This window comes from Erythrolamprus reginae, chromosome 2, assembly GCF_031021105.1.
Source record: "Erythrolamprus reginae isolate rEryReg1 chromosome 2, rEryReg1.hap1, whole genome shotgun sequence".
Classification (NCBI taxonomy): Eukaryota; Metazoa; Chordata; class Lepidosauria; order Squamata; family Dipsadidae; genus Erythrolamprus; species Erythrolamprus reginae.
Window position 1 is genome coordinate 278516804 of NC_091951.1, and position 144179 is coordinate 278660982.

The 144179-nt window shown below is 39.9% G+C and overlaps 1 protein-coding gene across 7 annotated transcripts; it reads right to left on the bottom strand.

Moving 5' to 3' along the window:
* Positions 1–33127: 33127 nt before the first annotated feature.
* Positions 33128–115113, bottom strand: TLE1 (TLE family member 1, transcriptional corepressor). Of its 7 annotated transcripts, none has more exons than XM_070742764.1 (22): positions 113619–115113; positions 112742–112842; positions 110907–110970; positions 110508–110552; positions 92630–92692; positions 91113–91187; positions 82948–83045; positions 79103–79177; positions 77341–77545; positions 76569–76585; positions 63581–63697; positions 58640–58693; positions 57459–57611; positions 55649–55793; positions 53388–53578; positions 52205–52281; positions 47142–47391; positions 46368–46615; positions 35867–36014; positions 35089–35239; positions 33968–34044; positions 33128–33682 (listed from the first exon to the last, which is right to left on the bottom strand). In XM_070742764.1, the coding sequence occupies exons 7-22, from the start codon at positions 83026–83028 to the stop codon at positions 33575–33577; spliced, it is 2097 nt and encodes a 698-aa protein (XP_070598865.1). In that variant the 5' UTR covers positions 83029–83045; positions 91113–91187; positions 92630–92692; positions 110508–110552; positions 110907–110970; positions 112742–112842; positions 113619–115113; the 3' UTR covers positions 33128–33574. The 7 variants fall into 7 exon arrangements, with proteins under 7 accessions (XP_070598865.1, XP_070598864.1, XP_070598860.1 ...); XM_070742763.1 differs by having other exon boundaries at positions 91083–91187; positions 113619–114944; XM_070742759.1 differs by lacking the exon at positions 82948–83045 and having other exon boundaries at positions 113619–114886.
* Positions 115114–144179: the final 29066 nt, after the last annotated feature.

A 144179-nucleotide genomic window follows, 5' to 3' on the forward strand; every position in this document is an offset into this window, starting at 1 on the left:
ACAAGCTTCTTTTGGAAGCTGAGTTGCAGCTCTGCTCTGACGCCGCGGGGACTTGCGGTTTTGGGGTAGTGTTAGGTGACCAGTGGTGCTGGTCGGCGTGGCCTCCGGAATGGAGTGCCTCTCCTCTGGTTAAGGACCTGACTTTCCTGGAGCTCTTCCCCTTGGTAGTGGCCTTAGAGCTCTGGGGGGAGCAGTTTAGGGACAAGACTGTGCATTTTTGGTGTGACAACTTAGCGGTTGTCCATGTTGTGAACGCCCTGTCCGCTAAGAGCAACAGGGTAATGCGGCTTGTCCGCCATTTTGTGCACAGGTCCTTGTCCCTAAACACGTTGTTTTTGGCTAGGCATGTCCCTGGGTTGGATAACGGGGTCGCTGACGCCTTGTCCCGTGGTCAGTTGTCCAGGTTTCGGACCCTGGCCCCGCGGGCCCGAGAGTCGCCAGAGGCGTTCCCCGTCCACCTTTGGAGCCTGGGCGGGCTTCCGATCGGTGGAGAGACGAGGCATCCAGGGCAATCTCCCTATCTGTAGCGCCCGGCACCCTCAGGGCATACCAGCGTGCAGGTAAGGAGTTTGGGGATTTCAGGCAGGGTAGGGGTTACCCCCTTAGTTGGCCTGCCCCTGTTGAGCACCTGGCGGAGTTCTGTGTCCAGCTTAGGCAGCGTGGCCTGTCAGTTAGGACCATCAGGACCCGGTTAGCCGGCCTCGCCTTTCTGTCCAAGGCGGGGGGGTTTGCGGATTTTCCTGGGAATTTCCGCATCCGGAAGATGCTGGAAGGCTGGATGAGGGAGCATGTGGGGGCCCCTGGTGACACTCCTCGGGCCCTGACGGTTCAGCAGCTGTCTTTGATTAATGGGGCTTTTGACAGTCTGTGTGCCTCCTTGTATGAGGCCCGTCTTTTTAGGGCAGCGACTTGTGTCATGTTTTTTGGGGCCCTCAGGGTCAGTGAGGCCATGGCATCGTCTCAGGCTGACACGTCACTCCGTGCCTTCCAGTATGCTGATCTGGCCTTTAGGCAGGGGGGGGGGTATCCCTTGTCATAAGGCAGTCTAAGACGGATCAGCTGCACAGAGGGGTTAGCATCCAGCTTAGTGCGGCTGCCGACCGGTCGGTGTGTCCGGTGGCCGCCCTACAGCTTTATTGTGGCTTGCGAGGGTCTGGGCAGGGGTACCTTTTTAGGCATTGGGACAGTACCCCCCTGACCAGTTACCAATTTTGGGTGTTAGTGTCCAGGGCTATGGCTCGGGTAGGCATGGATCCCGCCGGTTATGGAACGCATTCGTTCCGTATCGGCGCCGCCACTAGCGCGGCACTTTCTGGTTTCCCGGCCCATCGGATTCGGGAGATCGGCCGCTGGCGGTCAGCGGCATATTTGGGTTATGTTAGGCCCGCTGAGGATCCCAGGCAGGGCTTAGGCTAGGTAACCTCTCTCTGTGTGTCCTCTTGCAGGTCCCCATGCCAACGCGAAACCGACGGCGCTGCTGTGTGGCCACAGCATGATTTTTTGGGCCGGCCGCTCAGCAGCCAGAAGCGCCATCAGGACCCAGTTGTCATTGGGACGGTGGGTCTCTGTCATTTGGATGGGCCGCAGAGGTATGCGGTGGGAGGGTCTCCTACCGTCTTTGCTGGGAGGGCGGCATCCGGTGGCTGCACCCAGATGGCTGGTCTTGCACTTGGGTGGCAATGACCTGTGCCTGCTTGGTGGTCTACCGTTGATCGTCCAGGCGAGCGAAGACCTACGACGGCTTCGCGAGGTGTGGCCCACCACGCAAGTGGTGTGGTCAGAGATCCTCCCCAGGATCGTGTGGAGGGACGCCCTTTCCCTTAGGGCCATTCACCAGGTCAGGCGTAGAGTGAATAAGGCCCTGGGACGGATAGTTAGGGAATTAGGTGGGGTTGTAGTGGCCCACCCCCTCATCACTGTAGATCGGCCGTGGCTTTACCGGGCCGATGGCGTTCACCTGTCAGAACAGGGGAACGCCATTTTCTTACAGGACCTGCAGCGTTCTCTGCGTGAGCTGGCGCAGCTAGAGGGGGGAGTCGGGGGGCCAAGATAGAGATCTGACCCCCGCTCCGTGGCAGGTTAGGGGCGGAAAACTGGGTGGTGGTCTAGCAACTGGTGTTCTCCCTTGGGCATCTTTGGGGATGATTGACAGGTTCTCTCCAAGCTTGTGGTGGAAGCGACCTGAGCAGTTGGGGGGAACCTGTCTTTGGGTCACGCACCTTTAAGTCCCCTGTTAGGGGTTAGCCGGCGTGACCCCCCTCATGCAAAGCATGGCAGGGTCTCAGGTGAGGGAAGGTCCCTCACCTGGACTAGCATAGAGCTACGCCCATAAGTTGCCCAGGAAGTTTATGTGACGTAACTTTTCCGCCCCGGAAGCAATTGTTTGACCCTGCAGGTCCATTGTTTGGGTCAAAGTTCATTATGCAAATTTATGGTAATTTATGCTAATTTATTTAAATAAATTATGCTAATTTAATTCAATAAAAATGACCCAGTTAAATCCAGCTCTTGTGTCCGTGTCGTTACTCCGCCTCTCCTGCAATAGTGCCGGCGGACTTACCCACCGGCGGCATTTGTGGGAGGGGCCGGGAAGACACCGGACCCCATGGCGGCCGCCATCTTGGTTCTCGGGCGAAGTCTCGCGAGGCGAGACTTCGCCCGAGATTTGGGCTGTACAGGCCCGGCTGCTGATTGGTCCGGACGGGGCCGGCTCGCCCTATTTAAGGGTGAGCAGGCCCGGGGCTCACCTGTTTGCCCGAACCATCGCCCCGAGCAGACACCCACCCGCCCTCCCTATTTTTCAGTGTGCTAAAGAGGGTCGCCCCTAGGGGGACCGAATGGGAATTTTTTGTGGTTCTGCCTGTTTGCAGGGTCGTTTTTTCGCCCATTCCACACTGGGATGATGGATGTGCGGTTAGGGGGTGCTTGCGATTATTAGGTTGATTGGCTTACCTTTGGTCATTTGGGTAGGCAGGTTAGGGGCGGAAAACTGGGTGGTGGTCTAGCAACTGGTGTTCTCCCTTGGGCATCTTTGGGGATGATTGACAGGTTCTCTCCAAGCTTGTGGTGGAAGCGACCTGAGCAGTTGGGGGGAACCTGTCTTTGGGTCACGCACCTTTAAGTCCCCTGTTAGGGGTTAGCCGGTGTGACCCCCCTCATGCAAAGCATGGCAGGGTCTCAGGTGAGGGAAGGTCCCTCACCTGGACTAGCATCGAGCTACGCCCATAAGTTGCCCAGGAAGTTTATGTGACGTAACTTTTCTGCCCCAGAAGCAATTGTTTGACCCTGCAGGTCCATTGTTTGGGTCATAGTTCATTATGCAAATTTATGGTAATTTATGCTAATTTATTTAAATAAATTATGCTAATTTAATTCAATAAAAATGACCCAGTTAAATCCAGCTCTTGTGTCCGTGTCGTTACTCCGCCTCTCCTGCAACAAAGTATTCAATGAGAATATTTCATTCATTCAGATCTAGGATATGTTCTTTGAGTGTTCCCTTTATTTTTTTGAGCAGTACACACACACGCACACACACTAATATTTTATTAGAGGAGGGAACTCCACAAGGTGGCTCTAATGAATTTATTGGAAACCATTTGCATTTTGAAGTACACATAAAATGAGACCATATGTGTTAGGTTTTAACAGATTGCCAGATATTTTGCTCTTGTCCATCATTCAGAACACCCATGCATTTAAAATGATTTTCCTCAATCTGTTCTCTATAAATGTCTTAGGACTGAAATGTCTCATAGTGGCTGAGATTTATGGCAGTATCAAAAGTTTGGAAATTGCCAGTCCAAGTAAAAAGGTGAATTCATTCCAGCATATTTAACACAGCATTAATCTAGAATAACCTACTTAAGAATATTTGTTACGCTTCCCCCAACTAAGGAAAAGTTGATTGATTTGTGTGGTGAACACAAATAAATATTAAAATCTTTACGTCAGATCATAAAAAAAAAAAAATTCAGCTGTTCCCTTCTTATAAAGAATTCACTTAATTATAGGCTATTTGATATCCCTGCCGTCATGCTTTCAATAGTTACTGTATTTCCTACAAATAGATCTACTTTATAGAAAACTTAAGTGAACCATTCATGAGTTGTTCCTCCACACTATGAACTTATATCAATAAAGGCATCAGTGGGAGGAAAATGTTCTCTAAGCAAAATCTAGGCAGATTTTTCAACTTTTACAACCTCAACTTAAGCCATAAACTGAGCCTTCAATGATCAGCAAAATAAATGCATGCAGATATGACACCTTATCACAAAAATCAGATATGTAGCACTGATATGTGAGCAAAGTACAACATCATAAAGTGAGTTCATTAAGTTATTAATATAGATTTCTAATCTATGGCAGCTTCTAGTTAAATCATGATTATGTAGTCTATATATGAACTGTACATGAACTATAGCAGGGGTTTATAGAGCCTGATTTCATGTTTGAAAAATATGATTTGGAAGTCTTCAGCTGCTCTATCTAAAACTTTATTCCTTCCCATTGTTTAGCACCAAAAATCAATGAGTGATTTAGGAGACTTACATTTTGGTTTTTAAAAAGTGTAATTGCAGCCTCTCTTTTTTTATCTCCTTCTAAGAAGGTCAAGTTTGACAAGTTTCAAAATTTGGAGATTGGGTTGTTTTTTTTAAAGTATTTCTCTATCAATTTGTGAGCCATGGTTACGAAAATTCTAGCCATTTTTAAAAAAAGATCTACAGCAGCTTTCCAAAATCTCAAATGTGCCACCACCTCTCTCAAATTCTTGGAATTCCTGACATAATGTACAATTAACAGTCCTTGCTTTTTTTTTTTTTGGACAGCTCCAGTTGAAACATTGCAAACACTAGTCTGGAAAATATACATACAAAACAAACAAACAAACAAACCCAAACGGTTGATTTGATTGGAAGGTGTTTTCAGCACAAATCTCTCTTCTGCTTGATGGAGACCTGATTCAGCAGAAAGCAAACAACAGCAGGGAAAAATATATCTATTGTGTCTCAAGGGCACAAGGCAGGTCATTGCTTCTTTTTGTTTATATTATAGTGGCCCTTGACACTCTTAGAGCAGTTTTTCCAGCTGTATCTACAAATAAAATGATGTGCTGGGTTCCCTTTTGGCCATATTTTTCAACTTTTTGAAAAGAGCCATACTTTTTAGTACAGCCTTAGTCTCTCTGTCTCTCTCCCTCTCTCTCTCTCCCTCTCTCTCTCTCTCTTCTCTCTCTCGCTCACACACACACCTTCAAAAAAGGAGTGATAACTCCTGTAGTTTAACTGCATTAGACCACAAGCGAATACTTGCAAAAGTTAATGCTATGCCCAAGTAGAGAGTCAGGAACACATAGTCCATTCTTTGTAGATGAATACATGACTTACAAAGTCCTCAGCAGCATGAGTCCTAACCACTTCATTTTAATGGCCCCACACAATCTCTGCAATCCATTATGACTGAGCATATTAATGGATCTTCTATAGAGTGGCGAGGGCACCATCAGCACAGAGGTGGGCTCTCCTCAGTTTCCCACCTGCTTTGCCAAGCCCAGGAATTTCTTAATGGCAATTCAGACCTCGCTGTGGACTTCCATCCCCTTTATATCATTATAGAGTAGACGCGAAAAGAAGCTTGGATGTGGGGAACCAAACCCTTGCTTAACTGGAAGCCTACTGGGTGGCCTTGAACAAATTCCTTATTCCTGCAGCTTAGCTTATACTATACAGAAGTTGTAAGGCTGAAATTCTGCTTTGAATTAGATGACAGAAGACCTGAATACCAATGTGGAAAATAAAGGATGAGGCACTTTACCTTATTGTATTAACTCTGTAATTGTTGCACTGAGCACCATGAGAAGAAACAGATAAATGATGTGATTAATTCATAATATGCAAAGCAGCTTTAAAAGGTTGCCATTTGATTAAGAAAATTGTTTTTAAGTTTCACGGACACACACAAACACACACACACACTGTAATGGTGTTTTTTTCATATCAAGTATAAACAATTTTAGTCACTGATCATCTTCTCTTTCACAAACTAGTCTGGGCAAAAGGTGGAATAAAAATCAATGGCACCTATTTAAATCAGTAATTGGTGGTTTGCACTAAGCCGTATACCTGTGCGGTGTGCGCATGCTCCTGATTCAGGTGCACCCACGCTCATACCTACATGCACGCCCCCACATACACCCCTTGTCTGTTGTGGTTAGCTCTGGCCCAGCTCCTGCCCCAAGGACTGTGGATGTGGGGGAGACATCCACCTGCTGCAGGCCTGTGTTGCCACCCCAGTGGAATCTGCTGATGAAGGCTCCTCTGACCAAGAAGACATGAGTGACAGGGAGGAGGAGAGTGTGGCAGACAGCTCAAAAGGAGATCAATTATCTAGCTCCTCCTTGGATTCAGAACAAGAGTTAATGATACAGCCACGCATGCGGAAAGCGATGCATAGGCAACAACAACTGAGAGATTATTATCAAAGAAAATGAAGCCACCTGTGGTTGGGTGGGGCTGTGGTAATTAGTGAGGCTGCTATAAAGAGCAGCCTGTGGGTTTGGCCATTGTGGAGGATTATCTGATCGTTGTGTTTCGTGCCTGCTTTACTGACTTGGACCTTTTGTGTGCTGATTTTTCCCCGCTTTGAAACTAAACCAGAGCAAAGTGTGTTTCACTTTGTGAAAGAAGAAGGACTATGAATTGCCTCACAGCTGCAAGCTAAGTATCACAGAACTGATAAGGGACTTGTACAAATTACCAGTTTGTTTGGAGACAAGTGCTCTTTGCTATACCAAAGGAGGGCTTAGTTTAAGTGACTTTTCATTATAAAGAACATTGTTTTGAATTTTGAAACGTGTGTGTGTCTGAAATTTGTACCTGTGAATTTTTGGGAGGAGTCTACCGAGAGCCCGACAGAACATTGTCCAATTTTGCTTCTATGCATGTGCAGGAAGCAAAAATGCACTGAAATCCCACAAGGAGATATTCACATGCGATATTGATGATTTTTTGCTTCTGTGCATGTGCAGAAGCAAAAAATCACGGAAATCTTGCACATGTGAGTTTCCCCTTATAATATTTTGTTTCTGCACATGCGCCGGAAGCAAAAAGGGCCTAAAATTCATTTTAAAAGATGGTGCCGCCCAATGGACCAGCAAAGACAGCATCAAAGTGGTTGTGGTGCAAATTGCTACTGGAATGGAGTCTCCTAGCGCAGAGGTCCCCAACCTTTTTTGCACCAGGGACCGGCTTTAAGCTAGACCAGTTTTCCATGGCCCGGTGGGGGGGGGGAGCTAGCTGTCAGCGGCGCCGTAAAAGGGGCGATCAAGAGAGGAATGGGTGAATGAATGGACGGAGGGTGGGAAGGAAGGAAGGAAAGAGGGAAGGGACAGGAACAGGAACAGAAGAAGGGTGCAAAGGAAGCAAGGAAAGGTGTGAAAGGGGAGAGTAAGAGAGGAAGGAGTGAAAGAAGGGAATGAGGGAGGAAAGAAGGGAGGAAGGAAAAGGAAAGCAAGAAATGGAGGGAGGAAAGGAAGGAAGGAAAGAAAGAAAGAAGGGGGGAAGGGACAGGAACAGAGGAAGGAAGCAAGGAAACTTATGAAAGGGGAGAGTAAGGGAAGAAGGTAGGAAGGAGAAAGAAAAGAAGAAATAGAGGAAGGGAAGGTAAAAGAGAGAAAGAAAAAGAGCAAGAAAGAAAGCAAGAAAGAGAAAGAAAGAAAGAAAGAAAGAAAGGCAACTTCAAAGAAAGGCTCACTGAGCATCTCTCACTCTCTCTCTCTTTCTATCCCTCTTTCTTTCTTTCTCTTCCTTTCTCTCTCTCCTCTTCCTTTATCTCCTCTCTCTCTCCCTCTCTCTTTCTCTCCCCCCTCTCTCCCCTTTCCCTCTCTCTTTCTCTCTCTCCCTCTCTTGCTATCTCTCCCCCCTCTCCCTCTCTCTTTCTCTCTCTCCCTCTCTTGCTATCTCTCCCCCTCTCCCTCTCTCTTTCTCCCTCTCCCTCTCTTTCTCTCTCTCTCCCCCTCTTTCTCTCTCTTCTTCTCACTTTCTCTCTCTTGTTTTCTTTCTGTCTCTTTTGCTTTCTCTCTCTCTCACTCTTTCTTGTTTTCTTTCTCACGCTCTTTCTCTCTCTTGTTCTCTCTCTTGCTATCTCTTTCTCCCCCCCTTTCTCTCACTCTCTCTTTCTCACTTTCTCTCTATCTTGCTGTCTGTTGCTATCACTCACTCTTGTTCTCCGTTCTTCTCAGCGGTGATGCGCGCACGCCCTGCCCGCCTCACCTTTGCGAGAGCACTTTCGCCCCGGGCTCTCAGCAAGGGGGTTTGCAGGAGAGGTGGGGCCGGCGAAGGTGATATTCAATGTCGGGGGTGCACAGGCGGTTGCACGCGCTCCCTATCTCTCTGCTAGCCCACTCGGAATATTCAAAATAAGAAAAGCCTTCGCCGGCAAAGGTTTTTCTTATTTTGAATACTCCGAGTGGGCTAGCAGGGAGATAGGGAGCGCGTGCAACCGCCCGTGCGCCCCCGACATTGAAGACCTCCGCTGAGAAAAGCCTTTGCCGGCATTTCCTCTCGGCGTCAAGGAGGCGCAGCGGCGGGCGGAGAGAGGGAAGGGGGGGCAGCGGCGTCCCTCCTGGCCTTGGCGGGCCGCCCGACCCTCCCCACCTCCTGCAAACGCGGCGGGCGGGGGAGAGCGAGGAGCCGGTTCCGGCGGGCGCGGGGCTTGGCTGGCTGGCGGGTGGTGCGGAAAGGCCGAGGGGGCCCTGGCGCCGCGGACCGGCTGAAAACCCCCAACGGCCCGGTGCCGGTCCGCGGACCGGCGGTTGGGGACCTCTGTCCTAGCACACCGGTAAGAACCCACCACTGAAATAACTTAATATTTACAGATGATGTACTTTTCCGACAAGACTCAGAAGAGCTACAAAGACATGTGCAAGCGCTTTCCAGAGCAGGAGAATCATTTGGCTTAAAAATAAACCTGAAAATGAACCAGGTTATGTTTAACAAATTCACCAAAGAAAATAACATTTTTGTACCTGAAGAAGAACTAGACATACTGAAACTAAACCCCTACATCTATATTGGCCAATGGAATTTCAATGGAAGGTGATACAATAAAATGAGTTGAACGGTGTGTTAAATGTAGTTGGCAAACATTTATCAAGCTAAGTATAATTTTCAAGAACAGCCTTCCCCTATGCCTGAAGAGAAAAGTTTTCAATCAGTGTTACCTGCTCTCACATACCGTATCTGGTGAAACAGGGCCACTAACCTCACAATTGATACAAAAGCTATGAGTGGCACAAAAAGCCATGGAAAGCTCAGCATCACAAGGCAAGATAGAAAGACCCGTGCATGGGTTAGAGCAGTGTTTCCCAACCTTTTTTTAGCCGCGGCACATTATTCATATTTTCAAAATCCTGGGGAACACTGAAAGGGGGGGCGGGGGGGCCGGCTAAAGAAAAGTTTGGACAAAAAAACCCTCTCTCTTCCTCCCTTTCGCTCTATTTCTCCCTCTTTCTCTCTTTTCCTTCCTTCCCTTCTTTCTCTCTCTCCATCCCTCTTTCTTTCTTTCTTCCTCTCTTTTTGCTCTCTTTCTCTCTCCCTCCTTCCCTTCCTCTATGTCTTTCTCTCTCCCTTGCTCTCTCTCTCTGTCTCTCTTGCTATCTCTTTCTTGCTTTTTTCTCTCTCTCTTGCTCTCTCTCTCTCTTTCACTGTCTTGCTATATGTCTCTTTCTTTCTCTTTGCCTCTCTTACTATCTCTCTTTCTCTCTCTTTCTCTCTCTATGTCTCTCTTGCTATGTCTCTCTTTCTTTCTCTTTCTCTTTCTCTCTCTCTGTGCCTCTCTTGCTAAGTCTCTCTTTTTCTCTTGCTATGTCTCTCTTTCTTTTTCTCTCTCTCTTTTTTTCTTGCTATGTCTCTCGTTCTCTCTCTATTCCTCTATCTCTCTTTCTCTGCCTCACTTTCTTGCTCTATCTCTCTTTCTCTGCCTCGCTTGCTATGTCTCTCTTTCTCTCTCTCTCTGCCTCTCTTATATGTCTCTCTTTCTTTCTCTCTCTCTCTCAGCTGACTGCTAGCGGGAGCCCTGACGGCGGCAGCTGGACACCGTATATGCCAGGCCTGCAGCGCCAGCATGTACGACGTCCAGCAGCACGTCCAACCGCCACCGTCAGGGCTCCCGCTTGCAGTCAGCTGAGAGAGAGAGCGTGCTCCCTCTCGCCGCTGCCATCTCCCCGTGACTGCCTGCGGCCACTGCGGCTGCCCCCCCACGCTCCCATCGCCAGTGCCCTCCCGCCGGGCCACAAAGGACACTTGCCATCGACGCCAGAGAAGCTCCAGCTGGGCGGGGCGCTGCCGGTACTTCTGTCCTGGGGCTCCCGCTTGCAGCTGTCAACCGGCTCCTGCTCGATGCCGCGGTTTTCGGCGCTCTCCTGCTGGGCCCCAAAGAAGGAAGGCGGGAAAAAGGCGCGAAGAATTGAGCTCTCCTTCTTCCTGCCTTCCTTCTTTGGGGCCCAGCAGGAGAGCGCCGAAAACCGCGGCATCGAGCAGGAGCCGGTTGACAGCTGCGAGCGGGAGCCCCAGGACGGAAGTACCGGCAGCGCCCCACCCAGCTGGAGCTTGGCGGCACACCTGGCCATGTCTCGCGGCACACTGGTGTGCCACGGCACACTGGTTGGGAAACGCTGGGTTAGAGAATATATAAAAGTATACAATATCATCAAGAGAGTAAAAGAATTGAAATGGAAATGGGCTGGTCACATAGCAAGAAGAACTGATGGCAGTGGACCAAGGAAGTCTTAGAATAGATCCTTCTTGATCAAAAGAATCCATGAATGAGATCTAAAACAAAATGGATAAATGACATCAGCAAGTATTTTGATCCAATTAGCAAAAGAAAGCTCAGGACCATATTGGTTGGAAAGGGGTATCCAGGTTATCAACGTTATATGTATTGAATATAGGGGATGATGTTAATCTAAGTAGAATTATTAAAGTATTAAATAGTAAAGGGATAACGAGAATTGAACAATTATATGAGAAAGATGGAAGAGTTAGTAGAACCAGATTGGAATGGTGGATTGGTAAACAGAAATGGTTGCAGATTAATGCAATATGTACATATTTAAACAAAAGTGAGAATAAAGAAGCCTTCTTACGGGAAGAAAATAGTTTAGAAAAAATATTAAGTGAAAAGATAAATGAAAGTAAAGCACAAGCCGGTAATATATATAGAATGCTATTGCAGATGGAAGAAGAAGTAACAAAAAGTTTAACAAGATGTTGGCAGGACGATTTACAAATAGATGAAAGAGAAATGAAAGAAATAATAGAAAATATATACAAGATTAAAAATACGAGAGTTAGAGAGATGAGAAGAAAAATTTTACATAAATGGTATTATACACCTGTACAAATTGCACACTTCCAGGGGAAAGAGAAGGGTAAATGTTGGCATGGGTGCCAGAAAAAAGGAATTTTTATGCATATGATCTGGGAGTGTGCAGAAATTCAGAAATTCTGGAATGTAGTGCAGAATGAAATTAATAAAATGTTAAACATTAACTGGATTATTACAAAAGAAATAGCAATTTTAATTAAATATAGGGAACTAAGAGAATTTAAGGAAATTAAAACCGCAGCATTGGAAAGTGCTCAAGCGGTGATGGTTTTAGGTTGGAAAGATTCTACAAAATGGACAGTACAAAATTGGTACTGGTATATGGTGGACCACATACATTTTGAAATTATGGAAATAAGATTAAATAATTTTGATGAGAATAAATTGGAGAAGCTGATGGTGCGATGGAACAAGGTAAAAGATTATATGTTAAGTAGAATCTGTGATGTAAATATGAAAAATAAATTACAATCACTCTTTCAGTAATATTTGTTCAAGATAGAGCCAAGGATTAATAGATAGATAAATAAGCAAAAAAAAATTTGAATCCCTTTGTAGGGGTGGTGGGGGTGACGGGGTGTGTGTGTTGTTAGGTGACGGGCACATGCACTGTGCACTGTTATATGTTTGTTTTATGTAAACTTATAAAATCAATAAAAATTATTTTTTTAAAAAAAGGAAAGGGGTCTTCATCCTGCAGTAGATAGATAATGGCTAAAATGATGATAAATGATGAAATGATCACTCTCTCTTGAAATACAATGAATGATCTCTTCTTCCCATGTCCCTGCGGAGAGGGGCGGCATACAAATCCCATTAATAATAATAATAATAATAATAATAATAATAATAATAATAATTTATAAACAAATTTTTGAAAACCTCATCATTTCATTCAGATAATCCATTAAGGACTAATAGGAATAGCAACATATCTATTTTGATCATATAAACCAAATTTACATTTCTTTTTCTTTTTTACAATTTTTATCTTTGGTCCCTTTAAATAACGACTCAGAATTGGATTCCTTTTCATGTTTTCTTTGACCCTTCCCACATAAGGGGAATATATATGTATGTAAAATGACATGTCTTAAATCGTTAGGAATTTAATTGATATAAAACGGTATGCAGAGTGGTTTGAATTGTAGATCCATGCCTTATTCAGGCTGGGTTTCATGTGCATTCAAATCACTAAATGATTCAACTAGAATCCCGTAGAAAATCAAAGGAGAACAATATAAGCTTCCAGGTATCTGCCCTGCTAAATATCCTCAAGCACCACTTGTGAGTTGTCTTATTATAACAGAAATGTTTGGGAAAGGATGTATCTGAACTGGATGTCAAGTCAATAATTATTGGAAATTCCAGAACTGTCCAATCAATAAGATCTGAGCAATTGAACCTGCTTGATTTTAACATTTTGCTTATGTAAGCAGTAACTATTTGGAGAGGAGCATGAAACACACAAGAAACATAAAATTAATGGTAGCTTGTTTGTCCCAGTACGTATTTTAAAATGCTGTGAATATTTGACTCTTAAATAGACATGTGATAGTCTCCTGTGACAAAGAAAATCATTTTTTGCTATTTTGTTTCTGCAAAGTGCTGCAGTCTGTGTTTATAACAAGTATTTCTCACTGTGCTCCTACTTTAAAATCCTGAGGTTCATCCGTAGCAATTTCCCACGTTTTTCGTGCAAAGCCTCGAAAAGATGCCTCAAGCAAGACATGCAATCAAAAATAAAACATGCCAGTTATTGACTGTGTCTCCAGCTCCTTAGGGGGCAGATTCCGGCTACGCTAGTCTGTAGAAACTCATGTTATGAAAAGCAAAATTGAAAGAAAGCAGAAATTAAAGCCAGAAGCTTTGTCTGGGCCTCCCACGGCAATATATATGTTTTTGGTTTTTGGTTTTGGTTTTTTTAAAAAAACCTTTAAAAGTTCAAAGCCTCTCTTACTTCCCCTGACCCAATTCGGTCATTTCTTGTTTGGTCCTATATGAACTGTAAATTCTAGGTAAAAGGAAATGCTCCTGAGGTTGATTGCAGAATCCTGCACACTTTATATCTCTCTCGATATATAAGCAAAAGTCACTCACATATTAATCATGAAATCTCCAGAAACATAAAGCCTACAAACTTCAAATTTGCCATGTATGTTCCTCTTGGATTTTATTATTTATTTATTTGTTATTTATTATTTATTACTGGGATTTATAGTCCGCCCAACTCCATGTGGACTCTGGGCGCTGAACAGCAATATAAAAACAATAAAAACAATTGTAAGAAATCCTTAATATTAAAGCATTCATATCCGTTCAGCCAGGACAAAATGAGACAATTCACTGGCTGCAGGCCTGTCAGAAAAGGCATGTTTTCACAGCCTTTTGGAAGGCCAGGAGGGTAGAGATCATGCAGATCTCAGGGAGGAGTTGATTCCATAGAGCTGGAGTCACCCCAGAGAAGGCCCTCCCATGTGTCCTGCCAGCCGACATTGTCTAGCTGAAGGAACCTTGAAGGAAGGAACCGGTTGCTGGGAGGTATGTGACAGAATGCAGTCCCGTACATTAGGTGCTCACTAAGAAAGGATTTTTCAAAATGACTGTTGGAGCATGAGTATTTTTTATATTACTATTAATAAACTGTGATACTAAGGAGTTTTACTCCCCACGCACCAAAGGAAAAGAAATCTTATCCAAATGCAAAACAGAAGCAGAGGAGTTTCAGTTTCGCTTTTGCTTTCACAGCAACAAGCAGCTTTATTACAGAACTGTTGAGTTAAGTCACGCAGACTCCTTTCTATTTCCTTCTTGCTCACACAGAAAATACTGTTTGAGTTTCCAAACACCCCTCAACTCTCTCACACACTAACAGGACACTAGTTAAATGAACCTTGTTGGATGCTGGTAGGCAGACACAGGTTTATTTCCCCCCTTATTTTCCTCCTCAGTTCAGACTGTTCCCTCTACTGTAACATCAGTTAAAGGAGAAAGAGACAAAAAAAAATGCAGGAAAAGATTTACAAAAACAATTAGGAAAACACAAAAGTAAGAGAAGCTGCCTGTTTCTCCCATGGCCAGTTCTATGTGGCATGCTCCAGAGTCAGTTCACCTGACACCCTGGTCATTCTCCAGCCAGAGAGCAAAACCAGGAATGTTGTTTACAGAGAGGTCCTGAGCAATTCGTCTGAGGGACGAATTGAGAGTCTATGCTATGCAAATAATGTCTTCATCTGTAACAAAACTTAGCTTCCCATCTCTAAAGAAATAATGCAGTCCCTTTTTTAACTACTTATTAATTTTCAAGCTTTAAGTGTTGATCTATCAAGTTCCATCACATAGTTTCGTAGTAAAGGACGGATATCAGCTAGTTTGTAATGAACAGCAAAGATTTTCAAAATGCAGTGGTACCTCTACTTACGAACTTAATTCATTCCGTGACCAGGTTCTTAAAGGAGAAAAATTTGTAAGAAGAAGCAATTTTTCCCATAGGAATCAATGTAAAAGCAAATAATGCGTGCAATTGGGAAAACCACAGAGAAGGTAAAGGCCCTGTTTCCTCCCAGGATATTCCTAGAGAGGCCCCACGAAGGCTTCTCCCTGCCTTTTCCAGCCCTGTTTCCTCCCAGGAGATTCCTAGAAAGGCCCCATGGAGGCTTCTCCCTGCCTTTTCCAGTTCCAGTTTCAGAGGCTCGGGTTTGTAAATGGAAAATGGTTCTTGAGAAGAGGCAAAAATATCTTGAACACCCAACTCTTATCTAGAAAAGTTCGTAAGTAGAAGCATTTGTAGGTAGAGGTACCACTGTATATGTCTAAATTGAATACAGGATGCAAGGTGACAAATGTGATACTTCCAGAAGCCCGTGACTGGCTACGGTTTCTTGCTGAGTGCAGTTTCTGTCCCAGAATATGCTGGTTTCCATGTTCCATAAATCAAAGTTCCTAACTTGTTCTAGACTTGAGGACTGCACTTGACCTCTGGGGTGGGTAAAATCCAAAAAGTTGTGATATAAAGCAGGTTTATTTTGAACTGAAATAACCCATAGGTTTATTTTCAAACTTCTTTCAGTTGATGGCAGACTAGAATTTCTGCATTTGGTGATTCAAGGATCAGGCCATGTTTCAAAAACTTTGAAAGTGGTTACTGAACTCTGAAACTAACAGCTTTAAAAGGCAACATTTCTGCTTAGGGTAAAAACAAAATTCATGTTTTGGGGTTTTCCTTCCTGCTTGCAGGGTATAATAAATGGAAATTTTCAAACTTTGGCCAGGAGACACAGTTGCCACTAGTGCTTATTCTGCTCTCGCACTTATGAATTTCATAATTTCCCAGGTCTAGCATATTGAAAAGTACTATTCAAGGGCCAGCAGTCTCATATCTGCAGCCAATCTGACCTTTAGTCTTCAGGTTGCCTCTTTCTGTTGCAGATAGACAGCTGGGATATTTTAAAAATCACCAGAGATGGGCAAAGACATTGAAACAGGCATCAGATTATTTCATAAATCCTCTGATAAAGAAAAACAAGCAAGGAAAAGAATTGTTCTTTCTTGAGTCATTTGAATCAATAGCCCCTAAGAAACCTTCAGGAAGGGTAGTGAGAACGCATTTTAATCTTTGCTATAAGTAGGGGAGAGTAACTGGGACCTACAAGGTGATAGTTTCTGCTTGTTATAAACATCTAAGTGAAAGAAGAACACCAGAGATGCAAATATTCACTTTTTTGGGAATTCATAGAGTTGTTTTCCGATTGTGGCTAGAGGAAAGTTTGCTGGCTTTACACAAAATCACAAAGTAAATGTGTAGAGTAACCAATGGCTCAGTTGAAAAGGTAGCCCTTCTTCTGCAAAATACTCAATAGGCTGTGCTGTGGTAAGCCTGCAACAGATTTAAGTACTCTGTTCCAAATGGGCATGAAATGTTCTTCAGAAGCAGACAGAGAAACCTACCCTGAAGTCACTCTGAAGGTGAGTGGGGAATTAATAAAGAACCATATTGTTCAATTTATGCTCTCCGAGACAGAACAGTTGCCTGCCTGTTCTGGGGATGGAGCAATGAGGTGGCTCAGATAACTCTGCCATTAAATATGCATTGAGTTTCCATGCAAAAGGGAATTTAATTCTATACAATTTTCTATCAGTTGTAGGGGAAGAAGGCAGGGGAACCAGAAGCATCTGCTTTTCTCATCTGGAAAGCTATAAAGATATAGCAAGTATTTGAAAATTGACAGGAAAACACCCCAACCGAGGGTTGTGTAAACAAAGGAGGATCTATTGGCTGTGAATGCAAACCATACTTAGTAGTCATAGCCATTACAGCCATTTTCTTGTAATGAGACACTTGGGGTTCAAAGAATTTCACTGGAATGAAAGCAATGCAGCATTTGTAATTATGCTGTCAGGCTAAAATTCTATATCATGTTTATTAGATGTAGAAATCTAAAACTGTTCATGTAAGCCATTTAGATTTTTGCAACAGAATGATTGTAGTTGAATTCTGTACAACATTTTGACATTGAGATTTTGGGATTTCAAGAGGTATTGTTTCTTTGAATATGCAATCCTATCAAGATTTTATTTCTTTTTTTTCATGTATGGTCTCTCTTTCCTCTAGGTTTGGTAGACAAGATTGTCTTCACAATAGCCCTGCCTGAACAATGGGTCAAGATTGTAAAATTATAAATCAAGATTGTTTAATAAACATCATGGCAGAATGAAAGTGTTGTGGTTAGCTCTTGCCCAGTTCCTGCCCCAAGGACTGTGGATGTGGGGGAGACATCCACATGCTGCAGGCCTGTTTTGCCCCTGGTGGAATCGGATGGTGAAGGCTCCTCTGACCAAGAAGACATGAGTGACAGGGAGGAGGAGAGTGTGGCAGACAGCTCAGAAGGAGATCAATTATCTAGCTCCTCCTTGGATTCAGAACAAGAGTTAATGATACAGCCACACATGTGGAGAGCAATACATAGGCAACAACAACTGAGAGATTATTATCAAAGAAAATGAGGCCATCTGTGGTTGGGTGGGGCTGTGTAATTAATGAGGCTGCTATAAAGAGCAGCCTGTGGGTTTGGCCATTGTGGAGGATTATCTGATCATTGTGTTTCATGACTGCTTTACTGACTGACTTTTTGTGTGCTAATTTTTCCCTGCTTTGAAACTAAACCAGAGCAAAGTATGTTTCACTTTGTGAAAGAAGGACTTTGAATTGCCTCACAGCTGCAAGCTAAGTATCACAGGACTGATAAGGGACTTGTATAAATTACCAGTTTGTTTGGAGAGGAGTGCTCTTTGCTATACCAAAAGAAGGCTTAGTTTTTAAGTGAATTTTCATTATAAAGAACATTGTTTTGAATTTTCAAACATGTGTGTGTCTGAAATTTGTACCTGTGAATTTTTGGGAGGATTCTACCAGAGAGCCCGACAGAACAGAAAGCCTAAATTATTTCATAGTTCTTACATTCATCTCAGTGAAATAAAATTAATCTACGAATTTAGCATAAATATATGACTTTTATCAATACATTTAATATCTATTTTCCCCATACCAACTTGCCTACTTATTAAAATCTGATGAGCATTGTCAAGAAAGGTTTCCTCCCTTGAGATATTTATGACATGACCTTTTAGCCTCCAATGCCAGATTATGACATTATTATTCTGATAGACTCACTGTAAAATTTGATGTTTTAAACCGATTCGTCCCTATCTGTTCTTCTATTTCTTCTTTGTCTTTACTTGTTAATTTTTTTAATGGTGCTCTAAATATGTGTTGTCATCATGAGCACCATTTTGGGAGTTCAGAACACTGAATATGCAGTCAATACCTATTGAACATCAGGATACATTTCTGCAGTTTTTTATTAAAAAATGTATGCTTCTGATGATAAAATTAAAGCCTCATTAATACAAATCTGGTTATGTTTTGCTGCACTGGGATACCAGAAGCATTTATTTTCCTTCCATTTATATTGAAACCAGTCCAATATAACTTGCATTGATGTTCAGGGATATTTGATCATTCATTCTCTTGTTCAATAATTCAATAACTATTAACTAAGAGTTGCTGAATGATTCCAATGACTTCTTCCTTTAACTACCCTGGTCGTGCCAGGAAAAGAACTCTAACCATTGTGCCACCACAGCTCAGAATCCTGATCCTTTCTCCATTTTTCTACAGCTATGTTGGAGTACGAAGTCTGAGATTATATTGACATCGTATTAAGAAAAGTCATTATGGATATTCATAGAAAGTAGTTGTATGGGATCTTCACATGGCTGAAATTATGTTCACTGGATTACAATAAATTAGTTGGGTCCCAAATATATATCTTTATAGTATACAAAGACATTTTTAAAAATTATTTATTTTAATAATATAACTGATGCCTGGGCTTTCATAGCAGACATTTCCTTCTATTCTTCATGGATTGGCATGGTTTCTGATTTATAGAAATGTGAAACAGTATTTCTTTTCTACTAAGAATGAAAAAACAACTGTTAAGAATAATAAGAACCAGATTCTTAAGTAGAAAAGTTTATAAGAAGAAGCTATATTTCCCATAGGAATCAACTTAAAAGCAAATAATGTGTGCGATTGGGGAAACCAAAGGGAGGGTGGAGGTCCGGTTTCCTCCCAGGAGATTCCTAGAGGGGCCCCATGGAGGCTTCTCCCCACCTTTTCCAGCCATGTTTCCTCCCAGGAGATTCCTAGAGAGACCCCACGGAGGCTTCTCCTTGCCTTTTCTGGGTTTATAAGTGGAAAATGATTCTTAAGAAGAGGCAAAAAAATCTTGAACACCCGGTCCTTATCTAGAAAACTTTGTAAGTAGAGGCATTCTTAAGTACAGGTCAAGTTTTAGAATGATCAAATTTGTTACATACTGTACATTCAGTGCAAATAATGTTTTGTTGGAGGTACCAATGCTGAGGTGGGGGAAGAGAGGACATGGTAGATCATCATTGTAATCTGTAATTTAACCAAAGTATTATTTTATTTCCTATGCATTAAGTCTTTAGATATCTATACAGAGGTGAAAAGCTCCCGGTTCGCTCATGCCTGTCAGTTGTTGGAGAGCTGGTCGCAAAGACAGCATGAAGCTCCACCCACTCATTCGGACCATGTGGATTGTTTTACTTTCTGCACATGTACAGAATGGTTTGCGCATGTGCAGAGGGTTAAAGAACCCAAATGGTGGTGTCCGGATGGGTGGGCGGAGCCTCATGCTGCCTTCATGATCGGCTCTCCAACAACCGACAGGCACGAGCAAACCGGGGACATTTAACCCCTCTGTCTAGGAAGCAATTATCTATCTAAATTGTTGTGGTTGGCTCTGGCCCAGCTCCTGCCACAGGGAATGGGGAGGTAGATGCAGGGGAAACTTCAACATGTCACAGGCCTGTCTTATTGCCGACAGAATCAGTTCAGAGTTTAGTTTCCTTGGACGAAGAAGAAGGTGAGAGTGACTCGGCAGAGGAGGGCTTGGCACCCAGCCCAGGCAGTCAATCTCCCTTATCTTCCTTTGATTCGGATGATGACGTTTTGGACCCACGCAAGCGCAGAATTATGCGTAGAAGAGACCAAGTAAGAACATATTACAGGAAATAAGGGAGGCCACCTGTGTTTGGGTGGGGCTCCAGTAATTAGGGCTGCTGCTATAAATAGCAGCATGTGGGTTTGGCCATTGTGGAAGAATATCTGATCGGAGTTTGTCAGGAATCTTGTGTTGCTGGACTTTGTTGCTTTTTCACGCCTTTGAAACCAAAGCAGAGCAATGTGTGTGTGTGTGTCTCACTTCATTGGAAGAAGAAGGGGTGTGAAGTTTCTTCACAGCTGCTAGCTAAGTACTTAATGACTGCTTAAGGGAAATTGTACAGACTACCTGGTTGTTTTGGGAAGAGTGCTCTTTGCAATACAAAAAGAGTGCTTTGTTTATTTTGAATTTTGTGATAAAGAACATTGTTTTGAATTTTCAAACATGTGTGTGTCTGCAATTTGTACCCTTGAATTTTTGAGAGGCTCCTATCAGAGAGCCTGGCAGAACATAAATGAGGGAAATGAGTGGCATGCATTAGATTCTCTATGTCGCTTCTCTGGACAGATGTCTTTTCCTGTGTGCCAACCTAGCCTTATATATCACCAGCGAGTTTCTTACTATAAAGAATGTGAGAATGAAGAAGGAGAACTCACCAGGGAGTTAGCTGCCATTTTCTATCTGCAGAGATGATTAGATGTTTTTTTAATTCCAACTTATTAAAAATTAAGTTTTGTTTACCATACTTTGTCTTACTTTCAGTTAAAGTGGAGAAGGATTACAAGCTATTAAAGGAAAGATATATGATATAAACTTTTTTAAAAAAAAATCCATTAAAGCTGTCCTTAACAATGTCCTCGTTCTAGTAGTATCAATCAGCCAAGGACATCCCTGGTGATGTTGATGGGGGAAAGGAAGAGATGGAAGCAGCCGCAGCAAGTTTGTTTTAGCATTCAAATCAGAGGAGAAAGGAGGAAAAACACTAGGATGGTGCCCCGATATATACAACTTTGAATTTTTAGAAGTTTACAACAAAACCAAGATTTCTCCCAGCCTTCCTTTCAAGAGGTTTTGGGCTCCAAGGCCATAAACAGTTCTTCTCTGCCATTAGCAAGATTCAAATAAGACGAACACTTAAAAGCTCAGCAAAGCAGGACTGCTACCCACGTAGTGGGGGATAATAATTTGTACCTTCCTGCAACCGCACATAATACAGCCTTTATTCAATAAATAGCAAAGCCGTTTCACACCAAGCCAAAGGTCAGTTTTTGCTGTATTAATAGCTGCTCTGGGAGGGTCACTGTTGTGGTATCCTATGTGTTTTTTTTTCCCAAGGCCTGGAGATGCAATTTCCTACAATCTGCAGGCAATTTCCCACCAATTTTCTCGGGGAGCTAATAGGCTGTGACAGGAGATGGAGCTAGCAAGCAGCAGGCGGCTTCAGAAGAGACAAATTGCATCTCTGCCACCTAACTGGGCAATCTAGATCGACAGAGTTTATAGCTTTGTAGTGTTATTGGGCCCCATGCTAACACCAAATCACTCAAGCTGCTATCTGAATTTTATATTCTCCTTCCATCTGAATTTGCCGTCACCGCATATCACCCACGGTTACAAAATAGATTGCATGCGATTAGTGGTTTAACGGCCTTTCAAATAGCTTCCTAGACATTGTTCAGATTCAAAATAGGGAAATGCAGAGCCTGGGCATTCAGATATCATAGTCAGTCATAGTGTCCTATTGTTTTTTTCTGAAGAGGCAGCAAGTCATCTCCTGAGGGGATTTGCAACCATGGTCAGAATTAATTGTACTGTCATTTAATGGCAAAGGCTGGATTTTTAAAGACTTATGGCACAGAAAAAAAAGGCAGGGAGGGGTATAAAACAGAGTTGTGTGAGAGCACAGAAGAAAAAGTTTATCTGATAGTTTCCAGGGATCTGTTTTCTTCAGAATCTGGAGTGTGTTGATTCCTAAATATATATACAGTGTTCCCTCGATTTTCGTGGGGGATGCGTTCCGAGACCGCCCACGAAAGTTGAATTTCTGCGAAGTAGAGATGCGGAAGTAAATACACCATTTTTGGCTATGGACAGTATCACCAGCCATCCCTTAACACTTTAAACCCCTAAATTACCATTTCCCATTTCCTTAACAACCATTTACTCACAATTATTACTGGTACTCACCATTGAATAAGACACTTAGTGATCCTGATACTTATAAACATAATTATTTATTAACAATAATTATTTTTTTGTTATTTATTTGTGAAAATGATTAGTTTGGTGATGACGTATGACATCATTGGGTGGGAAAAACCGTGGTATAGAAAAAAACCTGCAAAGTATTTTTTAATTAATATTTTTTGAAAAACCGTGGTATAGGCTATTCGCGAAGTTCGAACCTGCGAAAATCGAGGGAATACTGTATATGGATTACACAAAATACAGTTCAGTTAGTGACTGTTTGAAGTTACAACGCCACTGAAAAAAGTCACTGACCATTTTTCACACTTATGACAGTTGCAGAAATTCCAAAGTCACCTGATCACAATTCAGGTATTTGGCAATTGGCTCATACGATGCTTGCTGTGACGCAGGTCTTTTGTTGTGACCTTCTTACAAGCAAAGTCAATGGGGAAGCCAGATTCACTTGGCAACTGTGTTACTAACTTAACAGCTGCAGTGATTCACTTAACAACTGTGGCAAGAAAGATCATAAAATGGGATAAAATTCCCTTAATAAAAGTTGAGGGCTACCGGTATCCAAAATTCCCCAAAGACCCCAAAGAGAATTGAAGTCAGTTATGGAATTACCATATTTTCCCCAAAATAAGGCCTTATTTTTGGGGAGGTCTTATTTTGGGGTATGTAGAGCAAAATGGGGCTCCTCTTGCTGTCTTACCTGTTTTCCAACTCTGTCTCCCCAACCTTAACCAGAGGAAATGGTATTTTTAGGAGAAGTCTTATTTTCGGGGAAACATAGTAATACTGATGATGTTCAAAAGCAAACAATGTTGGGTGGGCTGGGAAGACTGTGGTATGAAATGTCTCAACATCAATCTATTTTATCAGCAAACTCTTGTACAATTTCATTGAGCCTACCTGGATTCTAAGTTCCCCTCTGGAGAAATTTCCTGGAAGATGTGGAAAACTTTCCATTTTTATTGCCAGCATTATTATTTTTCCTTTTTATTTAGGTGAATACGAAAGCTTATGCCATTACCAAGTACAGTAGTACCTCTAGATACAAGCTGCTCTACATCCGAGTATTTCAAGATATGAGCCACGAGGGGAGAGAAATTTCTGTTCCAGACCCGAGCTCAAATTCAGGATACGAGCCGAGCGTCCACTAGGTGGCGCAAGAATCCTTGTTTTTGGTTATCTCGGAGGGGAAAAACAAAGTCTAAAGCCATTTGTTCCAGATACGAGTTGCTCGACATACAAGCTCCCTTCTGGAACCAATTATACTCGTATCTAGGGGTACTACTGTATTAATTTTCAGCATTTATATCATTAAATCTGTTTAGTAAATATCTGCAAAATAAGTATTTATATTAAATGTTTATATGAATTTATGTTACAGTTCAATTCCATGCATGGTTAAGAGGAAGGAAGCATGTAGCAGAGTATACTTCTTTGGGGCACAAAACGGTGCTTGTAAATTGAATAGAAACATGAGAATCTGCTATTCAGATCTTCAGACAAAAAAGTAAATGAGCTGAAATAATTTCCCCCCCAATGGAATAAATATTTCCTATTGAGAGCAAAAAATATAAAATTACATCGTATTTTATCTTTAGAAGTCTAATTACTTCGCCAATGGAAAAAAACAAAGTTATAATGAAGACATCAAAACAGCCTTTCCTAACGATTCTTCTGTTTTAAATCATGCAGCACTTAATATCCTGTTTTGTATTTGGGTGTTGTTGTTTTTTAATGAAGTGCTGTTCCTTCAAAGCATGGAAAAGTTAGTGACTTGCACTCAGACACCATTAAGAGGCAATCTATAATTACCATTCTAAATGTAATTATTAAAAAACACACAAACAGCTGCACTTGCAGAGAAGTTTCTAGGAAACCTAAATTGGAAGCTGAAATGAGATTAAATGATCATGGTTAATGGAATAAACATCTGGAGTAATTTGCATTTTGGCTCACCTGCAGCTGAAAGTCCTTCACATTAAGGTCTTGAAGTGCCCCTGTTAAACATGAGGTACAACATAGAAACATTCCTAGAGTAGATCCAATATAGCTGTAATATACTTGCCCCTCTGTTCAAAGTAGTGGCAGTATTAGGGCAACTAATCACACCTTCACTTCAGTACATTCCAAGTAAAAAAATCTTAAGAACCAAGAACCTTGGTGGCAGAGTGGTTAAAGTGCAATATTGCAGGCAAACTCTGCCCTCAGTCTGCAGTTCGATCCAGATGGGCTCAAAGTTGACTCAGTCTTCCATCCTTATTGGATCAGTAAAATTAGGACCCAGATTGTTGTTGCACTGGGGGTAGTAAGTTTATGCACTATTTATTGAATACTTAATAGTTTTTATTGTCCTTCCTTCTCCAGTACCTTTGTATGATCCTTAATTACTTTTAAAATAGAAAATAATTAAATAGTATAAACGCTTTAATCGTTTTAATCATTCTTTATAACCATTAAAGAAAATTGAGCTACTTGCCTAATGTGTTATCAAACTAAACCTTGTGGGTTCAGTTCAAAACTTTAAAATGTTACTGTGCTCCTCAACAAATAATGCTGTCTATCATTTGTCCTTTTTGTGGCTGTTCACATAATGTGAAAATCAATTGAAAAAGAGTCCAAGCACCTATTTGAAAACGTATCTTGGTTGGTAAGCCAATCCCACGCAGTCACTTGACCTATAAGCCACCCCCAGTCACATGATTGTCAAGCTACTCCCATCTGGTCACATGGCTGGCAAGCCACTCCTACCTGATCACATGGCCATCAAGCCACACCCATGAAATAAGCCACTTATTTCATAGGTGTGGATGCGGGGGGGACACAGTGGGGTAGCGAAAATGGAGCTCCACCCCAGAGCACCCAATTTGCACTGAAAGATGTTGAAAGAAAATGCAGGGTGTCCTGCATAAGCCACCGCCCGCAGTGTGGTAGTAAAAATTTTGGTAGCCCTTCACTGATTTGATTGGATTGGATTGGATTTGTATGCCGCCCCTCTCTGTAGACTCGGGGCGGCCAACAACAGTAGTAAACAGCATATGACAATCCAATATAAACAGTTAAAAACCCCTATTGTAAAACCAAACATACATACAGACATACCATGCATAAAATTGTAAAGGCCTAGGGGGGGGGAAGTATCTCAATTCCCTCATGCCTGGCGGAATACCCACTGGCCATACCCACAGTGTAGCAATAAAAATTTTGGCAGCCCATCACTGGACTATGGGCATACATATTCTATCTGACCTGGTGGGTAGATGTCATTAGGGAAAGGTGATCCCTTAGATAAACTGACACTGTCAGTTTAGGACTTTAAAGGTGATAACCAGCATCTCGAATTGCACCCAGAATGAAAATGTAAGCCAGTACAACTCATGCAGCCAAGGTGCTACATGGACAAACCTAGTGGACTCCATTACTGTCTGTGCATTCTGGATCACCAGTTGAAGTTTCCAAACAGTCTTCAAGGGGAATCCCATAGAGTGGTATTGAAGTAGTAAGATAAGTATTATTTTTTTTACCTTTCAGTAAATACATTTAATTACCAGTAAATAAATTCCCCCAGGCATAACATTGGTGAGAACTAACTTTGCAGGGGCACAATAGAAGAAAGTGATGTTAAAGAGTGAGATGTATTTGAACCGGATGAGTAAAATCTTAATATGCAATTTTCTCCAGTAATACATGAACGACATTTCCAAACACCAGTCTGACATTAAGGTTATGCTCGCATTAAGAGGAAATACATGGCTGATTAATTAGGAGCAAGTAAGTGAATGACAGCGTTAATATAGCATTTATAAATATTAAAATTGGGCATTAATTTTAAACCTAGGTTTTTTTTTCAGTGCACACTTGGCCCAATAGATGATTTGGATAATTCTGAAGAATGAACTGAGAGCTTGGAAGTGATCCAAATATCTTGATGCAGTTAACCACAAAATAAAGAGTTATTAGCTTATCATAATTGCAGTCAATTTTAAAGTAACAGAGTACTCCACTGTGGATTGCTGCAAGGAAGTGGAACAAAGCGTGTGAAATGAACAGATGGATTTGATTTTAAACAAATTAAGCTTACTCCCTGGGATGTAACAAGTGATTTTGTAGTTTTCCATGTTATGGGTTAACTTCCCACTGTGACCTTCTCATGCTGCTTGGTAATTTTTTTTTCCTTGTCATTAAGCACAATCATTGAAAGAAGATGAGGGCTTATTATATTCAGTTCTGAAACTCTCATCTTCAGCTTTCAGGTCTACAAGGACTACTTCATACAAGATAAACTTTACCTACAGCAAAATGAATGTGCCTGAGCTGGTTCTCAGTATGCTAAATTGTATAATTTCCTGCCTGGGATTTGATTTGTGAGTAGATAATCCATCTTTGTGTGAACTGGCCCTTAAAGCATACTGAAACATGAGCAGGCAGTGAATTCAGCCATTGCGGAACTGGTTTTCATCCTCAGGTATTCAAGACAAAAACGTAGAGCTAACTATGATCACAACAGCCTCTAACAAGGGCAATGGGTTTATGCCTATCAATCCTCATATCAAGTTGAATCAATACTGTATTATCTAAAAATTAATGTCTGGTACTTTCTGACGCTTCCCGCAAACCAAGGAATAGACCTTCCACTGATCTCATATTTCATAATGATCATGAGCAAAAAGAATGCACGGAATAGTTTCTTTAAGAGGTAGCAAATGTCACGGAAAATGCTTTATTTAGTAACTTCAGACTTTCTGCTCCACTTTTCTCTTATCACTGCAAATTAAAAAATCAATAGAAAAGTAATCAATAAATTTAAATTACAAAGCAGAGGGAGAAAGAATAGCAAATGAAACGCTATGATTAAAGAAAGTCTCTTCCAAACTGTAAGCTATTACCACATTAAATGTCCTTGTATATCAATACCTTATCAAGAAACCACATGATAGTACTTGGGCAGATTGACAGAATCTCACAATCTGATTCCAAACCACTTAGAGAGAAGGGGTGTTCAACCCCTTGCTGGTTGGGAAATTTAGGGAGTTGAAGTTCACAAGTCTTAAAAGTTGCCCAGATTGGACAGTCCTAACTTAAGAGCTTTATCAGACAACACCATGTCTGACTTAAGCAGATCTCAACACAAAACAAGACTATGTATAGCCTTTACAGAAGAGAAAAACAGGAAAAGACTGAAGCTCACCCTGACAGTTAGAAGGGAAGACCTTAAATCAACTACAGTGGTACCTCAAGATACGAACCCCTCGTCTTACGAACAACTCGAGATATGAACCCGGGGTTCAGAAAAAAATTGCCTCTTCTTACGAACTTTTTTCGTGTTACGAACGCCAAACCCGAACTTCCGGGTTCGGCGTTCGGGAGGCTTCTGGAAAGCCCCCGGCTGTTTTAAAAGGTGACAGCCGGGCGGCGGGGCTTCCCAGCAGCCTCCAAACGCCGAACCTGGAAGTTCGGGTTTGGCGTTCATAACACGAAAAACGTTTGTAAGAAGAGGCAAATTTTTTCTAAACCGTTCGGAGGCTGCTGGGAAGCCGCGCGGCTGTTTTAAAAGGTGACAGCCGGGCTGGGGGGCTTCCCAGCAGCCTCCGAACGCCGAACCCAGAAGTTCGGGTTTGGCGTTCGGCTTCGGGAGACGGCTGGGAAGCCGCCCAGCTGTTTTAAAAGGTCACAGCCGGGCTGGGGGGCTTCCCAGCAACCTCCCGAACCCTGAACTTTTGCCGAACTTCCGGGTTCGGCTTCGGGAAGCTGCTGGGAAGCCACCCGGCTGTTTTAAAAGGTCACAGCCGGGCTGGGGGACTTCCCAGCAACCTCCCGAACCCCGAACTTTTGCCGAACTTCCGGGTTCGGGGTTCGGGAGGTTGCTGGGAAGCCTCCCAGCCCGGCTGTCACCTTTTAAAACAGTCGTGCGGCTTTCCAGCAGCCTCCGAACGCCGAACGCGGAAGTTTGGGTTTGGTGTTCGGCGTTCAGGAGGTCGCTGAGAAGCCCCCAGGCTGTTTTAAAAGGTGAGAGCCGGGCGGCAGCGGTTTTTTTGCGGGTTTTTTTTTTTGGTTGCACGGATTAATTGACTTTACATTGTTTCCTATGGGAAACAATGTTTCGTCTTCCGAACCTTTCATCTTACGAACCTCCCCCTGGAACCAATTAGGTTCGTAAGACGAGGTATGACTCGTATAGTGATACCTCTACCTACAAATGCCTCTACTTAACAAACTTTTCTAGATAAGAACCGGCTGTTCAAGATTCTTTTTTGCCTCTTCTCAAGAACCAGAAAGCCAGAAAAGGTTGGGAGAAGCCTCTGTGGGGCCTCTCTAGGAATCTTCTGGGAGGAAACAGGTTCAGAAAAGGCAGGGAGAAGCCTCCATGAGGCCTCTCTAGGACTCTCCTGGGAGGAATCTCCCCCCTCCATCCTCCTCCCTCCCTGTTGTTTCCCCAATTGAACACATTATTTGCTTTTACATTGATTCCTATGGGAAAAATTGCTTGTTCTTACAAACATTTCTACTTAAGAACCTGGTCACGGAACGAATTAAGTTCATAAGTAGAGGTACCACTGTGATCTGCTTCAGGAAAGTAACATGGCATGTACAAAAATGCTTCTGAGAAGTACAATATAGAAGTATGAAAGTTTACATTTGGAGAGAGAGAACCAGGGGTGAAATGCTCCCAGTTCGCTCATGCCTATCAGTCGTTAGAGAGATGGTCGCAAAGGGAGCATGAGGCTCTGCTCACCTGCCTGGATGCCATCATCTGGGTTTTTTACCTTCTGCGCATTCACAGAATGTGCACACACAGAGGGTAAAAGAACCCAAATGGCAGCATCTGGGCAGGTGGGCGGAGCCTGTGCTTCCTTTGTGACTGGCTCTCTTGACAACTGACAGGCATGAGCAAACCTAACTAAATTGAAGAACATTCGAATCAGCTTTATTTGCTTCAAAAATGTCAGCTGCTGGCTCTACCTCCCCAAATTAAAAAAACGAACATTGATTACAAGTTTGTGGGTGATAAGATGACATTGCTCTACCCCTGGATACTATCTTCATAGCATCAGCAGCAGAAGTACAGATTGGGCATCTGGAATCTACTCAGCTATGTATATACACAGGATAAGGTCTCCTGCTGCAATATCTTGCTACTTTCTGGTAGCAAAAACTAGGAGTGGAAGAAACAATGGTGCCCTTTCTACTCCTAGTAAGTGCTGGTTAGCTTTCCAAAACAAAAGCAATCCTCAGGCAGCAGATGTGAGTGTCCCAAATACCATCCGAGAAATAAATCCGAGTCCAAACCTTGGCCTTCTTCCAAGTTCCAATTTATTGGCAGAGCCATGTTAGTTACAAACTGTAGTCAACCGAATAATAACTTTTCCTAGAGTTCTCCAATAGGTTAAGCTTTATCCTTTGTTCCCACACCCACAAATTCACTACATGGACCACTCCGGTTCTCTCGACGTCTACGATCCTCGCCTGTACTTCCGGCTGGTACTGAACAAAGGATGAACTTGGATCTCAGGAGAGAATTTGTTGTGGCTAGTATCTTTCCTCTCATGCAACCACCCTTCCCCAATTCCCACAGTACCATTCTACTTGTGGCAGGCCAAAGTCTCTAACTCAAAATGATGGCTTTGGCCGGACAACAGGAATATTTGTGATAGAACTAGACAACTATAGAAAGAAGATATGAATGGGTGCACCATTAAGCTGCTCTGCACAGGGACTGCCGATCAGTATTTACCTTTTTCTATCTGTTTATTGCAGTTGTTAGGGTTCGAATTGTTTCCTTTTATTTATGTTTTTTGTTTATTTTTCACTAGGCAATATTTTTATACCCTTTTAATAACAATAAGCTTACTTATTTTCATATTTTTATCACATTTCTACACTGTCTATCCCACCTGAGTGATTCCATCCTCTGCCTTCCAAATTGGGCTGTATTCTTTAACATTACTTACAGAAGATCCCATTATTGACCCTTATGCTAACCTTTTAGTAGTACAGGTAGTACCTTGACTCACAACAGTTCACTTAGTGATGATCCGAAGTTACAATGTTACTGAAAAAAGTGAGTTATGACCATTTTTCACTTATGATTGGTGCAGCATCGTCCCTGGCCATGTGATTTACATTCAGATGCTTGACAATTGATTCACATGTATGACAGTTGCAATGTCCCAGGATCATGTGATCCCCTTCTGGCAAGAAAAGTCAGTGGGGAAACCAGATTCACTTATCAACCATGTTATTAATTTGACAACTGCAGTGATTCACTTAACATATGTGGCAAAAAGGAAGTCGTAAAAGGGGGAAAACTCAAAAAATATTTCACCTAACATAAATTTTGGTCTCAGCTGTGGTTGTAAGTTGAGGACAACCTGTATATTTAAGGACCTTAGTCCATTAGATAAAAAGAAATTACTGCAAAAACAAGCAAATCTATAACTCCCTTTATCCAACTAAAATAATATCTGCAAGCAGAACACTTACACTTACAAGCTGCCTAAGTCAGTAGATATCATCTTCATATTAGTTCATCCAAAGAAATCAAGACTTCCAACATTTAAAAAAACTAGCAACTATAAACTCTTTTTAAGGTTCTAAGTATCCTGCTGTGTACAAACACAACTGAAAAATAAATGGAGACCACCCGTTCAGGAAATAGTTTGAAATATTTACCTCTGTATAGCTTGATACAGGACAGGATTTGAAAGTGGCTGAAATGTGGCAACCTCATGCATCAAAAATGGCATTTCAAATGAAAAACTCAGCCAGCCATTTTCATATAGATGCATATATGACACAACTCTGTTGAGATATAAACACTGCTAATTTTAAAAACAATGTATTCTACTAGGCCATCAAGAATATTTAATATTTTATATTCCAGATGCAAAGTTACATACACACGCACACATCTATCTACCCGTCTGTCTGTCTGTCTGTCTGTCTGTCTGTCTGTCTGTCTGACTGTCTGTCTGTCTGTCTCTCTCTCTCTCTCTCTGCCGCCCCACTCCGAGGATTCATTATCATTTCATGCTGCTATAAAATGAGCATGTAAATTGGTGGGGGGGGGGGACTAGTATCAGAAGCAGAAAGAAAATTTGCTCCCTCATGGAAAATGTTGTCCGTAGTTAAGCCAACATTGCTCTGAGATCTTTCTTAAATTTGATTTTCAGATGACATTCTTTTGAATCAGTTCAGAGAAGCTGGTTACTTATCACAAGTTTAATTTAATTTAATTTCATTGATTTATATGCTGCCCAATCCCATGGGACTTTGTGTGGCATATATATTAACATAAATAATAACAAATTAACATACAAATCCAAAAGTTTTCTTTTTCTTCCAATATGATTAAATTTACCTTATGTACCAGTTGTACAAAATACATGTTAACTTTTGAAGAGATGCATTTTGGATTCAAAAAGGTCATTCAGAGTAGGAATAGACACAAACTCCATATCTCTCAGCAACTCTTTAGAAAGGGTGTTGGTCTTACCTGATACGTCTCATCCTCGTAGGGTGGATCTAACCCCCAAGAATGGGATGACACTGTCCCTTTAGCCAATGAGGATTGAGTCTGACAAATTGTATATATTTGTCCTCCTGCCTCAATTCCCTCTCTTTGGCAAAGAATGACGGTCAGCTTGGTGTGTAGTGAAGTCAAACAAAGTAGATGATAATAATTTGATGTCCCTAAGTCCAGACCAGACTAACTTTGGGTGGGATTGGAGGTTAATTCCATCCTACGAGAAGAGGCATATCAGGTATGACTAATTCCCCTTCTCCATAGTGGGTGGAGCAAGAATGGGACATACCAAAACAGTCTGTCCATTGGGAGGGCTAAGTCTGTCTGGCTTCTCCAGTCTATGGCACTGAGCGTTGGAGAACTCTGCGACCAAACGTCACCTCTGCTGATGCAAAAATGTCAATTTTGTAGTGGTGGATAAAGAGGGTCATTGAGGCCCAAGTGGCCGGCCGGGCAAACCCGGTTGATGGATACTTAAGTGGGCCACACATTGCAGCACTAGAGATTGAGTGCATTTGATCCTGGTTGGCCATGGCAAGGACTGCAGGTCATAAGCCTTTGCAATTACGCTATGCAACCAGCCCCCCACAGTGGAGGACACCTTCTGTTCCAAGGATATGGGTTGAAAGTTGTGGTCAGAGTACTCCAGGACAGAAGCATGATAAGAAGGCCAGTTGTCTGAGCAACAGAAACTGCTGGCCTGGCTCTCTATTGAAGACCTACCTCAATGTCTTGCTTGATCACAGCCACTGTCCAGGCCTGCATGACAATGGGGCAGAAAACCCAGCAGTCATTGGAGTAAGGGTCACAGTGGTCTGGGAAGATGAAGCCCACGAAATCTCAGGGCGAGGCAGGGCTTTCCAAATGAACTTGTTAGTGATGCTCAAATTTGGGCTGTCCAAGGACATGGATTCTGAGGAAGAGATGTCATCTCAGCATGATCACCCTCCAGATCACTCCTAGTTGTTGAGGTGGACCCCTCTGAGCGATTCCGACTGCTTGTTGCAAGTTGACCTGTTGCAGACCTTGTCCAGCGCTTTGGCCCTGCGACTGTCATCTCACTGGGTGGCCCTGAAAACCTTGTCTGACCCAACATAGGCTGATGAATGCGAGTAAAATTCACCTAGCAACTGTCTTGCTTCCCAAGGGAAATTTTGAGTTCAATTTTGGTTGTAAATTAATAACTCCCTGTGCTCATTTTCTGATGCAATGTGGTAAACAACTATTTTCTATCAGTAATAAGAGTACTAGACTTTATAAATACGTACATATATTTCTGAACAGATCTGTATTCCTTTTGTTTGTTATCAACATGAGCTATGAATTCTTATGCAACATCCCTAAACAAACTTTACAGGTGCTCAAAATAGAAAACCTTAGCAAATATTCCCAGTTTTAGCCTAGCTTATAATTTTTCAATTATATATTGCTTTTTCTTATTTTAAATTATTTAATTGGGAGGGGGGAAGAAAGGAGACTGTTTATTGATACTAAAGCCTTTACTGTAATAAACCAAATATATTTACAATTTGTACAAATGTTTGATCTTCAACAAAACATACAAAAACCCATATCCCAAGAGGCAAAAACCAGGAAACAAGTTTATCCAAGATACCACTGTTCTACACAAGACAGAATGCAGGCGGAACCCCAAGTGCTGAAAAGTCATCCCACATCGTCAAGCAATGAGCATGATTCTACGATGTCATAAAGGAAGGGCCCAGAAGGCTGCAACAGACTCTGCTGTTGAAATCCATTAAAGCTATGCTACATTAGTCCTTCTTGCTAGATGTTGAGGAGCGTCATGGGAAGATGTGGGAACCAAGTTCTTGGTTTCATCATTTTAAAAAAGTAGAGTCCTTCTACATCTACAGTTTAAAATCATTTTGGCCCAGTTCAACTCTTTTTCAGTTTCCAACACAATTTCTCAGTAGATAACTTCATAGACGGTAGCCTTCTTGTCTCCAGATCCAGTAACTATGTATTTATCATCAACGGAGATATCACAGCTGAGCACAGAAGATGACTCTTTGGACTAGGAGAGAAGAAACAGAAGTATAAGGGTCTACGTATGAACACACACTTATACACAAATCTTCCCTTGCTCCTATCATCAATGTATCCAGTTTTGGACTTAAATTCTAATGTGAGTGCAACCTGTCATCTTAATGGTTGAAATAAGACCAGCCCATGGTCAGTCTCTTGAACTTCCTGGCACAGCAGAAAAGGTACTGGTAGTTTTAACACAGAGAGACACACATATCCAATCTCAAAGAGATCCATTTTTAAACTTGTTTTATATGCAAATTATAGTTCTTACCTGGAATATACTGGCACCATATGGGGTCCTCCAGGCGTTTAGGAGATTATCTTTCCCGGTACTTACAAACCATTTGCCTGGAAAATGATCATTAACGAGAACACTTAAGACATACTACATAGGCATACACTGTATTCATAAATGTATTCATAAAATGAAATTTATTTATAAAATCTCTCTTCTGAATTGTTTCCAGGCATACTTAATACAAGCAACTGTGACTCTTAACATCACAAGGGAAACAGAAAAGTATTTTAAAAAGTGTCAAATAACACTTCACAAAACTTGATACAACTTTTATTTTGACAAGTGCTTGATGGGATAAATAAGCCATGGAGTATCTGAAATCAACGTTTCAAGTGATCCTTATGAAGTGATTGAAATAAAAGATTTAACTAAAAGGGCATAGCTAACTGGTCCAGTAAGTATCACAACTTTAGAACAACATATTTTAGCGTCACAAGCAGGAAAGCTTTATGCTACCAATTATTTTGAGATGCTGCTTTGATTCTATTGTATATTTATCAATTTTATATCCAGCTGCAATCATAGGATTCTCAGTGGTTTATAAGGTCAGAAAAGAAAAGAAAAGGTATATAGATAGGTAGATGACCAACAAATAAAATGAAAGCACATCAATACCCCCCAAAGTCCTTCAGAAAATGACAATGTTAAAGAAATACAAATCTCCACAAGAAGTCATTCCAGATGGCCGGCCAAATCATTTTTTAAAAAAATTGTCCCATGTTGAATATTTGCAGCAGTTTATCTGGTTATGAGGACATGGACTACTGTAGTCATGCCATCTATTTCAAGTAAGGCTGCAACTGGCATATCAGTTAAAATTGCCAAAAGATTCCAGAACTGATCCAGCAGGAATTGCAAATCAAAGAGTACTCCAAATTTGCAAACTTCTTGCAGTGACCCTATCCACTACTGTATATTATTATTATTTTGTAAGCTTCTGTTGGGAGAACCACCAAGAAGAGAGCTACATTTATTTTCTAGTACTTAAAGCAAAGTGGAATGAAAATATTCAAATGCCATGCCTTCTTTTAAGGGCAGCTGTGGCTAATTTATACAAATGTTGATGGCTGTTAGACATTATTCCTTTAACTTACCACAGTATGCAAACTTGAGTGATAGCACACAGCTTTCATGCAGATGAAGCTGGTATTTGTCTGGCTTATTTACATGCAGTACTTCCACATTACTGCTTTCCATTCCCACAGCCAGCCATTCACCAGTGGGACAATAGCCAAGAGAAAATATCTTTAAAATAAAAAGAGAGAGCTATTTACAATTCCAGCAAAAAAGGGTAAACAATGAGAGAGTGGAGGAGAAAGAGAGGGATGGGGTGGAGGGAGAAAGAAATGGAAACTATTTTGCATACATGCTGAAACATAGGGTGATGATTTAGAGCTAGAAATCAGGACCAATATACATTTATAATGTGTATATATTAATTCCAGAATATGTGGACTAGTGCTAAACAGGCTTGTCACCTACGAAGGCATTTTGCTGCATTTTATCCTCCTTTGTTTTCACCTAGCCTAAATGAAAATGCCAAGTAAGATTTATATATGCACTCACAGTTTTAAAGATTGCATAGGAAATACTCATTTTTCAAAGAAATTGTCACAAACAGGTGCTATAAATTCCTAAATACATCCTTGTTAGAAGTGGTTTTCATCCTCTAATAAATGGCTTCCTTGGTAGTAGCCTGATACTATAATAACCTATGTAGATAATACCCTTAAATTGTGAACGCAGCTAAGCAGTACTTCTGAGTCAAATGTTTCGTCTCCTCCCAAAGTCACTAAATGTACCCACTATATGAAGGAATTGAAATGCGCATTATTCACTCTCTTAGAAGTGCTTTAAGAAAATAAAAGACACCTGGGATGTGAAGTCATGCTGCTGGAGCTGCCTTCCTTCTCTCAAGTCCCAGGATCTGACAGTGTTGTCCAGGCCTCCCGTCCAGAGCTTGGTACCATCATTAGAAATGTCAATACAGCTGGCTCCATCTGTGTGGCCCTGGAATTGCCTGATAAAACAAACCAGATTGAATAATGATTTCCTGCCAGAACTCAAGGTAAACACTGTTGTGTTGTTAGTTTTGGATTCTGCCTGAGTATCATCTTCTCTGCATTAGCTAATGTGCATGAAGCAGCAATCTTGCACCCTCTTCCCTACTGTGAAATGAGCTCCCTGTATGCAAGGGTTGTTGTTGGTTTTTTTTGCAGGTACCAAAAACACATGGAATGAACCGCAAATTTGGGTAATGAGAACCAAAACATATGTGTGCATTGATCTGTACAAGGTGGAAGACTCTTTGAAAAGCTGTAATTCACTACCGCAACACCTGGAAATAAAATTGAACAGATTACCAAGCTAAACTCAATATACAAAAGGCAAATTGGCTCACACAGAGAGCCAGTTATTTATAGGCTTTGTGGAGCTGCTGAATCAAGGATAGGGGTTTTTTTTAATGCTTAAAAGATTTGGCTACATAAACACAAGAAGGAAGCTATCCAGAAACACGGCCTGACTAAGCCTTGTAAAACTCTGACCTAAGTCTGTCATCATTATTCAACATTTTACATTTTAAATGGTTATAATTTTAATATAAATTTAATATGTGAAAGCTCTTGTTCTCAGTAATAAAAACTTACTCAAGTATATATTAAACCCTAAAATAGAATCTTTAAAGGGCTTGCTTTTTCCCCCATCAGCAATTAGCTTCAGTTCCATGTCATAACAGCAGCTGAAGAACTACTGCCCTGGGATAAAGCTATGAATCAGCTTGATAGGCCCCTAGAGCAGAAGTGTCAATCTCACCATGACATATTGTCATCACGTGATATACTGCAACTTCCCCACTTTACTAAACTGGGGTGGGTGTGGCCAGCATGTGAAACATCCACCCAAGGGCCATGAGTTTGACACCCCTGCCTTAGAGACACTCTTTCTCTGAAAGTGAACGGGGTTATCAGTCAGTGTAGTCCTTTCATTTTCTACTGACTGCAGGTAAGGCTGAATGAATCACAAGTTCAACCAATAATTATGCTCAGAAAACTGGGCAAGAACAATAGGGTTGTTCTTGCAGTAGGGTTGAATAGCCCTTCAGAAGTAATTTGGAAAAGGTGCAGCTCTAAGATTCTGAAAAAGATGCAGTTGCTTTAAAAGGTTGAAAACAATGCTACATATGTTTGTATTTAAAAATAAATATCCAAATCATTCCCAATGAAAAGTCAAATATGTTACATGACACTGAGCACAGACATTTGCTTTTAGAAGCTCACTATGGGGATTTAAACTTTGTTTTTTTTCCTGTTGGACACATAAAATAAAAGTATTTTCCCCCCAAAAAAACTTTATACATGTAGAATATGTTATTTAAATAGAACCTTATACAACTATTAATTGCTTGTACTTTGGAGTCATGTTTTGAGATAACTTTATGACAAAATATTTTTTTTAGATTCATTCCTCTTGTACCCATTCACTTAATTGGCTTAGTCATATAATTAGCACCTGTTGTAGTAAATACCAACATGAAAAAGCTTGAGATGTTTTGTGCTATTATTGTGTAAGTGTTGGCTTTCCTCATCCTACACACAATGTGAGAGAGCACCTGCACTGTTTTATTAAGAGCTTGGTTAAAATATTTTTTTTTAAAGGACTGCAAGCAGAGGAAAGATTAAAACCACCACATGAGGCCACAAGTGGCCTCCAGACATTTTAAATTGCATTTTAAAAATAAAACAGTCAAATTAAGAATGTAAATGCTGAATCAGATTGTTTTCATAAAGTAGTGAAAATGTTCCAAGGCATTGAAGGAAAGTGACAATTATTCAAAAAGGAAAGCCATGAAAGAATTTGAAAAATGTCTTATTGCTGTTTTGTCTTTTTTTTCCAATACACCCATCTTATATTTCAGTATCACACTTCCTTTTCAAAGGATCTGATCTACTGTGTAATTAGCACTTGCATAAGTAAAGCCCAAACCCAGTTATAATTACAGATGAAGGGAAAAAGAGTACAGAAGATAAAGGCAGATACAAATAATAATTTCCGCTTGAAATACTGGCCAAAACTTTCTGGTATAATGTATAGTGCCATGTAAATTATATTCAAAGGTGGTAACTGGACAACTATTTCAAGTTAACTTGATTTCAATAGTACTTGGGCGAGTCAAGCATTTAAATGTATTGCCCCCAAAGACGGGAATGAAATTCAAAATTTTTCTCTACTGATTCTGTGGAAATGCCTTGGTGGGCGTGCTAGGGGAAGGATACTGCAAAATATCAATTCCCACCCTTCTCCAGAGCTAGCCAGAGGAAATATTTGCATTTCTGCGAACTACTCAAAATTTCATCTACATGTTTTCCAGGACCTGTCAGAACCTGCTGAATTTCACACCTGCTATAGCTTATAAATAAGATGCATAGACTGTATGTGTCTGAAAATGTGGTATTGCAAAAGTAGAAATGCGTAGCATCAGTTGATAGCATCAATATTATAATAAAACTTTATGAAAATGGGTATCAGCCAGGAACTGGGAGAGAGGGAAGGAAGAAGAAAGAGATTGAAGTTAGGTACTGCATTTTCAATGTCTTCAACTTTTTGCTATTCTACTTTATGGGCATAAAAAAAGAATACAGAATTGTCCATTTTCTTTTAAAAAATACACAAGCTGCAGAACTTAAATTAATTTGATTTTTGGCCCATCAGTATAGGGTTTACAATCTTGCTTGTAATTAAGATGACTCATTTAGTCTGTCCAGAAATGCTTAAGTGGCCAAATGTCGATGCTTTAAATAGCCTCTCATTATGAAGGCAGGTGCAAATGTCAGCTGTGCTTGCTGAGATTTATTGTGCATCACTGCCAGTTTTTTGTGTGATATATGAATAGTTGGTTTTGTGGTCCGCCAAATACTGTCATATTACAAAGCTATTTTGGACTGTTAAAAGTTGCTGCCTTGCCAAAACCAAGGTGTACCAAAACATTCTTTCTTTTAATCTTGAAGGCTTGAAAGGAAATGTGAGCATTATGCTAATTGCACACCCAGCTTTGCAATCTTAGAAATATTAGAGGTTGTCTAGAAACCAACAAAGGCACCAAGAAAAACAGAACATTATTTGAGCTAATTTTGATTTTTATTTATCCTTTAGGTAAGCGAACAGTTTGACAGCTGTTTCAAGTAAGTTGACAATTATTTGAGGATAGGCTTAAATTTAATTAGCTTAAATGCAGTTTTACATTTAACAAACTGAAGTGTGTGTGTGTTGGGGGAGATTAGCCTATCACAATATAAAGTATTTAATGCCAGGACACTGAAACTCCTAGACCACCAATATTAGATACTACCAAACTAATATTCAAGGTAGCGTTCTGACAATCTAAAGGTGTAATTTTAAATTTTCACTAAGCTTCTTGAAACAGGGCAGGCAAAACAATGAGAATGGTTCCAGAATACATCTGCATGAAATGAAAGTTTTGTTATAGTTTATTATTTCCTTAGGTGGAAATTGTTTTGGCTTCCAAGAAGGTTAGGGTTGTATTAGACATCCAGCCTAAGTGAGAATTTGTAGGAATGGGGGTTGGGTGGGGAGAAAAGCATATAAGAGAATGAGTAACGGGATTGTGTAATAAGGAGAAGAATGAGAAAATGTTAAATGTTATGAGAGGTGTTGACAGAAGGTCCGGCCAAAAGGTAAGGAATGGTGGACATGTTATTGGAGATAGATGGAAACAAAGTTGAATCATGAGACTTGGGCATAAGATTAGGAGAGATGTGGTGAGGAAATTAGGGATAATTCAGGTTAACGATTTTCTGATGGCCTCAGTCACTAAGGTCATGAATGGAAAATATAGCTGCTGCTGTTATTATTTCAGCAGCCACTAAAGAAAAAGAGGAGGCCCAATCAGAAATATATACACAGAGATATACTTAAATTCCGGCAAAGGTTGGTAAAAGAGACAGAGGCTGTGATGAAGATTTGACAGCCAACATTGAGGGACCCAATCTGGGATCAGAGCTACAAAAGTAATGGGAGCAGTAGAAATCCCAAGCCAGCTGATCTGACATTGGCTGAAGATAGAGAATGGAAAGAACTTCAAATGGCCTGGAAGCCTGGTTGAAAGAACAGGCTAATCTGGTGGTGGATTTGAAACTCAGCTCCCAGGTGAGAGATAGGGAGAAATGAAGAAGACCAAACTATGGATAGAGGGAACCAGGAAGAGTAGAAACCCTTGTCCTACTATAGTACATTGATTGCATGAGTGCCACTAGGAACTATGAAGGTTTCACTGGCATTGCTGTAGATAGGTAGACCAAAATGCCTAAAATTATGTGGATAAACTGCATGTGGATAAACTGCAGAGGGCTGAGTGGAATTTTATGAGGTCTGTAGAAATTCACTGGATATTATGTCCAAAAAGGATATCTGGGCGGTAAATGCTGATGAAAGGAGGAGGAACAGAATTGGGCAAGAGGCCAGGAATGTATTACAGTAGTGAAGGGCAGAGGAAGGTACAGCAAGGGACTTCTTTAAAACTTTTAACATGGATAGATGGATGGATGGATAGATATAGATAGATAGAAGATGATAAAAAGAAATGTTTTAGGAATATAACTCCAAAATATAATTTGAACAAATTATAAAAAACATTTATTAATATTGATATTGAACCCCAACTCCTAACCCAAGAACTGTAATCCTTCAAACTGATGGGTAGTGGCTTGGATGTCAAATATTATGGGGCAAAGGACCGATCCTTTGATATTTCATATTGGAATAAGTAGAGAACAGAGCTTTCATCATGCATATGAAACAGAGGAGGGTTCCTCTTATCTTCTTACCAGTGCGCTGCATGCACATTGTGATGTTTCACACACATGCATGTCCCCTAGCATGATTCTGCTTCCGTACAGAGGGACGATTTTCCCTCTGCACATGCTCAGAGAGCTGAAAAATAGCCAAAAAATCGCAAAAAAGATGGTGGCGCACACAGACAGGCAAAGACAGCACTGGAGCAGTCGTGCCCAAATTGCGCAATAGGATGCGGATTGCACCGCTGGGAACCCAGCCCGGTATGAAATGTAACTGTCCACTCAGAAGAGCCAATCTAAATAATTGTTTGCAGTCCCCAACCTTTGGACACAGCATTTATGTAATATTTCTGTGTACTTTTTAAAAGAAAAATAAAACCATGCTAATATTCAACTATACAAAGTTACAACCATCTCCTATGGAAGTTTTCAATCAGTATCCGTTGGCTCTAAGAGAGTGGGCACCAAGAAACTGTGTGTAACTGGGTGGAAATGCTTCTCATTCACAACTATCTTGTCTGTTCAGAAATATCTACCTACCAATAGTTATACTTTCCCTAGAACAGCGGTCCCCAACCTTTCTGGCTTGGAAAGAGGGGATGGTTCTTTGTGAGTGGTGGATGTGTGCATACAGCTCCATTTGCTTCTCACGCAAGAGAGTTTCGCCGATGAGAACAAGTGACTGTCACTCACACAAGGGCAGCTAAATGCATAAGTGCACCTTTGTGCTAACCGTTCCTGTCCTAATGTCTTTTTTATCTTTTCTATCTCTATTTTATACTTATATTATGTTAAACATACTACAATACAATACTATATTTGTATGACAAATAAATAAATAAAATAAAATAAATAAAATAAATGCATGAGTGGCACACATATACTTGTGTCGGGCCGGTCCCAAATTTGCCGTGGTCCAATGAGGGAGAAGGGGGGGGGCTGTTCTAGACGTTCTAGTCCAGTGATGCTGAAAGAGGTGCGTGTGCCGAAAGAGGGTGCATGTGCGTTATCACACATGCATGAGTGCCCATAGACATAATTCAGTGCTTGGGGAAGGCAAAAACAGCTTCCACCCCCCTCCCCCCGGAGGCTAGAAACAGCTTGTTTCCCAATTTCTGGTGGGCTCAGTAGGCTCGTGTTTCACCCTCCCCAGGCTCCAAAGGCTTCCCTGGAGCCGGGAGAGGGGTAAAAATGCTCCCCCCTTCCTCCTGGAGGCTTTCTGGAAGCCAAAAATGCCCTCCCAAAACCTCTGTGAGAGGCAAAAATCAGCTGGCCGGCACACGCATGCATGTTGGAGCTGAGCTAGGGCAATAGCTTGCGTGCCAACAGATATGGCTCCACGTTCGCCATCACTGTTCTAGTCTATACCTTATTGGTTCACCTAGATTTATGGTTCCAGCAGTAGAAGCTCTGAGGCCAGTGTAAAATCCTTGCTGGAATGAAGGACTGCAATCTTGTAGTAAGTAACGGTTCTTTATTAACAGTAAGTAACGGTTTACAGAACTAAAACAAGACAAACATGGCCGTGCCTGGCAGCTATATATATACCGGGCTGCCAGGCTGAGCCAACCAATCACCTTGCAGTATTTTCCCGCCCAAGGAATATGGGGCGGGTACAAGGCCTAACTGTCCTCTGGACACAACAGCCAGGAAGCCTTTGCCCACTTTTTTAATCGACGTGCAAGTTATAGCACCAGTTGGATCATGTTCAAGAGTATGTTCTTAAGCTTATGGAATCAGGAATGCCATATGTCAATAAACAAAGCTACGGGAGAGCCTGAAACCAGCATCAGTAGAGTAGCAGTTCAAAATAAGCATAAGCCCTACATGTAACTGAATTAAGAAAGATGATTGAGGAATTAAGAGGTCAGGTGGAGTAGGAACTCAAATTAAAAGAGCCCACTAGAGAATGAAAAGCTATTAAAGTATGATGGAAAAATGGATAAAGAATGTCAATAGAGGATCCACTCTTGATCAGGCACATTATAAAAGAGGTTAATTATGTAACAAGTTTGCCATCATTTCACTCTTAATGTTATCAGCTATCCCTGGTGGAGGCTAATTGAATGGAAAATTCTTCAGTCACTGATTATTTGTACTTACATGCCAATAGATTTGTGTTGTATTTTATACAGGTATTGCTCGAATTAGAACCACCATTGGGAGTAGAATTTTTGTTGCTAAGGGATTCAGTTGTTAAGTGATTCAATACCCAATTTTATGGGCATTTTTAGCGAGGCGGTTAAGCAAATCGCACAGTCAATAAGCAAATCCTAATTGACTTTGCTTGTCAGAAGTCAGGTGGGAAGGCTACAAATCATGATCACATGACTACGAGACTACAAATGTAAATGTGGGCTAGAGGCGAAGAGCCCTAATCATGATGTTGGTGTGACTATTGTAACTTCAAGAATGGATTGTCCTTTTCTGTGATGCTGTCATAACTTTGAACTGCTTTTTCCTGAATGCCGTCACTCTGCTAAACAAATAATTCCATCATCACTGTCAAGCTATTTACTAAGGCTGAATTACTATTAGTCTTCTCATGGTTCCTATCACCCATCTCCTCCCACATATGACAGCAGCACTGTAACTTGTTGCCTGTATCCTTATGATTTATATTGATATTGTTTTCTGATTGCTTAATTTTAATAATAATGATAATAATAATAATTATAATTATTATTATTATTTATTAGATTTGTATGCCGCCCCTCTCCGAAAACTTGGGGTGGCTCACGACAATAATAAAATAATATAACAGTGAACAAATCTAATATTAAAATAAAAAGATATATAAAACCCCAGCAATTAAAACCATACAACACATACATACCAAACATAAAATATAAAAGCCTGGGGGAGGTGTCTCAGTTCCCCCATGCCTGGCGATATAGGTGGGTCTTGAATAATTTGCGAAAGACAAGGAGGGTGGGGGCCATTCTAATATCCAGGGGAAGTTGATTCAAGAGGGCACGATCTGAAGTTTCCAAACACTTTTCAAAGGTAGCCCCATGTAGAGAGCGTTGCAGTAATCGAACCTCGAGGTGATGAGGGCATGAGTGACTGTGAGCAGTGACTCCCTGTCCAAGTAGGGCCGCAACCGGTGCACCAGGCGAACCTGGGCAAACGCCCTCCTTGCCAAAGCCGAAAGATGGTGTTCCAATGTTAGCTGTTTATCGAAGAGGACGCCCAAGTTGCGAACCCTCTCTGAGGGGGTCAATAATTCCCCCCCCCAGGTAATGAACGGACAGATGGAATTGTCCTTGGGAGGCAAAACCCACAGCCACTCCGTCTTGTCTGGGTTGAGTTTGAGCTTGTTGACACCCATCCAGACCCCAACAGCCTCCAGGCACCGACACACCACTTCCACTGCTTTGTTTACCCTATGACAATCATTAAGTGTTGTATCTTTTGATTCTTGACAAATGTATCTTGTCTTTTTATGTACATTGAGAGCATATGCACCAAAGACAAATACCTTGTGTGCAATGAAGGGCTACCAAAATTTTACTGCCGTGGCTTATTTTGTGTGTGTGGCTTGATGGTCATATGACCAAGTAGGAGTAGCTTCCCGGCCATGTGACCAGGTGGGAGTAGCTTGATGATCATGTGACTTGACCAAGGATTTTCCAAGAACCTCAAAACAATACCCATATCAATGGACTCAAAACAAGCAGGTCATAGAATTTATCCACATCCTAGAAGTGAGCAGCCATAGAACAGTGAAATGACAGAAACATCTCACTTAGAATTTTGAAAGCACATTTTGAGCATTGTCGTAAAGGTGCCTTCATGAATAAAATGGCCGCTCACAAAATAATCACTTACTCAAAGATAACAATCTAAAGTGCTCCTTGCTATTTTCACAACCTAAGTGAATATCCTAAAATGCTCCATTCCACATAACAGTCTTAAACCTCCTTCCTACAGACTTATTTTATTTATTTATTTTTCCAATACACAATACATATTGAAGAGAATAGACATGTAGTAATATATATAAAGAAAAGGATAGAAGAAAAGATATAAAAATAAAGGAGAAGATATATGAAAGGAAGAATATAATATAATATAATTAATCTAATTAATAATAATAATAATAATAATAATAATAATAATAATAATAATAATAATAATAATAATAATAATAATAATAATGAAGACTACCATACAAAATCAAGGTTTCTGGCAAAACATTAGGTTTCAAGCATTATTCATTTTATTTTCTAGAGCAGGGGTCTCCAAACTTGGCAACTTGTGAATTTCAACTCCCAGAATTCTCCAGCCAGCTATGAAGACTTCTGTTTTAGAGAATATTAAAGCCATTTGGAAAGGAGGGGGAGGCAGAAACCCAGATCACATAGAATTAATTCCAGATCTTATCTCCTTATACTTTTCCTGACACTTTTTTTGTAGCAGAATCGCCGGCTTTGGGGTTTTTAAACGCCTTCAGGAAGAACCCAGAGACTGCCCAAAGAGGATGCCCTGTATTTTCTTTCAACACCTTTTGGTGCAAATTGGGTGCTCTGGGATAGAGCTCCATTTTCACTACCCCACTGTGCCCCCCCCCCCAATCCGGGCAGCAGTGCACCCCTGCTTCTGTGTCCAATCACACTTGGCCAATAAAGAATTCTGTTATGTGCTGTTCTATTCAGTTGAGGATCCACTCTTGATCCTCATCAGGGAAGAGTCAAAAAAAGTGCAAGGACTACCTGTACTTTTCTTTAATATATGGTATGATTGTACAACTAAAGATAACTACATAACCCAAAAACAAGCTATACTTATTCTTAACACTCAGCATTTTCAAAGTGTTTGCAGAGCTCACCTGCAGTGTTTCTGCAAGACAAGATGGCTAGCAGCCAGCTTTCTTTTCTTAGGAATATCATTTATTTACAAATGATAATGTATAAACTCACTCCCTGCCTTGGCCAAACAAGGACAACAATTAAAAATGTACCTTTGCTCAAAGCAACTGCAGAAATTGAGAATTAGTGTTAGTTTCCATTCTAGTTAAGAAAACAAAGACTGTAAATAAACTATATATAAGTAACTAATGATGCACCTTCTCAAATGTTCAAATTGTTGTTTATGAAAATGAAACAGGGGAAGGACATTGTGCTTCCAGCTTTATAGTACAATTTGAAGCCACAACAATTAGATTTGACACAAAGAAAATCTCATTTTCAAACAAAATCTGTGACAATGAATCATACAACTAAATTTTTCTCACTGCTTATAATAATTTTGATAGCATTAGGAAATATACACATTACTGACTGTGGATATTTTTTGGTCATCTCAATGGTTTCTGAGATTTTAGAAGACATTGTCCATAAAAATATAGCTTCCCGTTCATAAGGTTTTGTTTCCCAAACAAATAAAAGCATCCAGACAATTCAATGCCAGAGATTTTCTTCTGAAACTGAAACATACAATCTTAAAACCTTTTGTTGTACTCAAACGTTTCATTCTGAAAAATCAATGGCAGGTGGAGCACCTCTGTATAAAAAGTAACTTTCAGAGTAGTTTCAAATGGATAAAGTACAGCAACTAACCTGACCAGGGTCTGATTGTGTAGATCCCATACTGCAATGTTTCCATCGCTACAGCAGGAGAAGCACACCTTGGAATCGGGGCTGATTGCAAGAGCATAGCAGGCAGGAGCTGAGGATGTCAACTCTGCTTTTATGCGTGGAGTGGGCGCTGCCAGGTCCCAAATGGATAATGTGCTGGCTTCCCCACCAACAATCAGGGTGCATCCATCGGGGAGTAGCTTACAAGACCGAATGTAATTATCTCTATTCTGGAGAAAAAAACACATGGCCTCAAATGTATATAATGCACTAATGGGCTATGACACTTTTCTTGTTTTAAGCCACTTCAAGAAAGAAATTATGGGACCTCTCTGTTACCATTAAAAAATCCAAAAATAAAAAGTAAGGAATTACTATAGATTCCAATCCAGAAACTAAAAACAACTGCCAACATGTTCACATTTAAAACTTCTGAGCATCTAGAAAATACACTGTTATAAACAATTCAATTTTCTTTGAAACTGCAATAAGGTAGTTCTTCTCTGTGGCAGATGCACTGCATTTTAAGTTAAGCTGCTTGAAGCACCGCGGCTGAAAAATGTGTGTTTCTGGCAACATTGGTATCTTGTAATATGGTGGAGGTAAAGATACAGTAGCACAAATTATTTATAGAATTGCTTCTGAGTACATTTCATAAAAAAATATTGTTTTTATGGTAGAAATAGACTAAGTTTATCTGAACACAGGTTTTTCTATTGGATTTTGATGAAACCATCTTTATTCAGAATTTCTTACCAGACAGTCCAGTTGAGAAACAGGACTCTTATTGCCAGGTTGGCTGATATCCCAGACTTTGACACACCCTTTTCCACCAGTATATACATGTCTTGTTGGATTGCTTATGGTAACTGCACACACTACTTCCCCATGGTTCAAGGTATTGATCTGGCGAGCATGCCGAGGTATTCCCGGTCCAATGAGAGCGTCTGGAGGGAAAGGAACTGGCTGCATTTGGCCATCTGCAGTAACGTGAAATGAATATGCTCTGGGTAGGGAAGAGAAGGAAAGGGCAGACGGTAGGGGAAGAAAAACAAAGGTCAAATCATTGACACATTTCAAACTAGGAGTGTACTGCAACATGCTATGGGATGCCGCCAACGCTAGACTCATAACCATTCATTTATCAACCGTTCAAAATTATGATGGCACTGAAAAGTGAATTACGACAAATCCTCACGCTTACGGTCGCTGCAGTCTTCCTGGGGTCATGTGATCAAAAACCAGGCACTTGGCATTTATGATAGTTGTAACATTCGGGGGGGGGGATGGCGGCACGTGATTGACATTTACAACCTTTCCAGTGGGCTTCTGAGACAGTCAATGGAGGACACTATATTTGTTTAACAACCACAGCAAAAGAGCTCATCGGATGTGACTCACTTAATGACCACATATTTAAGATGTTCTGATCTCAATTGTGGTTTTAAATTGAGGATTACCTATAGCTTTTTTTTTTATCTGAATGAAGGAAATCAGTAGCACAGAAGAGATAACATAGTTATTTTTCACAGCAACATTAATCAGCTAATGCGCCTTTTCAGTTCAATACTTTTCCTACCCTGTCCCAAGTTTTCCAAAGCTTTATTAACCAGTTCTTAGAGGCTAAATACATGACTTGTCTGAATTCTTCAATTGGTATGGTTAAATGAATACACTCATTTAGTCCGAAGCCCTGAGCATGTCAGATATGCACCAAAGAAAAAAATTAGGGAACAAAAGCCTCTTTTCCTGTCCACACCCATATTATATTTTCATTTACCACTAGCTTTCAGAGATCTCTGCTGAATTTGAAAACCATAACAAACATAACCATATAACTACAATCTTCAACATATAAATAAAAATAAATTTCCTTCCAGACATGTCTAAAGATTTTTCAGATTTTTAAATAGTTGACTAAGCATGAAACATTGGCCTTGGTCAGATATAAGATCTATCATTCATGATCTTACCACATGACTACAATACAATTTTTCAGGACTAATATAATTAAAATGTATTATTAAAGCAACTGGGGAATTGTCTTTTTTCTGTTTAGGAACTAGATTGCACATTCTAGTTTATAAACATAAAGCCAACTTTTCCATGCAGATTAAAAGTGTTTAATCAATAACCGGAATATATCAAAATGTGACGTGAACCAAGAATGTAGCAAAGAGCCATAAAATACATTCTCAATCCAAGAATCCAAAAATACATGAAAGATATTATGCCTAATCTGAAACACTATTCTTCATCCTAAAAAGATCACGACAACTGCATGCCACTTCCTGCATCCGATAAAACGCATGCAAGAAAATTTTGAGATCGCAATCTATATGGAATACGAAACAAGTTTTGTATTAGAATAAATTAGTAGCTACAAAGTTTTATAGGGATGGAGTTTCTAATGTTCTGCTTGTTGGACTCCAAATTTCATCAGGCCCTGCCTGCCCCAGCATTGTCAGTGGTCAGGAATATTTTTGTAAGCCACCCATAGTCATTTATCAATCAGATGGTTGGCATATAAATTTAATAAATAAGTAAAAAAAAGATAAAATAATAGTTGAAATAAATTACAGTGATACCTCATCTTACAAACGCCTCGTCATACAAACTTTTTGAGATACAAACCTGGGGTTTAAGATTTTTTTGCCTCTTCTTACAAACTATTTTCACCTTACAAACCCACCGCCGCCACTGGGATGCCCCGCCTCCGGACTTCTGTTGCCAGCGAAGCACTTGTTTTTGCGATGCTGGGATTTCCCTGCTGGGATTCCCCTGCAGCATCGCAAAAACACAGAAGTCCGGAGGTGGGGTTTCCCATGGAGGGGAACCTCAGGGGAATCGCAGCAGCGCAAAAATGGGCGCTTCGGCTGGCAAAAGGGGTGAATTTTGGGCTTGCACGCATTAATTGCTTTTCCATTGATTCCTGTGGGAAACATTGTTTCGTCTTACAAACTTTTCACCTTAAGAACCTCGTCCCGGAACCAATTAAGTTTGTAAGACAAGGTATCACTGTACATCTGGAAGCCCATATATAAGAGGAGGAGGAGAAGGAGGAGGAAGAAGATAGCAACAGTCATGTGCCTTAGTTCTTCTTAGAATTTTGAATGTTAAAAGCATTATTGTTCTCATTACTGTTATTTTGAGTAACCAGAACCTATTTCTACTGTGAATGTCATATGTTATTCAAAAATCCATTTTGCTAGAAAGAGACCAATATATGTTGAATAAACAAAAATTCACACCCATACACACACACTCCACCCTATTGACTTCTTGAACTATGGATGAAAATGGTGAAACTCCCCCAGAGCATTTCATTTCATCCTGCATTTCATTTGCCAAATAAATTCAATGTGACATCCTGATTTGTGTGCCTGAAAGGAACTAGTTTTCAAACTCAAGCTGAAAACCCTCCTGCTGTCAATATAAATTTGCAGTAGACAGGGCATTATCTGAACTCCTACACCAGAAATTTTCAATAGACTTATCTATCACCGATAAGGCTATAACATCAGAAAGTTGCTAAGGGTAACTGCTGCTGCCTTGGGGTGATCAGGCGTAATGTCAATCTAGTTTCAAAAGCAAATAATGAATGGAGATCAACTGAGCACCCAGGATTTTCAAAGTTTATCTTGTCTATTTATATAGTACACAAAGACTAAGAAAGAAGCAGCTTCTTTGAGGCAGAAAGAATATAAAGTGGGTATATGTTGTGTAGATGACAAAGAGAAAGGAAATTATTATTATTATCATTATTATTATTATTATTATCATCATTGTTGTTATTATTGTTATTGTATTATTATTATTATCATTGTTGTTTTGTTGTTATTGTTATTGTTGTTATTGTATTATTATTATTATTATTATTATTATTATTATTATTATTATTATTATTATTATTATTATTTTCAATGAAAGAAACAAGTTTGGGAAATAATAGCCAGGAGATCTAGGGCTTTTATGACCCTGAGGTTCACAGCTCCCAATTCATAAAAGTTTTACTTTTGAACTTAATATTTTGGAAATACACTGTCAAAGAAAAAAAATAAATCCCCATAAAAAATCTGAACATTAGTATTTTAAATAAAAATAAATACATAAATAAAAACTGTCATCAAAATCTGGAATATGTCATTAATACATAATATACAGAAAATTGCCTGCTAAGATAGGGGAAAGAAAACAAAACAGAATTCTTTAATGATGATTTGGGTGTGTAACAGAGAACTGATAGGATTTATAATTATTTCTGGGGCAGGGGAGAGAGAGGCCAAGACTCAAGTGAAGTGAGTTCCCTTACTATCGACTTTCAGAGGAAAAACTTGAGTTCTTCTGGACAGAGAACAGAAGAAAAATGCTGACTGGGACAGCAGAGGTTGGCTGCTTCTGAGAGTTCCTTTTTCTTTGTGTGTGGTGATATTGTCAGGGTTCTTTTTAAACCACATCCAATCGTTAGATTGACTCAAACCTAAGAGACACACTAGTTCCTACATTAGGGGGTTTCCTTTATATCTCTCTATAAGGAAGGAAGTTTTGTTTGTTTTTTTTAATTTTTCAAGGGTGTTTTACAAAAAATCATGCACAAGACATATGCAAACATATACTTCCCATTACCTATGTCCTCTATTCTATTACTATAACAACTTTTGTTTATTTGCTACAATACTCTTAATTGTTATACAATTGTTATACAATATCTCCGTGTTTTCTTCAATACTCTTAATTGTTATACAATTGTTAATTGTTATACAATACTCTTAATTGTTATACAATACTCTTAATTGTTATACAATATCTCCCATCCTTCTTTGATTTGGTTGTGTAGTCTGTTTGCTTGTGGTTGCAGAGCTCCAAAATTCACAACTCCCTTGTTCGCCTCCCAACCCTATGTCAAGGTTACAGTTTTACTGGCAACTCTGCCGCCCTACAGCGGGGGGGAAAGGCTCTGAAGCAGAATATTTGCCTTGCATTCCCATTCTACTATCTTAACGCATAGGAACAAGTGAGTAAATAATGTATTCAAATATTCTGAAGTTGTTTGAAACTTGAAAATGAAATTATCTTTTAAGTCATACTAAACTTAGAAGTGGGAATCACCATTTTTAGCACGTTTGTTTTTCACTTAAATATAAATTAAAACTATGTTTTATTTATCAGCCAATATTAAAATCCAATTTCCTTTAGCAATCTGGTAATGCAAAATTCTAAGAAAGAGACAACAAATTTTGTCAATATCTTCTACCAACTAAATGGCACAAAAACAGTATAAAGTGTTCTGTTCAGGAATGGTAAATATTGTTAGAAAATATACTAGTCCTCGAATTAAGACCACAAATGAGCGCCAAATTTCTGATGCTAAATGGGGCAATTAAGTTCATTTTCCCCCATTTTACAACCTTTGTTGCCAGAATTGTTAAGTGAATTTCTGCAGTTGTTGTTCAATGAATGTGGCTTTCTTATTAACTTCACTTGTCAGAAGGTGGCAAAAGGTGATCACATGACCCTGGGACACTGTAACCATCATAAACACGAGTCATTTGCCAAACATCTGAATTCTGACCACAGGGGATGCTGCAATGGTTATAACTGGGGAAAACAGTCATAAGGTCATTCAGAGATGGAAGTTTGAACAATCACTAAATTAATTGTTGTTAACTCAAGGACCACCTGAAGTAAAAAACGGTAGCCTTTCTAGGAAATGGTAGCCTTTCTAGCCTTTCATCTTGGGGGGGGGGTGCTTATCTCTTACTATAAATTTTGTGCTCTGACTAATTTAAATTTCATTATGATTGTTGGAAATTACTCACGGTTTTCCACCAGGGATTCCAGCCAGATTGGGAGGGATTCCAGGTACTCTCATATGAGGAGGAGGATCAAACCCAACCTGATAAAGTCATCAAAGAAACAAACAGGCCAATAATCAGTTAGAAAAAGTACAAGACTGCTGAACTTTCCCCCATAGCAGGTTTCAGGTCTGCCAAAATTAGATATGTGTGTTCTCATTTATTAACTAAGTCCACCATGAATATATCATATCATTCTTGCCTCATCTTGAAAAGGAGGACGAAAGCCTGTTCCTTTAAGAAAACAAATATTCAGTACAGCTGTGAGATTTTGTTTGTTAACCTCGAGGCTCGACTACTGTAATGCTCTCTACATGGGGCTACCTTTGAAAAGTGTTTGGAAACTTCAGATCGTGCAGAATGCAGCTGCGAGAGCAATCATGGGCTTCCCAAGGCATGCCCATGTTACACCAACACTCCGCAGTCTGCATTGGTTGCCGATCAGTTTCGGTCACAATTCAAAGTGTTGGTTATGACCTATAAAGCCCTTCATGCCACCGGACCAGAATATCTCCGGGACCGCCTTCTGCCGCACGAATCCCAGCGACCGGTTAGATCCCACAGAGTTGGCCTTCTCCAGGGCTCATCGACTAAACAATGTCATTTGGCGGGACCCAGGAGACAAGCCTTCTCTGTGGCGGCCCCGACCCTCTGGAACCAGCTCCCCCCAGATATCAGAGTTTCCCCCACCCTCCTTGCCTTTCGCAAGCTCCTTAAAATCCACCTCTGTCGTCAAGCATGGGGGAATTGAAAATTTTTTCTCCCTTCCCCCTAGGCTTATAGAATTTATACATGGTATGTTTGTTGGTATGATTGGTCTCTTAAATTGCGGTTTTTTAGATTACTTTTTAATATTAGATTTGTTACATTGTTTTTTATTGTTTTTAGTCTTCGGAGAGGGGCGGCATACAAATCTAACTAAACTAAACTAAACTAAACTAATGGAAACATTTTTAAAAATGAAGGAACTGAGACCTTAGTATTTCCCCTCATTTGAAAAAAGAATTGTGTAGGAACATGTAAACATAGTAGGGGACAAAAATCCCATGTCTAGAACTGCAGCATCCCTAAAGTTCTTTACTACTAAAGAAGCGTGTTAGTATTTCAGGAAATTGTATTCCCCCATTCGACAAGACTGCAAGCCTACCATAGGGGAGCGTCCATAGGCAACTACAGCAGCTGCCGCTGCAGCAGCACTCATTTGGGGGGACATGTTGTGGAGACTAGCATAAGCAGCTCCCGGACTGGTCAGGTCTCCATTCATGCCAGCATGGGGTACCATTCCAAATGGAGCAGGGTAGGGACCTGGTACAGCCAAAGGGGTCCTCAAGCCAGCAGCTGTAGGAAAAGGAGATAGTCTCTGTATGCAATGGTATACAACTCAATTTTGTTATTTCATATTAAATCTATCTGCACGGCAAACTCTGCTTATGCTATATGTGGTTGCAATCCTGTATGAAATAATCCAGTTTAAGGTTAAGCAACACTGTTATTCAAAGATTGATGAGTTTTCAAAGGTAAAGGTTACAGAAGTGGGGTGCCACCCATAAGCTCTAATAACATTTTTCACTCTAACAATCTCTTGTTGAGAATTATATGGAGTGAGAAATGCAATTCCCCTTCCAAAATGACGTCAACAGGCATTTTCTAACATTTGACCTAACTACTACCGTGTTTCCCCGATAGTAAGACCCCCCCGATTGTAAGACATATGGGGGGTTTCAGGGGGGTCGGCTTATATAAGCCATACCCCGAAAGTAAGACATATGTCTTACTTTTGGGGAAACACGGTATAAACGGTATTGCGGGGGGGGGGGCGATGACATTGCTTCCAAGCTCCCCGCGCGCCCCTCGCCTTCGCTCGCCGCGGCCTCATCCACCGCCTCTTCCCCTGCCGAAGCTCAGCTGCAAGCGGCCAGCGAGGCCGCTTGCAGCTTCGCTCGCCTTCCAAGCTCCCCGCGCGCCTTCGCATTCTCCCCGTGCGCCTTCGCCTTCCAAGCTCCCCGCGCGCCTTCGCATTCTCCCCGCGCGCCTTCGCCTTCCAAGCTCCCCGCGCGTATTGCTTCCAAGCTCCCCACGCGCCTTCGCTCGCCACCCGCCTCTTCCCCTGCCGAAGCTCAGCTGCAAGCGGCCAGCGAGGCCGATCGGATCCGAGGCGAGTGGCCGGAGCTGCGCCCTCCTTCGCCCGCCTCCTTTCCGCTCGCCTCGGAGCCGAGCGGCCTCGCTGGCCGCTTGCAGCTGAGCCTCGGCAGGGGAAGAGGCGGTGGCGCCGCGGCGAGCGAAGGCGAGGGGCGCGCAGGGAGCTGCGCCCTCCTTCACCAGCCTCCTTTCCGGCAGCTCCCTGCGCGCCCCTCGCCTTCGCTCGCCGCGGCGCCACCGCCTCTTCCCCTGCCGAGGCTCAGCTGCAAGCGGCTCCGAGGCGAGCGGAAAGGAGGCGGGCGAAGGAGGGCGCAGCTCCGGCCGCTCGCCTCGGATCCGATCGGCCTCGCTGGCCGCTTGCAGCTGAGCTTCGGCAGGGGAAGAGGCGGTGGCGAGCGAAGGCGAGCGAAGGCGCGCGGGGAGCTTGGAAGCAATGCGCGCGGGGAGCTTGGAAGGCGAAGGCGCGCGGGGAGAATGCGAAGGCGCGCGGGGAGCTTGGAAGCAATGCGCGCGGGGAGCTTGGAAGGCGAAGGCGCGCGGGGAGATGTAAGACATACCCCCAAAGTAAGACACAGTGGGGCTTTTGGGGGTAAAAAGATAGTAAGACACTGCCTTACTATCGGGGAAACACGGTATTCTGTGGTGTGTTTTTTTCCAATTATTCCATTCAGTTATATTTGCAGTTTGCAATTATACAAGCATATAAATGGCCATAATAAACTAATTTTGTCAAATTTTTAACTTTTTCACTCTGCCTGTTATATCAATAAACATGGTCAAAATGCAAAGGAAAATAAGTATTAGTCAACATTCAAAATCCTCCTTTTTAAAAAAATATTTCCTTGCAGACCCCCTATGCAGACAGTCCTCCAATAACAAGGACTGGGAATTGCTTCTGCTAAGTGTGACATCTCATAACTACCTTACATCAATTATTGATGGCAATGTCAGCCGTATCATACATTGATTATTGATGGTAATGTCAACACTCCCCATTGCTGTTGTTAACCGAATGCCATCAGCCATTTGGTGAGGACCCACTCCAAGCCAAACCATACCTGGATTGGTCCATCCCCTTAATCTCAGTAAGATTAAGAACTGTCGCCTATTCAGCCTGCCTCTCTCCCCTACCTATCTTCCCCTAAATGTGCCCTTTTATGCCTCCATCAGCAATGGAGGGAAGACAATAATAATCCTCAGGTACATGTTAACCACATCAAATTATATTAGTAGTAATAATTTGGTGCATAACAGAAGATTTTATTTTACCAGCTTGGTTGACCAAAGGGTCCATTGTTGGAGGTTTAGCAAGACCGGGACGAAGACCTGGTGTAGCACTAGTTCCTGGAGTCGGTACATCACTTCGTGGAGTTGGTGTGCTGGATTTAAGGACTGGTGTGCTAGCCTTTTCATGCTGGCATCATTAAACAAATCAAATACATACTGCTATTAATCCAGGATATTATTGAGTACTCAATTTCAACACCATGTGGAGCTGTGAACTTTTACAATTAAATATCCTTAGGCAATTTCTTATTTTTCAATATTAATAGTGTCTGCCCTCCCTATTTCTACTAAAAAAAAATAGAATGTTATGCAACATTCTTTAGTTGTATAGCTCATTGGCAAGATGTGAAATTTACTAGGTATTTATATTTTTTTAAAAAAAAATTAATTCAATATAGGACTTTGAAGAAGGTAAATGAAAGTGTAATCCACATCACAAAGATATATTTTACAAGCCAACTGAAAAAAGAGATAAAAGGCAAATGTTATGCTTCAACTAGAATTCAAAAAGATGGTGATTTATTACAAAAGACTTGTTTCTCTCTGCCAGAAACTTCATAAGGAAGAAGGATTCAAAAAAAAGGTTCTAGTTTACAAGAAAATAAATTATCTCCATGACCTCATTAAGAATGGATAGAGCTTGAGCTTTTTCCATCCTCTTGTGTTTTAAAGATATACAATTAAAACTAGACAAATGAACAAAAGAGAAATTAAAAACAGATTTACAACCTGTTTTAATTGAATATTGTAAGTATGTTCAATAGAATATTAGATTAATGCTACATGTAAAATACTCTTTCATAATATTTGACTATTTTAAAAAGGAAATCAATAATAACTAATTATCAAAGGCAACCGTTATAAAAATGACCAGTCAGAATAAATGATTAACAGAATTTTCCAACTAATTTCAAAAACTGTACCCTCATGAATGAAGGCAAATATCTGTCCCAGGATAATGATGTGAAATTGAATTGGGGTTGGTCACTAGGACCAGAAATTTACTCTTTCGAGCTTTCAGACTCATGTTAGTGCTCATCTTCAGCTTACCCTCATTAAATAAATTCAGCAAAGAATAATATTTTTAAAAGAGAAATCCAACTTTGCATGTCACACAAATGGCTAGAATTATATTCCATAAATGGCTTCAACATTAAATAAATTTCTAAATCAGACTTGATTTTTAAATACATTTTGTTTACACGATTGAATAATTTTATAGCCTAGTTTGCCATTCTTCTAAGGAAGGAATTCTATCCAATTTCTAATAAGACATGTAAAGTATCCTGACTGCTGATATAATGCATGAAGTAAATCATTTAGGTAGGAATACAAGACTTAGAAACATTAACAGAAAAATAGTATCCCCATTTGGACTTATTTTGTGTGGAATGTGAAAAAGCTGCAGAAACCCACAAAACATAATCCCAACTCAAAACACAACTGAAATCCCAACATTGATTTTGTGATCAGATTTTATGATGTGGACCGTACCAGAAAAATGAAAATGAAGGAAGGAAGGAAGGAAGGAAGGAAGGAAGGAAGGAAGGAAGGAAGGAAGGAAGGAAGAAAGAAAGAAAGAAAGAAAGAAAGAAAGAAAGAACATTGCCTAAGAATTAATGAGCAGGTAGGGGTGTTTTTGTGGGGCTTTTTTTGTTAATAATGAACTGCTACTACATTTTTATCTGTCTCCCCACAAGAACTATAGTTAAGTCATGAAGTTTCCACACAATGCAGTCATAAATAATGATTAGTTTGTCAAATTTTTAATACAGTTGAGAAGAATACTTACCAAACCCATTTCTTTGGATTTCATGGAAGCAGAACTTCCTGATGAGGCAGTAGATGCTGGGCTGCTGGAGGCATCTTTTTTCAAGATACGGGTTTTGTCTATTCCGTTCTCTCGTGGGGAATGAGCAGGACTTGCTCGGGGAGACGAAGGGTCCTTTATGGGCAAGGGTAGTAACAAAGACATCCAGTTAGTGGTTGTTAGTTTAAAAGCAGTAAATTTGTACCCATGATTAGAAAGGTTTGACATTTGTTGTTATATTATGTTAAATACAGGACCCTATTGTAATTTATTTTACACTAGTTACAAATATCTACCACATGGAAAAATTATCTATTCTCCAAATGATGAACAGGACTATTTCACACCATTAAGAAAAATTTTTGGTGCATTTCAGATCAAGTTCCCATGGGGTAGTAAGCAGGGTAGATAATACATATTATTGCCTCCTAAAAAGGCATCTTCTAAATAGTGTGAAAGGAAAAAAAGAAGCAAAATTACTTTATTGAATTTCTACTGATCATAAATAAGCCTGATGATATGTTTCCACATCACATGAAAAAGATCAGAATTGTTCTTTAAAGGGCTTCCTTTCCTTTATATTTCCTGCAAGCCATCCTCCTCTTTTAATATACCCAGAATAAACATTGTTCATTTATCTTTAATCATGTGTACAGTAAGAACTTTAAATAAGCAAATTGCACCATTTGCGGAGTCACAGAAATATTTTTTTATTATTTCCCCCCCTTCCCATGTGTTTAGTCTGCTCAGTTCCACTCTCAAATCAATACTGACAGAATAAACACAGAGATCAAGGACTCCCAAGCATCCATTAGCCACGGGACAGATGCCTTGGTTTCTAGAGTCTGTAGTAAATATGAATTTAATAATAGTGCAACTCCTTCCCCCGTTTGGCTTCTATAATGAAGATATGTTACTAATAGCATGTTTGTTTGTTAAATTTATGTCATTCATTTTACCATCTCTAAAACCACAGTAAAAACAATAGAGAACCTTAAAATACTAATTTCAAATATTAACATTAAAATGAACAAAGATGACTAAGGAAGAATGTGAGATATAAAGATTTTTGCAGGTTTCTAATGAGATATTCACCCTATACTCTAGAATATTTATATTCATTTCAGCTTCAACTACATTAAAAGAAACACTAAGCAAGTTACCTCATTAGATACATCCACAACTAAGTTGTCATCACTTTTATCTCCATCGCTGTCCTAAATTTAAAAACAATATTTAGTACATTTAACTCATTACAACAAACAACAAAACAAAAATAAAGGGCACTTGCTCATAACTCCTTTAACAAAGTGTTCGGAAACTTCAGATCGTGCAGAATGCAGCTGCGAGCAGTCATGGGCTTCCCCAAATATGCCCATGTTACACCAACACTCCGCAGTCTGCATTGGTTGCTGATCAGTTTCCGGTCACAATTCAAAGTGTATACAGTGATCCCCCGGGTATTGCGATCCCGATCATTGCGAAACGGCTATATGGCGATTTTTCAACCCGGAAGTAAACAACACCATCTGCGCATGCGTGCCATTTTCTTTCTATGGCCACGCATGCGTAGATGGTGGAGTTTGCCGGGCAGATCAGCTGCTGGGCGGCTTCCCTGGGTCTTCCCCCTCTTGCCGGGGTTTCCCCTTTGCGTGGGCGGCGGGGAAACCCCAGCGCCGCTTCCCAGCTGAGTGGCGCGAGCAACGGCGTGGGCGGGCGAAGGGCGGGCGGTGGGCGCTCGGACAAGCGGCAGCCGCACCAGCAGCAGCGAGGAGCCAAACATCCGTGTTTCCCCTTTCTGTGGGCAGCGGGTTTCTTCGGCTCCTCGCTGGTCCCCAATTCCGCCAACATCAGGCTCTCCACACGCCCTTTCGCCGTAACACGAGAGCCTTCCGAAAACTCTTTCCGAGCGCCTCAGAGCAGCACCCCCACCCCTCTTTGATTCCCTCAACCCGCCCGGCCCCTCGCTCCCCTTTTCCACACGCGCCACCCAAGAAACGGTTCATCCCGTCTGGGCTTCCCCCCCTCCTCTTGCTCGCTCGCGCTCTCGTTTCCTCTTCCCGCCGCCGCATTCGGAGCCCGAGAGGGGGAAAGAGAAGAATGGAGAGAGCCGCGCGCCGGAGACTGCCCCCGCTCCCGCCTCAACAGCAGCCACGGGAGGGGAGTTGCTGCAGCTGCCCCCAGACTTTCCACCAAGCCCAATACCGCCAGCCCACATGCCCGCCTCTCCCCGCGGCTGAGGAGGAGCGAGAGGAGCAGCAAAGTCCCACGCAAGTGCATCTTCTCCAGGCGGGGGCAAGAGCGGCGGGGCGAGTCCGCAGGAAAAAAGCCGCGGGCAACCGAGCGGATCCTGCCGTTTGGGGCACTCGGCGGGCAGGGGCATGAAGGATCTCTCCGCCGGCCTCGGGAGCGCGTGGGAGGGTGGCGAGCCTAGGAAGATGAGGCGACGCCGGCCGCTGTCGAGGTAGAGGAGGAAGCGGATTGGTGCTCCGTCCCGCCAGGGTTCCTCTCCATGAGGGCGTCCGCCGAGCTGCCCGAGCTGCCCGTCTTCAATTCACCATCTCACCCGGGCTCCCGATCCTGCTGGGCGGCGGGGAGACTCGGCGGGGAGCGCGCGCGTCCGGGACCCAGAGCGCCCTTGTGGCCGCCCATTCATGCCGCTCCGTCGCTTGCCATGCTGGCTTCCCCTCAGGAGACGCGTCTGAGTGGCCTTTTTGCTGTTCCTCTCTGTTCCTCTCAAGAGTTCTTGCGGGGGAAAAGCCGCTAGCCGGCTTTCAGAGCTCCTCCGGCGTCACCCGGCTTCTGGTAGAAGCCTTCTCTCTTTTTTTTCGTGTGCTTGGCGAGGAAAAGCAGCAAGAAAAAAAAGAGAGAAGGCTTCTACCAGAAGCCGGGTGACGCCGGAGGAGCTCCGAAAGCCGGCTAGCGGCTTTTCCCCCGCAAGAACTCCTGAGAGGAACAGCAAAAAGGCCACTCAGGCGCGTCTCCTGAGGGGAAGCCAGCGACGGAGCGGCATGAATGGGCGGCCACAAGGGCGCTCTGGGTCCCGGACGCGCGCGCTCCCCGCCGAGTCTCCCTGCCGCCCAGCAGGATCGGGAGCCCGGGTGAGACGGTGAATTGAAGACGGGCAGCTCGGCGGACGGCCTCATGGAGAGGAACCCTGGCGGGGCGGAGTGCCGATCCGCTTCCTCCTCTACCTCGACGGCAGCCGGCGTCGCCTCGTCTTCCTAGGCTCGCCACCCTCCCACGCGCTCCCGAGGCCAGCGGGGAGATCCTTCATGCCCCTGCCCGTCGAGTGCCGCAAACGGCAGGATCCGCTCGGTCGCCCGCGGCTTTTTTCCTGCGGACTCACCCCGCCGCTCTTGCCCCCGCCTGGAGAAGATGCACTTGCGCAGGACTTTGTTGCTCCTCTCGCTCCTCCTCAGCAGCGGTGGCACGAGCGGCGGCGGCACGAGCGGCGGCCGGACGAGTGGCGGCAGCACGAGCAGCGGCGGCACGAGCGGTGGCCGGACAAGCGGCGGCCGGACAAGCGGCGGGCGGGCAGGCGGCTCCTCAGCTGTTGGGCGGGGGTCTTCCCAGGTGCGGAAGTAAAAAACATCTGCACATGCGCCATGGGAAAAAAAGGGCGCACATGCGTAGATGGTGTTTTTATTTCCGCACCACTATATTGCGAAAAACCGATCATTGCGAGGGGTCCTGGAACGGAACCCTCGCAATGATCGGGGGATCACTGTAAAGCCCTTCATGGCACAGGACCAGATTATCTCAGGGACCACCTTCTGCTGCACGAATCCCAGCGACCAGTTAGGTCCCACAGAGTGGGCCTTCTCCGGGTCCCGTCAACTAAACAATGTCGTTTGGCGGGACCCAGGGGAAGAGCCTTCTCTGTGGCAGCCCTGGCCCTTTGGAACCAACTCCCCCCAGAGATTAGAATTGCCCCCACCCTCCTTGCCTTTCGTAAAGTTCTTAAAACTCACCTCTGCCGTCAGGCATGGGGGAATTGACATATTCTTTTCCCCTAGGCCTTTACAATTTATACATGGTATGTCTGTATGTATGTTTGGTTTTTATAATAAGGGTTTTTTTTAGTTATTTTAGTATTGGATTGGATTGTTACATGCTGTTTTTATCATTGTTGTTAGCCGCCCCGAGTCTACGGAGTGGGGCGGCATACAAATCCAATCAATCAATTAATCAATAAACAAATAAATAAATAAACAAATAAATAAATAAACAAACAAACAAACAACCATCCTAGGTTAGCAGAGTATATGTAAGTGGGTGCCCCAGACAGAACTTCACCAACATTTGGATTGACTGAATGACAAATTGCAGGTCAGGAGGTTCTCCTGTGTCTGGGACCTGTCAGATTTTCTTTCTTTGAAACAGCACTGTTTAAAAATAGCCAAGCTGACAGATCATGGGTACAGAGAAAGGATGTAAAGTATAGTGAGAGAAAGCCCTCCTGGGTAATGGCCCATCTGCCTCATTTCCATATTCTCACTCATTCTTACAATAGTTACATTTAGTGACCATTCAAAGTTACAACAGCATTGAAAAAATGTCACATGACTGTTTTTCAGTTACAACATTTGCAGCATCCCCATGATCATATGATCAAAATTCAGATGCTTGGTTCATTTTGATGACCTTTGCTGTGTCCACGTGATCACCTTTTGCAGCCTTCTGACAAGCAAAGTCAATGGGGATGCCAGTTTCACTAAGAACCAAGTTACTAACTTATCAAATGCAGTGATTCACTTAACAACTGTGGCAAGGAATGTTAAAAAATGGGACAATATTCACTTCAATTTTTGTCTCCCTTAACAACAGAAATTTGGAATTCAATTGTAGTCGTAAGTCAAGGACTACCTGTTTCTTACTGTCTCACATATTCATTCTACCAGTTTCATGTTCACATACCCTTTCTTGCTCTCTCTCTCACACACACACACTATTGCTTGTTTGCTTACATAACTCAAGACCGTTCTAGCATTACTTTTTGAATGTAAGTCTAGTGTGTTTTTAAAGAGTGCTAAACCTACATTATACAAGAGTTATATATAAACGTAAGATCTAGCAAGCATCTACCAGTGTATGTTAAGATGACTCTGTGAGAGAAAGATCCAGTCTTTGCTGTCGACCAAGTCAAAATCCAATGAAGAATAGTGCTCAGCCATCACAGAAGGGAACATGCCCACTGCAGCTTAATGTGTCTGATAGGAGGCTGGGCAGAATTTAGCCTCTGACCATGTCACCAACCTATGATTACAGCATCCTAAATGGTGTCCATAGTCAGTTGTGTTAGGACTGTGATGGCGAACCTATGGCACTTGAGCCAGAGGTGGCCCGCTATCACCAGCTACTCTTCTGGGTCCCATCTCTCTCTGGCCATGTGCACAACTGAGCCCAGAAGAGCAGCTGGATGCTGCACACATGCACACCAACATGCACTGACATGCATGTATGCTCCAGTTTTGGCACTCAATGCCGAAAAAGTTAACCATCACTGTGTTAGGAGGAAGAAAATGTTGCTTCAAAAATGGAGTAGCTAATGTTGACTCATGAGATTAAATTAATGTTACGAGGACATGAGATTTAAAAATCATCACCAGGGCGCATTTGTGCTGTTGTTAAAGGAGCATGAGGATCAATACTGTAATATTTTCCAGTGAAAGTCATATTCATTCCTTGTTTTTAGCAAGAATACCTCCACATTTGGAATATTTAAAATGAAGATTTTTAAACATAATGTCATACATGCAAATATATGTAACTCCAAATGCTAGTTTGCCAATAATGTTCCTATTAGATGATTTATAAATAACTTTCTATTCTGCTATCAGCAGATGGTAAATTAATTAACACATAAATACCATATCGTTCATCACCTTCTCCCCATTCCTCAGCTTCTTGTGAAAAAAACACGCACGCACAACAAAGCTAGGAAATCAATGGCTATGTTAATTTGGCAACATGGTAAATAATCTTATAAGCAAGATCAGGCATGGAAGGGGAAGATTAAATTTATAGCAACCCAACAGAAATGCTTTGAAAGTGGTGATGACTATTGTCAAGCTGGCTACATTTTAGTTGAAGTTTCTTACATAATGGCTTGAGTCCTTATCATCCACTTTTCTTTTCTTCATGTCATTGGAATACTCTGGTCCATTCCTTCGTTTATCCGCGTTCCTCAGACTCTCTGGGACCAAGAGTGAATTACTCTGCAAATACATAAAGATCATCATGTTTACCTTTAGATTCCTTTTATATGGATATTTCCAACAAGCACATTTTTTTTTGCTCACAACACAAAGACTAACAACAAGACTGCAAGTGTTGTCTTGCAAGAAACTTACTGCATAGAGGATTCCATGTAAGGCAACCTACTCTATACAGTCACGTTCCTACAGTTTCTAGGGGACAAAGTAATTATGGGAACAGGACCATTTGTTCATGAAAACATTGATCTCTTTCTATATGAAAGCTGTGGAAAATATATCAGACTTTACCTTTTACATTCTTTTACCAATTATTTACATGCTTTGGATGGTTGTTTCTTTGTATCAGTGTTGAATCCTGACCATTACCTGCACAAGTCCTTGCAATTTTGTTTTCTGGTGGTTTGGCATTGTTTGCTTCCTAGGCCTGAGACAGAATGACTGGTCCAAGATTACCCAGCTAATTGTATGGCAAAAGCCTCCTGACATCACCAAACTGTCTCTCTATTAACATATCAACAATATTCATTTTAAACATAAAATAGTGGGGGGAAGACTTTGAAGGCATTCCCTTTTAGCTACATAAGCATGCTATCCTCCAGCCCAGAGGGCATCAGAAATGCCCTCTCAAATACTAAACATATTTTTTTTTTAAAAAAAATTGCTTGTGTAGAACTTCTTGTCAGCAAAACAGAAAAACCTCTAGTGCATTCACAGGTGACAAAAGACAGCTTAAAGTGACTTTTTTGTGTACAACAAGATTATGTTCTCCCAAGAAAACACCAGTTTGTTTTAGTTTTTTAAGTACACCTGAATCTCCCTTAAAGCAACCCATGATATGAAGAGCCTGCATAGGATATGACATGTACTTGAGGCATGCCAATCAGGCATCATGCTGGCAAATATTTCTGCAGAAGCTACATGTCCAGCCTCTCCTGCAGTTTAAACCCATATGGCCAAGAAGTTCATTGCCCAAATCCATAGGAATATCTACTGGAGTCTAAAGTGGCTCAGAAAGCTGTTCCTGCTCCCATCACCATTGTCAATGACACACTCCAGATTAGTTCCATGACAAAAAAAATGTTGAGAAAATATATTTTTGAAACTCAAACAGCTCCAAGTAACTTGGAAGCTATGCCCATTGTAGCTTGGTCAGAGAGAAAGACATCATCATTTATATTTATATAATTTAGATAAAAGATTAGTGAGCCACATTGGTGCACTAATGTGAGGAACATGATTTCTGAAGTCCTGAGTTTTATTTCATTGTATCTGTCTGTTTAGGAATCGGTTGAATTACTAGAGTGGTTTGGGATCAATACAAGTTTAACTTGTTTGAAACTCTTATTATTCAAGAGTGACATTTCTTAGTGTCAGGAACTGCCCAGTATATTGGATTGTAAGAAAATAAACGTAAGTGATCATTTGTAGGTATTTAACTAGAATAAAATGAAACCTAAATAAATACAAAGCGACCTCTATTACTTTATCTGGGGTTTGTTGATTTCTCCTAATTTACTGCTAACACTCTCCCCACCCCCTTTAAACTCCAGCATCCAACTCTTAATCTGAAAGAAAGGCCAAAAAACAAGAGCAAGGACTAATCTTGTCCGCAATCTGCAGGCTACTTTCTTTAGATAATGTTAAGTACAAACTGTTGACCCAAAGGGGAAGAAAGGCATTTTAGATATTTCTGGGTCACATGATAATTTGACATGCCTCCAATTCTCATCTTCCCTCCAGCTAAAGCATTAAACATGTCACAATGGGTCCTTTTAAGTTCAGGATTAGCATATGCAAGAAGGGCAATTTGTTCAGTGGTGTGTTAATGCCATGAACAGTGCTGAATGCAAGGCTGGGGGTAGGGTAGAGTAGGAGACAGCTCTTTTCACAAAGACATGCCGCACCCCACCGTACTCCATGCAATATATTTGTATATTCAAATACTTAAGAAACACACCCTTCTACATTACTTTATGTGGTGTGACTCCATGATTTCCTTTCATTATAGCAGGGACCCTCAAACTTTGCAACTTTTAAGACTCGTGGACTTCAACTCCCAGAATTCTCCAGCCAACTGGGAGTGGGAAGTCCACAAGTCTTAAAGTTGCCAAGTTTGGGGAGCCCTGCTATAATGAAAGGAAATCATGGACTCACACTGTATAAAGTAATGTGGAAGGGTTTGTTTATGGTACCGTGTATTACATTTCGAGAAACTCTTTTATTTCTGCTTCTTCAACTTCAGTCTACGTATGGCTTCTTCAAAGCATAAGGGAGGGCTTCATGAAAGCATCTGAAAAGCAGCACATCCCATTACTGCAGTGTTTCTTGATTGAAAAGTGGGTTTGCTGGGTCACTGAACTCATTAATCTGAGATGCAAGTTTTAGATTCCCCACCTTTTAAATCTATTGATGGGCTAAGACAAATCAAAAGCAGCAGGGGAAAAATTGAGAACAAACACATTTCAGATTTGAAAATGGTTTTCCATGTTAACACAAACATAAAGATACTTTACAGGAAGCTAGCAGTATATGAAAAGACCCTTGAGTGGTCATATTGCACTAATCTATCAAATAGTTTAGTTGGGTTTAGCAGGATGTGCTAACTGGGTTGTTGCAACTTATTCTACAAACCATACTTGGGTGTTGTTGTTTTTTAATGAAACCTTGCTTTGCATGTGTGGATATGAATAGAATAGAATAGAATAGAATAGAATTTTTATTGGCCAAGTGTGATTGGACACACAAGGAATTTGTCTTGGTGCATATGCTCTCAGCGTACATAAAATAAAATATACATTTGTCAAGAATCATGTGGTACAACACTTAATGATTGTCATAGGGGTCAAATAAGCAATGAAGAAGCAATATTAAAAAAAATCTTAGGATATAAGCAACAAGTTACAGTCATACAGTCAACATGGGAGGAAATGGGTGAAAGGAATGATGAGAAAAACTAATAGAATAGAAATGCAGATTTAGTAGAAAGTCTGACAGTGTTGAGGGAATTATTTGTTTAGTAGAGTGATGGCGTTTGGAAAAAAACTGTTCTTGTGTCTAGTTGTCTTGGTGTGCAGTGCTCTGTAGCGACGTTTTGAGGGTAGGAGTTGAAACAATTTGTGTCCAGGATGTGAGGGGTCAGTAAATATTTTTCCCACCCTTTTTTTTTATATCCAGCCACTATTATACTTCTGGAAGAACAATGAAATCTAAGAACAGTTCAGATGTAAAAATTATTTTGTTGTTGTTATTGTTGTAGTAAAATCTATATCAAATGCATAAATAATCATACTAGCAATCTCAAGAGAAAGTTGAAAGGTGAATGTATCATTGGAATTTTTTATTAATTTTAATTGCTTTAATTTATTTGTATACCACCTTTATTATGTTTACAAATATTTCAAGGCAGTGAACATATGCAACATGCTTCCTATTTTTCCCATAACAACAACCCTATGAGGTGGGTTGTGACTGGTGCAAAGCCACAAAGCTGCCTTTCATGACTAAGACAGGTCTTGAACTCACAGCCTCCATAGCTTTCCATTCTGGCGCTTTAACCACTAGAGCAGAGGTGTCAAACTCACATCATCATGGTGACACGTGATGTATCAGGACTTTTTCTCCCTTTGCTAAACCGGGCATGGGTGGTTTAGCACTAAAGCATCCAGTCTCACAGACCAGGAGTTTGACAGCCCTGCATTGGACCAATTTGGTTCTATGTTCAAATACCTTGGAGCCAATCCCCCCCCCCCGGCCCATACTGTCCCTATCCTACTGGCCTTCCCAAAATCCTTGAAGACCTGGCTCTGCTGACAGGCCTGGGGGCCATGGGAATTAACAGCTTACTTTTGGCCGATACATCTTTTCACTGGTATGTATGACAGTATGATTGTGTTGTCTGGATCATGGGTTCTTTACTATTATTAATTATTGGAGTTTTTCATTGTTTATAGTGGGGTTCTATTAAGGGGGTTTTATTGTTTTAAAGTTTGAATTTGACTTTTTTACTGTATTGTTTCATTATTGTGAGCCATTCTGAGTCCTGTAGGAGAGGGTGGCACATAAATCAAAATAAAGTAAACAAACAAACAAACAAATAATAAATACTCTATATTCATGAAGTTAGCCTTGGTATAGTTCTTTCATCAAAATGGACCAAAAATGTCATTTGATTTGTCAAGGCATTATATGAATTTAGGTCACCCATACACTTGGATCCTGTTCAGTGCCATTTTAGATTTGTTCTATGCACAACCTGGACCTGAAACAAACATCCCTCTAAGTCAGTGTTTCCCAACCTTGGCAACTTGAAGATATTTGGACTTCAACTCCCAGAATTCCCCAGCCAGCAAATGCTGGCTGGGGAATTCTCGGAGTTGAAGTCCAAATATCTTCAAGTTGCCAAGGTTGGGAAACACTGCTCTAAGTTACAGACTTGGGTTTTTCTGACCTGCTGAGTCAGGTTACATGTTGTTAACCATTGTTACACAATGAATTATATTCAACATTTAGAAATGTTTTGTATTATATTCAATTAATGAAATATTGAAAATAAATTGTGTAACTTTCCCCCCTTTCTGTCTATCAAAGACCAAATCTGCTGTGTGGGAAAAAGTCAGCAAAATAAAAATGATGTTCAAAAATGGATCAGATAAAGCCAGAGACTGCCTCACTAAACCGTGGGGATCAGACAATTGGTCAGCTACTCAGAATGTTGCAGATTCCTCCATTTTAAGCCTCTCTTCCTCTTCTGCCCAATGTATACATATGCAACCCATCCTGTAATTTTCAATGTACACGGACGCAAATATACCAATGCAGCAAAAGGAACAGCAGAATAATTACCATACATAGGGGTTTGTTTGCTATTTATTTGTATTGAAGTTCTGCCTGATTCCAAAGAAGCTTTGCAAATAATACAATGCAAAGCACTAGGTTTTGGATCTGGGGGCTCTGTATAATGATAGACAAAAACAAATTTAACAAGGAAAAACATCCAATCTGGGACAGCAGCCAGGTCTTTAAAGCCTTCCAGAATACCATCAAGATGAGAACCATATGTATCTCTGGGGATCTTGTTCCAAAAGGAAGGTATAGGAAGAGGAACAGGTACAGGAAGATGCCAGTCCCACTAAGTAGACGGGATCAGAAATCAATTCCATGGTGAAGTTAGAACTATTTTTATGGTGTTTGTAGTAACAGTATCTCAAGAAGACTGATTGTTCTGTACCCCTTTCCACTTCTTACAGTCATGTGAATTGGGAAGGTGTCTGTTTGAGCAACTGTCCTGTATTTTCTGATTTTTGTGTTTTAATATATGTTTCTTTCCCTGGTTGCTTTGGTAATGGATCTTGTGTCTGTTAAGGTTATCTTCCTTACTCTTTGCAGCATACTTCCTGGGTCCTGATAGATGGCACTGTTAATTTGAAGGAAACCTGGAATGTGCCAATTCTGCTAGCACACGCCGTCTTGGCAGAAACCACGGGAGATATGCAGTTCCTCAAATAACCTGGTCCTGGGCCATTTGGGGCTGTCTAGGTGACAATCAACACCTTGAAGCATACTGACAACCAGCTCATGAAGCAGAGGTGCCATAGGAACATAGCAAGGCATGAATTTGTCTGCACTGCTGCATTCTGGATCAGTTGAAACTTCCCATAGTTTTCAAGCCTAAGGCAGGATTCAGAGCAGTAGTCAAGCTGTGATATCAATAGGGCAGGAGTGACTGAAGGGTCTCTCAATTTAGGAAAGGTGCAGCCATCAGATGGAGTTGGCAAAGCCTCTCACACTGAATATTGACAGCCCCAGAGACATTCAGTAATTAAATAGTTAACTGCGTGTGTTTTATTAAGATCCTCCTATTATGATGTAATATCCTGCCACATCTAACATCACTTCCTTCTTCACTCTAAGATTCATTCTCCATTCTACCTCTATCATGTGAAGACATGTTTTATTATGTTGTCCATCAAGACATGTTTATTTTGTACTTTTATAATAAAAGAAATCTTGTTTTGAACAAATGACTGGGCTTCCATCCATCGCCTCCGCAGTGATTAAGGTTCTAACGGACTTTAATTATTTACAAACCGTGACAAAGTCCCTGTGGCACATGGGCAGAGCCTTGTGCTCCCTTTGTGAGTGGCTCTCCTGAGCAAACTGGGAGCATTTCACCCCTGTGTAAAGACCTTATTGGCCTTGTTTCATGCATCTAAGAACCTACCTCCAACAGACACGCACTTTAAGTCCATTCATGCCCATCACATTTTAATTCACTGGCAAAATAAATTATTTTCAGGAAATTGCAGCTGATTCTTTAAAAAATCCATGGAATGATCAGAACCATGAGCAACAATACTGAAATTAATCTCATTTATTCACTCCTAGCAATATAGCTTTGTTCCTGAAAAATCACAACATTCACGTAGGCAGAGCTGGCATTCTCATTTGTTTTTCTTTTTTTTAATTAAATTTATAGGCACTCACTTAACTCAAGGTAACTTACTGCTAGGGCTGTGTGACCTCCAGCCTACTTGTTTATTTATGGATGCAATGGTAGTCACGTTACCCAAATGTATTGTGATAACAGTTTCGTTCACACTTACACAGGGATATGCAATTATTGAAAATTGGCTCTAAGCTCAATTAGTTGCTGAATTCATATTAAATTCACAGTTCAGGTCATCTTATTTTGCCCTCAAATGTCTCTTCCTATCAGACCAGACTTCATGATCTAAGAAAAATACACTTTCTATTCTGCATCATCTATTATGTTCTGACAGTGAGGAATCAAAAGAGAGATTTGAGGGATACACAGCATTCCCGTGGGATGACTTAATGCATCAATCTCCCGCATTCTAGAAGATAATGCAACATCTTCATTTGTGCACATTGACTTCATCTATGGGAATTGGGGTTTTTTCTTAGCTCCGCAAAAGAAATACTACAAAATCATCCACAGAAATTGTAGGTTATATTTCAATTCAATTATTATTTCTCCCCAACTGAAGAGGAAATTATGTGTCAGAACAATCCTATCATTTTTACAACAGCCACATCTACTTTCCTTAGGGACACAGCTCTGATAAGATCTATAAACACTAGTAGATATAAATGCAGTTTTCTCAGTCAAGAAGCAGCTAATGTCTTGGCATCCTGACAGAAATGGAAAGTCCAAATAAAAAGACATAATATTGATAATGTTCTCCAGTATACAATCTATTTCCTGCAGTTGATCGTTTTACATCAAGGCAAGCAAACTTTGAACCATTGATTTCATGCAGTTGCTTAAGCTTAATTATATAAACCTTGCCTGCCTTTGTGTCCTCCAGATATGGGGAAATGCTATAATGGAAACTGAAATCATCAAGCTGTGTGAAACTGATTCATATCAATGTGTTATGGCTTCTGTGATGAAGCAATATACGCTTATAAATCTAAAAGCACATTTAAAAATGAGAAAGATTTGTTCTTTAGAGGGGGGAGGGAAATAAGAAATACAGAGATCCCTCAACTTACAACCACAATTGAGCCCAAAATTTGTGCTATTAAGTGAAATACTTGTTATGTGAGTTTTATTTATTTATTTTATTTATTTATTTATTTGATTTGTATGCCGCCTCTCTCCGTAGAGTTTTGGCCTGTCTTACGACTTTTCTTGCCACATTTGTTAAATGAATCACTGTAGTTATTAAATTAGTAACATGGTTGTTAAATGAATTTGGATTTCCCATTGACTTTGCTAGTCAGAAATAGCAAGAGAGGATCATATGACTCTGAGACACTGCGACTATCATAAATATGAGACAGTTATCAAGCATCGAAGTGTAAATCACATGACCATGGAATGCTGCGAGGTCATAAATGTGAAAAATGGTCATGTCACTATTTTAAGTGCCATTCTAACTTCAAACAGTCACTAAACAAATTGTTGTAAGGTGAGGACTACTTGTGTGTTATAAAAGACACCCTGTTGAGCCTCTGGCGTTGATCTGACATATGTGAGATGATTAACTATTTAAATTTAATAAATACATCAATATGGAATAATAGCAATTACAGTGTTCCCTCGATTTTTGCGGAAGATGCGTTCTGAGACCACCCGCGAAAGTCGAATTTCCGCGAAGTAGAGATGAGGAAGTAAATACACCATTTTTGGCTATGGACAGTATCACAAGCCATCCCTTAACACTTTAAACCCCTAAATTATCCTTTCCCATTCCCTTAACAACCATTTACTCACCATTATTACTGGTACTCACCATTGAATAAGACACTTAGTGATCCTGATATTTATAAACATTTATTAACAATAATTATTTTTTTGTTATTTATTTGCAAAAATCATTAGTTTGGCGATGATGTATGAAGTCATTGGGCGGGAAAAACCATGGTATAGAAAAAAACCGCGAAGTATTTTTTAATTAATATTTTTTGAAAAACCATGGTATAGGCTATTCGCGAAGTTCGAACCCGCGAAAATCGAGGGAACACTGTATTCCTGAAGGAAGACAGATTCCAAACCATTCATTTACATGGCTCAAGTGATATTTCACTGTGAAATTCAGTATTTGGTTTTGCATCAATACCATACTCCCATAATAACACACCAATGTTCTCTTTGCACATCTGACCCAATTTTCCTCCATCTTAGTTGCACTACAGGTCAACTTGATGCTAGTATTCTGTACAGCGTAAGAATAGTCAGTTTTTCTCTATTTGGGAAAAAAATTGTCTCGACTGATTATTGAAGGCCTGAACTCATAGCAGAAGCCTTCATAGGCCTACTACTAATAGCCAGCTTGATTTTAATCATCCTACATCATTTTAAAATTATTGTAACATGAGTGGTAGTATTAATGTTGGTAGTTTATAACATATTTATCCAAAAGGAAAATGACTGGGAAGAAAAAAGATGTCATGCCAAACAAGATAACACAAAACCTTCATTTCTGTGTAGTACTCATCTTCTTCACTTTATTAATTTAAGATTGCCATCACCACCTAAATCCAATCCTTGATTCCTCCACACTTCAATTAATATGGTCATGTGACCCTTCAAGATTACATGTATTAGCCATCTTTACATAAGCAGGAGGAAAGGAGGAGGAGAAGTGGAGGAAGAGGAGGATGAGGAAGAAGATTAAGGATGGGAATGAAGCAAGTGGAAGAAATAACTTGACAGAAAAATGGAGAAGCGCTGTGTAAAGTAAAAATTCCCTCAACTCAAGCTTCACACTTAGGATTCACCATATAATTAGATGTTAAAAACAAGTTGAAATTAAACCCAGAGAAGATAGGTGTGGCCAGGCATACCTCCAAACAGTTACATCTAGTGTTCCCTAACTGACCAGATTTGGTATTGATCATAACTAGATGTTGATTGTCCAAGATACCTCTGTCTTAGCAAATGTACTCTTCATGGAATTACCATTAAAAAGACTCTAGTTGCAACTAAGGAAAATGTAATAGCTAGCCTGCTGAACTATGCAAGAAACAGGGATCATATGGTTGCTGTACTGGTTGTCAGCAGCATACTATTTATAGTGTTTAATGGTTTAAGGCCAGAGTACCTAATGGACTACCTCTCCTGTTATAAATCTGTCTTGTAGATTAAATCAATGGAAGCAGCCACCAGGTGGTCCTGCTATTAAAATTTAATCTTTCTGGAAGGCTTTCTTTTCGGTTTTTTTCCAGGTTATGGAATGCATTCTCTTGGAGCTATACTATCAGTGTTTAAGAAAGGACTAAAAGAGCACTTCTTTCAACAAATGTGACCGACTGGTGTTAATATTTATCGTTCATCTTAATCAGTATTTTTATATCATTTTTGTTTTTAATTTGTTTAACTGTCCTGAGTGTTCACCAGAAAAGAAAGGCAAAGAGACCGAAAAGAAAAGAAAAGAAAAGAAAAGAAAAGGCAGTCAATTATACCATCTTCATCCAAGTTTTTGCTTCCCAATCTACAAGTTCTGGAGGCTTCTTACACAAATATTAACATCATCTTACTTTGTTTAGCTTCCTCAAAGTCATTCTGTAGACTTACAGAACTCAGTGCAAGTAGTGGATATTTAAGCACTAGTAATAGCAATGGCCTCCATTGTATACAAATGCCCCATGTGAGACAAAGGGAGAAGGTCTCTAATGTTGATCTTTATAAAAATGCCTTTAAAAACACCTCTAACTGAAAAGTTCATATACCTTATAAATTGGAGATATTTTTCCTGTAACTTATTTAAAATTGTTGCCGTAACTGATAATGATTTGAATAGTTAACTACCGTATTTAGTTATAAGTCATGATCTTGGAAAACAACAAAGAATGAATGGAATATGCAAGTATGGAGAACCACTTAAGATGATTTGGTAGAGAGGGGGAACTTATTTTGTGTTTTTGTTTTGTTTTAAAATTTACTTCGCTTAGTTCTATTTTAGTGCCAAAAACATCTGCTCTAAGAAGAAACTACTATTCTCATGCATAGCATTAGTGTAAAGATTTTTTTCATGCTAAGGTGGTAGTTAAGGGGATTGACAAGCGGCTTTTACACAATCTATCAAAATAATACAAATGCATTAGGGAATACTCAACTCAAATCTCCTTCACTGGATATAACGTTATCTCTTTCTTACACACCATTTAATACATTTTCTCTGTATCAGCATTCCCCAACCTAGTGTTTGCCACAGCGTCCATCTAGCATGACCAATGGGAAGCTATTGTCCTCTTAGAAGAGGACCATACAGGCTCATTTTGTCACGTTTCATACTATAATACTGCCATAGGGCATATTCCAAACAGATTTTTTAAAAATAAATTTTGTTCTCAATATGCTGTAATATTAGTAAATATGCTAAAAGCACAACCACTCCAGTCAAAGAATCTTTTCAAGCGATTGTTTGTTTGTTTGTTTAGTAAAAGTTGCAATTTTACAGTTTCATCATTTTTTCCTTAACAAACCCACTTTTATATGCAAGGAAAGTATATATGAGAATATGAAATAGGGAGTTATTCCTTAGCTGTCATCCCTAACTATTCTAACTTTATATATCTGTGTGTATCTTCTGCTGCAATTATAGGGGCCACAGAGGGAGTTTTGGTTCCTGATGGCTGCCTGGACAAATTCATAGCATTTTCTTGGCAAGATTTCAGAAGTGTTTTGCCACTGCCTCTTCTTAGGGCTGAGAGAGAATGATTGGCCCAAGATCACCCAGCTGAATTCACACCTAAGACAGAACTGCAACTGGTTTCTAGCCTACTGACTTAACCACTATACCAAATTGACTCCTGCTAACATGGTAGAAAACATTAAAACAATTAGCATTAAGATACGATGAAAGGAAACCAAACATAGGCAATCCTTGACCTATGATTGGTCACTTAGCAACCATCTGAAATCCTCCCCTCAAAAAGGACTTATGACCCAAGTTTGAAGGTATGAAAGCTGCTTCTCCCTCACGATCACATGACCATATTTTGGACACTTAGCAATTGTAAGATAGTTGATGGATTGATGCTACCCAGTATGGTAATGAAATGTCTGCAAGAAAAATACTAAGGTCAGAGATCATCAAGGACCTCACAGTTCAATCCTGAGCTACAAATATCATTTTCTAATAAATTATAATTTCAGGCTACAATCAACCATAGAGGACTACCTGTTCTGGTGCTCCTCCAGTTACAACCATTCATTCACTGGCCATTCAAACTTACAACTTCACTGTAATACAAGAGGGTGCAAAAGGCTATAAATTTGGTAGAATTTACCACTTTCACTTTTCTATCAGGAGCAAACTCCAGACTATATGATTGGACTGAGAAGCCCACCTACCCATGCAGGACCATAGGCAGAACCCTTTTCTGCCCACCTCATCTGTTATGTCTTTAGGAAACATACACAATATACATTTATAGATATCTCTTTTTTCTTCTTATATATTTTGTTTTAATTTTAATTTTAATTTGTAAACTATCCAGAATCAGAGTGGCCTTGAAGACAATGATGGAAAAACCCCATAAAGTAGCTTTAATAGTATATGTACTCATAAAACCTTGATTTGCTCTTTAAAATTCCACACTTTAAAATTCAGTGTTCAGATTCTACTCTGAAAAAAGTATGTGAAAACAGATGAGCAAATTAATTTTGTCTCTCACAAACCACAAACCACTTTCAAAACACATTCAAACCAGAATAAAATTTTTAAAACTATATAAGGTGTTACTCAACACAATAATTGCCCAGAGAGTGTAACTACCACACATGTTATCTACATAAGGCTATTTTTTAAAAAAAATACCCAAAGATGTCTCATTGAATAGCATTTTTCTATGTTGTTAAGGAATTTTATAGGACATGTGATGTATATTATTGTTTTTTAAATATATTTCAAAACAGCAGGACTCTTCAAAAGGATGTTACAAACTATGTATAGCAAGACATTTATTTTTTAATTAATGAAAATTTTTGAATTAACATAGCTAGCTCTATTTAGATGGGTAATGTCTGATCACACACTTTAGAGAGTTGGGCTTGTGAAGATAAAATTATCAAAATGTTCTCATTCCTGGTGACTACCATATAATAGCTGATATTGTTTTCCAAGCACATATTAGTTATGGAATTAGCAAAGCTGTGTCCTGAAACCAGATTAGTTTGCATTTTATCCCCATAGCCACAAAGGCTATTAAAAATAAATAATATTTTTTTAATTCTCCCAACAGAGCACTGAGGTGTCCAAATAGGGGAAATTGTGACCATTATCTAAAACTAGGAGAGAGAAGAAGAAAGTAAGTCTACAGGGAAGAAAAGGTGAATATCTAGGCTATCAACTACCGTAATTATGAAAATGTTAACATTAGCAGGAATATTGGTACTTACTGTGCCTGGATCTCTGTCTGTTCCCGTAGTAACCAAGAAATGCACAGACATGCCCGTTCAGACACAGAGGCAAGAACAGAAATAAAAAGGGGGAAGAAATTAGAACACAAGCCGCAAACAGTTTTAAAATGGCTTTTATTTATATAAGTCATTGCACATTCCTAATACAGTGATTTCCTGAAAATTACATTTTGTAAACATGATTTACAGTTTAACCATACACAAGGCCTTATTCTTTCCATGACAGAATAAATTAATTTTTATTCTTCAAAAAATTATTCAAGTGCAATTTGCCCAATATTCAAAAAGTGTCCTAAACAAAACTACAAAAAAGGAGCAATGCTTAAAACCTTTCATTTCAACTCATTCAACTCAAATTTTCTTTATTCTTCATTTGCCCACCCTTTCACCTCTTGCCCCCTTTCCATTAAAGTTTTCTTTAATTAAAAAAAAAAGAAACAAAAATATTGCCCACTTATTCTCGTGTAATGATCATCCAACAATATTGTGCTGGCCACTGAGGTTACAACTAAGCATCTGTAGGGATGTTAAAAGACCCTGCATTTTATCAAAGCGGTTCAAAAACTAAGTACCCTCAAGCTAAATTTTGTTTCAGTGATATAAATGCAGGACATTTAATGTTTGGCATTATCATTGTCCTTGGGTTTTCATTCTAAATAGCTCTTTAGAATTCTTTAGAGATGCCTACAATTTTCAGCAACGTGCGAACACTTATTTGAAATGTCCTAATCAGGCTTCCCATGCCTCTCACCTCTGTGGTGGTCTGTATCGTGATGCTTCTTGTCATCTTTTATTGCCAAGTGAGACTGCCCACCCAGCGCGCTTGAGAGGGCAAGAAGGCCAGCACTGCTTCCAAGTGGAGGGATCCCAGGAGGCTGAAGTCCTGATGGGTGTGGGGTAAGAGGCACTGGAGGTCCATGGCCGTGAGAGAGATGCTGAGCCTGCAACTGCTGTTGCTGTTATTTGTTGTGGTTTTTTCCCATACAGAAGCAGCAGGCAATTGGAAGGAAGGAAGGAAGGAAGGAAAGAAAAGGAGGACTGGTTAGCCAGTGAACATAACACCATTTCTTGCCTCAACGTCTACTCTACTTCAGCCTGGTCTAGTTAACCACCCTATGCTAAGTTTCACAACTGTTAAGAATACTGCCCTGGATATTGATTCTCTTTTGCATTACAGAACTAAGCCATGCAATTTAATCTGCAGCCCCAACTAACAGATTTGTGTAGTCTAGACTCTGGAAGACATCTGGCACCTTTCAAATCCATCTCTGTATTAAAAGAATTAGCACAGACAGAGATATCATTGCTCTCACCTTCCTGTCCCCAAAGGCTTGTTTTCACAACTGCTTCGAATAAAGATGAAAACCAGCAACTTAAAGGGGCCCTATCTAAAACAGGTTTCTCTTGCAGCTTCTGCTAGGGACATTTCCAGTACTGAATCACCAATTGGAAAAATGACCAAATAAGTGTTCTTTTCCCTTCGTGTTGTCGGTATATTCCTGACATTAAGACTGACAGAATACAGAGTATTGATCTGATTAGTCTTACCCTCAGGGCACTCTATGAGATTTATTTCAATGATTTCAAATCTATGTACCTATCTCCATATTCAGCCGAAGATCAGACTGATTTTGGCCAGATCACAATATATGCTAGCCTTTTCCAGCCTCAATGCCCTCCAGATGTGGAGACTTCGTGTGGCAGAATTCGCCCAAATCACAGCTGAGGATTCTGGGACTGCAGCTCGTGGTTCTGGAAAGTGCCTTGTTTGGAGAAGACTAGTATATAGAGGTGGGTTCCTCCCAGTTTGTAGTAAACCAATGGTGATATCACAGAGCTGGTTCTGTTGGTGCCCATCCATGGATGCCGCCCGCTTATTTTTTATTTTTTTTGCTATTTTTTCCTGGTTTTTGCTTCTGCGCATGTGCAGAAGTCAGGTTTTCAGCACTGCACATGCACTGCCATCTTGTTTTCAGCTTGCCCCCATTTTTTGCTGGTTTGTACTTCTGCACATGTTCAGAAGCCATGTTTTTGGCACTGTGAATGCATGCACAGCCACGCGGCGCAAAAGGAAGCAAACCAGAGGCGAGGTGAGATAGAACCCACCCCTGCTAGAATATGCAGTTATACATATATAGAGAAAATATACATTTTTCCCTTCCAGTCTACCCCTGGTTTGAATGTTAACCCCAGGGATAATATAACCAACGTGACTGAGCTCCAAACAGAAGGTAAGAGATTGACTTAAGCTGCAAGGGTTCAAGTTACTATTTATCTTCTCAGAAATAAGCCCCTCTGAGATCAATGACACGTACTTCCAGATAAGCATATATTACAGCCTTCCCCAACTTAGCACTCTCTCCATATAGACTGGTATTCTAGAATTCCCAGTATGGTTAGTGCCAGGTTGGAGAAGGTTGGTGCACATAATTGCAGCCCACGCCTTGTATCTTAGCAGCCAGAAGTTCTACTTAGCCTTTTCTAATTTTGAAAGAATTATTCAAAGTGCTTACATTTGTAAGCATGGGTCTCTGCATTATGACTTCAGCCAAGCTGCAACTTTCAAGAGCTGATAGCATTACCAGGTCCTGTGTTTGACACATGGTACAATCATATCAATTACATTTATTACCTCTATAGTATAATACTGTATTTTTTAAAGAAAAAGATAATCATTACAACTGTGCTTATAGATAACATAACATTTAACAGAATGTTAGAGTGTGTTTTATCTTAGAATGCTAGTGTGTGTGTTTTTGTTTGTATGTTAGATCAAGAATGTTAAGCAAAACACCTCCTTTTTTTGAGTTATTAATACTCTGTTCAATTAAATTTGTGCAGTGACCAGAGAAGACACATTTTAAAAATCTGTCTCGACCATTGGATTATTTAATCATTTCACCAGTGCTTCCTCTCACCATAAAATGGACACAATCCAGTCATTGTGAAAACATGTATTACAAAACACATTCATATTATAAAAACTCTAAAGTATATGTTTTATCAGTATTTCTACAATGTCTTAATGTACTCTCTACATTCTAGCAAAATACATATGATTTCATATCAGTATTGTCTTGCTACTGCTTCTTTGGTACTTTTCCTATCTTAAAGTTAACTAACAAGAAGTAACGATCTGTGCCAAGCCAAACAAAGCACAGTGCAATTTTTACAACAGAAGTATCTCTTCCAGTTTAGGTGTGATATACAGTGGTACCTCTACTTAAGAACTTTTCTAAATAAGAACCGGGTGTTCCAAGACTTTTTGCCTCTACTTAAGAACCATTTTCTACTTAAGAACCCGAGGCCGGAAAAATTTCCCAGGGAATTTGAGAGGCACGAAGGCCCAGCCAGTTTCCTGCCATTCCCCCTTTAATCCCAGCCATCTTGGGCTTTTCTGGTGGTGCTTAAGGAGGTTTTGGCAGTCCAGAGTGAACGGAGCATTTTCCTTTCTTTGGGCGCTGCCCTCAGCGTCCCTCTTTTTTTTTTAAAGCCTTAAAGTTTTGGATTCTTTTGATTCCTCTCACCTCACCTTCTTCCTTTGGCAGCTACTGTCCTCCTCCTGTTCTTCCTCCTCCTCCTCCTCCTCCTCCTCCCACCCAAATTCTGAGCTTTTATTTCTTTCCTAATGGGTTTGCATGCATTATTTGCTTTTACACTGATTCCTATGGGAAAATTGCTTCTACTTAAGAATGTTTCTACTTAAGAACCTGGTCACGGAATGAATTAAGTTCTTAAGTAGAGGTACCACTGTACTTTTATAAATAAATTGGCATCTAGCAAATAAACCCAAGGATTCTATTTTTTCATAATTAAATAAAGATTTTAAAATGATTACAACTGTGAGCACTGCCATACCACCTTGAATTCAACATCAAAATATCTCAAACATTGTTTTATACAGCTGTTTGTATTTAGGGTGGTATTTTTTAAAAGAGTAATTTTATTAAAATGAACAATTAAAGATATAAATCAATGCAAATGAAGAAAAAAAGTGCAGAAAAGAAAAAAAATTACCTCCCTGCCTTATCAAAACAGGTATAAATTTAGTAACTTACCTTCTTTAACAAAGGTGGGTTAAAAAACAACTTTAAGAAACCCCTCTTTCTCCCATTACTTATTTCTTATCAATACACAGATCCTAAAAGCCTCCCTATTCTGTCCTGATTAACAAGTCATTTAAAGATTATCAGGGGTGAATACACACGCACACACATACCTTGATCAAATAAACCAACTTCATATCCCTTTACTTTTAACAATCCTAATTGTTAAGTTTCTTTGACTTATTTTTCACCTTTGGCTTTTCTCACAAAATGTTTCAAAGCTTTATCAAGTCTCTTTTGTAAATCCAGTATAGAAAAATTAGCGAAGTTATTATTTTGGTTTATTTTGTCTATATTCATTTTAATTTATTTAAGAAATCAGCCAGTTTCATTTGTATATCCAGCATATAACAGCACCATTCTGTAGGAGAAACTTACAAGCACAGGGGCAACACAGAAATAAGACACAGATTTTCTGGTTAGGGAGAGAAAGAATACAAAGAAGCAAAGTGTTTGCGATTACCCAGCAGCCACCTCTTCCTCTCTCTTTTATAATGCCTCGGTGTAGACTTACAATAAATAGACACACGTTTCAGAGTAAGAGTATATAGCATTTAAGGTGAACCATTGTGTAATAGACTTCTTTCATGTAGATGCTACTTATTTGAAATGTTCTGCATGTAAATCAGATGTTTCCTTTATGATTATTTTCATGTCACTTAAATTATTTCACTACTATATATGTATCACTTCAGAAATATATATGTTGAAAAAATGTTTGAAAAGATTTCCCACAGAATGCCCCAATTCTACTTCCAAGCTGTCATCCGCATGACATTTGAACAATATGTGAGGGGGTTCTATGCACATATAATGTGTGAAGGAACTTTCTGCTGATCAGGATGCATATAGTAACTCCCCCTAGCATCGAGTGTGGAAAATAGGATACAATGGCTGTGGCATACATCCTTGTCATTTATTGGTGAGCAAGGATGAAAACAATCCCTTGTTTTCTACTTTTTTAAAAGGAATTTTCAGTTGAAGCTTTTTTGTGGATTCAAACAGACAAGATAATATAGGCGAAGGATGAAAGAATGCTGAGAATCCAATTCAGTGTAGCACAAAAGGCTGCATATGTTTCATCAGGTGGTTGTGAGTTAGCCATAATTTTGCCCTTTTAAAAAAATTGAAAAACTATTAAGAACCAGTTTCAGAGCAAGCCAAAACCCATTATCAAACATCTGTGGTTTGGAAAAAGTATAACTATTTGGAAGCAGTCTGACTTACTGGAAGAATAATGCACAAGTAAAAGACTGATTTTGCCTTTACTTAGTAAACCTGGGATATTATTGTGTAAACTGAACCAGATTCATGCAGATTCTGCATGAATTATCAAGTCAACTGATAGTAACTGATATTTATTTCCTTTTCTTTTTATATCACTCATAATTTTTAGATTACAAACTTGAGGTTAGATGCTTTAAACACTGCACAGAACTGTATTGAAAGTGTAATGTGATTTTTAGGTGTTTTATTAATGTTTAAAATGTTATTTTTACAATAGCATCCAAATTTCAATTCATACGAGGGTTGCCCAGAAAGTAATGCATCACATTTTTTTCTCCGGCTACAACAATGGTACAAATGCAAAACTTTAGATATACATTATTTGAATTGTCAGGAGTGCGTGTGTAAATTTTGCATTTCTTCAGACAGAGAGCGTTGCTGCAGCAGTGTTTCAAAATGGCGTCTGTAAGTGATGTATGTTACAAGCTGCATGTCATTGAATTTCTCACTGCAGAGAATGAAACTGTTGGGAACATCCACAAATGTTTGTGTACAGTTTATGGAGAATCTGCAGTCGACAGATGTATGGTTAGTCGCTGGGCACAGAGGGTGGGGCCATTAGAAGACAGTGCAGAAATGGCTTTGTGACCAGAACAAGGAGTGGTACCAACAGGGCATACACACCCTTGTGTCTCTCTGGAGGAAGGCCATAGAATGGGAAAGAGATTATGTGGAAAAATAGGGAGTGTAGAAGAAACATAATTCTAAGTTTCATTGTGTTTAATAAATAATTATTGAAGAAAAAGAATGTGGTGCTTTATCTTCTGGGTGACCCTCGTAGATATGCTAAAATTAAATCCTCAAATACTAAAGTTAAAATTGTGTTTATAAAATAAACAAATAACATTTTGCCAACAAAAAAGTCCAGCCTTGGTATTGTATTATAAAAAAATAATGAATAGGAGCCTGCATTTAAACAACAATTCAATATTGTAACATGGTAGTAGTAAAACATTATTGTATACTGTATTTTGGAGATGACTTTTTTTTAAGTGTTGCATTTTCTTTCTGCTTGCTATGAAGTGTAGAGTCAACAGAACTGGCATTCTGATGCTTGGACAATCTATGCATATATAGAATAAAACAATATTTCAGTAAATAAGCTTTATTTGATACACAAGCTGAATTTAGATTATCTCATCTCTGCTAGAAAGATAACGTTTCGATTATCTTACTGAATGTATATCATTTTTAGGCTACATATAAAGTCACTTTGAATACTGCAAGTGACAAACCAAAAATCTCCCAGCCAACTAGAATTGCAATCTCATATGAACCAGGAAACTATATTTTAGCACAACTTCTTTACTTTTAATCTTTTAATCATGTGAAACAAACCACTAGATCTCCAATAATTAAATGTGTTTTAAGCCGCTTTTATTCTCTGTTCCAAAGACATATTTATACTGTTAGTGCAATGAATGTCAGTGACATTCCTAATCTTACCTTAGCAAGATTCAGTATAGAGATTTCTATTTGTAGGGATTTTTTTCTGTGTATGTGGGTGTGTTGTTCTTTAAACTCTCTTCATGAACATAATGAAGCAGCATGGGTCATGTATAAGCTGTTTTATACTAGTTCAGTATTTATTTTTCCCCACTTATTGCATTACTGTTCACTCCAGCTCCTACCCAGGAGGTTATTTTTCAGCCTATCACCTAATTCATCTTTTTTAAAAACTCAGGTCACTTAAGTTATAACCTACAGTATACAATGTGCGTGCACCAATTAATCTTTTCCCACTCCTAGTAAAGTGCTTGTATAGGGTTTTTTTCCCTTAAGTATAAGGTGTTAGTAGCCGATAGTCTTCTCCAATCTTGAATTAAAAATAATCCAGCAACAGGAGTCAAAGCCTGACATAATGAAGGAGAAAAGTATGCTGTCTGAAGAGGCTTGGTTCTTTCAACACTAATTTAAAAGTTGTAACACAGTTGTATAATTGAGTAATTTCATGTTTGGTTTTATGCTTTGGAATATTTTCTAGTTTATAATCAAGTCCTAATCTTCTAGATATGTTTATTCAATGGCAAAGGGAAAGGGGAAAAAACCCAAAATGGCAATCTACCCCTCACTTATACAATGAAGTATTTCTAGAAAATAACAAATAAGCAATGGCACTTAGCCTTATATATCACTCCATTGTGTTTTATAGCACTCTCTAAGCCACCAGGGTCAAACTTATGGCATCATATGATTGTCATATGATGTATAAAGACATTTTCCCCCTTTGTGTAGCTGGGATGGGCATGGCCTATGTGTGATGCATCCGGCTCATAGGTCACCAGTTTGACACCCCTACTCAAAATTATTTACAAATGTCATCGTATTGCCCCAACAATCTGGGTCCTCATTTTACCAATCTCGGAAGACAACTATGAGGCCCGCCAGTATCAAACATGTGGCAGTTGGCAGTTTGCCCACAATATTGCATTCTAACTATTGCACCACCAAAGCTTCTCAAAATTATGATCAAAATATGATCACAATATATCATATATAATACATTTCAACTTGCATTTCTGAATTTTTAGCACAGGGAATAAAAATGAAAGCATGGGTTTAAAAAAGAACAGAAAAGCTTCAAACTAAAAAGTGGAAATAATGAAATATACAGATAACAGATTTTACAGCTGTCTGTATAAATTTATTTTATTTCATGTACTTCATCCCCAAATAACCCTAATTTTAACAGCTGGAAGAGGTTTGGTGGGTTGTGAATTAGCTAATTGCCTAAAACATTTGTGGACATCAGGCTGGAGAAATTATTAAACCTTTTTTCTCCCCAACCTTCTTTAAAAGACTTTTGACATTTTATCTCTGCAGTGGTCCCTTCTTTCTCCCCGTCCACCCCAAAAGTAAAGTAAAAATTCCAGATGATGATTCCAAAACTTCTGCAATAAGAAGCTGCAGCAGCAAATGTTTGTCTCCATATTTCTATTTTACAGGAAAAGATATATTCTAGTAATTTATAGGTGCTCTGAAGATTAACTACAGGCTCATAATAAGCCCTCAAGAGGTTAACCTCATCCTCTTAAGCTTCGCACACTACTCAGAGATACCACAGCCAAGGAAAGGAAAAATAATCCAGTGGTTTGCTAATCCTTTAGTCAATCACCTCATGCAATGGCACAAAGCCCTTTAGATGCCAACAACTCAATCTGTCTCACCAATACCATCAATCCAACTGATAGATTTCACAGAAGCAGGAACAGCACAGCTCAAAAGGGTAAGAGGAAACCCTTCAGTCATTAAAGTATTAAATTCTTTTTCATTTCAATGTCTTGGGGATCCAAAATATACTCTTTAAGATGTATTTCTACAGTTCCTCAATCACTTAAAGTGTTCTAATCTATCAGTGTGGCCTAATTATGATTCTCATACAAAGTTCCTTTAATTTTCCTAACCACTTTCCTTTTACTCTACTCTCTTAAAACGTTACTAAGAAATCTATTTAAATGTCCAATCCAAGAAAATATTTAAGTCCTGCCAGATTGGGCAGCATATAAGTCAAATTAATAAATATTTATCACCACACTTGAAACATTGAAATAGGAAGAAAATGATTGCTTCACTTGTCATTTCGCTCGTTCACTTTGTAACATTTAAAATGAGACTTTCCAATCTCATTATCCTTCAAAGTAAATGTATGTGATATATGTTCTGCCTAGGAGCCTTTTGCTCTATCTTCAAATAAACACTAAACAATTTCAACTACTTAAACTGCATAAACTTGGCAAATGGGCATTCATACTGGATCAGACTCCTGAAAAAGATAGCTGGACAATTTTCAAAAGTGTTACATTTGGAGGAGAGGGTGTTTTTGCGGGGTTGTTAGAAGGGATTAAAACAGCCCCAAATCTAGTCTACAAATTTTATGAGAGCAAACTCCTCCAGCCTAATTTTCTTAACTGAATGTTTTCTAACACACCTGCCTCACATCTTCCTATGACTTAATTTCTTGTGCCAAATGCAATACAGGTCTAGAGATAGAAGGACATTCCCAAGAAGAAGTAAGGGTACCATTTAGAAACAATTATTTTCCAGGTCAAGCAACAAAGCTCTTAAAAAAAACCAAAAAACCCTAAATCTCACTAAGCACCACTAAAAATATGGATTTTAACTATTTCCACACATTTATTAGGAATATAGTTAACTTTTCCCTCAATTCGTTGCCTCTCTACTGCTTCTACTTTCATACAACTCAAATTTCTTGGGCCTTGCGTAGCCACTGTCTACTTGATTTGTGCTTCTGATGCTGGAGAATTCAGCAACTGATTTGCATTTTGAAAAGACTCATGATGTTTCGGGCTCACAATAGATGTCTAAACCGTTAAATTACTATTTCTTTTATTAGACTGAAAGACACTGCAGTTTAAGAGCATGGCCTCCACTATTGTTCTTTATACTAAGTTGGGTCTTTGAACAATACTGACAGCTGCTATTAAACTGAGCTGGCGTTTACTTTAGTGCAGCTGCTGCTTGTAAGAACAGACCGACTCCTGATGCTTTCTCCCCTCTAGGGACACAGGCTGACACAGTGAATGTTCAATGAAGAGTAGCAAAGGGCCAGTGAATTGTCAGCCCAATTTTATGCTACTCCAATTTTCCAGAGTGCACCCAATCCCTTTCAAACAAATCAAGCATATGTCAGAGCATGAAACTTATTGTGCAGCACAGGATAATTATTTGTGTATACAAATGTGCAGTGGAAGAGATGATCTCTTGCCGGACCAATATCTATGTGTAAGGTGAGACTGCAGTTGCACAACATTTTTTAGATTATAACATAATTGTTAGATTAACTGTGCAAGGCACTATGTAGATTGGGGGGAAAGGCTGGGAAAAAACATAATGCTTAGAAATAGTAAAAAATAAGATATATTATAGTTGACAATAACATATTAATACTTCAGTTGATTACAGGGCTGATATCCTATTCATACCTGCCATTGAGAGAGACATGGCCGAAATGTATAAAGTTATGAATAACTTGCAGAAAGTGGACAGGAAAAGGTTTATTAACTACTCACAAATTATCAGGAACTAGCCAATGGAAAGAGATTTAGAACAAGTACAAGTCCATCTTCACAAGTCATAATTAACCCATGGAATTCATTCCACAAGATGTGATGTGGGTGAGTTTAAATCAGAGGTCTTCAAACTTGGCAACTTTAAGACTTGTGGACTGCAAGTCCCAGAATTCTGGGAATTGAAGTCCACAAGTCTAAAAGTTGCCAAGTTTGTGAATACAGTGAATGTATCTAAACACTAAACCTGATTTAGATACATCCACTGAGGAGTGATTGGCCAAAAACTATTAAGAGTTGAAGATGGAATGTTGCTTTACGATTTAAGGCAGCATTCCTCCAAATAACATTTGCAGGGGAGGAATTGCAACAAAGAGGCAAACTTCAATCTCATGTCTGTGATCACCCTACTTTGATTTAGTCCAGTATTTTATCACAGTGAAAAAATGCTGGACTACATTGGTCAAATTTGATAGGGTGAATTTTATTTTCTTGCTAAGAATTATGCAATTATTTTTCAGGAAGAGTTCACTGCACATATAGTGAACCTCAATTTTCAGTCTTTTTTAAAAAAAATGCTGTTGTTTCACTTAAAGTAAAATCAGTGTATTTACAAAATGGATGGTAGTCTTGTTCTTTTAAAAATACACAAGTTTGTGCAGAAGGCACTCAACTGGAGGTAGTCTGTAAATGATTGCAGTACAGTGATCCCCCGGGTATTGCGATCCCGATCATTGCGAAACGGCTATATGGCGATTTTTCAACCCGGAAGTACAAACACCATCTGCGCATGCGTGCCCTTTTTTTCTATGGCCACGCATGTGTAGATGGCGCCGGGCAGTTCAGCTGCTGGGCGGCTTCCCTGGGTCTTCCCCCTCTTGCTGGCGGGAGGGTGGGTGATTGCAGCTTAAGCCGAAGCTTTGTGGGTGATTGCAGCTTAAGCCCAAGGAAATCCTGCATCCAGACATAATTAAAATGGAAAGCCACCATAAATCTTCTGCTTGTTTAAAGCCCCCCCCCCCAGCACCCGCTCGCCCACCGCTCGCCGCTTGCCCGCCCTCCCGGGTTCGCTCGCGCCGCGACTCAGTTGGGAAGCCGCGCGGCTGTTTTAAAACATCGCCGCCGGCATGGGGGGCTTGCCAGCACCCCCCAGACCCCCAACCCGGGTTTGGGGGGCTGCTAGGAAGCCCCCCATGCCGGCGGCGACATTTTAAAATAGCCGCGCGGCTTTCCAACTGAGTCGCGGCGCGAGCGAACGGCGTGGGCGGGCGAAGGGCGGGCGCGCGGGCAGGCAGGCAGCGGACAAGCGGCGGGCACGGCAGCAGCGACCGGTAAGACCCCCAGCGCCGCTTCCCAGCTGGGAAGCGGCACGAGCAAACGGCGTGGGCGGGCGCGCAGGCAGGCAGGCGGCGGACAAGCGGCGGGCGCGGCAGCAGCGAGGAGTTGGGGGAAACCCTAATCTTCGGCTCCTTGCTTCTGGGAAGTAAAAACACCATCTGCGCATGCGCAGATGGTGTTTTTACTTCCGCAGCACTACTTCGCGCAAAACCAATCATTGCGAGGGGTCCTGGAACGGAACCCTCGCAGTGATCGGGGGATCACTGTATTGTTCTCATGGCTGCTGGGCATTCTTAAGGAAAAGGTAGCAGCATACAAAGATATAAGCCAGATGCTCCAAAAAATATTCATTGTCCAATATAAACATTTTCAATTTTATTTTAAAAGCTATTTTGAGCTGTGTCACTTTCACACATAGAAAATACCCTGTTAAACTTCTGAACTAAATTCCAAGTAAAGATATCATAGGGACAAGTCATGGGTCATGAAGACAAATAAAGACTTTGGAAAAAAGATATTTGACTGGATGGGGCAAGCAGAAGGAACAAGGACCTAGTTTAAAAGGGGAGGTGTGTTTATGCAAAGCTAATCTGTGGCATGTAATAAGGCTGCCTGAATAAAAAATAAGTGGAAATCTACTGACTTGCAGGGAGGAATGGCTATTAAAAGGAAATGAAGGTCATTCTCTCAGTTTATTTCACCTAATTGACTGCCAATAGTTTACCACAGATCTACAATTCAGAAATTGATTAAAGCAGAGTTTTCAAGCAGAGGATCATCTTTTAATCCTCCTTAGGTCTTGTGGGGATGGGGGAAGTTCCCCCATCTCCAGTTGGGATGTAATTTTAAGCACAGATGGATTAACCGGTGCTATTGTTTGAACACGTCACTGGACTATTGCACTGTTAATCCATATAGCAGCATGTCTAATTATCATCACAAAGTGTCTGAGGGAACTATAAAGACCAGCAGGGCATCTTCTCACAAGCAATTAACATAAACCAGTAAATGAATAATTTGAATCTCTTATAGTACTCACACATGAATAAAAATCAGAAGGAGGAGGACTTGTTTCAAGTTCTTTTGCCTACTATAGAAGCAATAGGATGGGAATACAAGTGATATGTCTTCAGCATTACAAAATATGACAAGCAAAATGTCTGGTGCATGATGCCCATAAATATAAAGCAAATCATCCACTTGTTTTCATATACAGTGATACCTCGTCTTACGAACTTAAATGGTTCCGGGACGAGGTTTGTAAGGTGAAAAGTTTGTAAGACAAAACAATGTTTCCCATAGGAATCAATGGGAAAGTGATTAAGGTGTGCAAGCCCAAAACTCACCCCTTTTTTGCGCTGCTGGGATTCCCCTGAGGCACCCCTCCATGGGAAACCACATCTTTGGACTTCCGTGTTTTTGTGATGCTGCAGGGGAATCCCAGCAGGGGAATCCCAGCAGCGCAAAAATGGGTGCTTCGCTGGCAACAGAAGTCCGGAGGTGGGGTTTCCCTGAGAGGGGAGCTTCAGCCAAATTGCAGCATCACAAAAACACGGAAGTCCTCGAAACCCCATCTCCGGACTTCCGTGTTTTTGTGATGGTGCGATTTCGCTGAGGCTCCCCTCACTGGGAAACCCCACCTCTGAACTTCCGTTGCCAGTGAAGCATCCGTTTTTGCGCTGCTGGGATTCCCCTGCAGCATCGCAAAAACACAGAAGTCCAGAGGTGGGGTTTCCCCATGGAGGGGAGCCTCAGCGAAACAACAGAAGTCCGTAGGTGGGGCATCCCAATGGCGGCGGCTTGGGTTTGTAAGGTGAAAATAGTTTGGAAGAAGAAGCAAAAAAATCTTAAAACCCTGGGTTTGTATCTCAAAAAGTTTGTATGATGAGGGGTTTGTAAGACGAGGTATCGCTGTATTAGCAGATGACTTTCCCATGAAGTTAATGAACTTTTTTACAAACATGATGGGTATACAAATTCTGGCAAACCTAAAAATTGTTTGATATCCTTTCTCATTTTTTCCTATGTCAGGAGGAATAGTTTAGATAACTATTTTTACTTTTATTTAAATACAGATTGCCATATTATTTTGGGACATAACTATGACATTAGTATTACTATGGTATATTAATAGTGATGGTACAGCATACCATTGTTAAGCAAAGCAGAAATAAACATTTTGTAATCTTTTCATTCAACCATTTTCCACTTGTAAATGTGAACAAAATAACTTTACTTTTATAACGTGCTAAGATTGTTTGTTTGTAAATCTAGATATTCAGATACAAGAAAATCTGTTAATCCCTACAAAATGTATCAGTCCTAATCAGTTTGGTTTCTTTTTTCTAATCTGTGACATACCCACTCCAAACATTAATTTACAATTCAAAAAAATTTCACATATAAAATACATCTACGATATATAACAGGGATATCTAACCTTGGCGACTTAAAGACTTGTGGACTTCAATTCCCAGAATTCCCCAGCTAGGCTGCCTGGGGATTTCTTGGAATTGAAGTCCACAAGTCTTTAAATTACCAAGAGTGGATATCCCTATTACACAGGATAAAGCAGTATCATTTGATAAAACTTTTAGCAATGCTACCAGTTTAAAAATGCATAGGTGCCAAGAAAACAAATACTTTAGCCATTATCAAATATATTATGACATATTAAAAATTAAAACATCAAAACTGCCAAAAGCAATAAAAAAAGGAAAGCTGGTTATACACACTGTAGGAGGTAGACCTGGAAGGCCACGTACCCCGATGATGGCATTCAGCTCAGCCATGGTCACTTGTTTGGCACGTTCCACTGCTTGAGCCACTTGTTGTTGATGCTAAAAGGACAAATAAATGTCTACTCTTAGAACAAATAGGTAAATAGGTGTATTTCAAACTAGCAAACCAAGACGTAACTTCCTTTCACCATGCTTAAATACACAGCTGTTACTATAGTTCAGTGATGGCGAACCTTTTTTTCCTCGGGTGCCAAAAGAATGTGCGTGCACACTATCACGACTGCACGAGTGCCCATTCCAATAATTCAATGCCTGGGGAGGGTGAAAACAGCTTCCACCACCCCCTGGAGGCCAGAAACAGCTCATTTCCCAACTATGGTGGGCCCACTAAGCTTGTGTTTTGCCCTCCCCAGGCTCCAAAGGCTTCCCTGGACCTGGGTGAGGGTAACACCTCCCCCCCCCCCCCGGGAAGCTCTCTGGAAGTCAAAAATGCCCTCCCAGAGCCTCGGTATGAGCCAAAAATCAGCTAGATGGCACACACATACATGTTGGAGCTGAGCTAGGCCATTGGCTCATGTGCCAGCAGATGTGGCTCCATTTGCCACCTGTGGCACCCGCTATAGTTTATTCAGAAGTTAACCTTCTTCCAAAGCTGATAAGTAACGCTTCTGTTGTGCATACTGTGCTAAACCATGCTATTGTCTGATGTTGGTCACAACCTCAGCCCTTGCCTTAACACTATTGCATTGGGGAATCATCATTCAAGGCACCCCTGGGTGCCAATTGTGAGCTAGGAAGGTGTGTGTGACAAAGCACTGGGGCAGTATATCTGGCCTATTCGTGTTGTGTTAATAAGCATGCCGCCAATGTCCTGGTATCAATTTAGTCACCAGGTTGTCCCATACACAATACAATTTACATGTGTGCCAGTAGCCAGGTTTTCTTACTCCCCAAAATTCACATCTATGTTTTACAGTGTCTCATAGTACAATCCTATAGAAGTTGCTACATAAATGCTAATAAATATTTCACAAGAAATTTAATACGGATTACAACTCAGGCCTTTTTATAAGATTTTTGTTAAGACTTCTGCTTTCTTAGATTTTAATGTTCCAAATGAAACATAAAAGGGCTTTCAGAATTTCAACCAATTCTTAGATGTTTTTTCGGTTTTGCAAATTCCACTCAGAAAGTTTAGCGTGCTATTAAACACTATCATTTTTATTTACAGAGGGTTTAACAAATGGCTAGACTAGCAGCTGATAAGATAATGCTAGCATTTTTAAAAATATTGATAATCTTTTTAGACTGCCTCCTCCTGTGTTGGAAAGAATAATTTTGTGGTTGAGCTATTTCACCAGTTATACAGTTGGTGTATCTCATCTCAATGGCTAGACCAAATTAACAGGAGGCCTGCATACTTCAGCTACAACAGATGTTCCTCATTCATCTGAATTTTGATAAAATTAACATTTTAAAAACTAATTTACAAAAAAAATGCAACATCATTTCACTTTAAACAGCTGAACATTTGTACTTACTTCTTGAGACAAAAATGGGATGACTTGTGCACAGATTGTATTCAATCGCTTGGCAATTTCAGTCTATGGAGAAAAGTAAATATTTGGATTAAAACACACACATTATATTTTAGTTTGCAAGTTCATATGAAAGACTAGTATTATAAAAACATGAAGTACCCCAATATTACATCAAATATCTAGAATATATAGTTAAGCGGAAAGAGTTCAGCTTACAAGAACATCTGCTACAGCTCCACATATATTTAAACAAATATATTCTTACTACATAAGTCATATGATTGTTTTTTATATTAAGGGTTTTTAAATTGTCTTTTTTTAACTATTGGATTTGTATTGTTTTGTTGTTGTAAGCTGTTACGAGTCTCTGCAGAGGGGCGGCATACAAATCTAATAAATAATAATAAAAATAATAATAATAATAATAATTAACAAATAAAACATCAATTCAAGCCTAGCATGACATTGGTAAATCTATTCTCCTCTTTTTACTATTTGAAGTCTTCTGAGTGCTGAAAAAGGAGAAATAAGTCGCAAGTAGATATCCTCGCAAACTGATATCGAAGTAGTTCCTTTATAACAATCTATGCTTAGTATCTTGTGATATTTATGACAGAGATGCAGAATATCTGATAAGGGCATCCTGCATCACTGCCATAAATGAAACATCTGTTAAGTAAATTGTGCCCGATTTACGATCTTCTTGCCAGAGTTGTTAAGTGAATCACTGCAGTTGTTAAGTTAGTAACATGGCTGTTAAGTAAATCTAGTTTTCCCCAAAGAATTTGCTTGTCAGAAGGTTGCAAAAGATGTCCACATGGCCCTTGGATGATGAACCATCATAAATATGAAACAGTTGCCAAGTATCCAAATACTGATCGTGTAACCATGGAGATGCGGTAACAGTTCTAAGTGTTGTAACAGTCGTAAGTCAACATTTTCTAGCAGTGTTGTAATTTTAAATGGTCACTAAATGAACTGGTGTAAATTGGAGATGATCTGTGTTTGTCAATACTGCACTATATATGATTGTATGGCACAGACTCAGAGTCTTTCATTCAAACCATCTGTGAGCCACAAAAATCTACACTCAACTTATAATTTATGCTATCCATTGGTTTTTTGAGTAAGAACTCAAATCTACTTTGAAACATTCCACAACTAGCAATGAGAGTTTCAGATATTAAATGAAGATAAGCTTGCAGCATATAAAAAGAGGTCTAAGAAATACTCATGAGGCCAGAATCCAACCCTTAAAAAGAGGGGGTGGAGGATGAATAAAATGTAGCCCCAAACCAGTCAATCAGTCGAAAATATAAGCTATGCTTTAGGAATATGCAACATAGATGGCATTAAATCTCTGAAATGCCTGACACAGCCCTTCAGGTTCATGTAATATTCATGAATTCTGAGCTGTCCTAGCTAGCTTGACACAGCTTATCTCTAGATTTCTGATCTGCAAATACAGAGAACAGTTAAAACAATGTGGGATGAAAGAAACCATCCCTTGCAGACAGCAGATACATCAACACTAATTGCCCATATTCTCTTTGCTCATCACCAAAGCAGATCTGCAGGTGAAAGCCCCTCAAGTACCCTTAGTTGTTTATTTTCTTAATGTAAGGCCTCTTGAATGCATTCATTTTTAATAGCAGGCTTGAGTGTGGGGCCCATCAAAGATCACAACAGCAACCCATCATTAGTCCTTTGCTATGGCAATGTGACCTTTTGATTTATTTGTAAATGACAAGCTTGTTGGGGGGCTCCAGGCTCAAACCGTGCCCTCTCCTTTCCAAAGCACCATAAACATGATGGGGGAATTCAAGATAAAGTTGAGATTGAAATAGTTTGCATTCTGTGGGAGGTATGTGTATTTTTTTTTCATTAAGCTGTTTCCATCTGAAACAGTCAGCTTCAAGCGTTGTTATTTTGTCAACATTTCATATTGAACTGAATGATTGGGGGTGGGGACAGGTGTTTGAACAGTTTCAAAAATGCCTGCTTCAAATTTTGCAAATGTTTGATCAGAGATTTTTTTTTCCTTTCTCTGCTTTCTACAGAAGGAAACAACACATATTTAACCGAGATTAAAATGTATGATACTTGAGCTTTCCCGCCCCCAGAAGAATTTAATACATTGTTTCTTAATACAAGCAGTTTCCATGGGTCATTTTTCCCCCCATTAAAAGTGAATTCTCATTCAAAATTTAAAAGCAACAATAAAGTTAAGGTATTTCCTTGTACAAACTGGAAGCTTAGATAAATAATCACACTATTGAGTGACTGTGTACCAAAAATCATAAGGCACCGTGACCTAGAGCAGGAAATGTTTGCTCAATCTTTTAGTACACAGAAAGTTAACAAGTTTCCAAACTTATCCTTGAGCGATGCCTTTGTTAAAAGGACCAAAAAAAGGTGTGAATGTTCCTGAGTTCTCCATTAGCAAAAATGTTGTAAAATAGATGGAGCAGGGAAATTGCAGAACAACAAATCACAGACCATTGTTTTTACAAACTTAAGGACTGTAGTGTTAAGAAATGAATTATTTTACAACCTTTTAAAAAAATCCATACACCATAGCTGTCGCTTGACCTGACAAGTGGCAGTGATAAGAAATCAGCAAAAATGAATAAGCTTTGCCCTTTTGCTTAATGTCCTATACTGAAGAATGCATCTAGCAATAACATGTACACTTGTATACTGCTTCACAATACTTGACAACCCTCTTTAAGCTGTTTACAGAATCAACATATTGCCCTCAACAATCTGTTTCCTCATTTTACCAACCTTGGAAGGATAGGTACTTATCCATATACATGCCTGGCTTAAAAACAACAACAACAAACAGCAGCAGTAGCAACAGGGAAGTACTGTTTTCAAACTTTTAACTACTTGGAAATAAAATTAGACCAACGTTTCCCAGATTTCTACACAGGAATACTCAAAATTCCCTTCTATGTTAAAAGATTTGGATTTAGTCTATTTAGAACTGGAAAGTTGCAAGGACTTCACACTGTTTTAAGTAATTACTAAAACTGGGATTACAGCTGTAGTATTCACTCCAAATCTCTTTTACTGTGGCATATTAATAAAAACAATAAATCCAAGATTAAATATATGAACCTATATTTTCCTTTTTGCTTGTAACCTCCTATTTTTACTTATCTGAATTATCTTGTCCTGTCACAATCACCAAACTATCCTTGTAATTTTAGTTGAAGAATGCCAGACTTTGTCAGAGATTATCCATGATGTGATTAAAATAATATTTGGGGGCAAGAGAAATTGAGTAAGTGCTTCCCACAATTCAAATATAAATTAGAGATGTATAAAAAGCTAGAAGTCTTTAAAAATGCAATTTCATCATGTTAATTAAACAGGATATCACTGAAAGCTTTTACTTTCAGCTACTTTTTTTGTGAGAAGCAATGCTTTGTTATCTGAAAGGCAATCCAGTTTCCTGACTTCAAAAGGCACCATCCTCATTGTTCTTTGTTAGATGGGAGAAATTAAACTAAATATTCCATTCAAATCCTCAAAAATTCATCTCACCAATTAGTTCTTATAGAAGAAATCCTTCCATGGAAGTAGTCTGTAATATTAATTTCTAATGCATCTCAGAATAAATTAAAAATCTTTCTTCATTGCATAATTACAAATCACATCTGTAATTTCACTAAACTATAGATGTATAGAGTTCCTGGGAGTTAGCTGACAAATACATTTAAAAGCAATTATTTTAATTATGATGTATAACATCCATCATCCCCTTCTCTTACTGTCTATGCAGTGCAATAAACCAAATGTTTCATGCTTTTGTTTCACTATATTCTGAAAAAATATATTTGGTTATCAGGTACACAAATAATTAACAAATTCATACACTACTATTAAATTAGGTTATGTGATATATGTAAGAGTTATCTGTAAATATGTAATAGTTTTCAGCACCTTTGGCAAAAGCTGTTTGCAGAGCAACAGCTATCAAGGAGTTGGGACTATACCCTCACTGTTGAGTCAAACAAGACAGATGTTCCCACGTGCCTCCTACTGACAATGATGCTGTTCAAAGAATCCACATGAAGTTAGTCAGCCAGAAATGTCATTCCAAAACATTATCTCACTCTGTGCATAGAGGGCAGCTCCCACAGGAAAGGAATATATATCTCCTGCTGTCAAGAACTATCTTCCACCATCTCCAAGTGGCAGCAAATTGAAGAAACAAGAACACACACACACACACACACATAAATGAGGGACAGAGTGGAAGGAAAGACATGTAAACTTTGTTACACCTACCGAAATGACAGCTTTCACAGAAAAATAATGAATCTCATGAAAATTCAATGCAGCTCTAACATGTCCATTGTTAGAACGGGTACTGGGTTCCATCTGACAGCATCCTTTTTATGATTAATGTATCTCTTAAGGTCCTCTTAAGATGAAATGGCTCCTGTAGCTATTTGGATTACAGAGCTCTTAAAAATCCTGACAGCATTATGACATATTTGTCATTATCATGCTATTTCCAGAAAAGCCAATCTAGAAGTGGCATGAACTGTGTATCCTAGACATGAAACCCCAGTGGAAAACTCAGTCTGCCTTGGATTAAAATCAACAACAGCACTCCCACATTTTTTCATTGTTTGCCACTTTGGGTATCATATGGGTAGGAAAGCCGACTAATCATGAAACAAAACAGGCATTTTCTAACCACACACCCCTGTATTTTATGCAAATAGAAGAATTTGCATAATAATAAGCTTGGCTTATTTTGAGATGCATAGTTTTGAATGTTCCAGTTGCTCATAGCACCGTAATTGGACTGTTGTTTTGTGACTGCTTTATTTTTTCATCCAGCATAGCCAATACCACAGCAGGGACCAGTCATATCTTTGCTGCTATTGCTTTAGATTGAATAAGGTGATGTGGGAGTGGAGTGTTGAGTGGAGAAAAGCAATTAAACACATGGTCAGACAGGAGAAAACTGCTTGTAGCTGCTTGACTGCCTAGTAAATTATTGCTTTTTTACCCCCAAATGCTAGGGAAAAGTTAAAAATTCAAGTGGGGGGTTGTATGGGCTCTCCAAGTGTTGTGCTTGTTCTGCTCCTGTTTGCTTGTTTTTTAAAGAACAAGTAATGTAAAACATCACAAACATTTTGTGCACTCACTACTTCACTTACAAGTGTTGATTATGATGTTGAGGTTAGTTGGTTGATTGAACTTTAGTGTGGGTGTTCGCTTTATATATATATTCTTGCATCTTACAGTAATGTTATTTTATTTTAACTTTTTGATAGTTTATTATTTTTATTGTTCAAGGGGTCACAGATACCTAATATCTCTTCCCCTTATATTACCCACAACAGCAACTCTGTGAGATGGTTTGAGCTGAGAGGCAATTACCCCAAAGTCACCCAGTAGGCTTCCATGCTGAAAGCAAGACTAGAACCCAGTCACCTGTTTCTAGCCTTGTGCTTTAACCACTAGACAAAACCGGCTAATAATATTCACAATATTAATATTACCAGACCTCTTCCTCATAGCTTCCATCCTTACATGCAGGCAAAAATTTGTGAAAGGAACAATGAAGTTGATTTTCATTGTTCTTTGGCTGACAACTAGCAGGTAGACTGTATAAAAAGAAGTAATAAGTGCCTAAAGAAAAAGTGAGATAATGTAAGGTACATCGGAATTATTATTTTTTTCTTCCCTTCAATCATGTCCAATTCTTGGAGAATGCCTGGAGAAGTCCCTGCCATTTTTTTGGCAAGGTTTTTCTTAAGTAATTTGCCATTGCCTTCTTCCTAAGGCTGAGAGAGAATGACAAGCCAAGGTCACCTAGCTGCATTTTGCCTAACATGGGACTAGAACTCAAGTCAGGTTTCCAACAAAAACAAGCACCATGTACCTCCTGCAGTAAAAGAACAAGGCAGCAACAGCTGGCCTCAAGTTGTAATGGTTTCCTATAGTGGAATATTCAACACGTTGAATAACTTTGTTCCAATGGAAGAACAGACAACTTGAAATATTTCAACAGAACATTGCAATGGAGATTCTAAAAGCAAAATACATTTTGTTCTGAGCAACCCTAGGCTGAATACATTCCTATACAATATGCTGCACTGTTTGAGTGAGTTTTTGCATGGTATGGGAACTGTGAAAAATGAACCACAAAGAGGAAAACACAAATCATATCTACATTACTTCTATTTCCTGTATCGTTCAAATTCAAAGCAAACCTAGACTATTTTACAGTCTTTTTTATGACTATCAGAGCAATAGAATTTCAACCATAAACACAACTGTAACCTACTCTGGCCTTATTATTGTTCTTATATTATTTAAGATGAGCAACTATTAGGTCTCATTTATTATATACATTGGCCCAAACAATCTATTGGACTTAGCTTCTTATTCAGCTATTACTCACTGTGGACTTACACAACATTCTTATTTAAAAATCACACTACAACCCAGACAACAAAATAAAAACATCCTTTATCCCTCTAAAAATCTATGCATTATAATTTTGAAATATGGTATGTTATAAAGGATTTTTTTTAAAAAAAATGCATAGAAAACCTTTTGCCAAAATAAGGGAAGAAAAACTATTACGGATAAATGAAATGTAGCAAACATGAGACAGGAAATATTAGTAGTAAGAATTAAAATACACACTTCTGTCAAATTCATTTACTATCAGTATTTTTTAAGTATTATTTCAAAACATGATAATTCCAAAAGTTTCTGGGGCAGGGGAGAAAAAAACCTTGCAAAAGGACAGTATGATCACCTAACTCAGCGATTCTGACTACCTTTCACAGGAATTGCCTAAGATCATCAGAATGGGAACTTCTGAGCATGCTAAGAAGCTGAATTTCTGGCACTGCACATGTGTCACCATCTTATTTTTGGCTTTGTTTGCAGTTTTTAAAAAATCAACATTGCACATGCATGCACACGCAAAGTGCATACGTGCCACAAGGCGCAGCCACGCAGCACAAGAGGAAGCAAACTGTTTGTGAGATAAAGTTAGAACCTATCCTAAGTTTCCTAATTATTTTATTATTTTATGGTCGGGGGTCACCACAATATGAGGAACTGTATTAAAGGGTCTCAGCATTAGGAAGGTTGAGAACCACTGAAACTGAAACTATATATTTAGCTTTCCCACAAAACAAGCAACCAACTGTGTTCAAATCCCTGCATTGGTGCTGTAGAGATTTCAACAAAATAGAGCTGAAAACTCCATCTGAATGAGCAAAACGTTCTTGCCACTTATATACTGTGTAACAGTAATCCACCAGAGAATAAAGGCTGCCCTTTTGGTCATTACCGAATCATTTGAGATGATCTGTGGTAAGGAAAATCGAAGGCTGTGAGTATGCTGCAAATGGCTTGACCTCAGTCCAATTTTTGTCTCCATCTGTCTAACCGATATAAGGATGAAAGCTTTTTACAGGGTTCTTTTTAAATCCATGTGGTAAGGCACGGATCGGTTTGATATAGCGTTAATAAGAGGGAAAGTAGGCTTCTCTGACTCAGAAACACATTTAGATTGTTATTCTTTATCCCTTTGAGTGTGTCCTTCTCTCAGAAGTTACTTTCCTTACATCTGTTTAACAAAATGGCTTAGAGATACCTTCTCTTTGCCAGGAAGGGCAGAAAGCATCCAATTTGCAGCCTTCCACAAGAGTGACTTGCAGGACAAAAGAGTCTTCCACAAAGACAGTAAGTGAAACTGACAGTGGAAGTTATTTTGTGCAGCGTACCTTCTTTTTTAAAAGGTTTCACTTGCACAGGGTAGAGTGGGGGGGAGGGGAGAACGGTCGTTCAAGACAACCTGAAAAGAGCCAACATAACAAACAGTCCAAGGGATATAATCAATGGCCATCGTAACTTGCTTGCCTTTAAAGAGCTGTAAGAAAAGTTGTCACACATTTAAAATTGAACCGTTAAATGGTCAGACATAAAAAGTCGCTGCAATTTCAATTATTGACTTGCAACCATTCATTTAGTGACCATTCAAAGTTATAATAGCACTAGAAAATATGAGCTATGACCATTTTCCACATTTACCACCATTGCAATATCCGCCTAGTCGCGTGATCAAAATTTGGACACTTGGCAAATGGCTCATATTTATGATGGTTGCACTGTCCCAAGGTCATGTGATCAACTTTTCTGATTTTCCAACAAGCCGAGCCAACGGAGAAGCAAGATTTACTTAACAATCACTCACTTCACAACTGCAGCAGCCATGTTACTAAGTTCATAACTGTGGCAAGAATGGTCATACAACAGGCCAAAACTCATACTTAACAACTTTCTTGCTTAACATCAGAAATTTTGGGATCATTTGGGATCATAAATCAAAAACTACCTGTACAACTATTGGTGTACTCACCTATCTCACAATAGTGTGCATTAATAGCCACCATATTTTTAAAGCTGGCTAGGATGATGGGAACTGAAATCCTTCACCTCTGGAAGATGCCAGTTTGAAAAAGACAGTGCTGTTTTCTTATTTTGGCCATGACAGCAATTTATTAAGAGGCTCTGTGCCATATCTGGAGGATTAAGCCCCCACAGTATATCAATGTCAAGCAACAGCATGTCAAACTAAGATTCAATTCAGGTAAGTGCCATTGCCAAATGTTCTTGTTCCCAGACGTGCTTTAAGATTATTTTTATTGCTTAAAATTTAATTTGTTCCAACTCACATCTCCATGACAACACCGGCTAGCCCTGCAAATCATTTGGGTAATTGGATACCTTATCTCTCTATTGCTCTCAAATCGAATGATTCTGCTAGAATTGTAACAGCCAATCATGTTTACAGGTCTCCTGAGTAATAGACTTAGAAAAGTAGCCACATTCATCTCCTATTTACAGCCATATTAACCATTACACAAAGAAGTCGTGAAGGTGGCCTCCCAGTATATTTCAAGTTATCGGTGCTGTCACCATTAATATTGCAATCAACAGAAAGAGTTGTGAAGCCATAATCAAACAGATTAAATTCAGATTGATAAAGGGGTATATGCATGCATACACATAAACTAGATGAGCTTTGATCAATGACTGTCTACAAATATTAGTAAAACAGTGCATCACTTCAGTTCTAGCAACCTTATATCTGATAGAACTGTGCATGCACTTTAAAAATGATTGCTACAGTATAATTATATATCATGACACTATGTTAAAAAAAACAATTATGCGTGCAATAAAGATCTTGATATATTAGAAACAAAACCTACATTTTTGGGGCACCAACAATGCAAGTGATAATAAATTCAAAAGCCCATCCATATCTTTCTGAGTAATTCATTCATTTTTTTTATTCGCAAGTTGGCATGTAATTTGACTGAAGCAGATTTCATTCTCTTAACTGGTTAATGAATAAGTCTGTTAACTGACATATTTTTACTTTGTATCATACTATGAGTTCTGCACATTCTGTAATAAGAACAGCTTCACTGATTCAGTGAATTGTGGGTTAAGTCACATATAAATACATGCCAATGCCTTCCAAATTCTTAAAGTAAGAACATGGGATTTTTGGGGGGAGGGAAGGGGTGTTTGTTCATATACATTTCTCTCTTATATGCTAACCTGCCTTTTCTTGAAAAAAGCATAGGAAATAATTAGGAGAACAATTTTCTCTATTCTTAGTACACAATACATACATAGTATCTTTTCCACTCTTTTACTAAGCATCTTTAACATTCAATTTATATGAGATATTGCTATAGCTGTTAAAAGCAACTATAAGCGGTTTTCTATCCAGATCTATTCTACGAATTCACCTATTTCAAAGTGTTATGCATATAAGCCACCCCGAGTTCTTCGAGAGGGCTGGCATATAAATCAAACAAACAGACAGCTAATACTAAAAGGTACCCTTAAGTTTGAGCTCAATTGCAGGTGACTATATGGGCAAATACATGAAAGTATATTGAAATTGATTGCTACTGCTATCTTCTGGAGTATGTGTGCATATCTATATCTTCCTGTCTGTCTATCATGTGTGTGTGCTCGCGCATGCATGTATATGTGTATATATGTACAAGTGAAACTCAAAAAATTACGATATTGTGCAAAAGTTCATTTATTTCAGTAATGCAACTTAAAAAATGAAATGTAATACAGTATATGAGAGAGACTTATTACATGCAAGGCAAGATAGTTCAAGCCATGATTTGTTATAAATGTGATGCTTATGGGGTACAGTTCATGAAAACCTCAAATCCACCATCTCAGAAAATTAAAATATTACATATGATCAATAAAAAAAGGATTGTAGCTAGAACAATGATCAGATTCTGAAAAGTATAAGCATGCATATGTACTCAGTATTTGGTTTGGGCCCTTTTGCAGCAATTACAGCAGATGATATGGTTCCCCAAATCAACATACTGATTGTGAAATGTTTGCATCTCATTTGGAAACCAAGGATTCAGAGGATTCACAGCAAGAGGCTTGAAGTCTAGTGTGAAGTTTCCACAGTCTGGATTGATTTGGGAAGCCATGTCATCTGCTAGTGTTGGTCCACTGTGCTTCATTAAGACCATGGTCAATGCAGCTGTCTATCAGGAGATTTTGGAACACTTCATGCTTCCTTCTGCAGACGAGCTTTATGGAGATGCTGACTTCAATTTTCCAGCAGGTACCTGCCCACACTGTCAAAAGCACCAAAACCTGGTTCAATGACCGTAGGATTACTGTGCTTGATTGGCCAGCACACCTGCCTGACCTGAACTCATAGAGAATCTATGGGGCATTGCCAAGAGAAAGATGAGGGACATGAGGCCGAACAATGCAGAAGAGTTGAAGGCTGCTATTGAAACATCCTGGTCTTCCATAATACCTCAGCAATGCTACAGGCTGATAGCCTCCATGGCACGCCGCATTAACGCAGTATTAAATGAACTTTTGCACAGTATTCCAATTTTTCAAGTTTCAACTGTATATATGTAATACGTATGTATGTATGTATGTATGTATGTATGTATGTATGTATGTATGTACTGTATTTATTTATTTATCTATATGTATGCATGCAGCTCTACAAGATTTTTTAATGGAAAAACCCCAAAAATTCTAAATATTTTACTCTGCTGATATCATTCTTGAAAGTAGGCCAATACATAAACTTTTGCATAAACAAATATCCACTATTGTTTCATGCAAAGACTGATTACATATTTAAATATAAAATATTTTATCACTCATTTTTAGAGCAGAATGTCTGAAAACACCCCCCCACACACACACACACACGCCTGTGTAAAGGTGAAGCACTTAAGATTAATAAAAGCAGCATGAGGCTACTATCTCTTTGATTTTGATTGCATATCCGCTTAAGAAGGAAACGGTTAAATGGTAAACTCACCCCACACGCAACTTCTGTCTCTTCCCATTAACAGCAAGGGCAGAGTTGCTTGAAAGTTATCACTGTGGTTTGAAAACCAGTTAAGTGGGGAAATACAAATTTAGAATGACACTGCATGACGTATATTATAGTTTAAGCCTAGACTGATGGGCCACAGTCATGGGTACTTGTTATAGTTTTCAATTAAGTCAACGGTAATATTAGTTACAACGGTGAGAATATCAAAATGGAATAAATCATCACCATAACCTTGTTATGGACATTCATTTCCTACATATGTAAACAAGTTTGAAAACCACAAAGGTGATTTTCAGGTCATGTTACTTTGGCTGCACAAAAGGGATAGTGATAGTTCTATACTGAATTCTAATAAAGCATATTTACCACCTTGTTTTATGGCTATACATGAACCATTGCTTTTATGCTGTAAATAAGATGTCATACTAAATATAGATCTGTGAAAGTATCTTAAGTATTATGATCAAATGTCAATTAAATTAGTTTTGACTAAATACACAGAGGACCAAGTTGCAAGTGATGGAGCAGTATCGTGTGTACTTTTGGTTTGTTTATGTGGGTTTTCCCGGCAAACTGAAAATGAATTTGTTAATTTAGGCTCCTTCTATTTAATCTAAGCAGAATAATCAAAATAGTTCCTCATAGTACTCCATCCCCATCCTTTTTAGGCTTTAGTATCCTAGCCAGATAACAAACAAAATCCTTTTTTTTCCTGTTCTTCCACAAAATGGAAAACTACCCTTTTGTTTTTATTCAGTAATCCAAAGAAGCTTTTTAAATGGTTCAAAATAGAAGCTGCAGCAGTTTGTTCTTTAAATCAATTCTCTTCTTAACTATCCACTAGATGTTCCAGCACAGAGAAAGAACAGTCTTTCTCCCTTCTAATTCAAAAATCCATACTGCCATTGCCCTTGCAAACTGCTAAACAAGCAGTATTGGCAATTCACTTGTGTTCAGTAATATATTTACTACAAATCCCAATGGCTTGTCTCTTAATGCAGTTTTTTTTCCTATTGTGTATGTTCTTGTCAATACACTGACTGGTCACAGTATTCCATAAGCTACTTTGACCAGTTGTTTACAAAAGATATCAAAAGACCGAAAACAAGCCAGGGGATTCTCCTTGATTTTCTGTCCAACATTTTTCTGTCACCAGTCCAAAAGCAGCATGCTACACAAGAGATCAGGCATCTCCTAACTGGAATCACTTTAAATCAGTTTAATTTGGGAGCTATTGTGATTAACCAGGATAAAACTAAGATAAATCATGATATAGCCATGCTGACTAGCATATAATAACTATGTTCCAAACTGTGGTTCCAAGAAGCATATCCAACTGCAATAATTTTCCTCTTTTCAAACAAAGATGTGTTTCATTTTATTTAGTTTAGCTGAACTTTTGTATGGGATACTGATAGAAACCACTACTATGAATATATACAAATGTTGGTGACATTCAAATGCCGGTGACAAATTAATAGTGCAGAGGATTGTCTTCTTTTGGCCTTATAGGCTAAATATTATACAAAATCTATGAATAATTAAATATCTAAAAGGCAGGCATTTAAGATCAAACTGTGAAGAAAAATTAGAACTGAAGGAATAGAATTGTCGCTACTGCAACCTGTTTTCCACATACTAGGCTTCTCTGACCTTTGAAGTGTAGGACAATGACAAAATTCATTAGTGCTCAAATATGTTCACCTAATATCTTGATGACAGAAAATCAAGATACCGAGAAAGTCAGAAAGCAATAAGTGAAATACAAGCAGCCAAGCAAAAGGAAATCTATTTTTAAAAAGCCAATCTTTTGCTGAGATGGTAATTCTGGGTTTGAGGATATATTGCATCACATACCTTGATTTATGATACTCCACACAAAACCATTTCCATGCATTAAAAAGGTAATATTTAAAATTCTATGTGCCTTGCTATAAAGAAGGTATTAGTTTCACAAATTCATTTGAGTTCCTCCTTGCAATCTAAATTAATGAAGTATTATATGGAGGAAGACTAGTCCAATATCATGATCATTCCTATTCAAAGAACTGTGCAAAATCAAGAAAACTTCTGAATTATCTGAAGCCATCTACTACCTATGATGTCACGAGCAACCATCAGGAGATACGGCTGTTGAACACAAACAGTTTTGTGAGTGGCTCCTTCAAAGAAAAGACTGGCACTGTTAGCACTATGCTCCATTTTTGAAGTTGTAATTATTTGGAAGCGAGAAGGCAGCAAGCCAAACAGAAAACCTCAGCAGGGCAAAGTAACAAGCTTGCCTGAAGGCAGGTCAGAGAGATCATAGCTGTCCCCTCAGAGGAGACAAAAGCCCACCTGTCACTTTTAGAATGGCAGGAACTCAAACACTGTAGTAGTTTATATAGTCTGTCTGTGGGCTCAGCAGTGATCAATCTTTATTTGGCTGACTGCCACTGAACTAAGGCTAACCTTACCTCTAAACAATTGGGGTTTTTAACACACAAGGAGGTTTACTTTCTGGTTTACTCTGAAGGCCATCAGACAGGAATGATGAGAATGACACAGAGAAAACATTTCCCATGCAGTTACTAATATCCAATGTATCTTGGCAGCAAATTTACCACAGTAATCTTGCTAACCCTAACTGCCATAATGAGTAAGTATTTTTTTAAATGAAACTCATAACCTTTAAGCAATTCCCTAGAAAGATCTGTATCAGCTCTAGACTGACTACCAGCATAGTTTTTGAAATGCTATTAGAGAAGCAAAAGAAAGGACGAAAGTACTATGTTAAGGTAGCAAAAGGCTTAAAATTATATATACGTAAACAAAATATGCAATTTAAAGGGGAAAAACCACTTGCTACAATTGATCAAGGATTAAGCTTACTACTGGTTAAATTAAAGAAATGATTCATTTCCTGCACTATCCTCTTTTCTCCATTTTTGTCCAAATAAAAAATAAAAAGATGAATCCAGGTATCCCACAAGTAGTAAAGCATTCCCAGGACAAACCCATTGATGAGAATAGTAGAGGAATTTTTGCCTACTCCCTTAACCTTACCAAAGCAAAGATAACCTGGCAAGGCACTCAACTCTTGATGGCTATATTCACAAAGTACTTTTGGAAAATAATAGAAGTGATTTGCAAGTGGATTGTATTTTTAAAAAACATTTGCTTTCAGAGTTTAGTTGTTTGCTTGCAGATGTTTTGTTGCTCAAGTAGTACCTTCAATATCCGAAGGGTGTGGGGAAACCCCCCCTCTCTTCTAGCATTAAATATGTTACCTAGTAAGGAAACATCTGCAAGCAAATAACCATTTATAACATAATGCTTAGAGAGCATCAATGATTCCATAGTTCAACCCTGAACCATAGATATTCTCTTTTATTGTTTCATTTTAACTTAATCTAGTCAAAAATATTTGGAATTGCAGCATTCCCTCATCCAAGAACTAACCAGGGCTGACCTCATTTAGGTTGAGATCAGATAAAGGTAGTTCCAGCATATTTGTCTCATGCCCTAAATAATGCATTCCAAAAGATTGGAGAGAAACTTTTACACACATAAGTGTAACTACAAGGGAAGATCAGTGCAATTTGCTCTTCTCCTTGTTGGATTCTGCAAACAGAATTTCTACTGGCCAAAGAAAATTCTGCATTAGTCAACCCAATAAATAATCGTGGTAAGTAGAAAGTAATGATTTACAAGTAACAGCTTTTTGTCTGATATGTTATTAACTGTAACAGAGTTGGAAGGGACCTTGGAGGTCATCTAGGTTCACACAGGAGACCTATGGCAGGGGTTTGAACAGCCCAACTGCTGACAAGCTCAGTGTCTTAGCAACTGGGCCACCTACTGTGTATTGGCCCTTAGCTCATTTGCTCTCATAAGAGGTCTAAATACACACACACAAAAATCACATTTCTGGAAATCCTGCTAACAATCCTTTGAGGGAGGTGCCATGACAATGATTGACCCAAACTATCCAGTAACTCTAAAGTTGAGTGGGATCTTGCCCAGTCGTTACACTATATAAATGAAAATAATTAATGGCATATTAAATAAAGAATAAACTAAAATAGGAGTAAAGAATCATTATAACATTACAAAAGATGACCAGAATCCCAAACATAATTTCCTGGATGCCATCCACTTTGCTTAAAGGCAAAAGACATGCAAAATGGGGGGGGGGGGAACAGAAAAAGCTTGCTTACATCAAATTATGTTCCTACCAAGCCTGCACAAGCAATGTTGATTTTCACTTTTGGAAAATACGAAATAACAGCCATGGAAATAAGGACAAAATAGATTAACATGACCTTTTTTTATTATTTTGCCATGCTGCTGCAACTTCCTTTGCTAAAGTTTGGAGTGAAGGGAGCATAGATCTCTCAAAGCATCTATTCACATTGATAATATTAGATGCATGCATCGGTGACATTACAATTGATGGGGAAAAATCCCCATCGCTACATTTTATGTAAAAAAAAAAAGTCAGTTATGACGACTTTTATGTCTCCTGATGGTGCCTTGCTAAGCATTTGGTTATAAGCCATAAAACAGGAATAATTTCAGCCTGTCAGGAGTCTAGCTAATGCCCAGTTTCCCCCTAGAGAGAATTCCTGTCAAATGTAATGAGAGCTCTGAAGACCCTCTCTACAACATAATGAGCACTTAGGCCAGACTGGTGATCAGCCAGCAAAAAGCATCAATTGGAGCCTAGCTACTCCCTGGGGGATACACATCAACAGTTTTAATAAGAATTATGATTACTCTCCAGCAAATGCCTAAGAACATACTGTTCATGTTTAAATCATGAAATTCTCACATACACACATCCTTTTTTCCCAAGATGAATCCGTTTTCTTTTTCCCAACAACATTGTTAAGATAGAGAAATAGTTAACTGTGTCACATATAAAAAGTACATGGTAAAATCCTTGCTACTTCTGTTGTATACTATATAAAAAATAGCAACTGTCTACCAAATATAAATATTATTTTGTCAATTTCCTTTTACAGAAATAATATAAGGCAGTGCTTATTATATTTGAAAATGTTATTTATAAATTTCATATTCAGACCAAATAAAAATTGGTACACTAATGCACAGACTAAAATAACACTCCTCAGTTCCAAAGCTCTTTTGGTTTTGTTTGTTTAATCTTTAAATAAATCCAGTTCTCAATTCTAGTTTCGAATTTATACATTTGGTTTGCTGTTAAAGAAGAAATTTTTAAAGCTAGTCAAAATGTTGGACAAAAGGGATGACCAATTAAGCTCATAAAAACCTGTGATCTGTAACAAGCTATTAGTACATTTTAAGCAAATGACAGCCTACACATTTTCAGGGGTGGTGGGGTTGGAAAAACATTAGTATTTAGTGCAACATAATAGTACTATTTTCAAAGCAAATAAGAGAAAATTATAAAAGGAAAAATGAGAATTCTTAATATCTAAAATTTCAACAATTTAGTGAAGGCTTGAAAGCTGCCATTATGTTTAATATGTAAATATCAAATGCACTACCTATACATCTAAAAAGCATCTACTTTTGAGAGAATCTTAATTCTGAATTATCAAAGGTTTCTGCATCTGATGAATTTTACACATACTCCCCCCAAATCAAAGCGCTCAGTATTACAAAAGCAGAATTCGGCATTCAAGCACACTTGCTTAATGGGAGCCTTTGAATACACTGAAGATGTGAAACCTGAACGAATCAATTTCTTCACTTTGCCTTAGCTGGTCAGCCATGCTCCTTAATTTAATGAAACAAGAGTTTCAGATGAAATAGCACATATACATCAAGAAAAAATTGTATTGTTGCACTTTGAAATGTATCCAACTGTGCAACTTCATCTAATGATAATTTTTTTAAGAGGCCATCGATTTCTGAAAGACTTATTGTACCAGCATCTTGATGAAAAAGTGGATGTCAGCATATCTACAGAATATTTACACCCTGCCATTAATGCTTTCTTTGGCAGACAATAACTACTCAATTGAAGGTCCTTTGGGCTGAGCAATCATTTAGCTTTCTTTCTCTTATGAGGTCCTTAGTGCCTTGTTCCAGTTCAATACTCTTTTTATTCACCATTATAGTAGCCATAAGTGTGAATTTTATGGGAACTTGCAAACTCAGTCATAAGGAATGCTTTCCAAGTCACTAATCTTTTCATGTTTTTTTTTTAAATGGCTTGGATTTGATCAACCATCAACATATGCTGCCTACACATAAAATACTGGTTAGGCAGATTCAAGGATGTGACAACCCCAAATTTCCTTCTAGAAAACTATTTCCTTGAAAATATTTAATTTTAACCATCTCTAATATGTAATAGTGAAGGCTAGGATAGTATTTATAAAACTAAATGGAAACTTACAGGGAAATTTTCCCTATAATTCTCCAACCTTTTAGATAGTCATATAATGTAATTTTGTATAAACACAGAATTCAATAACAATTTCTTACCTGTTTGTGCATTTCAATATTTAATCCATAAGACATTTCATAATACTGTGAATAAAGCAGAGAAAAGTTTACTCAAAACACAAAAATATGAACAGCACACACAATCATACCCAGAATTTTCATTTTTTCTTGTTCTAAACAAACAGAAGTAAACCAATACATTAAACTGTGGTAAAGCTGATTTTAATGAACATCAGGAATTGTCCTAAAATGCATTCAGCAATAGAGCAAGCTGCTAAGGGAGTCTTTTACTGCACGAAGTTAAACAGAAGCTGGACCACCAGCTGTCAGGGATACTATAGTGTGCCCTGCCCTAGATTAGATTATTTTTCATATTTTTTTTTCCAATTCTGATTTTACATTTTAATAAAGCACATAGATAAACAAGATTGTACTTACCATAACATAGTGCCTTTGCATTTCTGTCTTTTCACTTGCAAGCTTCTCACATTCCAACTTAAGACTGCAAAGATAAAGGTGTGTGTTTGTTTATATGAATTTAATATATGCTTTTATTTACATTCTGAAAAGATGCTTATTATGAAAACTGTTCTGGGATCTCAAAGTAGAAATACAGAGATCTTTATCAACCCACTTTAATAGCTGACAACATTTGAATATGCGGAGAACAAACAGATAAAAACATTACTATGAAAAATAGTAATAATTTAATATAATGGGAAAATGTTTTTAAAGAGGTACTAACATAGAATGCCAGCATTCCTTTTAAAAATTCAGAAAATACATTTCTATAGAAAACCATGTGAATTATTAGCAAATAATACCTCAGTTTGTATTTTCCCAAAATCATTTTTTCAAATATAACCAAATATAATTAGTTTAAATTTCAAATATAAACTAACCAAACATGGTTTTGCCCATCACGTGAACTACTTGGTGATAATACAGCACTGTAATTTATAGTCGTATACCTAAACTTTTAATTAGAACCAAACATAATTTATAGCTTTCAGTTGAAGTAAAATAATTTAAATCAAGCTGCCAAGCTTCAAATTCATTTACAAATTATTTCCAATGGAAATTTACTTCTAGGATTGGGATTCTAATTCTATTAACTAAAAATAAAAGCCTGAAGGTCATCAAGCCAAATCCCTTAGATAATTAAAGCCTTTCAGTTTTGCTGCTATGATTAAAGGGTATTTGTAGGTGTGTACCATAATTCCTGAGACTCTCACACTATTGTAAAAACTTTACTGTTTGAATACTACTTATTTGAACAGGCTTGATCTTTGCAGTTAAGACTGTGTACACAGTGCGCTTGAGCTATATAACAGCTGAGCTCAATTTTATATATGTATGTATGTTTGTTTGTACAAACCAAACCAAGATAATATACTAACCGTCTGGCCCTGGAACATGTTTACTTTAAAGATGTGTTCCTCAGATTTTTATTAGACATGTATTTTACTTACATGTACGTACAAGTTAATGTTTCAGTCAATAATCCTGGCTTTATTTCTTGTTTGCAAACTGCATTTGAAAACTTTGCTGAACTTTTATGCATGCTATTTTGGGAATATGTTGCACTGAACTAAATAAAACATAATTCTAAGTAGACACACACACATAGGATTGAACAATGGCCAAAATAAGCATGCAAACACTTTTATTTTGTAAAAATTTTTCACAAATGCTTTTACTTAGCATGCTCTATTCTCCCAGGAGCTGTGGTGACCCAGTTAAATAGGGGCTTTTTAAAATAATAATAATAATAATAATAATAATAATAATAATTATTATTATTATTATTATTATTATTATTATATTTAACGATGGCATGCTGGAAATATGTCAATTCAGTCTCTTAAAACTTTCCAGAGCAAATATTGACAGTTCCTGTTAAAGCTCTGAAAGCACATAGGAAGATGGAGGTAGCAAGAGAGCAGCTCCTACACCAAGTCTGTATTAACCTAACATAAATAAAAAACAATAGCCGGATCCACCAGCCTTGCTTGCACACTCACCTTCAGTGAGTGAGTGACAGACTTTTCACTGCCGCCTCACGCCACCACCTGGGCATAACTACTAAGTACATTTAGAAGAAGCAAAATACACCCTTTATATGTATATACCATATTTGTGTGTGTGTGTGTGTCTGTCTATCTATGTGGATGGATGGATACACAGACAGATAGACACACAGGAGCACATTATGGAACCTTGAAAATCTCAGCTGAGAAGAAACCTCCCTTCTTAGTGTGATGCCTTCTCACCTGTGATACTGAGCTTGGAGAAACTGGAACTCCTCTTTGATTCGGTCTAAAGACTCCGGGATTGTGAACTTGAAGGGCTGTCCTGCAGCTTGGTGTGGCGTCTGAAGAGGAAGGGGAGAGAAAGAAAGGAGGAAGGGGGCACAGGAAGAAAAGGAAAGGGAGTTGTGAGGAAACTGGAGACGACAGGCAAAAAAGTTACAGCCACCGTAACCGAGGGAAACAATGCCACCTGGCCCCGAAAGAGCACGTGGGAAACACCCTCCCCCCAATCCAAGCCCTCGCTGCTATTCTTCCATTAAAAAAGCAGCGCAACCGCCACCGGCGGGGGCAAGAGAGCGCTCCCTCACAACCTCCTCTCTTCCTTCCAGGAAATGGTAGTAGCAGCGGTGGCGGCGGCGTCTCGCCTTCGGGCTTCAGGGAGGGGGAATGTACCCGCCGCTCTTTCGACTTTACAGGCTGGGTCCTGAACCGGGGAAAAGGAACCGAAGTGGCCCCCGCAACAGGGCGACGAGTAAACAAAAGGGGAAGCCGCACGCGCCGCGCAACACCCCCCGCCCGCCGGTCGTTCCCCCCTCAAAAGCCAAGCGAGGCTTTTTTTTCTTCCTTCTTCTCAAAACCAAACCTCGGCCAGGCCGGCTGACGAGGCAGCCTTTCCTCGCCCGCCCACATAACACACACCGCTTCTCCAAAAAAAAAAAAAAAAAAACCAAATCCCTGTTTTCGGCCCTTATACAAGAGTTCGCAGCCGGTTACGCTTTCTGACTCGAGAGGCCCCGCGCGTTACTTTTCTTTTTTTGCCCTGGAAAAGGGGGACGGAGGTGAGGGTTGGGGGTGAGGGTCGCGGCTGAGGTGAGGAAGCTCTAAAAGGCCAACTTACGGGATGCCGGCTCTGAGGAAACATGGCTCTGGCCGCCGCTCTCCTCCTCCTCCTCCTTCGCAGGTCTCGCCTCGCCTGGCCCCCCTCAACTTCAGACTCCGCGGAAGCTCCAGAGCCAACGCCAGGTGGGAGGAAAGCGGGGAAGGGCGCTCACTCCGCTCCTTGCCTCAGCTGCAGGCTCATCCTCCCCACCCCCCACGCGGCTTCCCTCCGGCCTCGGCCCCAGCCGCTTCCTTTGTTGTTAGCTCGAGAGAAGCGAGAGGGAAGGGGGGAGGGAAAGTCACCGGGGATCTTGCCCGGAGCAAGCGCGAGAGATAGCCGGTCCGGGATGGCTCCTTCTTCCTTGTCGCGCCGTTGTTATTGTTGCCGTTCCTTTTTTTCCCCCTTTTCTTTCTTTTCCCCCAGGAAATAACCTTCCTTCGCTCGGCCGCCAAGCGCGCTTAAAGGAAAAGACCCAAACAAACCAAAAAAAAACCCCGACCACCCGAAAAGATCGGTGGGTTTCGGAGTCGATCGGCAAGAGGGAAATCCAAAACGAAAGTCCACGGGTTCTTTCTTTTTCCGACGATCGGGTCCGCGGGGCTTAAAGGAGCCGAGGGAGCTCCCCTGCGAAAGGCCGCGTCGGGAGAACGATTTCAGGCCAGATGGGGCTGCGGGGGACTCGACGAAGGAAATCGAAGGGAGGGGAGAGACAGAGAGAGAAGGGGGGGAGGGTGACGAGACAGGAGCCGGCCTGAAGAAAGAGAAGTCCGGAGAGTTTACACGGGGGAGGGGAACCACCCCAACCCCCGCTTCGGCTGCTCTTCTCCCCTCCTGGGATCCCCCGCAGTCGGTGGGTCGCCACAAAATCAAGAGCCGCTTCTCCCTCGGGAGTCGCGCCGAGGCTTGCCTTCCTAGGCCCCGGCCGAGGATCCTCAAAGCGCGTTTAGAATCCCGAAACGAAACCCCGCGTTCGGAGCAGAAGCATCCCGGGCGGACTTTCTCGCGGCGGCCTCTCTCGGTTTCCCTTCCGCTGCTTTATTCTCTCTCTCTCTCTCTCTCTCTCTCTCTCTCTCTCTTGCTCAACCCCGGGCCAAAGTTCTTCTTCTTTGCGAGATCCCTCGAGGAACCATCCAGGTGGGGGGGGCGGGGAGAAGGCGAGACCTTCTCCTCCCCCCTCCCCCCCAAAAAAAATTATAGCAAGGGGTTTTCTTCCATGGAGACGAAACCGGCACGTAAAATCACGGAGAGAAAAAAACTCCGCAGGACGCACAGCCAAGCTCGTCGGCGGCGGCGGCAGGATCTCAATAAACGGGACACAATGTATCCGCCCGCGCTGGTTACATTAACACGCGGTTTCACACTCCTCGAGCTAACCAGCCTCTTGGTCCCGCCCTGAGCGAGAAGGGAGGAGGGCGTGGAGCCAATCGCCTGCTCGGGAACCAACGTGGGGCAGCGACGTCAGACCAATGGCGGCCGACTCTGGGAAGCGTCGCCTCCCCTCCTTCTGTCTCCCTCCCACTTTCCTAGGAAGCCTTTCTAGTTGAGCTACAGGACCCCTCCAGCGAGCCAATGGGAGGCAGCGGAACGTTCAGGCAGGCAGGGAGAAGAGGAAGGTCGGGGAGAAGGAGAGTGGAGAGGCTGGGCTGTCAATCAAAGTAACGTGGGGTAGAATAGGCGAGCGAGCAGGAGAGAGAGGAGAGAGAGAGAGAGGAATAACTGCTACTCTCTCTCTCTCTCTCTCTCTCTCTCTCTCTCTCTCTCTCTCTCTCCCTCTCCCTCCCTCCCTCTCTCGCTCGCTTTTTTTCCTTCCTTTCTTCACGTTGCCCCAAAATACAAGATAAATAATACATCCCTCATTCAGGACAAAGCAGTACCCACAGTTAGATGGATGCTTTCCTGTTTAAGCTTAATGGAGGGGTCGAGGGGCATTGGGGTTGCCTTGGAGGATGAAGCGTTCACAGCGATCTGTATCAAAAGTTTCCTCGGAACGAGTCTTCTTCTAAGTGCTTCCGGAAATGTAGCCTCTTCTCACGCCAGTTTTCCCTTTAATTTTGCCCGATCGGGGAAGAGTGTAGGCTGAAGTGCCCCCAGGTAGCCACAAAGACTTAAGAAGCACCCTGGTATCTATCCAGAGATTTAAATATATGCAGCAAATATTACATAGAAACATAGAAGATTGAGGGCAGGAAAAGACCTCAGGGTCCATCTAGTCTGCCCTTATACTACTTCCTGTATTTTATCTTAGGATGGATATAGTGTATGTTTATCCCAGGCATGTTTAAATTCAGTTACTGTGGATTTACTAACCACGTCTGCTGGAAGTTTGGAAAATAAAAATATTTATTTATTTATTTATTCGACTTCTATGCCGCCCAATCCCAAAAGGGCTCAAGGCAGCTTACAACAATATAAAATAAAAGACAATAAAAAGAAGTCAAATATAAAACTAATTTAGAAAACCATTAATTACAAACCCTAATAAACATAATCACCGATGTGAAGTGGTCAAAGGCTTGTTTCTTAGGGCCTTGTTGGAGGTCTTCTTATCAGGTGATTTTAAACTGTTATTTCAGCTCAGGCTGATGCCCGGTTCTTTTGAAAGTTACCAAGTGACAGCTATTGTGATAACGCCTCTTAGGAAACTCTAGCGTATTTTGTTAAAGATAGCCTGTAACAAGAGGCTGAGGCTCCATTCCAGTTTGGCAAAGAAAGAAACCCCTCCATTATTGAAACTCCTTCGGCAAGACAGGTCCCCAGCAAAGCACTTGAGCTTTTGCAAACATCTTTGGTGGGCTCTATTGTCTTCTTTTAGAGTTTCACCCCGTGATTATTATGCTAAGGAATTTCCTTATTCATTCCTGTCCCTTCAGCTGAGGAAGGAGAAAGAAGCACAATGCTTTCTTTCTGATAACTTATTGATGGGGCCTCAAGTCTACTTGGGACATCCTGAAGTGAGGATTTTGTTTTCTTTTAATTTGCTAAATTTCCTGGTAAATGGGTTGAAAAAGGCCCTTATTGGTTCAAGTTTGAGAGCACGACAAGGACTCCTAACTGTTTCTTCAGAAGTCCAGCCGAGCCAATTCTCCGGCGCAAGGGGTCTCCAACCTTAGCAACTTTAAGACTTATGGAAGTTAAAGTCCACAGGTCTTACCGTTGCCAAGGTTGGAGACCCCTGCTCCAAGCCAGCAGACAAGGACAAGTTTCCTTTTGTACATTATTCATTTTGTTCCCTGTATCATCTAACATCTAACTGCCTTCCCTTTTTTTCTCTTAAATTTTCACTATGAAACCAACATCTGCACAGTCTCTTTGAAGTTTGCGGGTGACAGGTCTTTAAAGTCCTTCTTGTATGGGGTGTTTCTATTTCTGGGATTAGATCATTGCTAGACTTCCTTTTCCCCATATTTCTCAATCAAACTTACAAATCCTGCTCTTTATGCTTATTGTATGATTCTAAATCCCCTGATTTAGAAACATTCTCAGTTTATGTTCGGTTCTAATCCTCCTGAATTTATTTTCCTTTTTTTAAAAGTTCATGGGGTTTCCCCCTCCCCCTCTCCCAGTTTTGTCTTTAAGCTTTTACCAGGGTTCATCAAGTCACAATATACTTTATATGTGGGCTCAATTTACATATACTACCATAGTGAGCATCCAGGCAGGTAAATGAAAGTATTTACAGACTGATGGAGAACATCAGGCAAACATGACTCAAAAATCGAGGTAAACCTGAGTCATTAAATCCGAGTAGCTCTGGAAAATCAATATCTTGCACTTCCTTTTGTTCTTTGCAAGCTTGCTTTGTATGTTCTGTGATACTCTTGTCTCATTGTTTGTGCTCTTGGCGGGGAGAGGTTGAAGTGTTGATTATTGAAAATATTCCTGGATGTGATTTTCATACTTGAGGCTGGCAGGCTGGTTGGGAAATTGTTTGTTTCAGTGGAGAATGCTCCATGGTTTGCTACTCGCTTGGTGGGAAACCCTGAACACGATGGCTGTTTTTATCTCACCTCTGACTTGCCTGAGCTTCATTTAAACTGCCCTAGACAAACTTAACATAGTTGTGTTGGATTAACAGCTGGACAAAGTCTCACCTTTGGTCTCACCTTGGTTAGACAGGGAGAGGGGAAGATCTTTTATCGGAGTCCTTTGTCAATGTTGAAACCAGAGCTTAAGTGGCTCTATATTTACCAGAAGCTCCAAAAGTGAGGGACAGAGATTGAAGAGGCACAAAAAGGTTTCTCTGGAAACAGGGCAGGCTGCCTTAAGCAACACACCTTCCCCTTCGTCATTGTTGTGGACTTTGGGACATTTTGTAAGCTATTCCCTTCTGAAAGCATTGTGCACTTCCTCCCTTTCTGTTATTCTGAAGTTAATTGAACTGCCCTGGGTAGCATTAAAAGGTTATTCGGGGGCAGGAATCTGGATCTATGGTTGGGTTAGTATCCCTGGATTTTGAGTTGGAGAGTTGTATAGTGTGAAATCTCTTCTTTGTCTCTCCCCCCCCTTCACCACAGATGGCTCCCAAAGTTCTGGCTTCGCTACTAAACCATATTGGGCAGCTCCGAGCATAAAGAATCTGGAACGTTGTGGCTGCATAGGAGCTTTGATGCCCTAAGCTTGGCAATAGGCCTTCAGAGCAGCGCTTTTTCTCTCTCCTTCCCTGTTTGGAGAGGAATTTATGCCTAGTTTGTTTTTGGAAGAGGCAAACAGAGAAAACATCTTTGGGATTTTTCCCCCCCTGCTTTGCTGCTCAGTTTTGCTTGCTTTAAAGCAGACCAGCAGGACATCTTTTGGATTAAGCGGCATTTGGGTGTTGCACAAAGGAAAAACAGTACTAATATACTGAAGTAATCTCATTCTTTGCAGTGTACTTTCAGTTGTTGGTGTCCTTTGGGGATTCAGTGTTTGTTTGGTCTGCGCATATGCATGTCATGTGAATGTATACTTCATTTATCAAGTAGAGATAGCTTTTGTTATTACTTTCACTGTCTATCTCTCCCCCCACTTTCCAAATAAATCTGGCAAGAGGCATAAGACTTCCTGCATCATCCTTCATATTTGTTTTGAATAAATCTAGCATTTCTACTCCTGATAAGATAGTAATGCTAAGCACTTTGAAACCAATTTTTAATGGGCTAATTGTGTGTGTATGTGGGGGGGTGTCTTTTGTTGACAAAAGTCCATTGAAACAGAGAATAGGGCACTGGGGAAGGAATTTGCCTAATGGGATCGCTACAAATAAAAAAATGAAGTAAATTACTTTTTCATGTTGATATTTCTAAAACAATGGAATTTGCAATGGAAATTGGGTCCGGTATAGACAAAGTCTGTTGCATCAAGATCCATTAAAACAAGGTGTCACTTTGAACTGAAAGTTAGAGTTAACTTTATTTCAAAAGGACGGAAACGTTTTTCCAAAATTGTTTAAACTGAATATACTTCAAAACCAAAGGATAAACTTCCCAAACTTGAGAAATTTGTAATAAAACAAGGAAACTGTCCCTAGGATCACTCTGATGCTATAACCACTGCAAATGTCCAAGCCCTTGAAGAATTTGAGCTTGGTAAGAATAAAAACAAATAAATTGTGTCTCATGGATACTTCCAAGTAGACTCTGGAGATTTATTTCATGTCAAGGACAAAGAATTGAAAGGTAAGAGTAAATAGTAGAGGTGGAGAAATTAACAAAAATGATATTTATTTATGTATTTATTTATTTATTCACATTCATTTATGGAATAGGGCAAATCTACTGTTTATTTGTTTATTAAAGGCATGGAAAAAGCAACAAAGTAATGATCTTATTTCAGAAAAAAGACAGGTGGGCAGCTTTGTTCGAAGAAATCTAAAGTAGCCAAAGATCAAACTAGGCAAACAGCTGAATTTGCAAAAAAAATTATCTGCTACTCCAAGAATGTTGTTTAGATGACTCAAATGGCAGCTATAGTTTTGGCAGGTCAGCATAAATCTGTCAGGTTATCAGGAAGCCACCTGCATTCAGAAGTTGGTATCTTGGAGAAATACTAATAGGCATAGAAAATGTAATTGGATCTCTGGCCAGCACTCATCCACATAGAGCAGAGGTCTTCAAACTTGGTCACTTTAAGTTGTGGACTTCAATTTCCCCTGGCTGAGGAATTCTGGGAGTTGAAGTCCAAAAGTCTTAAAAGTTTTGAGACTCCTGACTAGAGCCTATAGAGGCTATTCCATTGATTTCCTTTAACTCAGGAACTCAAGGCTCAGAAGCTTATCCTCAGTAGAGAGAATAGTCAATACCAGACTCTGAGAAGAAGACAGTAAGACAGAGCTTTTCTCAATAAAATTCATTGCACCCCTAATAGTTCTGCTGAGTAAGGCCAAAGTCCATGTTCATCCTTGAATAATGACACTGATTTATCCCAGTTAGCTGCTTCTGACTCTGCCCCATTTAGAGTCAGGGATTACCATAATGAACTTATAGACTCTCCCTTCAACAGAATAGGTGAGAACTGCAGTGAAACATCACGTTAGCAAAAAGAAAAAAAATAGCTCTTTTCAGGAGCACAAAATATGCTGGACTCAAATCCTGAACCTTATTTAATATGGAGGAGAGGGAAACACTTTCCATAGTGTCAGTGTCTGGCAATGAGATGTTGGCAATCCTAAATCCCCCCCCCCTTTTTTGGTGGCACTTTGAATGATAGATCTGTGGAACCCAAAGCTTCCTTGCTTTGACATACAATGAGCTTACTTTAAATGGGGCTGAGATTCTAAAGATTGTAGGCAAGCCAGAGATTCTGAATAGTGTCTAGAGCAGAGATGTCAAACTCTATTTCATTGAGGGCCACATCAGGGTTGAGTTTGACCTCAGGGGGCTGGGGTAGACGTGGCCATGGTGGGCATGGCTAGCTTGAAGTCACTCATGTTGGCACCTGTGATGGCCCAAGGGCTCTCCCAAGCTCCATTTTCATCAGGGATGGGCCAGTGGTGGGTTCCAACACCAATACTCCGCAGTCTGCATTGGTTGTCTATCAGTTTCCGGTCACAATTCAAAGTGTTGGTTATGACCTATAAAGCCCTTCATGGCACCGGACCAGATTATCTCAGGGACCGCCTTCTGCTGCATGAATCCCAGTGACCAGTTAGGTCCCACAGAGTTGGCCTTCTCTGGGTCCCTTGGATGAAACAATATCGTCTGGCGGGACCCAGGTGAAGAGCCTTCTCTGTGGTGGCCCCGACCCTCTGGAACCAAGTCCCCCTGGAGATTAGGATTGCCCCCACCCTCCTTGCCTTTTGTAAACTCCTCAAAACTCATCTCTGCCGTCAGGCATGGGGGAATTGAGACATCTGCCCCAGGCCTATATAGTTTATGCATGGTATGTCTGTATGTATGTTTGGTTTTACAATAGGGGTTTTTAACTGTTTATATTGGATTGTCATATGCTGTTTATTACTGTTGTTAGCCACCCTGAGTCTGTGGAGAGGGACGGCATACAAATCCAATAAAATAAAATAAAATAAAATCATTACATTTTCACACGTGGTCTCTACACCCACGTGTGCTCCATCCCCTCATGCAAATTCATTTCCGTGCATGCTCTGAAGGTGGTTTCAGCCCAAAACACAGCTGAGGAACTGCGTAGCTGTGCTTTGGGTGAAAAAAAAATAAAAATAGATATTACCCCAAGGGGAGGGGCTTTTTTCACAGCAGGGAATGAAGAGAAGTCATCCAAACACCCCCAAAATCACTGAAAATTACCCAAAAAAGATGGCAGCACTCATGGACTGGCACAGACAGAACCAGATCTATTATATCATCTTCATGTCATCAGCAAGTTGATGCAATCTGCTCCAAACTGGGAGGAACCCACCCTAGGATAGCCTTCTGCAACCCTCGGCCAGTAAAAATAGACCACGCGGCCCTCCCGACCTCCATTTTAGGTGGTTTTCAAATTATATCGAAGAGATCATCTTTGTAATGGCTTAAATACATATTCAGGAGACCATTCATTCATTCATTCATTCATTCATTCGATTTTTATGCCACCCTTGTCCTTAGACTCAGGGTGGCTTACAACATGTTAGCAATAGCATATTGCCCCCACAATCCGGGTCCTCATTTTACCCACCTCAGAAGGATGGAAGGCTGAGTCAACCTTGAGCCGGTGATGAGATCTGAACCGCTGACCTGCAGTCAGTCTACAGTTAGCTTTAGTGGCCTGCAGTACTGCACTCTACCTGCTGCGCCACCTCGGCTCATGTTTAAAATGTTTCAAAAACATTCCTTCTGAGAAGAATTAAATAGTGTTCTGTGTGGCTTGCAATTTTCCTATACACAAATGAGGAACAATTTGTTCATAATATTCCACATACATCTGTTCATGGTGTCTATTTCAAAATGAGCCCATTCACATGCCACTTCTAGCAGAATTATATTGCTTTCTAACTGGAGTGAGGTAGGGGGTTGGAGAACAACTGAAATATTTTCAACAATTTAGGAGCTACATATAAATTTGCAGGTTTGAAGGTGTCCATAACATGTCACATCTTTCAGTCATGATCGAAACCCCACATCTTTTTATGTATGTAAAAATGGAGAGGTTTTCATGATAAAATTGTGCCAGTTTGTGTTTCCATCCACCAACAAACATTACCATGTAAGTTGAACAATTGTGACAGCAACCATTATTAAAGTTTAAATGAATATTTTCTTTAATATTATGTAAATAAGGCTATGACACTGAAGATGAGTTTTTCTTTAGTAAATAAATGATTAGCATGAATTAGTTTCATTAAGAACTTGAAGTATGTATGACCAGAAATTGCCATCATTATAATAATATATTCATTACATCATCTATTTATATTACAATATTAATAATGCAAAGTGGGCCCAGTATTTAATGGATTCATTAAGTTAGATAAAAATATTCATAGGTACATCTTCAAAGGACAGCAATATAAATTAACAATATTGGATACTATATGATGTTTATATGTTTTCCAGATGCTGAAATTTATAGCTGCATTTCTATAGGCAGCAACCCATTTAGTCTATAATTTATTTTAATTAATTAACATATTTTAATCAGTATTTTCCACTTAAAATGCATGTAGTGCCTCATTGTTACTAAACTTTCTTACTAATTAAAAAAGGGCCATGAAAAGTTCATATTCAGATAATGTAGTTTAGATTTTAATGTAGATAAAGTATTTGACCAACAGCAAAACATGTTGCACTGACATATGGACAAACGAGTTATGTAGTCTTTGGAAATATTTCAGAAAAAAATGCTTGAGACCTTTGGAGAATGTGAATATACTACCAACTTTTTAAAGCAAGTATGCACTTCATATAATTATATTCTTATTGTAGTAAGATGTAATTTTTGATCCTGGTTCTAAATTTCTCTAAGAATCTTTAGTCTATAATTTCTTTCCAGCAAGACAAAAATATGCATCCATTAATTCATTGCGAATAAAATCACATTTCTGGGGTCTCACGTGCAATTTCCTTTATTGAAAAAGCACTGTATTCATAAATAATTTCAAAAAACTTTATGTAGATTCTTTCTATGATCACATAAAAACGCTTGCTTTTTGATGTTGGTCAACTAATTCCAACTTTGATAATTTTAAGACCTGTGGACTTTAATTCCCAGAATTCATCAACCTAGCCCTACTGGCTGGGAAATTCTGGTAGTTGAAGCCCACAAATCTTAAACTTACTAAGTTGGACATCTCTGATCAAAAGTGACTTTTTAACATAAAGTTGCTAGTACAGTACTATTGTATATAAAGTTTACTGTCACAGCGCTTGAAATTTCAGCCTTGATGACTTTGTGGTACTTGGATGTAATCGAATAAAGAACATAATGTGAGTTTTAAGTTATCTGGTTAAATATAGAGCTTCACAACATCATCATACCTGCAGTCCCAGTGATACTTTTGGTGGTTTTCTTCAGGCCCTTACTTAAAGTCTCCCATTCATCCATATTGCCTTGGTGGTGCAGTGGTTAGAGTGCAAGCTACTTCTGCTGATCACCGGCTGCCAGCAGTTTGGCAGATCGAATCTCAGTAGGCTCAAGGTTGACTCAGCCTTCCATCCTTCCAAGGTCAGTAAAATGAGGACCACAGATTAGATTAGATTAGATTTATTGGATTTATATGCCGCCCCTCTCCGCAGACTTGGGGCGGCTCACAACAATGGTAAACAAAACATAGTAACAAATCTAATATTTTGCAATCTAAATTACAGTTTTAAGTTAAAAAATCCAAAAAACCCCCAATATATAAAAAAACAAGCACACAATCGAATCATAGACAAAAACTACATGGGCAAGGGGGAGATGTTTCAATTCCCCCATGCCTGGTGGCAAAGGTGGTTTTTAAGGAGTTTCCGAAAGGCAAAGAGGGCGGGGGCAATCCTAATCTCTGGGGGAGCTGGTTCCAGAGGGTCAGAGCCACCACAGAGAAGGCTCTTCCCCTGGGTCCCACCAGACGACATTGTTTAGTCGACGGGACCCGGAGAAGGCCAACTCTGTGGGACCTAACCTAGATTGTTGGGGGCAAGATACTTATTCTCTGTAAACCGCTTAGAGAGGGCTGTAAAGCACTGTGAAGCGGTATATAAGTTTAAATGCAAAGTCAAATGCTATATTATTTATTTCCCTTCCAGTTTATCCTTACACTAATCTGTAAAGAAGATAAGACTGCCCAGCATTATCCAACAAATGATCAACTCTGTACATTAACATTCTGCAAGTCCCTATGCAAAATATCAACATCATTCTAGGTGTCTGAGTCTTACATCACTTTATCTCTAGACCAGAAGACAGTTCTAAAGTTCTGGAATATGCTATAGTTAATATACAGTTATTCCTTGACTTAACAGTTATGGGAGGACCGACTGTCATTTTGATGGTTTAGCAACTGTTCAAAGTTCAGATGGCATTGAAAAAAAGTGACAATAGGTCCTTCTGTAGCCATTGCACACCCATGATCAACTTTGTGTACTTAGCATATATTTATGACATGTGATTCTGGAGTATGTGATTGCCATTTTCAGTCTTCTCAATTGGCTCTGCCCTATGCTTAGTGACTTAACCTCCATGGCACAAAGGTCTTAAAGTTGGATACAATTCACTTAACTGCAGCATTTAACAAGGAAAGATCTGGTCTCAATTGTGATCATGTCAAGAACTACTTATAGTCCAAAAATTGGAGTTCTAGGAACATTTTTTTAAAGAAACCTCTCAGCTCTGAGGTTCCCACCCACTAGTATCTAATACTAAAGTTGACTGGATAGATAATCAATTACTAAACCAAACAGCTTCATAAAAGCTGCCCTTCTTCATAGGAATGTGTGACTAACTCTAGGATATTTGTTTAGGCTTTGTTTGTGATATTAGTAGTGGTCAGCAGTGTGCTGCTAAATGTTTAAGAACCGGCTGTGCTAGCTCCCTTGCTACAGCTTGCAAACTTCTAGAAAATTTAACAATCTACAATGGCAAGTTGGTGCAAGGCAGTTCTAGCATACCAGAGGTGGTAGTAATGAGTATTACTTGTTTATCTGCTTGATGTTTTGTTGAACCATATATAATAGTTCTAGATTCTTTTATGCTCTTGGATATTCTGAAGAGCAGAACAAGATGAAGGAGGAATAAATAAAGCAACCCAGTCCCTAAAAATAAGTGTTACAGAAAGCCAAATGGTAAGAATCTTACTCCATTCTTATTATAAAGTACTGTGTTAGGTGATCCTCTGGGGGAAATGCTTTCCAAATACAGCCCAATGTTTTAAACTGGAAAGAACAAACAAAAATCAGTAGCAGAGTTGGTGAGTATTTAAACATAAATTGAAAGAACGTCTTCTGGTTTCACACAACAGAGTTAAATTAAAGATTTCAGGAAACCAACTGAGTTTAACTGGGAGCAAAACTAGAATTAAACTGAAGAAAATTGACCAGGTTTTAAAATGAGGACACATTCACTGGCCAGTGTGCTATTTTATATACATATATAAAAAAGACCAATAATTTATTTGTTGAGGCCCAGATCAAAAGAACCTGCATATGTTTTCATTTTGTTCTAAGCCAAACTGGAAAATTGCATCCAGATGTTTAATAGGCATTCCGTTGGGGGTTTCTTTCTTCCTTTTCTTCCTCTCTAACTCCCTCCCTTTCTCTTTTTCTCTTTGCATTGATTAGGTATGTTGCTGTTGTTTACTTAAAGTGTATGTGGATTGTTAGCTAATACAAAAAATATTTGTGAGGAGTTGCTAATTAAGCATGTGAAAGCCCTCCATGCTTGTGAGCAATTTATACCCTAGATTGGACTAAAAGAAAAAGTTGTAACGCCTGAGAAGTTGCTTTCCTTCCTGTTACTGGGGAAATGTTTTCCAGTCTTCCTTTGCCTACAGGGATTAATACTTGATCCTAATAGGTTGAAGTGAAAATAAATTAGACCACACATAGAGAGAGAAAAAGAGCCTTTTTAGCAATAATATAAAAAGATAACATGCTCCTTGCATGGCAAAGAAAATGTGGCAAATATGGTAAACTTTGAACCATAATATTATCACACTCTCATAATTTTTGGAGCATACTTCAGAGACAGATGGAGAAGCTGTTTAAGATAAATTAGTGCACTTGAATTCATTACAGCAGCACTTATAATTAAACCATCTCTTTTAAAACTTCAGTACCTTTGCAGGGTACTTAAAAGACAGAAAAGCATTTATTATTGGAAGTGATTTTACAGATCGAAGGAAAGGCAAACTGAAATTTACAGAAAAACTGGAAATGAAGTTGATGTAACTATTTTCAGAGTGCCTCATATCACACAAACATTTGCTGTAATAAAGCAAATTTTAATGCCTGAAAAAAAATAAACTGAGAAAGTTGACAGACATAATAATTTTGTAAAAGATATTATTTTATAATCTGTAGCACTAAACTGATAACCTTTTATCGTGTCATGTCTAGACTGCTTGACATAACAAATCACTTGTAATAATAAAGGGCACCTGTCAATAGAGGTGTTTTTTTTCCACAGTAGCTTCCTATTCACCTCAAACATACAATATTTACTTTTGTATGCACCGAAGTTTGTCTTTTTTCTTCCCCTTTTTACTCTGCTTCTATGATTAACCTGGATAAACATCTGCACAATTGGAAAGTATGCACATTATTATCAATATGAATGGGACAGTAATATCCTAGGAGACAGTCAAAAAATTAAAAGCACATTCAGAGAACTCTGTGTGTGATTGTTGAGTTTGAAATTAATTCCCATGAAAAAATATTGAAGGTCTTGGGAATGTTCAGCCTTGAGTGGAAAACTGAGAAGTATATAAATAGCATCTTTCAAATTTTTAAATTTTAATTTTAAGAAGAGGCTGGACAGCCATTTATCTGAAATAGTATAGGTTATCCTGCTTGAGCAGGGCCCTGGACTAGAAGACCTCCAAAATCATTTCCAACCCTGCTCTACTCTACTCTACTCTACTCTACTCTACTCACATTAAAAACTCAAATAGAAGATTAACACCTGTTGTTTAACTCACTGGAGTGTAGAACACAAAATAATACATAAATGTGATAATAATCTTCCTCCTAACAGTACCAGTGGTTGGTCAATGAAACCAGTCACCCTAAATATGTAAGCTGACAGCCTGCTAGGGGTGGTTTAATTTGGCTTACTACACAAGGAAACTTGATAATCTAAATAGTCTTTTTCAACTCTAGGAATTTATGATTCATTTAGTCATCCCAAGGCTCATGAAGAACAGACAGTGACCATAAACTTGGTATCAGGGTGGACCTGCATGAGCATTTGCCAGATTTCAGTAGCTGATGCTCCCCTGCTGACATCAGTTCTTTCTTTGTTTGCATCTTTTTTTAAAAAATAGACAGTATACCAATACTTGAGAGGCCAAACTGCTTATATTCTTTTGAACTGAGGCTATCACTTGGCTTTTGAATAGCATATCATGGGCCTTTAAAAATTTTTGCATGGTATGTCTGTATGTATGATTGGTTTTTATATAATGGGTTTTAACTGTTTTTAGTATTGGATTATACTGTTTTGTTACTGTTGTTAGCCGCCCCAAGTCTGCGGAGAGGGGCAGCATACAAATCCAATAAATAATAATAATAATAATAATAATAATAATAATAATAATAATAATAATAATAAAGCTAGGAAGTTTGGTGACTGCTACACTAGAATAAAACATTTTGTATGATCCAGGATAGAATTGAATGTCACCAACATCCTGATATCATTATACCCAAAATCAACAGACAACGTACTACAGTGATTTCATTAAAATGTTAACACTGGGGAGAGAATCAAGTGCTGGGGGAGCGATTACTGCCAACCGGCCTTCCATTCAGAACCTGTATACTGCACAAGTCAAAAAAAGAGCCGTGGAAATATTTACTAACCCCTCGCATACTGGACATAAATTGTTTCAACTCCTACCCTCAAGATGACGCTATAGAGCACTGCACACCAAGACAACTAGACAAAGAACATTTTTTTCCCAAGTGCCATCACTCTGCTAAACAGTGAAGGGCTACAAAAATTTTAGTAGCCCTTCACTGGATAGCAGAGATTCTGAGCTCAGCCCAAACCTGCTGCAGCTTCCAAATATCCTCAGGGAAAATTCCATTCCAGTGGATTGCAATAATCAATGTATAAAGTGACCCTGAGAAAGACCTGATACAAGAAAGGGATCATTTCATACGCTAGATCAGTGGTCCCCAAACTATGGCCCATGGGCCGCATGCGGCCCACTGAGGCCATTTATCCAGCCCACGGGTAACTGACAGGAGCATCCTGTGCTCCTGGCCACTGTTCCCTGAAGCCTGTGCGGTCAAACCCTGGTGTTGGAGTTGGGGTGGGGAGAAGCAAGGAAAGTGCGGAGAAGTCTTGCACCAGCAAAGATTCGTGTGTCCCTGTGCGCACAAGCTTCCCATTCCACAGCCAGCCCGCCATGCGCCAAGAAAACATTGTATAACCAATCAGTTGTTAACAAAAGAAAATTAAAAACAAAACATAAACATATGTAAATTTTAGACATCTTCCCCCCTCTAAATAGTACGTTCCCATTTTGTTTTTTTACTTTAAAATAAGGTATGTGCAGTGTGCATAGGGATTTGTTCATATGTTTTTTTTATAGTCCGGCCCTCCAACAATCATAGGGACAGTGAACTGGTCCCCTGTGTAAAAGGTTTGGGGACCCATGCGCTAGATGAATATGAGTGAAAACCATCCTGGCTCAGCTACCTCCTCCTTTCTAACAGGAGCTTTGAGGCCAATATTACCCCTCAACTGTTTACCAGTTTTGCCTAGGAAAGTGTCACCTAAGCTAGAATCAGTCATGGAAAATCACCAAGACCAGAAGAACCATGACCCTATGATTATTCAGTCTTATCAGGGTTAAATTTGTTCCTTCCCATTCAGATCAGAACAGCCTCCAGGCCGTGGAATGTGACCTCAACATTATCCCTTGTCAACTAGGGATCCAGAAATACAACTGAGTATCATTATTGTATCTGACCCAATGTCAGAGAATGACTTCATTCAGTAGTTTCAGTAGATTTTAAACAGGAGAAGCAAGCCCATCAAGTTCTGAGGCATCTTGCAAACCAGAAGCTTTGGCTTCAACTCCTTGTCATCTGTCAACATTGATTGAGACAGGCTATGGAGAAAGGAGAAAAGTCATGCTCCCACGGTCTAGAAAAATATCCTGATCTATTATAGCAATTCTTCTGAGATCAAAAAAAGAACTTGGGATAGCCACACCACACACTTCTGACTCAATCAGAGTCATCAACAAATATGATCAATGTTGTCTCCATACTGTGTTTCAGCCTGAAACCTGTCTGAAGTGGGTCAATCCATTATCTCCAGGTCTTTCTAGACAATCTTAGGACAGGGCAGTAGGACAGGAATGGTAGGCACAATGGTACACTTATGCACGCCTCTTACAGACCTCTTTTAAAGGGGGAGAGGTCAATTGTAGATCATATAAGTTTAAAGGTTTTGGGGTTAGGAGTAGAAACCAAAGAGTCAGGTAGTGCATTCCAAGTGTTGATCTTTCTATTGCTGAAGTCATATAGTTCAGAGCGATTAACGTTTAATTTAAATCTATTACAGGGTCTATGTTGTTGCAGTTGAAGGTGAAGTAGTCATTAACAGGAAGGACATTTTGGTATATGATTTTACAAACTATAGTTAAGTCGGAACGGAGGCGTCAGAGTTTTAAGTACAATCTTCTTTACAATGTTACCCAAAAAGAGAAGGTGAAATATTGGGTGTGTCCATAACCACTATATTTAATAATGCCTTCTTGAACAGGTAGAATTGTCCCCTCTCCATGGATGAATTCACTATCTTGTTCATACAATCACATGCCAATTTTCAGGTGGTCCTAACTGACCAGGAGGGAATTTCAGTTCCAAGAAACAGGTGGCTAGACTAATGGTAGAGGGAATTCTGGCCACTTCCTCATGAATTACAGAATCAAACCATGGTGTGGGAGGAAATCCTTTGCCACTCATTACCCTAAATTGGTACATCCTGTTCATCATGTTTGAAAGTTAAATGTGGCAAAAGATTCCCTCCCTCAACCCTAACCTTCTCTTTCTAGTCCATCAGCCAAATAAGGTCATCTGTGTGCACAGTTGTCCAAGTCTGAACAGAACTTAATATCTTCTCACATTTTTTTCTCACATTCCTGAGTCTTTTTTCATGGGGTAGAACCTTAAGCTATTACAGCCCAGGGTTATTGCTTCTGCTTTTAATAATGAAGAAGGCAATTACCATCTGCATTTCACATATCTTGATGTCTACCCTGGGTAGATTAATGTAATGCTTTTATACACAAACAAAATTTACAACAATGCTTTCAACTATCTACATGCACGTTTACTTTATGGAGAAGACGTTGTCACACTTTAATATGCTGCTGATGAGCGCTCAACCTATAATTATCATGGGTGTGGCCCAAGAATCTGAACAGTACAGATCAAAAGAAGATTGAAATTTTCATTTGCTGACTCTCATTGCAGATGTCAGCACAGATCTTTTATGAAGCAAATTTATAAAATGAATCACAAACATGTTTCAGATGAACCAATTCAGCCACCACCAGGTAGGTCTACAGATCAAAGGGATTAAGGTTATGGGAAAGATCATTTAAAAATAACATTATTTATGCATTTAAAAACCACCATAATCCTAGAACATGGAAATTGACTTTCTGGTGATAGGCATCCATCTGATCTGATGTAGCCTGTTGATTTACATTGACAGTGGTTCCAGGGGTGGATTCGTCTTACCTTCCCACCAGTGCACTGTATGCAGTAATGGGCAACCAAAATTTTTACTACCACACTGTAGGTGTGACTTATTTTGTGGGTGTGGCTTAATGGTCATGTGGCTGGGTAGGAGTGGCTTGCCGTCCATGTGACTAGGTGGGAGTGGCTTGAACGATCTTCATCGTTCAAGTGATCAGCTAAGTCCTCGACTTACAACCTTACCAGTGTCGCTCGCTGGGGTGACAATTTGCTTTGTGTTTCCTGTGCTCTCCTTCCTGGGTCTCTCCCCCCCACCTCAGGCTGGGTAGCTAGGTGAACGGGTGCTGCCAAAGGCATAAATACTGCCAGCATTGTTTGCACCCACGCCTTCTGCTTGCATCTCAGGTGGGGGGTGGCTGCGTGAGGCTGGAAGGGTGATGGGCAGGAGAGAGAGAAGCTCATCCGAGGCCAGGAAGGAGGAAAGGAAACCCTGTGGTGAGCCATGGTTAGAATGCAGTATTGTAGGACTAACTCTGTCCTCAGTCAGCAGTTTGATTCTCACCAGCTCAAGGTTGATTCATCCTTTTATCTTTCTGAGGCCAAATAAATGAATGCCAAGATTGTTGGGGGGAATATGCTGACATTTGTAAATTAACCAGAGAGTAAACTGCTATGGAGCAGTATACAGGAGGTCCTCGGGTTACGCCAGTCCTGAGTTATGATGTTTCATGGTTATGACACATCTCCCGGCAGAGCAGCTCCACGCTTCTACTACCTCTCTATCCCGTTGCGGAAGAAGGTCAGGTCTTCGGAGTGCAAGATGGCAGAATTCTGCTTGCAGAGTTTCACGAAGGGCCGCAGCTCGGTTAACTTCTGTGGGTCCATGGCTGGCTCCCATCCTCCTGCCACACTGCACTTGCTTGGCTTGCTCTCACCGCGGGAAGAGGAGCCGGGACCCCCCAACCTGTTCCCCTCCCCTCAAAGCAGGCCTCGCAAGTCACGCACCGCACCACACAATGGCTCCCCCTGCCCTCTGACAAGCTTCCTGCAGGAGGGGGATAGCGACTCCACCCTTGCCACGCTACTTACTCCCCCTCATGCCCCACGTTTTGGCAGTGGGGTCTGGAATCTTCTAGAAATGAAAGTGGTGTGCCCTCGACAATGCCTCATTCCGTTACCTTTGGACTTGCAGTTTTCTCCTTTGGTTCAGGCCATGAGAGGATGCCAGTGAAAAGCCCCTAGCAATGCATTCACTGGCTCCGGTGCTTTCTGAAGCACAGGGGTGGGAAGAAGGCGCAAATGAAGCACTTTAGCAAGCAGGCATTTCTTTAGTCACCTAAAGTATAATGACTAGTCACTCGCTGGAATGCAAATGCAACGTAGCTGGTTACACGTGGTGGTGACATCATGATGTGGTGACCCAGGGGCAGCAAGGCCCTTCAAACGTGTGAACTCAAATTGAGCTTTAGTGTAGCTGGCCATGCTTCAGGGTTGGGGGAAATCAGGCAAGAGAGCGTTAGAGCGAAGTGGAGGAAGATCAGGAATGTTCTGACTTACACCGAAAATTGGTTTATGATGTGACGTAGGAACAGATCAACATTGTAATGGATCAACCCCCTGTATAAGTCTTAAGTGCTGTTGCTATATAATAGGGTTTTTGTTCCACAAACACACAGTAAATACACATAAATGACAAAATATTCAGGCTGTCTGGATATAAGGAAGAACTTCCTGACGGTCAGAGCGATCAACCAATGGAACGGCCTGCCAGCAGAGGTTGTGAACGCCCCAACTGTCGACATATTCAAGAGGAGATTAAAATAAATAAATATCTGCATGATTCCTGCATATGCTGTATGTGTGTTTCATGAAATAATGTTTGGCTGGAAATAACATTTTGGAGCCAGGTCACTATGAAGATTTTAAGCTAGGCCATATCCAGAATGAGTCAATTGCATTTGAAATGCACTGGTAAATGACACGATTGTAGTAATAATACTGTATTACATGAGGGAGGCCAACAGCCCTGGCCTGCCAAGTAATTTTGCTAACTGAAACTGAGTTAAAATATTACTCCATCAGATTTGGATCAACTAATCTGCCCTATTCAGGCATTAATTCTGCCTTCATCTGTCCCCTCTAATCAGGCTGCTGTCTAAAACAAGCTAATCTGCACAAGCATTTTATCCCATAATTATGATCTCTGACATACTCAGAAACTATATATGGCATATATTTCATTTCCCTTCAGTATTTTGTATTTCCCAGACTCCTTTTATGATGGCTCTGGTGAACCACCACTGGTCTTCTGCATTACTAATTTAAATATAGCATTATAGCTGTTACTTATTCAAATGGTTTTAAAGACCATCTGTCAGGATGGGTGGTAAGATACAAATTACCTGAAAGTGAATTTATGACTGCTAGAACATCTTTTGAATGCTACAGAATATTTGTGATCTGATGAAAGAGAAACTAAGCCGCAAAAAAGAAGCAAAGAAAATAAAACTAAGGACAAACATGGGTTCATTTAAAAAATAATATTGGCATTCTACTAAGGTTAATAGATGAATTTCTGGCCGAAAACTAATGATTTATCCTTAAAAAGTTGCTCATGTGCCTATATAGAAAAGACCTAAACATTAAGAGAAAGCTGACTAAATAAACCAAGTATGGCCGCAATTGGGATCTACAAATGCAATATTATACAGATAATTCCCTTTTAGTGATTACAAGTGTGACCGTCAACCAGGGGTGAAATGTTCCCAGTTTGCTCGGGACTGTTGATCATTGGAAGACTGGTCGCAAAGGGAGTGTGAGGCTCTACTTGGATGCCGCCATTTGGGTTCTTTTACCTTCTGCGCATATACTTTGCGCATACGCAAAGGGTAAAAGATTAGATTAGATTAGATTTATTGGATTTATATGCTGCCCCTCTCCGCAGACTCGGGGCGGTTCACAACAATGGCAAAAACAGTACATAGTAACAAATCTAATATTTAGCAATCTAATTTACAGTTTTAAGTTAAAAAGTCCATAAAAGAACCCCAATATATAAAAAAAACAAACACACAATCAATCATAGACCAAAACTACATGGGCAAGGGGGAGATGTTTCAATTCCCCCATGCCTGACGGCAGAGGTGGGTTTTAAGGAGTTTACAAAAGGCAAGGAGGGCGGGGGCAATCCTAATCTCTGGGGGGAGCTGGTTCCAGAGAAGGCTCTTCCCCTGGGTCCCACCAGATGACATTGTTTAGTTGACGGGACCTGGAGAAGGCCAACTCTGTAGGACCTAACCGGTCTCTGGGATTCGTGCGGCAGAAGGCAGTCCCAGAGATATTCTGGTCCGGTGCCATGAAGGGCTTTATAGGTCATAACCAATACTTTGAATTGTGACCGGAAACTGATCGGCAACCAATGCAGACTGCGGAGTGTTGGAGTAACATGGGCCTACTTAGAGAAGCCCATGATTGCTCTCTGCACGTTCTGGAGTTTCCGAACATTCTTTAGAGGTAGCCCAATGTGGAGAGCATTACAGTAGTCGAGCCTCGAGGTGATGAGGGCATGAGTGACTGTGAGCAATGACTCCCAATCCAAATAGGGCTGCAACTGGTGCACCAGGCGACAGATGAAGGCAGAACATAAAAGAACTCAATTGGTGGTGTCGTGGCTGGTGGGCAGAGTCTCACACTCCTTTCACGAATGGCTCTCTGATGACTGATAGGCACGAGCGAACCGGGAGCACTTCACCTCTGCCATCAACACAGTTGTTAAGTCTCTAAGTGAAACCCCAGTTGTGTTTATGATATTACGTCAGCTTTCCTTTCCTTTATAAACCTGCAAAGATAAATGCAAAGATTGGTCACTAAGGTATTTTTTTCATCAACATTGTCACTGTAAATGAGCACTAAATGAGGTAGACACTAAGTGAATCCTACCGATATAGTTATGCAATGTTTAAGAAAAATCACATGACTTTCCTGAGATGTTGCATTTCCTCCATTTACAGTGATAGCTATTGGAGTATGCACTCAGATCCTTGATGAAGTGTTGCATTTAGTGTTACATGGGGCTACATGGGGCTACATGGGGCTACCTTTGAAAAGTATCCCGAAACTACAAAATGTGCAAAATGCAGCCGCGTGAGCAGTCATGGGCACTTGCCCAGACACTCACATATTTCTCCAACACTCCGCAGTCTACATTGACTGCCAATTGGTTTCTGGGCTGAATTCAAAGTGTTGGTTATGACCTATAAAGCCCTACATGGCATGGGACCAGAATTCCTCTGAGACAGTCTTCTGCCACATGAATCCCAGTGATCGGTCAGGTCCCACAGTGTCGGCCTTCTTCAGGTTCCATCAACCAGACAATGTCATTTGGCAGGGCCTAGGGGGAGAGCCTTCTCTGTGAGGGCCCCGCCCCCTGGGAATCAGCTCCTCCCAAAGATTCGCACAGACCCCACCTTCCTTGCCTTCCATAAGAGTCTGAAAACTCACTTATGCCTCCAGGCCTGGGGCCTTTAGATCTTTGCCTCCTGCCCATTGAATATGTTGAGAGAATGTGGAGTGAATGGTAGTATTTTATGATTTCTGGGGGGTTTCATAGATTTTTAATTAATTAATTGGATTAAGATATTGTGTATTGTATATTTTATATGTTGTGAGCTGCCCCGAATCCTCGGAGAGGGGCGGCATAGAAATCAAATAAGTAAGTAAGTAAGTAAGTAAGTAAGTAAGTAAGTAAGTAAGTAAGTAATTAAGTAAGTAATTAAGTAAATAAATAAGTAAGTAAATAAATAAATAAATAAATAAATAAATAAATAAATAAATAAATAAATAAATAAATAAATTTATTACACAATCTTACCGAGTAGCAGTTGGATTTGAAAGACATACCAACTGCACAGTGCTTTTAATTTTAAAATGTTACAGGTAGTTTTGAACAGGCTAGGAATACGAGTCCCTTATAAGTTTATTTATGCAATCTTTTATCTATCTATTCTTAAAGAAGTCATATTGAATTCAGTGAAGTTCACTTCTAGGTCAGGTTTTCAGAATTAATTATCACCGAAGTAGCTTCTGTATTTTAAAAATAAAACTATAAAGACACATTTTTTGTTTGTGCTTCAAAAAATAAATACGAGCTCATTTTTATTTGCATTTTAAACAGTCTATGAATTTAGGAAATGGCCTAGTTTGAAAAAAAAATGAGTTGGTTAGAATTCATACCTGAAAAAACATAATGAGGAAGTTAAGCAGTTCTTCTCTTGTAATTGGTCCCTGTTAATTAGAAATGACTTTTTTTTTCTAATGAAGGAAAAGGAAGAAATTGAAGCAAGCATTATTTTTCAGGTGAAGTACCTTTATTTCAGTCCAACAGAATAAAGTATACAAAAAAATTAAAACCTATTTTGTGTTCAGTTTAATCTGGAACATTCCAGTACAGTAGAATAAAGCCATTTCAAGTGTTCCAACCAGTGTTCCCTCTATTTTTTTTTGGGGGGGGGGGGGCGGAAAAGTGTAGTGTCTGAGCGGCAGTCCCTTCGGGACTGGGCGGCACAGAAATATTAAATAAATAGATAGATAGATAGATAGATAGATAGATAGATAGATAGATAGACAGACAGACAGACAGACAGACAGACAGACAGACAGACAGACAGACAGACAGACAGACAGACAGACAGACAGACAGACAAATAAAAAACCCACCTTGTTTTGCCTCAGAGAATTTCAAAATAAAATACTGTACTGTGTGTCTATAACAGTGAGCTCATAATAGGGCAACTCTATCAATATCAAAATGCCACTTAAATAGTTGAGCTAGTTTCAAACTAGATTTTGATTTTCTTTCTCTCTTCCTTACTCCCATTCTTTTTCTTTCTCTTTTCCTTCCTCTCTTTTTTCTATCTGTTTCTCTCTCTTCCTCTCTTCCTCTCTCTCTCCTTCCCTCTCACTCTTTCCCTCTCAGCTTCTGAGCAGGTTTGGAAAACTCTGAGTTGATGATGATTTTTAAGTGAGCGATTGCTCACTGCTCAGCTTAGAGGGAACTATGGTTCCAACCATAGGAAACAATTGGATTTTATTATGAAGTACCTATTCCTATATTTTGTACCTTAGGTTCATTAAATTATCAGGGTGGGGCAGCCATACTGGTTGTTATTTATGTTGTCAGATGGAAAAGGGAATGGTTTCTTTTAAAAAAAATTAAATAAAACTTTGCTAGAAGCAATGGAAGCAATTTTTTGGCTAGGGGACTTAAGCAGGATTTAAGCAGGATATACTAATTGTAGAAGAATGTAAAAAGATTACTATGTGCACTCATTGTTTAACACCAGCCATATCTCAGCAGGAGATATGTATTATTAGATTTGTATGCCGCCCCGAGTCTTCGGAGAGGGGCAGCATACAAATCTAATAAATTACTATTATTATTATTATTATTATGGGTCTACAGTACACAACAAAGCAGGAGAGACAGTGATGGGGTTCCTACGGGTATGGTCAGGTATATAGAACTGGTAGAAAATGATTTTTTTTTCTTTTTTTCCCTTCTGGGCTTTGGGTATGTTTTTCCTATCACAGTAAATGAGTTGAATGTGTATAATTTTAGAAGAGCTCTCTCTCTCTCTCTCTCTCTCTCTCTCTCTCTCTCTCTCTCTCTCTCTCTGTGTGTGTGTGTGTGTACATACATATACAGTTTATATAGTAGATAATATATATATTTGTGTGCCTGTGTGTAATATACATGTACACAAATGGCATATACACATAGAACTAAATAATATATTTCGGATGTTCAGTAATAGTAAATAGATAGGGAAATTGTATCTCTTTGAGAAGAGGCCAGGCACCCTAACACTAACACTAACCCAAACCCTTGATGTGAGTGATGTCAAGTTGGCCCCCTTTAAGCCAGTCACTTGACTTTTAAGCCACACCCCGGTCACATGCCTGGCAAGCCACACCCACAAAATAAGCCACACCCTCAGTGTGGTAGTAAATTTTTTTGCAGCCCTTCATTGAGGAGAGAGGAACACATCTCTTAGGCTTCTTCAAAGCATAATTTTCCTTCTGCCTGACAAGTATTTTTCATGCTCTCCTTGGATCTAGTGCTGTTTTATCTTAGTTACAAATTTTACTAGTTCATTGAGAAATAAAATGCAAATGAAAATAATGGAAAAAATAGGGAGAAAAAGTGTAAAGTTAATAGGAAGAAGAAAAGAAAAGTATTTGACTTGCAACTCTTTTTAACGCGGTAGAATAAAGTAATAACACACATAAATATACAGTATATGCTAGCTGTTTCTAAAACCACAAACGTATCTAATCTGCAAAACCCAAAATCAAAGTTTCATTTTTTTCCGTCCCAGGCACAAAGTCCAGAAGTGGTTTCCAGATCTAGTGCTCTTTCATTATTTTGAATAACATTAAAATTGTGTTGCAAAGCAGCAGAATTATCAGCTGACAATTAGTCTCCCTTTCACTGCAGCTATGCAACATACTTATGTCGAACCAAAGGAAGTTTTGTCAAATAGCTAAATCTGCTGATCTAGCTATCCGCCAAAACTAACCTTTTACCTCAGTCTCAATGCCAACTGATCTTATAGAGAGGATTATTGGCTGATATTTGAGAGGGGAGAAGGGAGGGAGGAAATAATGCTTGGAGAATCCATCAGTCCCTGTAATTTATCTACAGGTAATGTGATGACTTTCCCTTTTAGCCACAAGGATCCAGCTGCAGTAGAATAGTTGAAATTTCTAAAATCTAGCATGCCTTCCTCTCAGTGGCTAACCTTTTGCTAGAAACCTGAAGGAGACAGATGGCTGAAATACTGGCTAAAACAAATATTTGAAGGGTAGTTCCTAGCTCAGTTCACCCTGAATGAAAACAAAACAAAACAATATTGTAGACTCTCAATAATCCATGACTTATGCTGGGTTTTAGTAAATCAGCAGATAAAATAAGCAGTTAGTTGATTGCTTTACAGATGTTAAGGCCAAATCATCATTTCAACATTATCACACTCTTATCAGCGCTCCTTATGTTATTACCAAATATGCTTGCAATAGTCAGACACACCCCAAAGGACATTTACTTAGTTGGGATTTGATGGCCTATTCCTGAAGGTCATGGGTTTTACAGCATTCATTATCAAGAATACTTCTGCCTGTGTTTCGACACAGAAGTTGAATCATTCACAGATGTTCTTTTGAGGTGTCCCTGGATCACACCTCACATCTTGTGTCAGTCTTCCCATTTGTGAGAAGATGCTCAGACTGGTGTCAGTCAGAAGTTGTGTTTCTAAGCAAACAGACTGTTTTATGAAACTTATAAAATGTTATGCTTCAGCAAACATTTGTTGGGTCTGACTAGACAGGTCCATAATCATCATCTCCTCCTCCTCCTCTTCCCATCATTTTTCCATCATACTTTCAGTAGCGGGTTACTACCGGTATGGATAAGGACGCCGCACAGGTAGTAAAAATTGTGCTGTGCATGCAGCTTCACTTCTCCTGAACACGCAAGTTCCAGCATGATTTTGCTTCTGCGCATGCGCAGGAAGAAAAAGCTTGCGAGGAGTCACGTGCGTGTAGAGATTTTGGCGTATTTTGCTTTTGTGCATGTGCAGAAGTAAAAAATATGCTGGAGTGCATGCATGTGCGTTCAGGAGTAGCGAAGCACCTATCAATGATATTTGTAGTGCATTTTTTAATGTACAGTTGAATGACTTTCATGTTTAATGAATAAAGTAAATAACAGCAACAGCAACAACAACAGCAATAATAATAATAATAATAATAATAATAATAATAATAATAATAATAATAATAATACAATTTTCAAGCATCTTGCCTACAGGGATCTTGTCCACAGGGGAACATCAGAAAAAAATCCCTCCCCTCCCCTCCTCTCTATGTGGATGCTGCTAGGTTGCAGAAGAGGTGATGGATTGCAAGTCTCACTGGGAAATTATCACAGAATGATGAAAATTAAAATTACATGACTCCAGCAGCAGCAAAGAAGTAGTCAATAGCACTGCAGCAGACACAACTTTTCCAGATTTCATTCTCTCAGGTTATGGGTCCCAGATTTGAAAATGGATTCTGAATGCCCATTTGAGGTACACTGGTTCAAAAGTTGTTGTTCTAAGTCTATGATACACTGTTTCACCATTAAGTGCCATGGCCACTAGAGTTTTAGAAGCATCTATGTTCATACTTCACTTTTAGGTGGGAAAAAACAATATAATTTTTTTTTTATCATGTGTACGATAAAAGAACAAATCTCTCTTTTTTTGAGCAAATGCTTGCCAAAGTTTTAATGTACTTAAATATGTCTGGGATTTTGCCATTCTAAAAATTAACTAGATATTGAAATTAGCATTTTGATTAATTAACAATGAGCTCTTGGAGAAAGTAGGGAAGACACTTTCTACCAGTCAATAAGAAATAATGATGTCTCATAATCAAGGCCAACAGTTGACAATATTTTATGTTGCCATGAACAACTGAAAACATAAAAATGTGGCACTTTGATATCTTGCTACAATGTCCAGTTTCCGCTACCTGGATCTGGCAGTATATCCTAGTAATCTCACCTCATGCAACTTAAACTTGGCCGCTAGATTTAAACTCACTTGAACTCTATGACATAATATGGTTTAATTAGAATGAAACTAGATCAAGCAGTTAATTGCCTTCTGTTAGCCTGAGCGGGGAGTTCTCCACTTATATCCATACAGGTTCCAACCCTTGCATCTTCATCTCCTCTTTTCTATGTTTTAATGGATTCTTGCCTGCATTCATAGTCTTTGAAACTGAGCGGTTGGTTGTTGATTTAGTTGAAAACTTTACCCTGGGAATTGCACCCGGTTTTGATCATCATGAGATATATATATATATATATTTATAAGGAACAAATGGCAGTTGCAAACAAACTATATCTACAGCAGCACGAAGCTTACAACTTCAGCCTGATGATGGTGAATGTGATTTCACCAAAACGTCGCATAGACACTCAATATATATATATATATATATATATATATATGTAGATTGTTCTGAGTTCGGGTTTTGCCCTGTGTAATGTTTTGCATGTCTATGCGACGTTTCGGTGAAATCACATTCACCATCATCAGGCTGGAGTTCCAATCTTTGTGTTTTTGCAAAAACACAAAGATTGGAACTCCAGCCTGATGATGGTGAATGTGATTTCACCGAAACGTCGCATAGACATGCAAAACATTACACAGGGCAAAACCCGAACTCAGAACAATCTACATACATATACCCGTGAAAATTTACGAAAACAAATATATATATATATATATATATATATATATATATATATATATATATATATAATGTTTTTAGCTGAAATTTTAAAATTAAGGGAGACTAGGATGGTCCCATTTCGGCCTTGTTCTGGCCTCATCAGCTAGCCACACCCTTCCTCACTGGGATTAGATATACTGTATATATATATATATGATGGTCTTAGTATATTCAGGTTTCTTCCCATGTAGGATTTGGAAATTTCTGGTGATGTTTCGACGAGGTCCCACTCGTCATCTTCAGGCTGGTGTTTCTGTCCTTGTTCTAGGGTGAACACAGCGAGACCTGAGCTGCCTTCCTTCTACAAATACTGGTGGCTGGGTGTGGTTTGATGGCTCAGCAATTGCCTGCTGTGTAGAAACTTCCTGGTGAGTCAGTGGGGTAACACCTGGGGTCTTTAATGTAGCTGAGGTATGCTGATTAGTTAATGGTTGTTGATTAGGCGTGATATCCTGAGTAGTTGGAACTTGCAGGCTACTTGATTGTTTTGCAATGTGTGTTCTGAGTCTGGTTTCAGTTTTTATGGCTGGGTTATGTTTGAGGGCTGGTTTCCAGAGATCTGGTAGGCGGGAGGTATTATCCCGCTTGTTCATATTTTGGGGATGTTTTTCTATCTCGATGGCTTCCAGGATTATTCTTTTGCTGTAGTGTTCTGTTTTGGAAATTAATTTAGTACTGTCAAAATCAATTTCATGACCTGTAGTTTTGAAGTGTTGGAAAAGGGAGGAGGTTTTTTCTTTTTTCCTTAATGCATTATTATGTTCTGCAACACATGCATTTACTCTCTTGTTAGTTTGTCCAATATATGTGGCTGAGCAGATTTTACATGGTATTTGATAAACTCCCTGGTTTTCTAGCTGGATATTGTCTTTTGGGTTTCTTAGGATGTTGGCTATTTTTTTATCTGTACCAAAGGCTGTCTTGATGTTGTGTTTGCGGAGAATTTTACTGATTTTATCTGTGGTGCCTTTGATGTAAGGGAGGAGGGCGATGCCATTGTCCTGTTCTGTGTCTTGGTTCTTGGGGGGTGTCGAAACGTCGCCAGAAATTTCCAAATCCTACATGGGAAGAAACCCGAATATACCAAGACCGTCATACCTGTACCCGTGAAAATCTACGAAAACAAATATGTATATAAGTTGAGACTCTAAAAAGAGTGCAGATAAGAGCAACAAAGATGATTAAGGTTGCAGAAATTGGGTACGTCTAGTTTAATAAAAAGAAGAACTAGACGTAATGTGATAACAGCACATTGAAAGTGTTCCAAGGTACTGGAGGATTTGAAGAAGAAACTGGACAACCATTTGTCTGAAATAGTATAGGGTTTCTAACAGGGCTGTCAAACTCAAGGCTTAGAGGCTGGATTTGGTCCCCAGGCTGCTTAAATCTGACCCACAGGGGCACCCTGGAAATATCAAATGACTGGCCTGTGGTGCTCTGCCAGAAAAAACAGAGGTAAACAGGACCGTGGGCGGCCCTCCCAAGCACCATTTTTGCTGGCAGAGGATTGCAGGAGGCCATCACAGGTGAAAGTAGAACTTGGGAGTCTATTTTTGATGGCAGAGTATTTGGGCCTCCATAGGTGCTCCTGAGCTGGCCATGCCCACCCCAGCCCTCCAAAGTCAAACAGACCGCTGATGCAGCCCTCAATGAAATTGTGTTTGACACCCCTGGTCTAGAAGACCTCCAAGGTCCCTTCCAACTCTGTTATTCTATTACTAAGCTTCCCTCTTTCTCTTACCCAGATCATTGTTCACGCACCAATGTCATTGTCCCAACTTAAAAGTTATCAAACATTCCCAGTTAACGCAGAGCTGATCATCATTGATAATACTTATTTTGAAATACAAATACCTGTTCAAAGCTTATTATAAATATTGTTCTTCACTACTATTATCACTAAGATAAATATATGTTTTTTAAATTTTACACTGTATATTTGCTATTATTTATTTGGTGTGCTACGCTGCATCAATAACCATGTATAATGATAGATAATCTGATCATTAATTAATTCATTAATGGTCATTGTTAAGCATTCTAGATGTAGAAGGTCATACATATTTGGGCTGATATTTGGGCTGATATGAATGAATGAATGAATGAATTAATTAATTCATTCATTCATATCAGCCCAAATGGTTTCCAAACATCATCTTTGAAATGTATGACCTTCTACATCTAAAATGCTTAACAATGACCATGCTGGCTGGGAAATTCTTGAAATGCACAAAAATTTTATTTATTATTAGAGTTGAAAGGGACCTTGCAGGCCATCGAGTCCAACCCCCTGCCCAAGCAGGAAATCCTATGCCTCCCAGCCATATGGCAGTCCAACCTCCTTTTGAAAATGTCCTGAGATGGGGCGTTCACAACCTCTGGTGGCAGGCCGTTCCACTGGTTGATCATTCTGACCATCAGGAAGTTCTTTCTTATCTCCAGGTGGAATCTCTCCTTGGTCAGCTTCCTTCCATTGTTACTCATCCGGCCCTCTGGTGCCCTGGAAAACAGTGTGACCCCCTCCTCTCTGTGGCAACCCCTCAAGTACCTGTAGACTGCTATCATGTCCCCCCTGGCCCTTCTTTTCTCAAGGCTATCCATGCCCAATTCCTGTAACGTCTTTTCGTATGTCTTGGTTTCTAGTCCCCTTATCATTTTGGTTGCCCTTTTCTGCACCTTCTCCAGAGTTTCTATGTCTCTTTTGAAGTGTCTATGTCTCTTTTGAAATTGCCAAGGTTTTGACTATTAGAATATTAAATATAAGACTAAATCGATCCAATTCAGCTGCTTCCAACTACTTTGATTTTTTTTATTTTTAGGTTTAACACCCAGGTTTTCCAATCTTATGTCACTACAGATGGTATTCTTATTGAACCATTTCCTGAAGAAGTAAACCCCTTTTTGGCACAGAAACCAACTGGATGATTTGGGCCTATCAATCAGACTCTCA

Coding starts and splice junctions, on each gene's coding strand:
- TLE1 (XM_070742758.1), bottom strand. CDS start 113,642: ATGTTTCCTCAGAGCCGGCATCCC. Junction 110,971..112,741: donor CTCCAAGCTCAGTATCACAG/GTGAGAAGGCAT, acceptor TTATCTTTGCAG/TCTTAAGTTGGAATGTGAGA. Junction 34,045..35,088: donor ACTCAAGTTTGCATACTGTG/GTAAGTTAAAGG, acceptor ATCATTTTCCAG/GCAAATGGTTTGTAAGTACC.